At 41.5% G+C, this 144,179-nt stretch overlaps 1 protein-coding gene across 1 annotated transcript; it reads left to right on the plus strand.

Annotated features, from left to right (window-relative positions):
• Positions 1-4,481: 4,481 nt before the first annotated feature.
• On the plus strand, positions 4,482-74,563 carry LOC139569859 (calmodulin-lysine N-methyltransferase-like; the record flags this gene model as incomplete). The annotated part of the gene is made up of 5 exons (XM_071391184.1): positions 4,482-4,555; positions 38,519-38,582; positions 46,645-46,776; positions 58,997-59,010; positions 74,482-74,563. Coding segments are annotated over 5 exons (366 nt in total), but the record flags the coding sequence as incomplete, so codon positions are not given.
• Between the last annotated feature and the right edge of the window lie 69,616 nt (positions 74,564-144,179).

The following is a 144,179-nucleotide window of genomic DNA, read 5'->3' on the forward strand; positions in this document are numbered from 1 at the left end:
AAACGAGCTACATATGGACAATACCAAAATAAATGATCTAATGACTCTGCCTCCTCACAGCAGAATCTGCAGAGCTGGGAAGATTGTATCCCCCATATATATAACATTCTATTAGTTGCAAGAATTTTGTATAGTAATTTAAATTGAAAAATTTGAAGTTTTGAATCCGGCGTTGTTTTGCGTATCAATTCATAAACCATGTGCCATGGAATGGGTACATCGAAAATCTCTTCCCAACTATTTTCTAATTTATATGGCACAGCTGTCAGTTTTTTGGTCCTTAAATGAAATTGGTATATGTTTTTATTTATCACACTTTTCTTTAACCATTTATGTTCTTTAATACAGGTATAGGTAAACTGTGATATGACTAAAGAGTTAATCAGGGTAATTTTTCCACAAATAGACAGGTATTTTCCTTTCCATGGTAGCAAGATCTTATCTATTTTTGCTAACTTTATATAAAAATGTATTGGAGTGAGATCATTTCTTTCTTTTGGGATTTGTATACCGAGTATGTCCACATCTCCGTCAATGTAACGATCGTCGTCATATTCCTCCTCCTTGGATGAGGAGGAGCATGGATCAGACCAACACGCAGCGAGGTATGTTGACATAATGATTTATTAGACAAAACGACGAAACACGAAATAACACTTAGAAATACAAAATAACAAAACGAACTAAACAGACCTAAACTTACGAACTTACATGAAACGATGAACACACGAACAGGAACAGACAAACCGAAACAGTCCCGTGTGGTAACATGTACTGACACGGAAGACAACCACCCACAAACAAACAGTGAAAACAGCCTACCTTAAATATGGCTCTCAATCAGAGGAAAGGTCAAACACCTGCCTCTAATTGAGAACCATATCAGGCAACACATTAAACCCAACATAGAAACACAACACATAGAATGCCCACCCCAACTCACGCCCTGACCAACTAAACACATACAAAACAACAGAAAACTGGTCAGGAACGTGACAGTCAAACCATTTAATAGGTAAACTACATGGTAATTTACCATACAAGTTCCTTACTTTTTCCCCCTTCTTTTTTCCCCTTCTACTTCCATTTTTGTGGTAATGCTGCAATTAATTGGTTGTAATTTTTGGTAGAGCAGACATTTCCATATGTCTGTGTTAGCTGCATGTGTGACATAACTCCACATGTCCCATTTATGATATCATTCACAAAAATTATACCTTTTTTTTTTAAATTTCTTCAATAAATACAGTTTTTTATCAATTAGTATATTTGAATTTAACCACAATATTTGTTGTACTATTTGTTCCGTCCTTTCAGGTGGATTAAACTGAAATTGCAACCAACTTTCTAAGGCTTGTTTAAAAAATTAAGATATTTTGGAGATTATTTCCTTTTCAAACAACCCGAAAGTGAGCAGGTGTAATCTGAATAAAGGGAAAAAGGCCCTTCTTGAACATAGGATGAGACATTCGTACCAATTTACTAGAGAACCAGTTTGGATTTAAGTATAACTTTTGTATGACTGATGCCTTTAGTGAGAGGTCTAATGCTTTAATATTTAATAATTTCTGCCCTCCGAATTCATATTCGTTATATAAATAGGCCCTTTTAATTTTATCTGGCTTGCCGTTCCAAATAAAATTGAAATATTTTTGATCATATAATTTAAAAAGCAGGTCACGAGGTGTAAGCAAAACCATAAGCAAATAGGTAAACTGTGATATGACTAAAGAGTTAATCAGGGTAATTTTTCCACAAATATACAGGTATTTTCCTTTCCATGGTAGCAAGATCTTATCTATTTTTGCTAACTTTATATAAAAATGTATTGGAGTGAGATCATTTCTTTCTTTTGGGATTTGTATACCGAGTATGTCCACATCTCCGTCAAACCATTTAATTGGTAAACTACATGGTAATGTAAAATGTGAATTTTTTTGTGATCCAATACGTAATATGGTACATTTATCATAATTTGGTTTTAATCCAGAGAGGATAGCAAAAGTATCTAGATCCTCTATGAGGCCATGGAGAGACTCTAATTGTGGTTTTAAAAGAAAACATGAATCATCAGCGTACAATGACACATTAGTTTTTAAGCCCTGGATTTCTAATCCCTTGATATTATTGTTGGATCTAATTTTAACAGCTAACTTTTTGATGGCAATAATAAATAGATATGCCGATAGTGGACAACCTTGTTTTACTCCTCTAGATAGTTTTTAACTTTCTGAGATGTAGCCATTATTTACTATTTTACACCTAGGGTTACTATACATAACTTTAACCCATTTTATAAGAGATTCCCCAAAATTGAAATATTCTTGGCATTTATATATAAACTCCAGTCGTACTTTATCAAAAGCCTTTTCAAAATCAGCTATGAAAACCAGGCCTGGTGTCCCCGATATTTCATAGTATTCTATTGTTTCCAGTGCTTGTCTTATGTATCGTCCATGTAAAAAACCTGTCTGATTAGGATGAATAATATCTGACAATACTTTTTAAAATCTATGCGCCAAGCATTTTGCTAGGATTTTTGCATCTCCCTCCCTCACTTTCCCTGCTATTCTCTCCTCTTCCTCCCTCACTTACTCTGCTATTCTCTTTTCTCCCTCCCTTGCTTTCCATGCTATTCTCTCCTCTTCCTCCCTCACTTTCCCTGCTATTCTCTCCTCTCCCTTCCTCGCTTTCCCTGCTATTCTCTCCTGCTATTCCCTCACTTTCCCTGCTATTCTCTCCTCTCCCTTCCTCGCTTTCCCTGCTATTCTCTTTTATCCCTCCCTTGCTTTCCCTGCTATTCTCTTTTATCCCTCCCTTGCTTTCCCTGCTATTCTCTCCTGCTATTCCCTCACTTTCCCTGCTATTCTCTCCTCTCCCTTCCTCGCTTTCCCTGCTATTCTCTCCTGCTATTCCCTCACTTTCCCTGCTATTCTCTCCTCTCCCTTCCTTACTTTCCCTGCTATTCTCTCCTCTCCCTTCCTCGCGTTCCCTGCTATTCTCTACTCTTCCTCCCTCACTTTCTCTGCTCTTTTCTCCTCTCCCTCCCTCGCTTTCCCTGCTATTCTCTCCTCTCCCTTCCTCGCTTTCCCTGCTATTCTCTCCTGATATTCCCTCGCTTTCCCTGCTATTCTCTCCTCTCCCTTCCTCGCTTTCCCTGCTATTCTCTCCTCTCCCTTCCTCGCTTTCCCTGCTATTTTCTCCTCTCCCTTCCTCGCTTTCCCTGCTATTCTCTACTCTCCCTCCCTCGCTTTCCCTGCTATTCTCTCCTCTCCCTTCCTCGCTTTCCCTGCTATTCTCTCCTCTCCCTTCCTCGATTTCCCTGCTGTTCTCTCCCCTCCCTTCCTCGCTTTCCCTGCTATTCTCTCCTGCCATTCCCTCGCTTTCCCTGCTATTCTCTCCTGCTATTCCCTCGCTTTCCCTGCTGTTCTCTCCTCTCCGTTCCCCGCTTTCCCTGCTATTCTCTTTTCTCCCTCCCTTGCTTTCCCTGCTATTCTCTCCTCTCCCTCCCTCGCTTTCCCTGCTGTTCTCTCCTCTCCGTTCCTCGCTTTCCCTGCTATTCTCTTTTCTCCCTCCCTTGCTTTCCCTGCTATTCTCTCCTCTCCCTCCCTCGCTTTCCCTGCTATTCTCTCTTCTCCCTTCCTCGCTTTCCCTGCTGTTCTCTCCCCCCTCCCTCGCTTCCCCTTCTCGCCTCTCCCTCCCTCACTTTCGGCACCACCTCCCTCCCTCTTCCTTGTGTATTTACACGGGGATGATGAAGTGAAAAAGTAAACGTATAATTAGACTTCATTACTTTGATTGTTTTCGTTACAGATTTAACCTCCTGTCAGAAAGCACGGTTTGAGAGGGGTGCAGGTCGCCCCGTGATTGGATGAAGGGGGATTGCTTTTCTCAAGTCACTGAATAAAAAGCAGGCGCGGGCCCCCTGTAGGGAGATGAGATTGTATTTCCACAAGATATAATTTTTGTTTACTGAGTGTTAATAATGACCAATTAATAATCCTATTTGGCTGTCTGGGGCCCAGGCCCGATCTCTTGAGTGAGAGAGAAACCACAGGCAGGGTGGGTGGACAGTGGATAGGAGGGGACTGTCAGGAGCTGGGGCTAGTAACTGTACATTAACATTAATAGCAGCAGCACTCACGGTACACTACAGTAGTGGCCTACTGATGACGCTCCTGTAAACATGGAGAGTACCTGTCAGTGGTGACAGCAGTCGTAATACTAGCAGTGGGGTACCTGGGCTGAGACAATGGGCTGGTGATTTCAGGTGTCATGTCAGATAGGGCTCTCTTTGACAAGGTGTTTTACCTCTGAGCACTGAGGCACACACACAGTGGTTGAGACGCCAGGGGATGACACACTGAGAGGGGAAGGAGGAAGGGAGGGAGGATGGGAGAGAGGGAGGGAGGGAGGATGGGAGAGAGAGAGGGAGGAAGGATGGGAGGGAGCGAGGATGGGAGGATGGGAGAGAGAGAGGGAGGGAGGATGGGAACTGTAAGACAGATGTCACAGCTCTGGAGGGACACTTTGACATCGTCATGTGTGCCGACTAGTAGGTATCACCGCCATGACCCTGACGCCCCTGGTGAGTGGGCTCTCTGCTGGGCACCCCACAAAGTTCACCTCCACATACACATACCCACACACTCACCTTGGTGGCAGCCTGGCGTGGCCCCTTAATATTTCTGCTCCTGTTACAGTTATCAGATCGGCTCCATCAGACAGCCCCGTGCTCTGTGTTATTTCCCCTATGCTGACTCCCAGAGGGTTTTACATTTTGACAAAATTGTGTCTTTTTCATGCTTAGCTTCCTATCAAATGGATGACTCTTATTTGCAAATTTGCAAAAGAGAGAGACAGAGAGAAAAAGGAAGACAGAGAGAAAGAGATGGGAGAGAGAGAAAGAGATGGGGAGAGAGAAAGAGATGGGGAGAGAGAGGAAGACAGAGAGAGAGATGGGAGACAGAAAGAGAGATGGGAGACAGAAAGAGATGGGAGAGAGAGGGAGACAGAGAGCAAGAGATGGGAGAGAGAGGAAGACAGAGAGAGAGATGGGGAGAGAGGAAAATACAGAGAGAGAGAGACAGGAGAGAGGAAGAGAGAGAGAGAGACGGGGAGAGAGATGAAGACAGGGAGAGACGGGGAGAGAGAGATGAAGAGAGATAGGAAGACAGAGAGAGAGATAAAGAGAGATAGGAAGACAGAGAGCGAGATGGGGAGAGAGAGGAAGACAGAGAGAGAGATAAAAAGACAGAGAGCGAGATGGGGAGAGAGAGGAAGACAGAGAGAGAGAGATAAAGAGAGATAGGAAGACAGAGAGCGAGATGGGGAGAGAGAGGAAGACAGAGGAAGAAAAAGAGCAACACAAACATCTAAATTAGCTCCTTAACATCTTAGTGGTGATCAGGAAACTAAGTGCTCTCTCTCTTCTCTCTCTCTCTCTCTATCTTTCTCTCTCCTTTCATCATCTCATCTGTCCTCTGTTTCCTACCTATTTCTGTGTGTTAGTTGTCCCCTCTCCTCTATCTCTCCTGCTCTCTATCTATCTATCTCTATCTATCCTCGCTCTGTGATTACTCTGTGGTTACTTTTTTTGGGTGGTCAGAGATTGCAAAATCTTCTCTCCGACCCATGTCAAAATGTGTAGAATTGCATCAAACTTGCTTTAAAACGGCAACATTTTCTCAACGCCCATTGGCAAAATGTGGGGAGTATGCACATCTGGGTACACAAATCTGCGAGCAACTGTGGACCCTCATGATGATATCAGATTTTTGGTGGCCCACATCTGTCGTGGAAATGCAGTACTGAGTGAAACTTGGTCATTTCTTCAAACAATCATCTTTATTTAATATTGATTAATTATTGAAATAATGAGGCTGGTCGACCCCCCACCCTTGGGTGTTGGACCGAGTAACCTAACCATTACACAAATGCAGAGTACTATATATAGCTGACATTAACAATGCTCAGTCATGGTTGGTTCAACCTCCCTCATGCAGATTGGGGCATCATAAGCCACTCTGGCTTCATCCTGTCGTTATCTGCACGTGGGTTGTTGTCTTAACCCCACCCTGACTTAGTTTCTCAGATGCAAGGATGATTTTGAGACAATGAGGGATTGTTCTACTCCTAACCTATCTCTAGTAAAACACATTATTGTCTCTGTAATGCAGCCTTTAACCCATTTGTCAGCTCAAGCCATCTCCAGTGACCATGTGCCCAGAATAGCTGCTGGGAACTAGAGTGGAGCCCATGAAAACACATACAGGACAGAAATGTTTTACTATTAGTTAAATATTAATTGTTAAACATTAATATCAAATAATCAGGTAAATATATAATTTTTCCCTCACATTCCCCTCTCAAGAAACTCAGGTTCTTCTAGAAAAATTAAAGTTTGTTAAGTATACATTTAAACTAACAAAATAGATCCCTCTGGTGCCTGACATTTCATCCATAGTAAACAACCTTCCTCTGGGTTGTTGAGCTTAATACCTTCTTTATCAAAACACAGTCAATTTGGAACATAATAAAACCGATAAAATGAACATCACACACAAGCTTCATTTCAACAGATAGGACAGTCATCACGCTGGCACCACACACAAAGGTAGGGGTTAGCATGAGGAAAATGTCCACCCAATTTAGAACAAACCCTTCCAACACCAGTGACAAACACCCCTCTCTGGGCACGTTGTACACTCAGTAGGAGCATGAGCTCCACATCTGGGTCCTTATGCTCAGAATCGGGGTCCTCATCGGAGATGTAGTCCGGAATAGGTCAGGGAAATCATTCAGTTCCCAAATCATAATCAAAACTCAATTAATTATCCAACCAAAATGTACAATGGCATTGCTCAGTGCTTCATATTGGTTTTATCACCCAAAATGAAAATCCTCAACTTAACTTGTTTGGGATAAGGGGCAGTAGTTTGACGTCCGGATGAAAAGCGTGCCCAAAGTAAACTGCCTGTTACTCAGGCCCAGAAGCTAGGATATGCATATAATTGGTAGATTTGGATAGAAAACATTCTGTCTGTGAGTATAACAGAACTGATATGGCAGGCAAAACCCCGAGGACAAACCACCCCCCCCAACAAAAAAAAATTCAGCCTACCACTATTTTCAATGGCTATCACTTTTATTAAAAGGCCCAGTCCTCCCAGATTGCAGTTCCAAGGGCTTCCACTAGATGTCAACAGTCTTTAGAAAGAGTTTCAGGCTGGTTTTTGGAAAAATGAGCCAGAAATTGTAGTTTTCCTAGGTGGCTCTCATTTTGGCTGTAGTGTTTCCAAGCGCGTGAATGAGAGTGCGTGCTTTGGAATTTTTCTCCGGTAAAGACAATAACGATTCTCCGTCTTAAATTTCATTGTTTATTTACGTATTAGGGTACCTAAGGTTTGATTATAAACGTTGTTTGACTTCTTTGGAAAAGTTTATTAATTAACGTTTGGGATTCATTTTGTATGCATTTTGATGGAGGGAAACTGTATGGATTATTGACTGAATCACGCCAGCTAAACTGAGTTTTTATGGATATAAATAAGGGCATTATCGAACAAAAGGACCATTTGTGATGTAACTGGGACCTTTTGGAGTGCCAACAGAAGAAGATCATCAAAGGTAAGGCATTTATTATATCACTTTTTCTGACTTTCGTGTCGCACCTGCCTGATTGAAATATGTTTTTCATGGTTTTGTATGCGGGGCGCTGTCCTCAGATAATCGCATGGTTTGCTTTCTCCATAAAGCCTTTTTGAAATCTGACACAGCAGCTGGATTAACAAGAAATTAAACTTTATTTTGATGTATTACATTTGTGATTTTATGAAAGTTAAATATTTATAATACTGTAGTTTGAATTTCGCACTCTGCAATTTCACCGGATGTTGTCGAGGTGTCCCGCTAGCGGCAATACAAAATATTCACCTTATAATTAACCCAATTAACTCTCTCATCAGGGTTATTAATTACAGATCAATATCCCAATGCATTCTTAACCTAAATCATTATAAATTTAGCAGTGTAGACATCCCCCATCAAACTGATACCCCAAATAACAATTTCAGATTCTAATTTAATTACGGGCACAGTTGACCAACCACCTCCCTTCTCCGGCACTCAATCTTCTGGCATTGCTTCACTTTTATTCTTCAGATAGCTTCAAAGTTCAAAGTGGATGTCCCATGATAATGTCCCAATTTCAATGTCTCACCTGAACCCCACCACAACTCATTATGTCTTGTCCATTTGCCAACCTGTATACCAGTGATATGAGAAAAGTTTTGGAATGGATCTCTCTCTCCATGAGGGCCGGGTCCAAGATGTCTTTATCAGGGACCCAATACCTCTCTTCCGGGCCATAACCCTCCCAGTCAACCAGGTACTGGAAACCCCTGGCCCATGGTTGAACCTTCAGGAGGCGTCTCACCGTATACTCTGGTGGCCATTGATAACCCGGGGGTTGGGCCTGGAGACAGAAGACAAAGGACAGTGAGACATGAGCTTAATCCTAGACACATGTAAGGTAGAGCGAATACGGAGGGTACGGGGCAACATAAAATGAACAGCAGTGGAACTCAGGACTCTGGAGATAGGAAAAGGACCAATAAACTGGGGAGACAGCTTGCGGGACTCTACCCGAAAGGGCAGATCTCGAGTGGAAAGCCATACCCTCTGCCCAATGTGGTAGCGGGGAGCTGGGGTCCGGCAACAGTCCGCTTGTCGACGATACCTCGAGTTGGTCTTGAGAATAGCCACCCTGGCTCTTTTCCAGGTACGTCGACAGCGGAGTACAAACATCTGGGCTGAGGGTACGCTGACCTCCTGCTCTTGTTCTGGGAAGAGTGGAGGCTGATACCCCATGGTGCACTTGAAAGGGGAGAGTTCCGTGGCAGAACTGGGAAGGGTGTTCCGGGCATACTCCACCCAGACCAGTTGATGGCTCCAGGTAGTGGGATTTGTTGAGACCAGGCACCTTAACTTCTCTGAGATATGTGGGACGGTAGCGTGAGAACAGGAACAGGATGCCCATATATGGGCATAACCACGTGATAACTTCCCACCAGGGTGTCCTGACAAGATGCCCAAATTTGGACATGCACACATCATCCGGACATATGGTCATAAATCAAACGTTTGACGTGTGCCGTCTACTTTATTCTCTCTTTCCAGTGACCATGTGCCCAGATTAACTTCTTCTGGCTGCAAGCCCGACGTCGGTACACTTATGACAACAGCCAGCTCAAGTGCAGGGCGCGAAATTCAAAATATATTTTTTAGAAATATTTAACTTTCACACATTAACAAGTCCAATACAGCATATGAAAGATAAACATCTTGTGAATCCAGCCAACATGTCCGATTTTTAAAATGTTTTACAGCGAAAACACCACGTATATTTATGTTAGCTCACCACCAAATACAAAAAAGGACAGACATTTTTCACAGCACAGGTAGCATGCACAAAACCAACATAACTAACCAAGATCCAACCAAACTAACCAAGAAACAACTTCATCAGATGACAGTCCTATAACATGTTACACAATAAATCTATGTTTTGTTTGAAAAATGTGCATATTTGAGCTATAAATCAGTTTTACATTGCTGCTACCATCACAGCTACCGTCAGAAATAGCACCGAAGCAGCCAGAGTAATTACAGACACCAACGTCAAATACCTAAATACTCATCATAAAACATTTCTGAAAAATACATGGTGTACAGCAAATGAAAGACAGGCATCTTGTGATTCCAGCCAATATTTTCTCAATATAGGGGGTGCTGTTTCAACGTTACCATTTATCGTTCCCAAATTAAACTGCCTCGTACTCAATTCTTGCTCGTACAATATGCATATTATTATTACTATTGGATAGAAAACACTCTGTAGTTTCTAAAACCGTTTGAATTATTTCTCTGAGTGAAACAGAACTCGTTTGGCAGCGAAATTCCTGACAGGTACTGCAAAATCTGAAAATGTAGACTCTGTTCTAGGATCAGTTTAAAACTCTGTATGTATCCTATGGGTCGACATGAACTGCACGCGCCTTCCCCTGGATGTCAGTAACCAATGAGAATTGGAATGGAGTTTCTAGGCAGATCTGAGACCTTATAAAAGCCCATGGCATGGGGGGTGCACTCTTTTCAACCTTCGTCATGACGCAAAGAAGGACCTCACGATGGCATTCTCAAAAAATCAAGTTATAGGCTTTAGATATATCCGGCTCTGATTTTATTCGATATAGGTGTTAGAAACATCATAACGAAGTTATTTTAAACCGAGTTATATCAGTTAATGTGAGTATATTGCGATTTTTGGAATTTCCTTTGTATTGCGTTTTGAAGATTTGGGCATGTCTGCGTCACATAGCTAATGTTTGCTGCTATTTCCAAAGTTGAAGAGGACGTTTTACAACCGAGCAACGATTATTTTGGACAAAGGACAACTTGCCCAAGTTTCTGATGGAAGCTCTTCCAAAAGTAAGAGCTATTTATGATGTTAATCCGTATTTCTGTGGAAAAATGTAAAATGATTTGTCCGCCATTAATTTCGGCACTGGTCTGGCTGTAACGCACACTGTATGTCTAGTAACGTTAATTTTAAAAATCTAACACAGCGGTTGCATTAATAACTAATGCATCTTTCATTTGCTGTCCAACCTGTATTTTTTTGTCAAGTTTACGATTAGTTATCGATTAGATTAGGTGCCTCTCCAAGATGGCGCCGGCCAGAATGCCTGAAATGTTGCTACTGATCACATTGTATAACCACGATTTGTGCTGCTAAATATGCACATTTTCGAACAAAACCTATATGCATTGTGTAATATGATGTTACAGGACTGTCATCTGATGAAGTTTATCAAGGTTAGTCAAAAATTATATATCTTTTGCTGGTTTGTTACGATCGCTAACTTTTGCTGCTGGGAAATGGCTTGTGTTTCTGGCTATTGTGGTAAGCTAATATAATGCTATATTGTGTTTTCGCTGTAAAACACTTAAAAAATCTGACATATTGGCTGGATTCACAAGATGTTGGGCTTTCATTTGCTGTACGCTGTGTATTTTTCAGAAATGTTTTAAGATGCGTATTTGTGACTAACCTTGATAAGCTTCATCAGATGACAGTCCTATAACATCAGGTTATACATACACTTATGTTTTGTTCAAGAATTTGCATATTTAGAGCTGAAATCAGTGGTTATACATTGTGCTAACGTAGCATCTTTTTCCCACAACGTCCGGATATTTATCTGACACTCACATATTCTGACCAAATAACTATTTATAAACATGACTAAAAAATACATGTTGTATAGGAAATGATAGATACACTAGTTCTTAATGCAATCGCAGTGTTAGAATTCTAAAAATAACTTCATTACGACATAAGGCTTACGTTATGGCGAGATAGTGCCCAAAACCTGGGCGCAAAACTAATAGTACGCAGTTCGACAGATATATGAAATAGCATCATAAAATGGGTCCTACTTTTGATGAGCTTCCATCAGAATGTTGGACAAGGGGTCCTTTGTCCAGAACAATCGTTGTTTGGATTTAGAACGTCCTCTTCTCCAGTCAATTAGCACAGAAAGCTAGCAAAGTGGCGCGAAGCTCTCCTTCCTGAACATACGCAGACAAAGCAACACGCCTAACGTCCCGAAAAAATTTCAATAATCTAATAAAACTATATTGAAAAAACATACTTTACGATGATATTGTCACATGTATCAAATAAAATCAAAGCCGGAGATAGTAGTCGCCTATAACGACAGCTTTCCAGAAGGCAATTCCAGGTCCATCCTCGCGCTTTCCAGAAAACAGGAAATGGGTGACACGTCATTCCAAGAGGATTTATTCCACCTCAGACAGAGATAAACACTCCATTTCTTCTCTCACTGCCTCTTGACAGCTAGTGGAAGGTGTATGACGTGCATGTATACTAATACGTATCATGCCCATTTATAGGCAGGCCCTAGAACAGAGCATCGTTTTCAGACTTTCCACTTCCTGGTCAGGAAGTTTGCTGCCAAATGAGTTCTGTTTTACTCACAGATATAATTCAAATGGTTTTAGAAACTAGAGAGTGTTTTCTATCCAATAGTAATAATAATATGCATATTGTACGAGCAAGAATTGAGTACGAGGCCGTTTGAAATGGGCACCTTTTATCAGAGCTACTCAATACTGCCCCTGCAGCCCAAACAGGTTAACTGCAGGGAACTAGAGTGGAGCCCATGAAAACACAGACACTAGCAGGACAGAAATGTCTTACTCTTAGTTAAATATTAATTGTTAACCATTAATATCAAATAAATCAGGTAAATATGTAATTTTTCCCTCACACCCCCCATCCCTGAGACATCTTTGTTCAACAGATCTGGGAAGGGACTATCTGTAATTCCTGGTGCACTCCTCCACCCTCTAATTCAAGTGTAAATGTGAATAATATAGGAAATAGGGATGCTCTAATTACAGGGATCCTATGATAGAGATTCTTCCTCGTTCTTACACCTCACTTCTAGTCTGCATCATCGATCTACACTGTCTGTGTTTGGAATGGAAGGAACATGGCTCTCAGCCCGTCTCATTTCTAAAATACGTTTATGAGATCCCAGATAAGTGGAGCATTAGGAAAGTTATCATTACTCTAATGTCACACAGATTTCAGGTAATGGGCATGAACAGTTACACAGGGAGGGAAGCTGTACAGAGTGGCTAATAGGGGATACTTTGTGTGTGGGTGTGTGTTGATGCATGTTCCTTTTCATGTATGTGTTTGTATGTGTGCATGTCAGTGTACGAATGTGTATGTCAGTGTACGAGTGTATGTATGTCAGTGTATCATTGTGTAAGTGTGTGTGGTTGCCTGGTGTGGAGGTGACTGTTTCGGCTTTCGCTCTGTACGTCTGGTGACCGGTGTGTAATTGCCATCATCAGGAGAGAGATTGAGAGTGATGGCTGTGGGATTTATGAGCGGAGTGCGGCTGGCTGACGTTCACCTGCGAAAAGGTCAACAGCCACACTTTTCCTCCAATTAATTATAGTCTTTCATACAATGGAGCTTCTGCATAGAGCCCATTGACTGCTGGAGGACAGGACAGAGCTTTCACATGCAGATATACACAAATGTATTCGCACAGTCATACACAGACGCACACACTCACACTCACACTTACACGCACACAGTGTACATCTGTACACACACAGGAATAGGTACAATCGCATAGTGTATACACAGACACAGAGACATGGAGATTGGCACGCTACTGAGGACAGGGACAAACACAGAGACGTGGAGATTGGCAGGCTACAGAGGACAGGGACAGACACAGAGACATGGAGATTTGCAGGCTACCGAGGACAGGGACAGGCACAGAGACATGGGGTTTGGCAGGCTACTGAGGACAGGGACAGACACAGAGACATGGAGATTGGCAGGCTACTGAGGACAGGGACAGGCACAGAGACATGGGGTTTGGCAGACTACTGAGGACAGACACAGACACAGAGACACATGGCAACACACTGTACACATTTATAGCAGAAAGTCTGTCTGCAGTGGTATTTGGTGGAGCTCATGCCCTGAGAGGCTGAAATAGGTGCTTTGTGGATTGTTCATTTAAAAGAGGGGATGATCATGTCTTTAAGTAGCTGGAGCCAGAGCTGGAGCTAAACATTGTCTTAACACTGCATAGAATGACACACATCGGAACACACATACAACACACACAACAGAAGTAAAACAATATCACACACACACCAAGCTGGGATTCTTGCAGAGACATAGTGGGAGGTGGAGAAGGCTGTGTGTGTGTGTGTGTGTGTGTGTGTGTGTGTGTGTGTGTGTGTGTGTGTGTGTGTGTGTGTGTGTGTGTGTGTGTGTGTGTGTGTGTGTGTGTGTGTGTGTGTGTGTGTGTGTGTGTGTGTGTGTGTGTGTGTGTGTGTGTGTGTGTGTGTGTGTTGTTGTGTGTCTTCTACAGTAGCAGTCACATAGTCCCTTTTGAATCTCAGTTCTCTCTGATTTACTCATTGCTATTCAATACTGATAAATGACCCTACTTTGTTATATACATCCACCTGTGAGTAGGCCAAGTGTACATGTGTGTGTGTGTGTGTGTGTTTGTGTGTGCCTGTGTAATGTGTGTGTGTGTGTGTGTGTGTGTGTGTGTGTGTGTGTGTGTGTGTGTGTGTGTGTGTGTGTGTGTGTGTGTGTGTGTGTGTGTGTGTGTGTGTGTGTGTGTGCAGGGGGTGGGGTGGGGGGCTTACATTTTAGAAATCCCTTTCATTTCACAAAAAGCATTATGTCCGAAGAATGATATGCAATAAACAAATAACACAACATGGACAAAAAAGTCGAAGCTCAAAAAAGGGGGTGGTTTACTCTTTATTTGTCTGTTGCGTCAATCATCTGATTTGAATAAGCAGTTAAGCAACACCATATGATTTTCCTTTATTCGTTTAGTAAATGCCTTCCTCTCCCTTCGTCCCAATAGGTCAATGGATCCTTCAGGTTTCACAGCACAGATGAATGTAAAACTGCCAGGATTAGACCAGATTTAATGCTGAAGTTGGGTCAGATACACAGTCCCCCACCCGCCCTTACACACACACACATGCAAACAAACGCGTGCTCACACAAACAAACACACACACACACCAGATTATGCACACCACAGGGTAACCCTCCTAGATTATCAGCAGTGAGTTTAGTCCCTTGCCAAGAAGCTAAGGGTGTTTTCACATATAGTCCTCTTCAAAAGAACTGATCTCAGTCTTCTTTAAAGTGGACTCTGTGGTAAAAAAAAGCTAAAGAACTCAGTTCCCTTGCCTTTGAATAAGGACTTTTTTGCCAGTTCACATCAGTGTCCTCATTGCATTCACATTGCTATGTTTAGAAAGGAACCAAGATCTTTTTCCTACATGCACTCTGGGTTCTTACAAAGTGCAGGACAAGCCTTTCAGTCAGAGTGTGTTATCGGACAGCTAGATACACTGTATACCTACTTACATTTTGGAAGCTAATAGATTGCGTTTAATTAAAATATTAATAATAATTGTAAGCAGAAGATACTATTAACTTCTTGTTAATGCAACCCCTTTGTCAGATTTAAAAAAAGGCTTTACAGCGAAAGCATACCATGCGATTATCTGAGGACAGCGCCCCACATACACCAGCATTTAAAACATATTCCAAACCAGTAGAGGCATCACAAAAATCTGAAATAGCGATAAAATAAATCACTTACCTTTGAAGATCTTCCTCTGTTTGCAATCCCAAGGGTCCCAGTTACACAACAAATTGTTGTTTTGTTCGATAAAGTCCCTCTTTATATCCCAAAAAAGTCAGTTTAGTTGGTGCGTTTGATTCAGTAATCCACCCGTTCCACTCGTTTAACATGCAGATAAAGGAATCCGAAAAGTTACCAATAACCTTCGTCCAAACAAGTCAAACAACGTTTCTAATCAATCCGCAGGTACCCTAATATGTAAATAAATTATACAATTTAAGACGGAATGTAGTATGTTCAATACCGGAGATAAATAACGAGGCGCGCGCTCGCATCAAGACTACAGTCCAATCGAGAGCCACCTTGAAAAACTACAACTTCTAATTCATTTTTCAAAAAACAAGCCTGAAACCCTTTCTAAAGACTGTTGCCATCTAGTGGAAGCCATAGGAACTGCAATGTGGGAGGAATTACTTTCAATATCCCATAGACAAGCATTTGAATGGACTGTGACCTCAAAAAACAAAAGTTCCAGATGGATTCTCCTCGGGTTTTCACCTGCCATATCTGTTCTGTTATACTCACAGACATTATTTTAACAGTTTTACAAACTTCAGAGTGTTCTATCCAATGCTACCAATTATATGCATATCCTAGCTTTTGGGCCTGAGTAACAGGCAGTTTACTTTGGGCACATCAGTCATCCGAACTTCCGAATACTGCCCCCTAGCCTTAAGAAGTTTTAAGAATGATGGAGGCCACTGTGTTCTTGGGGACCTTCAATGCTGCATAAATGTTTTAGTACCCTTCCCCAGATCTGTGCCTCAACACAATCCTGTTTCGGAGTTCTACGGACAATTCCTTCGACCTCTGAAATGCATTGTCAAATGTGGGACCTTATATAGAAAGTTGTGTGCCTTTTCAAATCATGTCCAATTAACTTCTCTGGGGCAGGTGGGAACCAAACGTCCGGCCAATAGCCAGGGAAAATACAGCTTGCCATATTCAAATAACATGATATAAAAATCAAACTTTCATTAAATCACACATGTAAGATACCAAATTAAAGCTACACTCGTTGTGAATCCAGCCAACATGTCAGATTTCAAAAAAGCTTTTCGGCGAAAGCATAAGATGCTATTATCTGATGATAGCACAAAAGTAAACAAAGAGAGAAGCATATTTCATCACTGCAAGCACGACACAAAACGCAGAAATAAAATATAAATCATGCCTTACCTTTGACGAAATTCTTTTGTTGGCACTCCAATATGTCCCATAAACATCACAAATGGTCCTTTTGTTCGATTAATTCCATCGATATATATCCAAAATGTCAATATATTTGGACCGTTTCATCCAGAAAAACACAGCTTCCAACTTTCGCCAATTCATACAAAATATATCAAAAGTTACATGTAAACTTTACCAAAACATTTCAAACTACTTTGGTAATACAACGTTAGGTAGTTTTAAACGTTAATAATCGATCAATTTGAAGACGGGATGATCTGTGTTCAATACAAAAAGAAAACAAACTGACGCATTTTTTTTTGTAACGTGACTCTCTCAAAATATTTACTTCATGTGACCCTCATTTACGAGAGCCCTACTTCTTCACTACACAAAGGAATAACCTCAACCGATTTCCAAGGACTGGTGACATCCAGTGGAAGCGGTAGGAACTGCAAGCAAGTCCATTGGAAATCTGGTGTCTCTAAAAAAATCTTTGAAAAGACAGTGACATCAAAAAAATACAAATTCTGAATGGTTTGTCCTCAGGGTTTTGCCTGCTACATAAGTTCTGTTATTCTCACAGACATGATTCAAACAGTTTTAGGAACTTCAGAGTGTTTTCTATCCAAATGTACTAATAATATGCATATCTTATATTCTGGGGATGAGTAGCAAGCAGTTGAATTTTGGCATGCTATTTTTCCCAAAAGTGAAAATGCTGCCCCCTGCCCTCAAGAAGATAATTTAATTTACCACAGGAGGACTTCAATCAAGTTATATAAACATTTCAAGGATCACCAATGGAAACAGGATGCACCTGAGCTCAATTTCGATTCTCATAGACAAGACTCTGAATACTTATGTAAATAAGGGATTTTTTAAATACATTTTTTCATTTACAACAGAAACCTGTTTTCGCTTTGTCATTATGGAGTTTTGTGTGTAGATTGCTGAGAATTGTATTTTATTTGATCCATTTTAGAATAAGTCTGTAGCGTAACAAAATGTGGAAAAAGTCAAGCGGGCTGAATACTTTCCAAGGGCACTGTATATTGAGCTCTAAAAGTATTGGGACAGTGACACATTTTTTGATTTTTTGGCTCTGTACTCCAGTACTTTGGATTTTAAATTATACAATGATCATGAGTTGAAAGTACAGACTGTCAGCTTTAATTTGAGGGTATTTCCATCTGTATCGGATGAACAGGTTAGAAATTACAGCACTTTTTGTGTACATAGTCCCCCCATTTTAGGGGACCAAAAGTTGTGGGACAAATTCACTTACAGTGGTGCAAAAAAGTATTTAGTCAGCCACCAATTGTGCAAGTGAGTATAACAAAACTGATTCTGCAGGCAAAAACCTAAGAAAATCTAACCCGGAAGTGATTTTTTTTTTATCTGTGTTTCCTGCCTGTCTTTCTTCCATTTAAAGGGGTATCAACCAGATTCCTTTTCCAATGGCTTCATCAGGCTGTGACCAGGCTTTAGACATAGTTTCAGGCTTTTATTTTGAAAAATTAGCGAGATTTTTCAAAAGTTGTCAGGTGTCCTCAGATTAGTTCCTGCGTGCGAGAGGGTAGCTCCCCATTCTCTTTTTCTCTCTTATTGAGTAGCATTGATTGATACACTCACAAAAGCTTAGATTGCTTTCGTTGCAAAGCATATTTTCAAAATCTGACAAGATAGGTGAATTAACAACAAGCTGTGTTTTAGTATATTTCACTTGTGATTATAAATATTTTTAGTAATATTTTTGAATCTGATGTCATGACGTTGGGTTGGGGGTAGGTTTACGACAGTCATAAATACCTCTTTCCCCCTTTTTCTCTCTCCCCACTATAACTGATGTGACATAAGGAAACCCTGGGTTAACATAGAGATTCTGGGTAACATCAGAAGTTGGGGGAAATGAACTATATTCTGGTAATCCAACCAACTGAACATATGCGGTGGTACTTAAGGTATATTATGTCAGTTCGGTTGCCCTCTGACACATTCTCATCAATGATAGAATGACATAAACTCTACTGTGGAAAGTATAAATGTCAGAGGTATCGGATTCACATGGAATTGTGGTTTAATTGAAATGTTTGAATATGACATTATTTGTGAAGAGGTGAAATGTAATTTTAGCTTCCAAATGAGAGATCTGTACTTTCATAAGTGTTCCTCTGCTCACAGTGGCCCGCCCCTGTGAAGAGGCATGGGTTATAAACTTTTCAGACACACCCCTCTCCCTCCACTATAAAAGCCATGGACTAGAATATAACTTCCTGTTCCAGGTACACCAGGATGACGGTCCTGTGTCAGAATGGTTCAGACAATAACTACAGAACTAGGCCAACATCAGCATGGACTTTGATTGTGAATGGTATGAACTTTGAACTCATGTTCACTACAGAAGTGATATCTCCTAGCCGTTGAGTTGGCAACAGCTGCTACAAACGCAGGTTAGGAAGGACAGTCCGAGTATCCCGTCTTCCACACACAACGTTACTACAACGTATCCCGTGACTACCAGAGACATTCTCCAAAGGACAGAGGACTCGGGTTGGCGATACGGTCTTCCATCTACCACCAACCTACTGAAGCGCAGCTCAGAGTAAATATGTATTGCATTTCTTTTTCAAATGGGCGGTAATTTAGAATGCATCAGATACTGTATTTACGACAGCACAGCTCGCCTATGTTCGAGTCTCCCGCTCTTTCACTAAGATCCCGCCCCTTTTCTTTGTGTAACAAGCTGTCATATCTATTCCGCCCGCTAGGGACGTTTTTCTGTATGACGTAATTTGTGATCAAGTTATGATTTAATTGTATATGTGTGATTCTGTGTGATTAGTTAGGTATTTAGTAAATAAATAATTAAACCCAATTTTGTATTGCTGATTCAACTTGTTAGCCAGGATTCTTGCAGATAATCAAGGAAAATGACGATTAATGTGACTGCTATTTAGTAAAATATTACTAAATCTTTAAGAGTTCATTCGAAAGATAACAGCTCTATAAATATTATTTTGTGGTGTCCCTCTCTAGTTAATTAATATTTACATGATTAGTTCAATCAGGTAATATTAATTACGGAGAAATTATTTTATAGAATAGCATGTCATAGCAATCAATCTGGCATAGTCAAAGACACGACACTGATACGTTTGGAAATTTTCTTCTGGCTTTCAGGACCGGAACGAGGCTGTAGTTTTCTGAACATAACGCGTAACTCAAATGGCGTTTTTTTGTTATAAAAGTAATATTTATCGAACAAAAATAACCTTCTATTGTGTAACTGGGAGTCTCGTGAGTGCAAACATCCGAAGATTATCAAAGGTAAGCGATTAATTCTATTGCTTTTCTGACTTTCGTGACCATGCTAATTTGGGGCTAGCTGTTCTAGCATTGATTGATACACTCACAAAAGCTTGGATTTCTTTCGTTGCAAAGCATATTTTCAAAATCTGACACGATAGGTGGATTAACAACAAGCTAAGCTATGTTTTGGTATATTTCACTTGTGATTGCATGATTATAAATATTTTTAGTAATATTTTGCACCCTGCAATTCAGCGGTTGTTTAGGAAAATGATCCCATAAAAGGGATCCGTAGCGCAGAGAAGTTAACCCTCGCAAGGCTACAGGCCCAGACGGCATCCCCAGCCGCGTCCTCAGAGCATGCGCAGACCAGCTGGCTGGTGTGTTTACGGACATATTCAATCAATCCTTATCCCAGTCTGCTGTTCCCACATGCTTCAAGAGGGCCACCATTGTTCCTGTTCCCAAGAAAGCTAAGGTAACTGAGCTAAACGACTATCGCCCCGTAGCACTCACTTCCGTCATCATAAAGTGCTTTGAGAGACTAGTCAAGGACCATATCACCTCCACCCTACCTGACACCCTAGAGCCACTCCAATTTGCTTACCGCCCCAATAGGTCCACAGACGACACAATCGCAACCACACTGCACACTGCCCTAACCTGCCATCTGGACAAGAGGAATACCTATGTGAGAATGCTGTTCATCGACTACAGCTCAGCATTTAAAACCATAGTACCCTCCAAACTCATCATCAAGCTCGAGACCCTGGGTCTCGACCCCGCCCTGTGCAACTGGGTACTGGACTTCCTGACGGGCCGCCCCCAGGTGGTGAGGGTAGGTAACAACATATCCACCCCGCTGATCCTCAACACTGGGGCCCCACAAGGGTGTGTTCTGAGTCCTCTCCTGTACTCCCTGTTCACCCACGACTGCGTGGCCATGCACGCCTCCAACTCAATCATCAAGTTTGCGGACGACACTACAGTGGTAGGCTTGATTACCAACAACAACGAGACGGCCTACAGGGAGGAGGTGAGGGCCCTCGGAGTGTGGTGTCAGGAAAATAACCTCAACAAAACAAAGGAGATGATTGTGGACTTCAGGAAACAGCAGAGGGAGCACCCCCCTATCCACATCAACGGGACAGTAGTGGAGAGGGTAGTAAGTTTTAAGTTCCTCGGCGTACACATCACGGACAAACTGAATTGGTCCACCCACACAGACAGCATTGTGAAGAAGGCGCAGCAGGAGGCTGAAGAAATTCGGCTTGTCACCAAAAGCACTCACAAACTTCTACAGATGCACAATCGAGAGCATCCTGTCGGGCTGTATCACCGCCCGGTACGGCAACTGCTCCGCCCACAACCGGAAGGCTCTCCAGAGGGGAGTGAGGTCTGCACAACGCATCACTGGGGGCAAACTACCTGCCCTCCAGGACACCTACACCACCCGATGTCACTGGAAGGCCATAAAGATCATCAAGGACAACAACCACCCGAGCCACTGCCTGTTCACCCCGCTATCATCCAGAAGGCGAGGTCAGTACAGGTGCATCAAAGCAGGGACAGAGAGACTGAAAAACAGCTTCTATCTCAAAGCCATCAGACTGTTAAACAGCCACTACTAACATTGAGTGGCTGCTGCCAACATACTGACTCAACTCCAGCTCATTTTAATAATGGAAATTGATGGGAATTGATCAAAAATGTATCACTAGCCACTTTAAACAATGCCACTTAATATAATCTATATGTATATACTGTACTCTATATCATCTACTGCATCTTGCCATCTTTATGTAATACATGTATCACTAGCCAGATCGACATTAATATAATATAAGGTATATGTATATACTGTTCTCTATATCATCTACTGCATCGTGCCATCTTTATGTAATACATGTATCACTAGTCAGATCGACATTTTCACTAGCCACTTTAAACGATGCCACTTTTATGTTTACATACCCTACATTACTCATCTCATATGTATATACTGTACTCGATACCATCTACTGCATCTTGCCTATGCCGTTCTGTACCATCACTTATTCATATATCTTTATGTACATATTCTTTATCTTTATCCCTTTAGACTTGTGTATATAAGGTAGTAGTTGTGGAATTGTTAGGTTAGATTACTCGTTGGTTATTACTGCATTATCAGAACTAGAAGCACAAGCATTTCGCTACACTCACATTAACATCTGCTAACCAGGTGTATGTGACCAATAAGATTTGATTTGATTTGATTTTGATTTGTTCTATCTTTTCAGGGGGGTGAAATTGAAATTGTAGCCAGCTCTGCAATGCTTGTTTGAAAAAGACAAATACTTTGAAAAAAGTATCATTTTCAAATTATCGAAAATGAGACATGGCAATCTGCACAAAGCCAAAAAGGCAATTTTTAAACAATGAATGAGCTTTTCTCATTAATCTACTTGAGAACCATTTAGGGTTCAAAATAAAACTTTTGAATGAGTGAAGCTTTTAGAGAGAGGTTTAGTGCTTTTATATTTAATAATCTCATCCCACCCAATTCATATTCATTATATAGATAGGCTCATTTTATTTTGTCTGGTTTAGCGTCCCAGATAAAGCAAAATATTTTTTGCTCATATGATTTGAAAAGCGAATCATCAGGAATAGGCAGCGCCATAAGTAAGTGAGTAAACTGAGATATGACTAAGGAGTTAATCAGGGCAATTTTTCCATAAATAGACAGGTATTTACATCTCTATGGTTACAGGATATTGTCTATTTTTACAAGTTTTCTATTGAAATTCATTGTGGAGAGCTTATTTATATATTTTGTGATATGAATACCGAGTATGTCTACTTCACCATCAGCCCATTTTATAGGTAAGCTGCAAGGTAATGTAAAAGTAGTATTTCTTAAAGATCCAATACGTCATATTGTACACTTATCATAATTCGGTTGTAGTCCAGAGAGTGCAGAAAAGTTATCTAGATCTTTAATGAGACATTGCAGGGATCTAGCTTGCGGACTTAACATAAAACTTGAGTCATCGGCATACATGGACACCTTTGTTTTTAAGCTTTGGATTTCTAATTCTCTAATGTTGTTATTGGATCTGATTTGAATAGCTAGCATTTCGATGGCCATAACGAATAGATATGGTGACAGCGGACACCCTTTTTTAACTCCTCCTGACAATTCAAAACTCTCTGAGAAGTAGCCGTTATTTACTATTTTACACCTGGGGTTACTATACATTATTTTTACCCATTTTATAAGAGAATTACCAAAATTGAAAAAATCCAGCCATTTATAAATAAAATCCAGTCTTACTTTTCAAAATCCACTATAAATACCATTCCTGGCTTCTTATATGTTTAATGATGTTCTATTATTTCTTGTAGTTGTCGTATATTATCTCCAATGTATCGTCCATGTAAAAAATCTGTCTGATAAGATTGAACAATACCTGGTAAAACCCTTTTAATTCTGAGTGCTATGCATTTTGCTAGTATTTTTGCATCACAAAAGGGGCCTCAATTTTTTTTAGATAGACCGGGTCTTTATATCTGCCATCTGGGTCTTGTTTTAATAATAGAGAAATCAGACATTCCTGCTGAGTACCTGACATACTACCATTTCTATAGGAGTAGCTAAAACAATCTAACAATGGAGCTTTTAGTATATAAAAAAATACTTGATATACCTCTACCGGTATGCCATCAAGCGCTGGGGTTTTTCCAGACTGAAAGGATTTAATAGCCTCAAAAAGTTCCTTTGTAATTTGGCCTTCGCACTGATCTTTCTGTACATTTGTTAATTTTCCATTTTTTATATTATTTGGAAAGAATTCTTTACCGTAATCTTCATTCAGTGGGAGAGCACATCTGCCTAACATAATTAGCTTCCTCTTTGAAAATATCATTCGCAGAGTCATAGATGACTGTCTTCACTAACGAGTTTCTGCAAATTATTTTTGTTAGCGTTCCTGTATTGGAGATTCAGGAAGTATTTTGTGCATTTTTCTCCATATTCCATCCAATTTGCTTTATTTTTGTAATATATTACATTAGATCGTTCTTGAATAAGTTCCTTAAGTTCTTTTTGTTTTTCCTCTAACTTATTTTGTATCTCTGTAGTATCGTTTTTATTGCTATCTACCTGTACTATTAGTTCATGGATTTCCCTTGTTAGTCTTGTCTCATTTAAAGGTATCCCAAACAATAAGGGGATTTGCTGAACCTATATTATACTGGAAGAATTAAGTTATAAATTATTTTGTCTTAGTTAAAAAAAAGTTGTCCTCCAGTAAACCTTGATTAAATTTCCAATATCCAAATTAAATTTCCAATATCCTCGTCCACGTGGAAAATCTATAAGAGTTATGTGAATGCCAATTAGATGATGATCCGATCGCATTCTGTCTCCTATTAAAACTTTTTTAACCTTTGATGCAAGAGAGAAAGAGACAAGAAAGTAGTCAAGACGACTAGCTTGATTAAGTCTCCTCCATGTATATCTCACTAGATCGGGGTTTTTTAGTCTCCAAATATCCACTATTTCTAATGTGTCCATAATATTTGTGATTTCCTTTAGGGCACGGTGATGATAGTTCGTAGAGTGATTACCTTTACGGTCCATTGAGGTCTTAACACTGTGTTATAGTCTCCTACCATAATGACTAGATCATTTGTTGTCTGTAAGTTCAATAAATTGGTATAAATGTTTTCGAAGAAGTCTGGATCATCCTGATTTGGACCATATAGATTAATGAGCCAAATCTCTTTTTTTGTCCACTTTCATATTCAAAAGGACCCACCTTCCTTGCGAATCATTCCTGATCATTTGCACATTCAGATCGACATTTTTGTTAATTAATATCATCACACCCTTTGAGTTCCTTTGTCCTTTTTCCACGCAACTTCATGTAAGGATGTAGAGTGAGTTTCCTGTAAACAGTATATGTTATATTCATTTTCTTTTAGCCATGTAAAGACTGATCATCTTTTTTCATAATCTGCCAAAACATTACAATTATAACTAGCTATACTTATTTCAGCCCTTACCATAACTAGATACTATTCTCAGGCTAAATTGACCATAATTAGTGCTTGTAAAGTTACTGCATTCAGAGGTATTATGACGGTCAAAACTATAGCTTTCAAATGTCTGATATTTAGAATTCAAGAAATAGGTTCTTGTCACGCCCTGGCCATAGGGAGGTTTTTATTCTCTATTTTGGTTAGACCAGGGTGTGACTAGGGTGGGCATTCTAGTTTCTTTATTTCCATGTTTTCTATTTCTTTGTTTTTGGCCGAGTGTGGATCCCAATCAGAGGCAGCTGTCTATTGTTGTCTCTGATTGGGAATCATACACAGGCAGTCCTTTTCCCCTCTTTCATTTGTGGGTAGTTTTTTTCTGTTTAGTATCTGTTTACCTGACATAACTGTTCGCTTTCGTTTTGTTACTTTGTTCAAGTGTTTTTGATATTAACTCTTGGCAATAGGGGGTGCTATTTGCACTCTGTAATAATTTAGTTCCCAAATTAAACTGCCTCGTACTCAATTCTTGCTCGTACAATATGCATATTATTATTACTATTGGATAGAAAACACTCTCTAGTTTCTAAAACCGTTTGAATTATTTATCTGAGTGAAACAGAACTCATTCTGCAGCTCACTTCCTGTCAAGAAGTGAGATTTCTGAAATTGAGGTCTCTGTTCCAGGGTCGGTTTATAAATTCCCTTATAAGCTATGGGGCTACATGCACTGCATACGCCTTCCCCTAGATGTCAGTAAGCGGTGAGACTTTGAATGGAGCGGATAGCACCATCTGGGGGAGTATAAAACCTCTTGGAACGGAAGTACCGACCTTTTCGACGAGGCGCCTGACGCATGAGGGAAACCGGCATGGCGTCTTCAAAAGCTTTCGGTTTAGCAGTTCTTTATCTCCGTCTCTGATTTAATTTGTTTTTTGTCTTAAAAACTTCATAAGGTAGTTAATTTAAACCGACTTATAGCAGTTTATAGCAGTTTATTGCGATTTTCCTGGATTTCTTTGTGATGCGCTTTCACGAGTTGGACACCTCTCCAGTGGGTGGCTAACGTTAGCGGCTATTTCGACAGGACAAGAGGACATCTTTCAACCCAAAGACGATTGTTCTGGAGAAAGGACACCTTGCCCAAGATTCTGAATGAAGCTTAGCTAATAGTAAGCAGTCTTTATGCTGTTAATTCGTACTTATGTTGACAAGTGTCAAATAATAATTCCGCCATGAATTATGGTGCGGTCTCGCTTTAGCGCACGCTGTATTGCGCAGTAACGTTAATTTTAAAAATCTAACACAGCGATTGCATTAAGAACTAATTTATCTTTCATTTGCTGTCCAACTTGTATTTTTTAGTCAAGTTTATGAATAGTTTTCAATTAGAATAGGTGCCTCTCCAAGATGGCGCCGGGCAGATTGCTTGAAGTTTTGGCCACTAATCACATTGTATAACCACGATTTGTGCCGCTAAATATGCACATTTTCGAACAAACTCTATATGCATTGTGTAATATGATGTTATAGGACTGTCATCTGAAGAATTCTGAGAAGGTTAGTGAAAAAATTAATATCTTTTGGTGGTTTATACGTTATCCCTATGTTTGGCTTGAATCAATGCTGTTGTGATGTTTGCTATTGTGGTAAGCTAATATAACGCTATATTGTGTTTTCGCTGTAAAACACTTAGAAAATCTGAAATATTGTCTGGATTCACAAGATCTGTGTCTTTCAATTGCTGTACGCTGTGTATTTTTAAGAAATGTTTTATGATGAGTAATTAGGTAATACACGTTGCTCTCTGTAGTTATTCTAGTCGCTTTGGTGAGAGTTGTGATGGTGGCTGCAATGGTAAACTATGATTTATACCTGAAATATGCAAATTTTTCTAACAAAACATATGCTATACAATAAATATGTTATCAGACTGTCATCTGATGAAGTTGTTTCTTGGTTAGTGGCTATTTATATCTTTATTTGGTCGAATTTGTGATAGCTACTGATGGAGTAAAAAAAGTGGTGTCTTTTGCTAACGTGGTTAACTAATAGATTTACATATTGTGTCTTCCCTGTAAAACATTTAAAAAATCAGAAATGATGGCTGGATTCACAAGATGTGTATCTTTCATCTGGTGTCTTGGACTTGTGATTTAATGATATTTAGATGCTAGCATTTACTTGTGACGCTATGCTAGGCTATGCTAGTCAGCTTTTTTACTGATGGGGGTGCTCCCGGATCCGGGTTTAGGAGGAATTAGAGGTTAAATAAAATCATGAACACTTACCACGCTGCGCTTTGGTCCACTGTTCCTTACGACGACGAGCGTGACAGAACTACCCACCAAAAAAGGACCAAGCAGCATGTTCAAGAGGAGCAGGGATCCTAGGCCCGGGAGAAAAGAGAGTGGAGGACATCCTGGACCTGGGAGGAGGTTATGGCAGGGGACAAGACCCTGCCATAGAAACAGGTGGAAACAGCGAAAGAGGAACGGCGACGATACGAGGGGACACGGCTAGCACGGAAACTCGAGAGGCAGCTCTAAAAATAATTTTTGGGGGGGGGCACACGAGCAGAGTGGCAGAGTCAGGGTTCAGACCTGAGCCAAGTCCTCGTGCTTAACGTGGGGAGCGAGTGACCATTCAAGCACCATTCTATCCGGTTCTGCGCACCATGCCTTCAGTGCACATCCAAAGCCCGGTGCGCTCTGTGCAAGCTCCCCGAAGTGGCTGTGCTAGAGTGGGCATTCAGCCAGGAAGGATTGTGCCGGCACAGCGTTCCTGGTCTCCGGTGCGTCTCTTCGGCCCAGGTTATCCTGCGCCAGCTCTACGCACGGTGTCCCCGGTTCGCCAGCAAAGCCCAGTGCGGCCTGTTCCAGCTCCCCGTACTTGCCGGGATAAGAGGGGTATCCAGGTGCAAGCTCTGCGCTCTAGACCTCCAGTACGCCCCAACAGTCCAGTACATCCTGTGCCTCCTCTCCGCACTCGCCTTGAGGTGTGTGTCATCAGCCCGGTGCCATCTGTACCGGTCCCACGCATCAGGTCTCCATTGCACATCCACAGTCCAGTACGTCCTGTGCCTCTTCCCCGCACTCACCCTGAGATGCGTGTCATCATCCCGGTGCCACCGGTACCGGTCCCACGCATCAGGCCTCCAGTGCGCCTCCACAGTCCAGAGCTTCCGGCGACAGTTCCCAGTCAGGAGCTTCCGGCGACAGTTCCCAGTCCGGAACCTCAGACGACGGGCCACCGTCCGGAACTTCCGACGACGGGCCACAGTCCGGAATCTCCAACGACGGGCCACAGTCCGGAACCTCCAACGACGGGCCACACTCCGGAACCTCCAACGACGGGCCACAGTCCGGAACCTCCATCGACGGTCCACAGCCCGGAACCTCCATCGACGGTCCCCAGTCCGGAGCCTCCAGCGACGTTCCCCAGTCCGGAGCCTCCGGCGACGTTCCCCTGTCCGGAGCCTATGGCGACGGTCCCCGGTCCGGGGCCTCCGGCGACGGTCCCCGATCCGGGGCCTGCGGCGATGGTCCCCGATTCGGGGCCTGCGGCAATGAACGGTGGTCTGGTTCCTCCGGCGATGATCTGCGGCCCGGTTCCTCTAGTGAAGGTCCATGCACCAGGGCCGCCACCAAAGCGGAGGGATCTGCGGGCGGAGGGTGGTCTACGTTCCGCACCGGAGCCGCCGCCGTAAGGGATGCCCACCCGGACCCTCCCCTTTAGAGTCAGGTTTTGCGGCCGGAGTCCGCACCTTTGGGGGCGGTACTGACACGGTGGGCATTCTAGTTTCTTTATTTCTATGTTTTATATTTCTTTGTTTTTGGCCGAGTGTGGATCCCAATCAGAGGCAGCTGTCTAACGTTGTCTCTGATTGGGAATCATACTTAGGCAGTCCTTTTTCCCTCTTTCATTTGTGGGTAGTTTTTTTCGATTTAGTATCTGTTTACCTGACAGAACTGTTCGCTTTCGTTTTGTTACTTTGTTCGAGTGTTTTTGATTTTAAATAAAATCATGAACACTTACCACACTGCGCTTTGGTCCACTGTTCCTTACGACGACGAGCGTGACAGTTCTAGCAATATGTTTTTAATTGCCTGTTTGCCTGTGAGCCAATGCCACAGATGTTAGAAAATTTAGACAAATTCTTTTGTGTAACAAATCTGAGTAGGTTGATGTGTATGATATTGGATATGATATCATGAGAGTGTGTATGATGTCTGTATAAGAGTAAGACTATAATGTGTGTCTGCCAATTTGCATGTTTGAGTGTCTATGTTTGTAACATGTAGTGCGTATAGCATTAATAATAATCATAATTGTAATCCATATCGTATCACCGTCATAGTTGCATCATAATTACCTTTGAAAAACATTGAAAAACATCATTGAAAAACACATCCCAGCATTTCCATAGCAATTGACGTGTCACATGATCATGAAAGAGACCTTGCATTACTCTAGAGACGGCTTCACTACAGTACAAATGTATTCCGTACAATGTTATTATTCCCCAATGCCCCTATTTTGATATCTTCCCCTTGCTTGTTGTAAACATACAGTATATAAACTTGGAGACAAATATATAAAAAAGATAGACAAACAACAAACACATTAAATTATAAAACAGTTCTCATCAAAAGAGAGAGAGGGAGAGAAGAGAAGAGAAAAGAGAAAGAGAGAGTGAGAGAGGAGAGCGAGATCAAGTGTGTGTGTATGTATAAGTCTGTATGTGTAAGAAAGCATGTAGTTGAGTATGTGTGTGTTCATGTCCACTTTATAATGGTCAGATATTTTAAACAGTTCCCATACCTTCTTTTTTTTGTATCCTGAAGTCCCTGTAGAATTTAGTACAGCCACGGTGTTATGGAGCTGTCTCGGAATAGCTGTCCATCTATAAAGAGTTTGTCCACAATGATAAAGGCACGCCTACCATCTTTCCTTTGTTGTCTTTGTACCGGATACAGTCTCTTACGACGTTCGTTTTTCTCCTTTGGAAATTGGTCATTGAGACCGAATTTGGTCCCAACCTGTCTCGCCCCCCCGTTCCGCTAGCGGAACTCCTCCCACATTCCACTGAAAAGGCAGAGCGCGAAATTCAAAAAATATTTTTTTAGAAATATTTAACTTTCACACATTAACAAGTCCAATACAGCAAATGAAAGATACACATCTTGTGAATCCAGCCAACATGTCTGATTTTTTAAATGTTTTACAGGGAAAACACAATATATATTTATGTTAGCTCACCAACAAATAGAAAAAAGCACAGACATTTTTCACAGCACAGGTAGCATGCACAAAATCAACCAAACTAACCTAGAACAAACCAAAGAAACCAAGAAACAACTTAACCTCCCTTCCTCTGCTTTTGATCAGCTCCTTTTGTTGGTAGTGTTCAAATTTTGCGATGATCGGTCGGGGACCCTTGGTCTTGTCGCTCCGAGCTCCAAGTCTGTGTACTCTGTGGAAAGCCACCTTGTTTACAGTCCCTATATGAAGTTTCAATGCGGATTTCATGAATTGTCTGATCGCACCCTCTGGATTATTGGATGCGTTCTCAAGAATACCAGAAAAAAATTAATTTTCACGCATGCTACGACTTTGTATGTCTAGTAGCGTCTCCTTCATCACCCTGTTTTCCCTGAGAAGACAATCCATGTTGGAATCGTGTATTTTTACCTTGGCTGTGAGTGTCTTGTTTTCTCTTTGGAGCTTGAGAATTTCACTCTGGCTGAACTCTAAACTCCCCCTCAGCCCTGCTACCAACCTCACACAACTGTTCCATTGTTGCATGGGTTCCAGCCAGAGCACTAGCCTCTACCTCAATTGTAAGTAAATCGTTCATGTCTGTAGATTAATCTGGTTTTCTTTTTTTGTCGGGTTAAAGTTATTTTGTGAGGTAGTCGGATCTTTCCACAAATGAGTATGTTGTTCCTCCATAGCGTAAAGCTGTTGGTACTCGTCGATTTCCCTCAGGATCTGCTTGGTATCCAGATTGGCTCTATTCTGCAACCAGTTGTTTTACAAAAAGATAACAATGAGTCTTTCCCACGACGACGACAGGTGTCTGTAGTCCAGCCAGCTAGCACTCGCAGAATCCACACAAAAAAAAGGAACACAGCCGTAAAGGCTAAACGCGTTGTGGAATCCTTAGTAACAAAACTTTAGATTTTCCTCAGTGTTTGGGTAGTCTACAGTCTTGTTCCATCGCTATAACTTCCGTATGGACTCGGGAGAGGGGAAAGTGGAGACCCCGCCAAGCCGCACTGCTTACTTAAGCCGGAAGCCAGCCGCACCAATGTGTCGGAGGAAATAGCATTTAGCTGGCGACAGAAGTCAGCGTGCATATGCCCGGCCCGCCAGAAGGAGTCACTAGAATGCAATGGGACAAGGACATCCCAGCCAGCCAAACCCTCCCCAATTGGACGCTGGTCAAATTGTGCGCTGCCCCATGGGTCTCCCGGTCACAACACAGCCCGGGATCGAACCCGGATCTGTAGTGACTCCTCAAGCACTGCAATGCAGTGCCTTAGACCGCTGCGCCACTCGGAAGGCCTAGACAAGGTAATTTCTAAATTCATCTTCTCACTCAGCACACACACAGACCATTCCAAAAGAACAGTAAATATCATTGTGGTCAATAGACTAGCATTATGTCGTTGTGTTCAATAGACTAGCATTATGTCATTGTGGTCAATAGACTAGCAACTGTTTTTACAAACTCAAACTCGTAGAACCACCACATTTGTTCACTTACAATGGATTTATGAAGTGACATTTCTTGTTGGCTATTTTTGTGGTTCATTCATAAATTAGCCCAAAACCATGTTAGATAAGTGAGGGTGGAGATTAGTTATTAGTGAAACAATGAGCCTAAAAAAGCTGAGGGAAACTGGAAGCTTTATCTCATCTGTGCTGTACAATACAAGGGCCTTATCCTCACTCATCTGCATGAAATCCCTATTCTCTACTCCTACACATCTCCAACTTTTTGAAAACCCTGTTCACTACATATCCTACCTCAGCACCCCACATAACACCCACATGGACTAAGGTCAGAGTTCACTCAGGAGGCTGATCTGGTGTGTTGCCATTGGAGGGAGCCAGAGATACTTCAGAGATAAGGTATTACTACCAAGCCTTATGTCTTTCTGCTGGTTAGACCTGCTTCCTGCTTCCTTTTACCAGCACAGAGAGGGACATTCCTTCTCCAGAGATGGAGGTCAATGTATCCATCCACATACAGTAGAGTACATCATCAGCCTTCCCAAACTTGGTCCTGGGGACTCTAAGGGGTACACATATGGATATATAAATGAGGGCTATGCATTCTGTGGAAAATAATGAACAATGGGGAAGGTGTGTTCCACGACTCGCTAGCGGAGTGGAACTCACCTTCCACGGAGTTGCATTAATTTCCAGAGAATGCATAGAGCCCCGAGTTGATATATCCCTTTTATACAATGGATATAATTTAACACATTTGCCACTAGAAATGTGTTAATTTGTATTAGAAATATGTTCAACGTCCACTGAAGTAGCTAGCAAGTTTACTAGATAGCTACAGTAGTTGCGTGGTAACCAAACAAACAGACTTGCTAGTTTAGCTAACCAAAACATCAGTCCTAGCTTGCAATTATGAAAATCTAATTCAACAATGCCAATAATGTTTTCAATTCGACTATTGTTTTCAAAAGCAGCTCAAACATAGAATGAACTATAGCCATTGAATTCTACAGTGCTGATATACCGTGCATTATTTAAGCAATAAGGTATGGGGGGGTGTGGTATATGGCCAACATACCATATACCACATGCAGCTAATATTGACCATATACCACAAACCCTGAGGTTTCTTATTGCTATTAGAGCAGTAAAAATACATGTTTTGTCATACCTGTGATACACGGTCTGATATACCACAGCTGTCAGCCAATCAGCATTCAGGGTTCGAACCTCCCAGTTTATGAATATACACTGCTCAAAAAAATAAAGGAACACTAAAATAACACATCCTAGATCTGAATGAATGAACTATTCTTATTAAATATTTTTTTCTTTACATAGTTGAATGTGCTGACAACAAAATCACACAAAAATTATCAATGGAAATCAAATTTATCAACCCATGGAGGTCTGGATTTGGAGTCACACTCAAAATTAAAGTGGAAAACCACACTACAGGCTGATCCAACTTTGATGTAATGTCCTTAAAACAAGTCAAAATGAGGCTCAGTAGTGTGTGTGGCCTCCACGTGCCTGTATGACCTCCCTACAACGCCTGGGCATGCTCCTGATGAGGTGGCGGATGGTCTCCCGAGGGATCTCCTCCCAGACCTGGACTAAAGCATCCGCCAACTCCTGGACAGTCTGTGGTGCAACGTGGCGTTGGTGGATGGAGCGAGACATGATGTCCCAGATGTGCTCAATTGGATTCAGGTCTGGGGAACGGGCGGGCCAGTCCATAGCATCAATGCCTTCCTCTTGCAGGAACTGCTGACACACTCCAGCCACATGAGGTCTAGCATTGTCTTGCATTAGGAGGAACCCAGGGCCAACCGCACCAGCATATGGTCTCACAAGGGGTCTGAGGATCTCATCTCGGTACCTAATGGCAGTCAGGCTACCTCTGGCGAGCCCATGGAGGGCTGTGCGGCCCCCCAAAGAAATGCCACCCCACACCATGACTGACCCACTGCCAAACCGGTCATGCTGGAGGATGTTGCAGGCAGCAGAACGTTCTCCACGGCGTCTCCAGACTGTCACGTCTGTCACATGTGCTCAGTGTGAACCTGCTTTCATCTGTGAAGAGCACAGGGCGCCAGTGGCGAATTTGCCAATCTTGGTGTTCTCTGTCAAATGCCAAACGTCCTGCACAGTGTTGGGCTGTAAGCACAACCCCCACCTGTGGACGTCGGGCCCTCATACCACCCTCATGGAGTCTGTTTCTGACCGTTTGATCAGACACATGCACATTTGTGGCCTGCTGGAGGTCATTTTGCAGGGCTCTGGCAGTGCTCCTCCTGCTCCTTCTTGCACAAAAGCGGAGGTAGCGGTCCTGCTGCTGGGTTGTTGCCCTCCTACGGCCTCCTCCACGTCTCCTGATGTACTGGCCTGTCTCCTGGTAGCGCCTCCATGCTCTGGACACTACGCTGACAGACACAGCAAACCTTCTTGCCACAGCTCGCATTGATGTGCCATCCTGGATGAGCTGCACTACCTGAGCCACTTGTGTGGGTTGTAGACTCCGTCTCATGCTACCACCAGAGTGAAAGCACCGCCAGCATTCAAAAGTGACCAAAACATCAGCCAGGAAGCATAGGAACTGAGAAGTGGTCTGTGGTCACCACCTGCAGAACCACTCCTTTATTGGGGGTGTCTTGCTAATTGCCTATAATTTCCACCTGTTGTCTATTCCATTTGCACAACAGCATGTGAAATTTATTGTCAATCAGTGTTGCTTCCTAAGTGGACAGTTTGATTTCACAGAAGTGTGATTGACTTGGAGTTACATTGTGTTGTTTAAGTGTTCCCTTTATTTTTTTGAGCAGTGTATATATACCATGGCTTTCAGCCAATCAGCATTCAGGGCTCGAGCCACCCAGTTTATATAGGAAAATAATGCATGCTTCAGAATGCCCTTCAAACCAATCAGAAATGAGTATTCAACAATGACATGGCATAATTAAGCAATAAGGCATGAGGGGGTGTGGTATATGGCCAATAAACCACGGCCAAGGGCTGTTCTTACCCACGATGCAAAGCAGAGTGCCTGGATACAGCCCTTAGCCGTGGTTTATTGGACATATAACACAAATCCAGAGGTGCCTTATTGCTATTATGAACTGGTTACCAACGTAATTAGAGCAGTAAAAATTAATGTTTTATCATACCCGTGTTATACGATCCGATATACCACGACTTTCAGCCAATCACTATTCAGGACTCAAATTACCTGGTTTATAATTTTCAATAATCAACTCAGCCTCAATCTTTGACTATTTGAAAAACAAAAACAAGCCCCGTTTGGAGTCCCCAGGACTGAGTTTAGGAAACGTTACAGCACATGATCTTTACGGTACTCTCACTGTTTCCCTAAGCTTTATTCATCCCATCAAACTGAGGCTATGTGCCCACTGTGATGCGTTGCCCTGCCACCTGTTTTGTTTTTGAAATCAAGTGTATTTATATTGTCATTGTTTTATTCCAGTCTGGTGTTCCAAACCCAGGTCAGGCAGGCCAGTTTTATTGTTTTATTTAACTAGGCAAGTCATTAAGAACAAATTCTTATTTACAATGACGGCTTAGGAACAGTGAGTGAACTGCCTTGTTCAGGGGAAGAACGACAAATGATTACCGTGTCAGCTCGGGGATTCAATCTAGCAACCTACCGGTTACTGGTCCAACGCTCTAACCACTAGGCTACCTGCCGCCTCAGTCAGTCAGGCCAGTCAGTCAATCCGGCCAGTCAGTCAGGCCAGTCAGTCACTCAATCAGTCAAGCCAGTTTCAGGTCATGCTGTGCACCGCTCTGCTCCATCCTGCTCCGTGCCTCACGAATTTCCGACAGCAGAGACAGATTTGCATAGGGAAGGTCAGCTGCTACCGTGATTGAAAAGTTTCACCCAGATTGCAGCCCTGCGAGCCAGTGAGGGCTTTGTGTTGGATTATACTAGATCTGGGTTGTATTGTTGCATTTAGTCAAATTACTTTAGCACTCATTTGGGATAATATTGGCCCTGACAGAGGCTATTGTTATTAGAGTGACGGGTGCTTTGGGTCTGATTGGACAGGGCAGGGAAGGGAGGGGTGAGAGAGGGGAGGTGAGAGGGGGGTGAGTGAAGCCAGGCCCAGCATGGGGCTGATCTGATGGTGAGTGCGTTACCAGGGTGATCACCGTGGGAAACGAGGCATGCATGAACACAAGTCTGTTTCCTCTTCTCATCTCTCCTGTCACCCAAAGCAAGGACAAACATGAGCAGCCACGTCAACACACACACAGTCTCAGTCCGTCAGACACACACACACACACTTACTCACATTTCAATTCATTACAATTACTCTCCACTTCCTCCTCTCTCTCACACAGGTTAAATCTCTTTCATCTCAATATCACTTTTACATTCCTTATATTCCCATCTGTATTACAACTATTTCTCTTGACTCCTACAAACAGGCAGGTGCAGTATGCTGTGTATCTTATTCCAACCCTCCACCTTAGCATTGCTTTTCATCGATCTCTTTCTACGTTGAACTGAAATAGAAACACAACATGCAACAATTTCAAAGAATTAACTGAGTTACAGTTCATATAAGGAAATCAGTCCATTTTAATAAATACATAAGGCCCTAATCTATGGATGTCACATGATTGGGAATGCATAGAATATTATAACCCCACCACCACTATATGTGGTTACAGATAACTTAAAAAAAGGTAGGGGCGTGGGTTAGAAAACCAGTCAGTTTCTTGTGTCACAACCATTTGCCTAATGCATAGAGTTGATCAGGCTGTTGATTGTGGCCTGTGGAATGTTGTCCCACTCCCCTTCAATGGCTGTGTGAAGTTGCTGGATATTGTTGGCAAATGGAACACGCTGTCGTACATGTCGATCCATGGAAGAACTGGGACATTTTCAGCCTCCAGGAATTGTGTACAGATCCTTGCGACATGGGGTAGTGCATTATCATGCTGAAACATGAGGTAATGGCGGCAGATGAATTGCATGATAATGGGCCTCAGGATCTCGTCACAGTATCTCTGTGCATTCAAAAGTCCATTGAAAAAATATAATTGTGTGTGTTGTCCATAGCTTATGCCTGCCCATACCATAACCCCACCACCACTATGGGGCACTCTGTTCACAGCGTTGACATCAGCAAACTGCTCACCCACACGACGCCATACACGTTGTCTGCCATCTGCCTGGTACAGTTGAAACCATGATTCATCCATGAAGAGTACTCTTCTCCAGCGTGTCAGTGGCCATCGAAGGTGAGCATTTGCCCACTGAAGTCGGTTACGATGCCGAACGCAGTCAGGTCAAGACCCTGGTGAGGACGACAAGATCACAGATGAGTTTCCCTGAGACAGTTTCTGACAGTTTGTTCAGAAATTATTTGCTTGTGCAAACCCACAGATGCATCAGCTGTCCGGGTGGCTGGTCTCAGACGGTCCCACAGGTGAAGAAGCTGGATGTGGAGTTCCTGGGCTGGCATGATTACACCTTTTCTGCAGTAATGAGGTGGTTGGGTGTACTGCCAAATTCTCTAAACAAAAGAAATTAACCTTAACCTATCTGGCAATAGCTCTGGTGGACATCCCTGCAGTCAGAAGCCAATTACACGCTCCCTCATAACTTGAGACATCTGTGGCATTGTGTTGTGACAAAACTGCACATTTTAGAGTGGTGTTTATTGTCCCCAGCACAAGGTGCACTTGTATAATGATCATGCTGTTTAATCCTGTCAGGTGGATGGATTATCTTGGCAAAGGAGAAATGCTCACTAACAGGGATGTAAACAAATTTGTGCCGAAAATGTGAGAGCTTTTTTTGTTAATGGAACATTTCTGGGATCTTTTATTTCAGTCCTATGAAACATGGGACCAGCACTTTATATTTTTCTTCAGTATACATTTCTCTTTCGGTTTAATCTAAAGGAGTTTTACACACATCACATGAGTGTTCAATGATCTTTAGCCATATTATAGCTTTTTGAGTTTCCATAGACTTGCAAAACACATTATTGAAATGTCCTTCTCTTTGGCTTGTCACTGGTGTCGTACAGGTTTATATCATGTCAGTGTTGAGGTTTGGGTATTACATTATGGTTGTTACTTGTAATTATATGAGTTTAAATGTTGTTTTTATCATTTTCTAATGTTACTATATTTAATTTATATAAATATATACAGAAAATGACTTTATATGCATATGTTTAAATCATTGTTTTGAAATATCAAGGTATGTTGTATCACTTTGAAGTATGTGTGTGTGTGTGTGTGTGTGTGTGTGTGTGTGTGTGTGTGTGTGTGTGTGTGTGTGTGTGTGTGTGTGTGTCTGTCTGTCTGTCTGTCTGTCTGTCTGTCTGTCTGTCTGTCTGTCTGTCTGTCTGTCTGTCTGTCTGTCTGTCTGTCTGTCTGTCTGTCTGTCTGTCTGTCTGTCTGTCTGTCTGTCTGTCTGTCTGTCTCTCGCACGCGTGACTGTGTATGTGTGTGTGTGTTGTTTAATATGTATGATGATATCTGTGAACATTTTAGACTTTGATGTTGTGCATTTTTTCACTGCACAAAAAATATAGGAAGGAGAATATGGACTTATACATATAAAAAAGAAAAAGGAGTCTAACTCATGCAAATAGTTTTTCTTCTGTTTGTGGATTTATTTGTAAACAAAGGAAAATAAATAGCCTGCTGTTTTATTTTGAGCCACTATCACTGGAATGCATTTTAATCTCTCTCTCTCTCTCGCTCTTGCTCTCTCTCTCTCTCTCCCCCTCTCTCTCTCTCGGTCTCTGTCTCTGTCTCTCTCTCTCTCTCTCTCTCTCTCTCTCTCTCTCTCTCTCTCTCTCTCTCTCTCTCTCTCTCTCTCTCTCTCTCTCTCTAGCTCTCTCTCTTTCTCTTCCTTTCTCCCCCCTCCCTCCCACCTTCCCCTCCTTCCCTCCCCTCCCTCCCTCCCCTCTCCCCCTCAGCTTGTTTCTGGACCAGTACAGAGGCAGCCAGGTTGATGCAATAAGGAGATTACTGCGACCAGACGTAAGTGTGTTTCAGTTCACTCTGCAGCAGTGGACTCCCCCGTAATTAGGCCTCACCCAGTGATTGAGACAGTAATGGAATGGCAGGATTAATATCATGTAATACTTTAATACTTATTGTGTGCAACTTGAATGGACTTCTAATCTATTTAATGCTTTCCCCCTAATCATAAAGCAGGGAACTTCTCATATTTGCCCTCGGTGATAAGAAACATGCTGTGAGAGGCAAAGTAAATGAAAAAAGGCTTCAAAGATAATGTGTGATTTCTATTTATCTGCCAGGCCTTTTCAAGTGTTGGCTTTGATATAAATTGTCTTTATATTACAAGGGGAGGGTGAAATGGGAGGGGAAGAGGAGGAGGAGAGCAGTGGGGTGAAATGGGAGGAAGTGGAGGAGGAGGAGGAGGAGGAGGAGGAGAGGAGGATGGTGAAAGGGAGGAGGAGGAGGAGGAGGAGGAGGAGGAAAGGGAGGAGGAGGAGGAGGAGGAGGAGGAGGAGGAGAGGAGGATGGTGAAAGGGGAGGAGGGAAGGAGGAGAGGAGGATGGTGAAAGTGGAGGAGGGAAGGAGGAGAGGAGGATGGTGAAAGGGGAGGAGGGAAGGAGGAGAGGAGGATGGTGAAAGTGGAGGAGAGAAGGAGGAGAGGAGGATGGGTGAAAGGGGAGGAGAGAAGGAGGAGAGGAGGATGGGTGAAAGGGGAGAAGAGGAGGAAAGGAGGAGAGGAGGATGGGTGAAAGGGGAGGAGGGAAGGAGGAGAGGAGGATGGATGAAAGGGGAGAAGAGGAGGAAAGGAGGAGAGGAGGATGGGTGAAAGGGTAGAAGAGGAGGAAAGGAGGAAAGATGGGGGATGAAATTGGTGACCGTGGGGGGTCCATGACGTTCATTATCCATTCAAAGACGAGGAAGTGGTACTGATCCAAAACACTACAGTTTGACCCCACTGCCCAAACCTTTTCCCCCTCTTCTCTTTTCTTCCATCCCTCTATCCCTCTCTCCTCTCTGGGTGTCCAGAGGTTATAGAACCCAGATTCCCCTCTGGAGTGGTACTTAGATCTCCTGTAAGTTCACTGTCAAACGTGTACTATGGCCGTTTGACCAGATGTACATGTTTACACCATCCATATGAAATCCATCAGATCTCTACACTGAGCCTGTATCCTTATATACCCTCATATACCCTTAGGTTGGAATCTTTACACAAGATCACTGTCCACATATTGACTATGCTCCCATTATTTGAATGGCTTTTGATGCCTTGTTTACCACTACTTATAACGCAGATAATTGAGATTCTCAAAATTAGTCTTTAGACTTCATTTTCGTCTTTACTCTATCTCACCTTAAAACCACAGTACAACCACTAGACTGGCCCCTGAACAGATTCCACAACAGATTGACAAAACAATTAATTTCTCCTCCTAATGACGTTAATTTGTTTTTCTAACATGGAGGTGAACCATCCCCATCCTAATCACCCCATTACAGTAGAATTGTGATTTTTTGTTTTGCTGGGCTCAGGTTTTTTTGGGGGTGGTTTCGGTTGGGTGGGGAGGGGGAACTCCTAACTCCTGATACAGATGAAAAAACAGCTATCAGAACCAGCTCATCCCGCTGTTATTCTCCTGTTATTCCCCTGTTATTCCCCTGTTATTCCCCTTTTATTATCCTGTTATTCTCCTGTTATTCTCCTGTTATTCCCCTGTTATTCCCCTGTTATTCCCCTGTTATTCCCCTTTTATTCTCCTGTTATTCCCCTGTTATTCCCCTTTTATTCTCCTGTTATTCCCCTTTTATTCTCCTGTTATTCCCCTGTCATTCCCCATTATTCTCCTGTTATTCCCCTGTTATTCCCCTTTTATTCTCCTGTTATTCTCCTGTTATTCCCCTGTTATTCCCCTTTTATTCTCCTGTTATTCCCCTGTCATTCCCCTTTATTCTCCTGTTATTCCCCTGTTATTCCCCTTTTATTCTCCTGTTATTCTCCTGTTATTCCCCTGTTATTCCCCTTTTATTCTCCTGATATTCCCCTGTTATTCCCCTTTTATTCTCCTGTTATTCCCCCGTTATTCGCCCATTATTCTCCTGTTATTCCCCTGTTATTCTCCGGTTTTTCCCCTGTTATTCTCCTGTTATTCCCCTGTTATTCCTCCTGTTATTCCCCTGTTATTCTCCTGTTATTCCCCTGTTATTCTCTTGTTATTCTCTTGTTATTCTCCTGTTATTCTCCTGTTATTCTCCTGTTATTCTCTTGTTATTCTCTTGTTATTCTCCTGTTATTCTCCTGTTATTTCCCTGTTATTCTCCTGCTATTGTTCTGTTATTCCCCTGTTATTCTCTTGTTATTCCCCTGTTATTATCCTGTTTTCTCCTGTTATTCCCCTGTTATTATCCTGTTCTTCTCCTGTTATTCTCTTGTTATTCTCTTGTTATTCTCCTGCTATTGTCCTGTTATTCTCCTGTTATTCTGTTATTCTCCTGTTATTCTCCTGTTATTCTTCTGTTATTATCCTGTTCTTCTCCTGTTATTCTCTTGTTATTCTCTTGTTATTCTCCTGCTATTGTCCTGTTATTCTCCTGTTATTCACCTGTTATTTTTCTGTTTTTCCCCCGCTATTCCCGTGCTATTATCCTGTTCTTCTCCTGTTATTCTCTTGTTATTCTCTTGTTATTTTCCTGTTATTCACCTGTTATTCTTCTGTTTTTCCCCCGCTATTCTCCTGTTATTCCCCTGTTATTCCCCTGTTATTCTCTTGTTATTCTCCTGTTTTACTGTTTATGCTGTTGTGTGTCTTCCCATCCTCCCGTTTAATTAAAACAAATAATGATGAAATAACATTTAAAGCTGAAAGGATTTCAAAGAAACTTTGAACCTGTTGCTAATCCCCTTACTTCTGCTGGTGGTGCTCTTCTGGTTTAGCTGAGCTGGTTCATCTAGAAAGTGTGGATGCGTTTCAGCAATTGATTGGATTAGGTGAGCTTTAATCTTTTGGTTTATTATCTAATATAATACCTGGGAGAAATCAAATAGAATGGAATCACAATAATACAGCTGGCCACTCACTGGGTGCTGACTGGCTGGCTGGCTGGCTGACTGGCTGACTGGCTGACTGACTTACTGGCTGAATGGCTGACTGGCTTACTGGCTGAATGGCTGACTGGCTAGCTGACTGGCTGACTGGCTGACTGGCTGACTGGCTGACTGGCTGACTGGCTGACTGGCTGACTGGCTGACTGGCTGACTGGCTTACTGGCTGACTGGCTTACTGGTTGAATGGCTGACTGGCTGACTGGCTTACTGGCTGAGTAGCTGACTGGCTTACTGGCTGAATGGCTGACTGGCTTACTGGCTGAATGGCTGACTGGCTTACTGGCTGAATGGCTGACTGGCTAGCTGACTGGCTGACTGGCTGGCTGGCTGACTGGTTGACTGGCTGACTGGCTGGCCGGCTGACTGGTTGACTGGCTGACTGCCTAGCTGACTGGATGAATGACTGGATGAATGACTGGTTGAATGGCTGACTGGTTTGCTGGCTGACTGGTTGACTGGCTGAATGGCTGACTAGCTGGCTGGCTGACTGGTTGACTGGCCGACTGGCTAGCTGACTGGCTGACTGGATGAATGGCTGACTGGCTGAATGGCTGACTGGCTGGCTGGCTGACTGGTTGACTGGCCGACTGGCTGAATGACTGGCTGACTGGCTAGCTGACTGGCTGACTGGATTAACGGCTGACTGGCTGGCTGGCTGACTGGCTGAATGGCTGACTGGCTGAATGGCTGACTGGCTGGCTGGCTGACTGGTTGACTGGCTGACTGGCTAGCTGACTGGCTGACTGGATTAACGGCTGACTGGCTGGCTGGCTGGCTGACTGGCTGACTGGCTGGCTGGCTGACTGGTTGACTGGCTGACTGGCTAGCTGACTGGCTGACTGGATTAACGGCTGACTGGCTGGCTGACTGGCTGAATGGCTGGCTGACTGGCTAGCTGACTGGCTGACTGGCTGAATGGCTGACTGGCTGGCTGGCTGGCTGACTGGCTGGCTGACTAGCTGACTGGCTTACTGGCTGACTTGCTGACTGGCTGACTGGCTGACTGGCTTACTGGCTGAATGGCTGACTGGCTGAATGGCTGACTGGCTGACTGGCTGACTGGCTTACTGGCTGACTGGCTTACTGGCTAGCTGACTGGCTGACTGGCTGGCTGACTGGCTGACTGGTTGACTGGCTAGCTGACTGGCTGACTGGCTAGCTGACTGGATGACTGGATGACTGGCTAACTGGCTGACTGACAGGGTGGCTGGCTAACTGGCTGATTGACTGACTGACTGACTGACTGGCAGGCTGGCTGACTGGCTGACTGGAGAGAGAAGAGCAGAGTGGCCAGAGCTCTGATTTCAGCCTGGCCACAGCACTTTGTACAGTGTTTGTATTTGCGAACAATGTAACTTAACTGTACATAAAGTAACTGTACGCAATGGATTAAACGGTAAAACTGTTTGAAGATTTATACAGTTAAATACACCAACACATTGTACAAAATGCATTTCCCTTTGCCATAAAGTATTGTATGCAAGCATACACATAAGTAATTATAAATATATAAATATGCATAAACCTGATTCAGAAGAGTACTGTTTATACAATTTTAACATACAGGTGAACTTTTTAAATACAAAGGTTTTTCTACAGTTTTTAATAAGATATTTACAGTCTCTCTCTGTCTCTCTGTCTCTCTCTCTCTCTTTATCAATTCAATTATTTTTCAAATGGCTTTAAAGGCATGGGAAACGCATGTTTACATTGCCAAAGCAAGTGAGATAGATAATAAACAAAAGTGAAATAACCAATATAATATTAACAGTTAACATTAAAGTTACAAAGGAATAGAGACTTTTCAAATATCATATTATTCCTATATACAGTGTTGTAACAATGTGCAAATAGCTAAAATACAAAAGGGAAGATAAATAAACATAAATATGGGCTGTATTTACAATGGTGTTTGTTCTTCACTGGTTGCCCTTTTCTTGTGGCAACAAATCACAAATCTTGTTGCTGTGATTGCGCTGTAATGGTTGTCGTCGGTGGAAGGAGAGGACCAAAGCGCAGCGTGGTTAGTGTTCATCTTATTTAATAATAATCCAAAACTGAACACTTCAAATTACAAAACAACAAAGTGAAAACCGAAACAGTTCTGTCTGGTGCAGACACACAAAGACTGAAAACAACCACCCACAAAACCCAACAGAAAACAGGCTACCTAAATATGGTTCCCAATCAGGGACAACGATTGACAGCTGCCTCTGATTGAGAACCATATCAGGCCAAACACAGAAATAGAAAAGCATAGAAAAACTAACATAGACAACCCACCCAACTCACGCCCTGACCATACTAAAACAAAAGACAAAACAAAGGAACTAAGGTCAGAACGTGACATGCGCTCTGTGGAATTTCACCCAATAGCTATAGGAGTTTATCGAAATTGGGTTTGTTTTCTAATTCTTTGTTGGTCTGTGTAATCTGAGGAAAATATGTGTCTCTAATATGGTCATACATCTGGCAGGTTAGGAAGTGCAGCTCAGTTTCCACCTCATTTTGTGGGCAGTGTGCATATAGCCTGTCTTCTCTTGAGATCCATGTCTGTCTACAGCAGTCTTCTCAATAGCAATTCCTGGTGCTTTGTGGGTTCTGTTTGTGTTTGTGAACAGAGCCCCAGTACCAGCTTGCTTAGGGGACTCTTCTCCAGGTTAATCTCTCTGTTGGTGATTACTTTTGTATGGAAGGGTTGAAAATCGCTTCCATTTAGGTGGTTGTAGAGTTTAACGACTCTTTTCTGGATTTTAGCAGGTATCGGCCTAATTCTGCTCTGCATGCATTATTTGGGGTTTTACGTTGTACACAGAGGACATTTTTGCAGAATTCTGCATGCAGAGTCTCAATTTGGTGTTTGTCCCATTTTGTGAATTCTTGCATGGTGAGCGGACCGCAGACCTCACAACCATAAAGGGCAATGGGTTCTATAACTGATTCAAGTATTTTCAGCCTTTTTTGGAACATCCTTATTTTTGGGCCCCGGTCTGACAGAAATCTGGGCAGAAGATAAATGTGCTGCTGTATGACCCTCCTTGGTTGGGGAAAGAACCACTAGATCATCAGCAAACAGTAGACATCTGACTTCAGATTCTAGTAGGGTGAGGCCGGGTGCTGCAGACTGTTCAAGTGCCCTCGCAAGTTTTTTGATATATATGTTGAAGAGGGTGGGGCTGAAGCTGCTTTCTTGTCTCACCCCACAGCCCTGTGGAAAGAAATGTGTGTGTTTTTTGCCATTTTTAACCTGCTCCCGATTGGCACAGCAGTCTAAGGCACTGCATCTCAGTGAAAGAGGAGTCACTACAGTTCCTGGTTCGAATCCAGCTTGTATCACATCCAGGCGTAATTGGGAGTCCCATAAGGCGGTGGACAATTGGCCTAGCGTCGTCCGGGTTTGGACGGGGTAGGCCATACTTGTAAATAAGAATTTGTTCTTAAATGACTTGCCTAGTTAAATGAAAATAATAATAAATTAACCGCGCACTTCTTGTTTGTGTACATGCATATTATAATGTCATCTGTTTTTCCCCCAACACCACTTTCCATCAATTTGTATAATAGACCCTCATGTCAAATTGAGTCAAAATCTTTTTTGAAATCAACAAAGTATGCGAAGACTTTGCCTTTGTTTTGGTTTGTTTGTTTGTCAATTATGGTGTGCAGGGTGAAAATGTTGTCTGTCGTACGGTAATTTGGTAAAAAGCTAATTTGACATTTGCTTAGTACATTGTTTTCACTGAGGAAATGTACGAGTCTGCTGTTAATGATAATGCAGAGGATTTTCCCAAGGGTGCTGTTGACGCATATCACCCTGTACTTTTTGGGTTTAAATTTGTCTCCACTTTTGTGGATTTGGCTGATCAGTCCTTGGTTCCAAATAATGGGGAAGATGCCAGAGCTAAGGATGATGTTATATAGTTTAAGTATAGCAAATTGGAATTTGTCCTCTGTGTATTTGATCAATTCATTGAGGATACCATCAACCTACCTGTCACCTACACCTACCTGTTACCTCCAGGTAGGTGACTGTCACCCTGTGTGCTCTCTCTCTTGCTCTCTCCCTTCCTCTCTCTCTCTGTGTGTGTCTCTCTCTCTCTCTCACTCTCTATCTCTCTCTGTGTCTCTCTCATTTTACACCACCCCTTTTTGTGTGAAGATATCGTTTTTATATAATTGTTGAAATTGGACATTAATAATGTTTCAGTGGTAGGTTTAAAGTGGGACTCTATCTCAAAAAAGTGTTGATTGTTATACTAGATAGTTTAGGTGTTATTCTTCAGATCATTTGTCAATATGTTGTCAAACATAAAGCTTTAGTCTAACTATGAAGCTGATCAGATTAACACATGATGATGTCACAGTGTTATGGACACGCCCCTTCAATTAAAACACATTGTATTATCATTTATTGTTTAGACTACTGCTCTATTTATTGGCTTAGAAAAGGTGGGATATGTTGTGATGGTGCAGAGGTGCATTCATATGCATGTCTTATCCATGTCTTATCCATATCTCTTCCTACCCTCAACTTACTCTCTCTCTCTCTCTCTCTCTCTCTCTCTCTCTCTCTCTCTCTCTCTCTCTCTCTCTCTCTCTCTCTCTCTCTCTCTCTCTCTCTCTCTCTCTCTCTCTCTCTCTCTCTCTCTCTCTCTCTCGCTCTCTCTCTCTCTCTCTCTCTCTCTAGCTCTCTCTCTTTTTCTTCCTTTCTCCCCCCTCCCTCCCACCTTCCCCTCCTTCCCTCCCCTCCCTCCCTCCCCTCTCCCCCTCAGCTTGTTTCTGGACCACTCTCTCTCTATCTGTTGCTCTCTCTCTTTCTATCTGTTGCTCTCTCTCTCATCTGTCTCTCTAGCTCTCTTTATCTCTCTCTGTTTCTTTATATATCTCTCTCTTTATCTCTCTCTCTCCCTCCCTCTCTCTTATCTCTCTCTCTGTCTCTCTGTCTCTCTCTCTATTTTTACCTTCATCTCTCTGTAGTGTACAGCTCTGGTGTTTGCCCCCACTAGACGAGAGACTCTGGGGGAGTTTGGTCAGCTGGTTGAGGGGGCGGGACTCCAAGTATGTTGCTATGAGAAGTATGATGAACAGGTGTGGGATCTCCACTTAAAGGTGAGTGAGACGCCTGGTAATGGAGCTAGAGCCCTGTCTGACTTCTTAAATGGACAGGCCTTGTCCTAACCCTGAAGATAAATGTATTATGTCCTCCAAACCCATAAAGGGAGGGGTCTCTTGTCAAAAAACATAAAGGGGCGCCAGGATCTGAGCATAGTGGTCTAAAGGCCTCGCACATTGACAAAGAACAATCTGCTAATAGCAGCAGTCAATGTCCAGCTGGTTAATGGAAGAGCATGGCAGTGGGTGGCGCGTGGTGGGCAGGGGTGGGCATGATGTCAGGCACACTGAGTGCCCATTCAACTGCCTGGGACCGTCAGAGCGGACCAGCCTACTGAAGGGTAAATGGGTCTGTCAGCAGGACTCTTTCTCTCTTTCTCTCTCTCTCTCTCTCTCTCCCTCCTCTCACTCGCTCTCTCTCTCTCGCTCTCCCTCTATTTCAGGTATTCAAATACCACAATCGAGGTCCAGAGTACTGCTGGTTTTCTGTTCTACCAGATCATTCATTGTACCCACCTGGTGTCCCAGGTCTAAATCAGTCATTGATTAGAGGTGAAGAATAAAGAAAAGCAGTGGGTCTGGCTTCAATGTCCAGAGTTGAGTCTGAGGTCTCTATTCTATGAGAGACTGAGTGAGTGATTGAGCACTCTGCTCTGCTGTTCTGTGGGAGACCAAGGAATGATGATAATAGTAATAAAGTATTTGATTTATTTAGCGCTTCTCTACGTACCGAGGTGCTCAAAGTGCATTACAGAGTACTTTACATAGAAAAAGGGAAACTCTCCTCTCTTTATAAATATGAACTTTACCGAACAAAACATACATGTATTGTGTAACATGAAGTCTTATGAGTGTCATCTGACGAAGATCATTCTGCTTTTTGTAAATCCTCTCTATGGCTGGAAAAATGGCTGTGTTATTCTGTGAATAGGCACTCACCTAACATAATCGTTTGGTTTGCTTTCGATTTACAACAAGTTTATCTTTAAAATGGTGTAAAATACATGTATGTTTGAGGAATTTTAATTATGGGATTTCTGTTGTTTTGAATTTGGCGCCCTGCAGTTTCACTGGCTGTTGAAGAGGTGGGACGCCACCGTCTCACGTACCCTAGAGAGGTTAATTAATAATAAAGAAGTCTTGAGGTTTTTCTCGCCTGAGGTGCAGTACCTTATGATAAGCTGCAGACCACACTATCTACCAAGAGAGTTCTCATCTGTATTATTCATAGCCGTCTGTTTACAACCACAAAGCGAAGATGGCACTAAGACCGCTCTCAATCAACTCTAAGGCCATAAGAAAATAAGAAAATGCTCACCAAGAAGTGGCGCTCCTAGTGGCCGGGGACTTTAACGCAGGCAAACTTAAATCAGTTTTACCCTATTTTTACCAGCATGTCACATGTGCAACTAGGGGGGGAAAAAATCTAGACCATCTTTACTCCACACACGGAGATGCATACAAAGCTCTCCCCCGCCCTCCATTTGGCAAATCTGACCATAATTCTATCCTCCTGATTCCTGCTTGCAAGCAAGAACTAAAGCAGGAAGTACCAGTGACTCGCCCAATATGGAAGTGGTCAGATGACGCGGATGCTACACTACAGGACTCTTTTGCTAGGACAGACTGGAATATGTTCTGGGATTCATCCAATGGCATTGAGGAACACACCACCTCCGTCATCAGCTTCATCAATAAGTGCATCGATGATGTCGTCCCCACAGTGACTGTACATACATATCCCAACCAGAAGCCATGGATTACAGGCAACATCCGCATCGAGCTAAAGGCTAGAGCTGCCGCTTTCAAGGAGCGGGAGACTAATCCGGACGCTAATAAGAAATTCTGCTATGCCTTCAGACGAACCATCAAAAAAGCAAGCGTCAATACAGGATTAAGACTGAATCCTACTACACCGGCTCTGACGCTCGTCGGATGTTGCAGGGCTTGAAAACTATTATGGACTACAAAGGGAAACCCAGATGCGAGCTGCCCAGTGACACGAGCCTACCAGACGAGCTAAATGCCTTTTACGCTCGCTTCGAGGCAAGCAACACTGAAGCATGCACGAGAGCACCAGCTGTTCTGGATGACTGTGTGATAACACTCTCGGTAGCCGATGTGAACAAAACCTTTAAACAGGTCAACTTTCAAAAAGCCGCTGGGCCAGGCGGAATTCCAGGACGTGTACTCAAAGTATGCGCCCACCAACTGTCAAGTGTCTTCAATGCCATTTTCAAACTCTCCCTGACCGAGTCTGTAATACCTACATGTTTCAAGCAGACTACCATAGTCCCTGTGCCCAAGGAAGCGAAGGTAACCTGCCTAAATGTTTACTGCCCCGTGGCACTCATGTCGGTAGCCATGAAGTGCTTTGAAAGGCTGGTCATGGCTCACATCAACAGCATCCTCCCGGACATCCTAAACCCACTCCAATTCGCATACCGCTACAACAGATCCACAGATGACGCAATCTCAATCGCACTCCACACTGCCCATTCTCACCTGGACAAAAGGAACACCTATGTGAGAATGCTGTTCATTGACTACAGCCCAGCGTTCAACACAATAGTGCCCACGAAGCTCATCACTAAGCTAAGGACTCTGGGACTTAACACCTCCCTCTGCAACTGGATCCTGGACTTCCTGATGGGCCGCCCCCAGTTAGTAAGAGTAGGCAACAACACATCTGCCATGCCGATCCTTAACACTGAGGCCCCTCAGGGGTGTGTACGTAGTCCCCTCCTGTATTCCCTGTTCACCCACGACTGCATGGCCAAACACGACTCAAACACCATCATTAACCTTTCCGGAACCCCTCGCCAACAGCCAATGAAATTGCAGGGCGCCAAATTCAATCAACAGAAATCTCATAATTCAAATTTCTCAAACATACAAGTATTAGACACTATTTTAAAGATACAAATCTCGTTAATCCAACCACAGTGTCTGATTTCAAAAAGGCTTTTCGGCGAAAGCAGAATATATCATTATGTTAGGTCAGCAACTAGTCACAGAAAGCATACAGCGATTTTCCAACCAAAGAGTGGAGTCACAAAAAGCAGAAATAAAGATAAAATATAATAAAATGAATCACTAACCTTTGATGATCTTCATCAGATGACACTCATAGGACTTCATGTTACACAATACATGTATGTTTAGTTCGATAAAGTTCGAACTAAACATACATGTACAGTTTCTTTTATCTCTATTTCTGCTTTTTGTGCCTCCTCTCTTTGGCTGGAAAAATGGCTGTGTTTTTCTGTGACTATGTACTGACCTAACATAATCGTTTGGTTTGCTTTCGTCGTAAAACCTTTTTGAAATCTGGCACGTTGGCTGGATTCACAACAAGTGTAGCTTTAATTTGGTGTATTGCATGTGTGATTTCATGAAAGTTTATTTATTTGAATTTGGCGCTCTGCATTTTCACTGGATGTTGGCCATGTGTGACGCTTGCGTCCCACATATCCCAGAGAGGTTAACATCGACGGGGCTGTAGTGGAGCGGATCAAGAGTTTCAAGTTCCTTGGTGTCCACATCATCAACGAACTATCATGGTCCAAACATTCCAAGACAGTCGTGAAGAGGGCACAACAAAACCTTTTCCCCTCAGGAGACTGAAAAGATTTTGCATGGGTCCCCAGATCCTCAAAATGTTCTACAGCTGCACCATCGAGAGCATCCTGACCGGTTGCATCACCGCCTGGAATGGCAACTGCGCGGCATCTGACCGTAAGGCGCTACAGAGGAGGCAAAGCTTCCTGCCATCCAGGACCTGTATAATAGGCAGTGTCAGAGGAAAGCCCATAAAATTGTCAAAGACTCCAGTCACCCAAGTTTTCTCTGCTACCACATGGCAAGCGGTACCGGAGAGCCAAGTTTAGGATCAAAGGGGTCCTCAACAATTTCTACATGCAAGCCATAAGACTTCTGAACAATTCATAAAATCGCCACCGGACAATTTACATTGACCCCCCCCCTCCTTTTGTAAACTGCTGCTGTTGATTGTTATCTATGCATAGTCACTTCGCCCCCACCTAAATGTACAGATTACCTCAATTAGCCTGTACCCACGCACACAGACTCGGTACCGGTGCCCCCTGTATGTAGCCTCGTTATTGTTATTCTTATTGTGTTACTTTTTATTATAACTTTGTATTTTAGTCTACTTGGTAAATGTTTTCTTCTTCTAGAACTGCACTGTTGGTTAAGGGCTTGAAAGTAAACATTTCAATACCACACCTGTTGTATTTGGCGCATGTGACTAATACAATTAGATTTTTTTATTTGATTAGCCAATAGCTGCTCATGTGTCCATGGAACTCTTATCACACTCTTTTTTACACACACACACACACACACACACACACACACACACACACACACACACACACACACACACACACACACACACACACACACACACACACACACACACACACACACACACACACACACACACACACACACACACACACACACACACTCACACACACACAGCGTCTGTTTCTCACCTCCTCTTCAATGTGCCCTGGAGGTCCCAGTCTGCTGGGGTCTTTGTTGTGTCCAGACCACCTAAAGTGTCCATGTGTAGATAATGATGGGAGACCAGAGGGGGCGGGAGTCAAGAGCTCCACTCCCATGGTCTTCGTGCAGTTACACAGAGGTGTGTGTGTGTGTGTTTGGGTGTGCGTGTGCTCGTTCTTGAGGCAAGGCCCTTGTTACATTCTACGGCCAACAGACGCACACATGCACAGGGTCAGCTGGTGTGTGTGGATATAGCGGCAGCCTGAGGTGGGCTCATCATATCAGAAAGTGATTCCTTCTCCTCTGCTTATCTTCTGATGAACGTACTGCACCCTGTGTGTCAGCTGACCTATTTGATGAACATTGTGCGCTCTGTGTGTCAGCTGACCTATGTGATGAACATTCTGCACCATGTGTATCAGCTGACCTATGTGATAAACATTCTGCACCCTGTGTATCAGCTGACCTATGTGATAAACATTCTGCACCCTGTGTATCAGCTGACCTATGTGATAAACATTCTGCACCCTGTGTATCAGCTGACCTATGTGATAAACATTCTGCACCCTGTGTATCAGCTGATCTATGTGATAAACATTCTGCACCCTGTGTATCAGCTGACCTATGTGATGAACATTCTGCACCCTGTGTGTCAGATGACCTATGTGATAAACATTCTGCACCCTGTGTATCAGCTGATCTATGTGATAAACATTCTGCACCCTGTGTATCAGCTGACCTATGTGATAAACATTCTGCACCCTGTGTATCAGCTGACCTATGTGATGAACATTCTGCACCCTGTGTATCAGCTGACCTATGTGATGAACATTCTGCACCCTGTGTGTCAGATGACCTATGTGATAAACATTCTGCACCCTGTGTATCAGCTGATCTATGTGATGAACATTCTGCACCCTGTGTGTCAGCTGACCTATGTGATGAACATTCTGCACCCTGTGTATCAGCTGACCTATGTGATAAACATTCTGCACCCTGTGTATCAGCTGACCTATGTGATAAACATTCTGCACCCTGTGTATCAGCTGACCTATGTGATAAACATTCTGCACCCTGTGTATCAGCTGACCTATGTGATAAACATTCTGCACCCTGTGTATCAGCTGACCTATGTGATGAACATTCTGCACCCTGTGTATCAGCTGACCTATGTGATGAACATTCTGCACCCTGTGTGTCAGCTGACCTATGTGATGAACATTCTGCACCCTGTGTGTCAGCTGACCTATGTGATGAACATTCTGCACCCTGTGTGTCAGCTGACCTATGTGATGAACATTCTGCACCCTGTGTGTCAGATGACCTGTGTGATGAACATTCTGCACCCTGTGTATCAGCTGACCTATGTGATAAACATTCTGCACCCTGTGTATCAGCTGACCTATGTGATAAACATTCTGCACCCTGTGTGTCAGATGACCTGTGTGATAAACATTCTGCACCCTGTGTATCAGCTGACCTATGTGATAAACATTCTGCACCCTGTGTATCAGCTGACCTATGTGATAAACATTCTGCACCCTGTGTATCAGCTGACCTATGTGATAAACATTCTGCACCCTGTGTATCAGCTGACCTATGTGATAAACATTCTGCACCCTGTGTCAGCTGATCTTTGTGAAAAACATTCTGCCCCTTTGTGTCAGCTGACCACATCACAGCACACCAACCCACTAACACTTCTCTCACTCCCAGCATATGACTTCATCACACACACACAAACGCACACATGCACACAATCAAGCATACAGCCATGCTGGTTAAGTGTGCCTTGAATTCTAAATAAATCACTGACAGTGTCACCAGCAAGCACCCCCACACCATCACACTTCCTCCTCCATGCTTCATGGTGGGAACCACACATGCGGAAATAATTTGTTCACCTATTCCGCGTCTCACAAAGACAAAGCTTTTGGAACCAAAAATCGCAAATTTGGACTCATCAGACCAAAGGACCGATTTCCACCGGTCTAATGTCTAAAACTCAAGTTTTTGGGCCCAAGCAAGACTTCTTCTATTTGTGTTCTTTTGCAGCTCGAGAGGTTGCTAGATTGAATCCCCGAGCTGGCAAGGTAAAAATCTGTCGATCTGCCCCTGAACAAGGCAGTTAACCCACTGTTCCCCGGTAGGCTGTCGTTATAATGAAGAATTTGTTCTTAACTCTGTATGAGCGTAGCATATTAGTGTAGCGTATGAGTGCTGCATATGGTTATAGCTTGTGAGTGTAGCATATGGGTGTAACGTATTAGTATAGTGTATGACTGTAGCATAAGGGTATAGCATGTGAGTATAGCGTGTGAGTGTAGCATATGGGTGTAACATATTAGTATATCGTATTAGTGTAGCGTATCGGTGTAGCCTATGGCTGTAACATATTAGTGTAGCGTATTAGGGTAGTGTATTAGTGTAGCTTTTGGGTGTAACGTGTTAGTGTAGCGTATTAGTGTAGTCTTAGAATGTAGTGTATGAGTATAAAGTATTAGTGTGGGATATGGGTGTAGTGTATTAGTGCAGCGTATGAGTGTAACGTATTAGTGCAGCGTACTGGTGTAGAGTATTAGAGTAGCGCATGAGTGTAGCGTATGAGTATAGCGTGTGAGTATAGCGTGTGAGTGTAGCGTGTGAGTGTAGCGTGTGAGTATAGCGTGTGAGTATAGCGTGTGAGTGTAGCGTGTGAGTATAGCGTGTGAGTATAGCGTGTGAGTGTAGCGTGTGAGTGTAGCGTGTGAGTATAGCGTGTGAGTGTAGCGTGTGAGTGTAGCGTGTGAGTGTAGCGTGTGAGTATAGCGTGTGAGTATAGCGTGTGAGTGTAGCGTGTGAGTATAGCGTGTGAGTATAGCGTGTGAGTGTAGCGTGTGAGTGTAGCGTGTGAGTATAGCGTGTGAGTGTAGCGTGTGAGTGTAGCGTGTGAGTGTAGCGTGTGAGTATAGCGTGTGAGTATAGCGTGTGAGTGTAGCGTGTGAGTATAGCGTGTGAGTATAGCGTGTGAGTGTAGCGTGTGAGTATAGCGTGTGAGTATAGCGTGTGAGTATAGCGTGTGAGTGTAGCGTGTGAGTGTAGCGTGTGAGTATAGCGTGTGAGTGTAGCGTGTGAGTGTAGCGTGTGAGTGTAGCGTGTGAGTATAGCGTGTGAGTATAGCGTGTGAGTGTAGCGTGTGAGTATAGCGTGTGAGTATAGCGTGTGAGTGTAGCGTGTGAGTATAGCGTGTGAGTATAGCGTGTGAGTGTAGCGTGTGAGTATAGCGTGTGAGTGTAGCGTGTGAGTGTAGCGTGTGAGTATAGCGTGTGAGTGTAGCGTGTGAGTATAGCGTGTGAGTATAGCGTGTGAGTGTAGCATATGAGTGTAACATATGGGCGTAGCATATGGGTGTAGTGTATTAGTGTAGCATATGAGTGTAACATATTCGTGTAGATTATGAGTGTAATGTATTAGTGTAATGTATTAGTGTAGCGTATTGGTGTAACATATTAGTATAGCGAGACAGAGTGTAGCGTATTAGTGTAGCGTTTTAGGATAGTGTATTAGTGTAGCTTTTGGGTGTAACATGTTAGTGTAACGTATTAGTGTAGTCTTAGAATGTAGTGTATGAGTAGGAAGTATTAGTGTGGGATATGGGTGTAGTGTATTAGTGCAGCGTATGAGTGTAACGTATTAGTGTAATGTATTAGTGTAGCATATGGGTGTAACGTATTAGTGTAGCATATGTGTGTAACTTATTAGTGTAGCATATGTGTGTAACGTATTAGTGTAGCATGTTGGTGTAACGTATTAGTGTACTGTATGGGTGTAGCGTATGCGTGTCATGTATTAGTGTCTTGTATGAGTGTTGCGTATGGGTGTAACATATTAGCGTAGCGTATTAATGTAAGATATTAGTGTAGCTTTTGGGAGTAACATATTAGTATGTCGTATTGGTGTAGCGTATGAGTGGAACGTATTAGTGTAGCATATGGGTGTAACGTGTTAGTGGAGTGTATTAGTGTTGCATATGAGTGTAACATATTAGTATGTCGTATTGGTGTAGCGTATGAGTGGAACGTATTAGTGTAGCATATGGGTGTAACGTGGTGGAGTGTATTAGTGTGTAACATATTAGTATTGAGTATGAGTGTTGCATGTGGGTGTTTCGCGTGACTGTAGAGCATGAGTGTAGCGTATGGGTGTAATGTATTCGTGTAGTGTATGAGTGTAGCGTATGAGTGTAGCGTATGAGTGTAGCGTATGAGTGTAGCGTATGGGTGTAGCGTATGAGTGTAGCGTATGAGTGTAGCGTATGTAAGTGTAGCGTATGGGTGTAGTGTATGAGTATACTGTATGAGTGTAGTGTATGAGTGTAGCGTATGAGTGTAGCGAATGGGTGTAGTGTATGAGTATACTGTATGAGTGTAGTGTATGAGTGTAGCGTATGAGTGTAGCGTATGAGTGTAGCGAATGGGTGTAGCGTATGAGTGTAGCGAATGGGTGTAGTGTATGAGTATACTGTATGAGTGTAGGGTATGAGTGTAGCGTATGAGTGTAGCGTATGAGTGTAGCGTATGTGTGTAGCGAATGGGTGTAGCGAATGGGTGTAGCGAATGGGTGTAGTGTATGAGTGTAGTGTATGAGTGTAGCATATGAGTGCAGCTGTTAAATTCTTTAAGGACCATTCTCTAAGACCTCAAAGACCTACAAATCTGCAAGCCCCCCTTTTGCCTGTCCCCCCTGTCTCGCCTTCCCCCTTGTGCATGTGCATACACACACCCGTCCCCCTGTATCAGGCAGGATGAGCTGGTCTCACCAGTGTGGAGCGTGGAGATGGCTACTTTCTTGCAGGGCTGCGTGTTATCCTTTTATCCCCACTGTTTTGGAATAGAGTGCAACCAGCTGGAGGACTGTAAGGAGCCTGATAATGCTGCTATTTTCTACCCGCCCGTTTTAATCTTGTTACACAAATGGTTGTGTAGAGAGTCATGAATTTTAATTCAGCCCCTCATGCATTAACCCCTCTGTGTCCATATCCTTATATCTCCCCCTCTCTCCCAGCTGCCTATAAGCTAACACCCCCACCCCACCCCATCCCACCCACACCTCTCCTCCTCCATCCCTTCTCTTCTCTCTCTATCCACCCCATCCCTTGCTCTCTGTTTCCCAATCACACCAAGAGAGACCCCAGAAGTCCGGTTCATCCTCCTCTCTCCCAGGAGAGTCTTTTCCTCCCTCCATCTCTCTGTCTCTCTCTGTGAAAAGCTAACTGAGGAATGAGGGAGGGATAGAGAAGGAAGGAGGGAGAAAAAAGTGAGTGAGGAAGGATAGACAAAAAAGGGAAGGAGAAAAAAAGCAGGGTGAAAGTGGCAATGAAATAAATGACTTGCATCTTGGCAGCAGCGCGATTAAAACGTAAGTCCCGATTTATCCAGCCACCCATGAAGCTGATTAGCAGTCTGTGATCAGGAGGAACAGCTTTGCTTGTTAAACTTTTCACCTCTGCGAGCTCGCCAGGGTTGCCCCCTCCCTCCCAACCACACAACCCCCACCATCCTCATCCCAAGCCAGATTTGAATGTGAATGTGGCCGTCCGATCCTTGCAGTTGGGCTTAGTGTTGGGCGGATGGCCTTCCCCGCTTATAGGCGGGTCGCGGGTTCAACCACTGGCCGGTTGCGTGGAGGGGTGGGCAGAAAGATAACACACATCAAGGGCAAGGGAGGAAAGGGGGGAAGGTCTTATCTGTCCTCTCAAAAGCCAGGAGAGGGAGACTGGGAAGGTGAGGTGGGATGTGTCTGCTGAAAGTAGCTGGATGTTTGAGGAAGAAGGAAGGAGCCAGGTAGTGAGGGAGAGTGTTGGTTGATACCATTGGATCCAAGGTGAGAGGAAGGCTGGGAGAATTGGAGGAGGAGTACAGTCACTGTCTACCATGACTTTCTGTTTCTGATATACAGTGTTAGGCCTGGATGGAGACATACATTGAGATTGAGATAGACAGTGTGTAGAAGCAGTACATGGAGACATACAGTGTATGTAAGTAGTACATGTAGACAGACAGTATATACAATAGTACATGGAGACATACAGTATATACAGTGGCACATGTAGACAGACGGTATATTCAGCAGTACATTGAGACATGCATTGAGACATATTTAGAAATACTACATGGAGACAGACAGTAAATATAAGTAGTACACGGTGACATACAGTATATACTGCAGTACATGGAGACATAAAGTACAAACATTAGCACATGAAGACATAAAGTATGTAGAAGATGTACATGGAGACAGACAGTAAATACAAGTAGTACATGGTGACATACAGTATATACTGCAGTACATGGAGACATAAAGTACAAACATTAGCACATGAAGACATAAAGTATGTAGAAGATGTACATGGAGACATACAGTGTATGGAAGTAGTACATGGAGAGAGAAACCATATACAGTAGTACATGGAGACAAACAGTATAAACAGTAGTGCATGGAGACAAGGTATATTCAGCCGTACATTGAGACATACAGTATTCTGTAACGATTGTCTAATGGAGGAGACCAAAACACAGCGTGGCAAGTGTTCATGTTAATTAAATAAATAAACTGAACACTGAAATAACAAAAATAACAAAGAGAGTGAACGACACGAAACAGTCCTGTAAGGTGCAGCAACACAAAACAGAAAACAACTACCCACAAACACAGGTGGGAAAAGGCTACCTAAGTTTGGTTCTCAATCAGAGACAACGATAGACAGCTGCCTCTGATTGAGAACCACACCCGGCCAAACACATAGAACTAGACAACATAGAACACAACATAGAATGCCCACCCCAACTCACGCCCTGACCAAACCAAAATAGAGACATAAAAAGGATCTCAAAGGTCAGGGCGTGACATACAGTATATAGTTGTAGTGCATGGAGGCATACGTTTTTTAGTAGTATTACATGGAGACAGAGAGCATATGCAGTAGTGCATTCAGATGTACAGTAAATGGTAGTAGTACATAGAGGCATACACTATATAGTAGTAGTACATGGGACAGACAGTAAATATAGTAGTACATTAGAGATATACAGTATATACAGTAGTACATGGAGGCATACTGTATATAGTAGCAGTTCATGGAGACAGAGAGTATATATACTACTTCCTAATACTGTATGTACAGTATATAGTTGTAGTATATGGCGCCATTGACAAATTGGCGCCGGAAGAAATGACAGCAGTTTTACGGGCGCCCAATCAATTGTGCTATTATGTTGTTTTTTTGCATTATTTTGAACATAATGTTTCTGCAACTGTATCTTACGGCAAAAAAAGAGCTTCTGGATATCGTCGGATGGGTCCACAGTGTCTCCGAACCCCTCTTGTCTCAGCCTCCAGTATTTATGCTGCAGTAGTTTATGTGTCGGGGGCTAGGGTCAGTCTGTTATATCTGGTGTCCTGTGTGATTTTAAGTTTGCTCTCTCTCTCTCTCTCTCTCTCTTTTTTTTTTTTTTCTTTCTTTCTCGGAGGACCTGAGCCCTAGGACCATGCCTCAGGACTACCTTGCTTGATGACTCCTTGCTGTCCCCAGTCCACCTGGCCGTGCTGCTGCTCCAGTTTAAACTGTTCTGCCTGTGGCTATGAAACCCTGACCTGTTCACCGGACGTGCTACCTGTCCCAGACCTGCTGTTTTCAACTCTCTAGAGACAGCAGGAGCAGTAGAGATACTCTGAATGATCGACTATGAAAAGCCAACTGACATTTACTCCTGAGGTGCTGACCTGTTGCACCCTCGACAACCACTGTGATTATTATTATTTGACCCTGCTGGTCATCTATGAACATTTGAACATCTTGGCCATGTTCTGTTATAATCTCCACCCGGCACAGCCAGAAGAGGACTGGCCACCCCTCATAGCCTGGTTCCTCTCTAGATTTCTTCCTAGGTTCTGGCTTTTCTAAGGAGTTTTTCCTAGCCACCGTGCTTTTACACCTGCATTGCTTTGCTGTTTGGGGTTTTAGGCTGCGTTTCTGTACACCACTTTGTGACATCATGTGTAACTTATTTTGAACATAATGTTCCTGCAACTGTATCTTACGGCAAAAAAGGGGGAGGGAATGTCTGTGCGTATTTGTAAACAACAGCTGGTGCATGAAATCTAAGGACGTCTCTAGATTTTGCTCACCTGAAGTAGAGTATATTGTGATAAATTGCAGACCACACTACTTGCCTAGAGAGTTTTCAGCTACGTATACTATTCGTGGCTGTTTATTTACCACCACAGACAGATGCTGGTACTAAGACCGCACTCAGTCAGCTGTATAAGGAAATAAGCAAACAGGAAACCACTCACACAGAGGCGGCGCTCCTAGTGGCCGGAGACTTTAACCTTTACTTAATACCCATCCCGGATCCGGGATCCTCCTCATCAAAAAAGTTGACTAGCATAGCCTAGCCTAGCCTAACGGGACAGGGATATCATATAATATAATTTTCATGAAATCACAAGTCCAATACAGCAAATGAAAGATAAACATCTTGTGAATCCAGCCATCATTTCCGATTTTTAAAATGTTTTACAGCGAAAACACAATATGTATTTCTATTAGCTAACCACAATAGCCAAACACACAACCGCATATTTTCACCATGTTTCCACCGCATAGGTAGCTTTCACAAAACCACCAAATAGAGATAAAATTAGTCACTAACCAAGAAACAACTTCATCAGATGACAGTCTTATAACATGTTATACAATACATTTATGTTTTGTTCGAAAATGTGCATATTTGAGGTATAAATCATAGTTTTACATTGCAGCTACCATCAAAAATAGCACCAAAGCAGCCAGAATAATTACAGAGAGCAAAGTGAAATACATAAATACTCATCATAAAACATTTATGAAAAATACATGGTGTACAGCAAATGAAAGATAAACATCTTGTGAATCCAGCCAATATTTCTGATTATTTAAGTGTTTTACAGCAAAAACACAATATAGAATTATATTAGCTTACCACAATAGCCAAACACACAACGGCATTTATTCACCGCAAAGGTAGCTTTCGCAAAAAACAGCAAAAAATATAAAATGAATCACTAACCTTTGGACAACTTCATCAGATGACAGTCTTATAACATCATGTTATACAATACAATTATGTTTTGTTCGAAAATGTGCATATTTATAGCTACAAATCCTGGTTATACATTGTGAATACGTAGCATCGATTCACTAGAATCGCCGGAGATATTTTGGACACTCACCTAATCTGACCAAAGAACTCATCATAAACTTTACATAAAAATACTTGTTGTATGGCAAATGAAATATACACTTGTTCTTAATGCAACCGCTCTGTTAGATTTTTAAAAATAACTTTACCATAACATACTATTATTGTTATACTGTTATTGTGAGACAGCGCTCACCAAAACGGCGGAGAATAGGAGTCAACATTTTCCACAGAAATACGAAATAACATCATAAATGTTTTCTTACTTTTGCTGAGCTTCCATCAGAATGTTGTACAAGGAGTCCTTGGTCCAGAATAAATCGTTGTTTGGTTTTAGAATGTCCATTTCTTCTGTCGAATTCGCGCCACAATGCTAGCCAAGGTTGCTAACATTCCCATCCTCTCTTGGCGCAAAGAACGGAAAACTCCAAAAGTCCCAATAAACGCTGAATAAACTGATAAAACTCGGTTGAAAAAAACGACTTTATGATGTTATTATCACATGTATCAAATAAAATCAGAGCCGGAGATATTCGCCGTGTATACCGAACGCTTTTCAGAAGACATTGTGGAGCTCCTTCGCGCGCCGTGGAAAACTGACAAAATGGCTGACCTGTCACTCCAAAAGCTCTTATTCGGCCTCAGATCAAGCTAGACACCCCATTCCACCTTCCACTGCCTGTTGACATCTAGTGAAAGGCGTATGAAGTGCATGCATATCGATAAATAAAAGCCAGTTGAATAGGCAGGCCCTGAAACAGAGCCTAGTTTTCAGATTTTTCACTTCCTGTATGGAAGTTTGCTGCCAAAGGAGTTCTGTTTTACTCACAGATATAATTCAAACAGTTTTAGAAACTTGAGAGTGTTTTCTATCCAACAGTAATAATAATATGCACATTTTATGATCTAGAATAGAGTACGAGGCACGATTTTTTCCAAAGTGAAAACAGCCCCCCCTATTGACAAGAAGTTTTAATGCAGGGAAACTTAAATCAGTTCTACCTAATTTCTATCAACATGTTAAATATGCAACCAGAGGGGAAAAAATTCTAGATCACCTGTACTCCACACACAGAGACGTGTACAAAGCTCTCCCTCGCCCTGCATTTGGTAAATCCGACCACAACTCTATCCTCCTGATTCCTGCTTAAAAGCAAAAATTAAAGCAGGAAGCACCAGTGACTTGGTCTATACATTTTTTTTCAAATGAAGCAGATGCTAATCTACAGGACTGTTATGCTATCACAGACTGGAACATGTTCCGGGATTCTTCTGATGGCATTGAGGAGTACACCACATCAGTCACTGGCTTCATCAATAAGTGCATCGAGGACGTCGTCCCCACAGTGACTGTACATACATACCCCAACCAGAAGCCATGGATTACAGGCAACATTCACACTGAGCTAAAGGGTAGAGCTGCATCTTTCAAGGTGCGGGACGCTAACCCGGAAGCTTATAAGAAATCCTGCTGTGCCCTGCGGCGAACCATCAAACAGGCAAAGCATCAATACAGGGCTAAGATTGAATCATACTACACCGGCTCCGACGCTCGTCTTATGTGGCAGGGCTTGCAAACTATTACAGACTACAAAGGGAAGCACAGCTGCGAGCTGCCCAGTGACACGAGTCTACCAGGCGAGCTAAATCACTTATATGCTCGCTTCGAGGCAAGCAACACTGAGGCATGCATGAGAGCATCAGCTGTTCCGGATGACTGTGTGATCATGCTCTCCGTAGCTGACGTGAGTAAGACAATTAAACAGGTCAACATTCACAATGCTGCGGGGCCAGACGGATTACCAGGACGTGTGCTCCGGGCATGTGCTGACCAACTGCCAGGTATTTTCACTGACATTTTCAACATGTCCCTGATTGAGTCTGTAATACCAACATGTTTCAAGTAGACCAACATGGTCCCTGTGCCCAAGAACACAGGTAACCTGCCTACATGACTACAGACCCATAGCACCCACGTCCGTAGCCATGAAGTGCTTTGAAAGGCTGGTCATGGCTCACATTAACATCCTTATCCCAGAAACCCTAGACCTACTCCAATTTAAATAGTGCCCAAACAGATCCACAGATGATGCAATCTCTATTGCACTCCACACTGCCCTTTCCCACCTGGACAAAAGGAACACCTATGTGAGAATGCTATTCATTGACTACAGCTCAGCGTTCAACACCATAGTTCCCTCAAAGCACACCACTAAGCTAAGGATCCTGGGACTAAACACCTCCCTCTGCAACTGGATCCTGGACTTCCTGATGGGCCGCCCCCAGGTGGTGAGGGTAGGTAGCAACACATCTGCCACGCTGATCCTCAACACTGGAGCCTGCTCAGTCCCCTCCTGTACTCCCTGTTCACCCACAACTGCATGGCCAGGCACGACTCCAACACCATCATTAAGTTTGCAGACGACTCAACAGTGGTAGGCCTGTTCACCGACAACGATGAGACAGCCTATAAGGGAGGAGGTCAGAGACCTGGTCGGGTGGTGCCAGAATAACAACCTATACATATACCTTATAAACTGTAGTATTTCTAGGTGGCATGGCAAGAATCTGTCTCCGCACCACGTGCTCTCAGCACTGGTGTCCCCCAGGGCTCTGTTCTAGGCCCTCTCCTATTCTCGCTATACACCAAGTCACTTGGCTCTGTCATATCCTCACATGGTCTCTCCTATCATTGCTATGCAGACGACACACAATTAATCTTCTCCTTTCCCCCCTCTGATAACCAGGTGGTGAATCGCATCTCTGCATGTCTGGCAGACATATCAGTGTGGATGACGGATCACCACCTCAAGCTGAACCTCGGCAAGACGGAGCTGCTCTTCCTCCCGGGGAAGGACTGCCCGTTCCATGATCTCGCCATCACGGTTGACAACTCCATTGTGTCCTCCTCCCAGAGTGCTAAGAACCTTGGCGTGATACTGGACAACACCCTGTCGTTCTCAACTAACATCAAGGCGGTGACCCGTTCCTGTAGGTTCATGCTCTACAACATTCGCAGAGTACGACCCTGCCTCACGCAGGAAGCGGCTGTAACGTCAGGTGAATGATGGGTGCAGAGTCAGGCGCAGAGAGAGCAAAAGTATTCCAGGGAAAAACGCTTTAATTCCACAGCATGAAAACAGGAACAGGAACAAACGGGTGGTGCCAAAACACAGGCGTAAAACAACCCACAGTCCACTGTTTAAAATAAAGCTGAATAGCGAAAATCCCACAATCAAAGAATCACTCACGACGTACAACATGAATACACAAAATAAGCCCGCACAAACACTAGCGGGCGAAACCAACCTAAATAGTACACCTCCCAAAACCCCAACAAGAAACAGGTGAAAACAATTAGACAGACATAAACGAAAAGGAAAAAGGGATCGGTGGCAGCTAGTAGACCGGCGACGACGACCGCCGAGTGCCACCCGAATGGGAAGGGGAGTCACCTTCGGTAATATTCGTGACAGTACCCCCCTCCTGACGCGCGGCCCCCGCAGCGCGCCGACGCCGGCCTCGGGGACGACCCCGGGGGCGAGGCGCAGGGCGATCCGGATGGAGGCGATGGAATTCCCTTAGTAGATTTGGATCCAATATATCCCCCACCGGGACCCAGCACCTCTCCTCCGGCCCGTACCCCTCCCAGTCCACGAGGTACTGCAGGCCCCTCACCCGGCGTCTGGAATCCAGTATGGATTTTATCGTGTACGCCGGGGTCCCCTCTATATCCAGAGGGGGCGGAGGGACCTCCGGAACCTCACCTTCCTGCATGGGACCAGCTACCACCGGCCTGAGGAGAGACACATGAAACGAGGGGTTAATACGATAATACGAAGGAAGTAACAATCGATAACACACCTCGTTTATTCTCCTCAGGACTTTAAATGGCCCTACACACTGCGGACCCAGCTTCCGGCAGGGCAGGCGGAGGGGCAGGTTTCGGGTCGAGAGCCAGACCCTGTCCCCCGGTGCAAACACGGGGGCCTCACTGCGGTGACGGTCAGCGCTCTTCTTCTGCCGTCCACTCGCCTGACGCAAAGACTCCTGGACGGCTCTCCAGGTCTCCTTAGAGCGCTGCACCCACTCCTCCACCGCAGGAGCTTCGGTCTGGCTCTGATGCCATGGTGCCAGAACCGGCTGGTACCCCAACACACACTCAAATGGTGACATGTTGGTAGAGGAGTGGCTTAGTGAGTTCTGGGCGATCTCTGCCCAGGGGATGTATCTTGACCACTCCCCTGGCCGGTCCTGGCAATACGACCGCAGAAACCTACCCACCTCCTGGTTCACTCTCTCCACCTGCCCATTACTCTCCGGGTGATACCCCGAGGTCAGGCTGACCGAGACCCCCAGATGTTCCATAAACGCCTTCCATACTCTGGACGTGAACTGGGGACCCCGATCAGAAACGATATCCTCGGGCACCCCGTAGTGCCGGAAGACATGGGTAAATAGTGCCTCCGCAGTCTGCAGGGCCGTAGGGAGACCGGGCAACGGGATAAGCCGGCAGGACTTAGAGAACCGATCCACAACGACCAGGATAGTGGTGTTCCCCTGAGACAAGGGAAGATCAGTAAGAAAATCCACCGATAGATGGGACCACGGCCGTTGTGGAACGGGGAGGGGTTGTAATTTCCCTCGTGGCAAATGTCTAGGAGCCTTACTCTGGGCGCACACCGAACAGGAGGAGACATAGAATCGCACGTCTCTCACCAAGGTAGGCCACCAGTACTTCCCTCTAAGACTTCGCACCGTCCTTGAAATACCCGGGTGACCTGACGAGGGTAGACTATGAGCCCATCGAATCAATTGATCACGAACAGCGAGCGGCACATACCTACGACCCTCCGGGCACTGTGGAGGCGCAGGTTCCGCCCTTAGTGCCCGCTCGATGTCCGCGTCCACCTCCCATACTACCGGTGCTACCAGCTTAGCCGCCGGAATGATGGGAGTAGGATCGATGGACCGGTCATCAGTGTCGTATAGTCGGGACAGCGCGTCAGCCTTAGTATTGAGGGAACCTGGTCGATACGAAATCGTAAAACGAAATCGGGTAAAGTACATGGCCCACCTTGCCTGACGAGGATTCAGTCTCCTAGCTGATCGGATATACTCCAGATTCTGGTGGTCGGTCCAGATGAGAAAAGGGTGCTTAGCCCCCTCAAGCCAGTGTCTCCACACCTTCAGAGCCTTGACCATGGCCAACAACTCCCTATCCCCCACATCATAATTCCGCTCCGCTGGCCCGAGCTTCTTCGAAAAAAAAGCACAGGGGCGGAGCTTCGGTGGCGTACCCGAGCGCTGGGAGAGCACAGCCCCGACCCCAGCCTCGGATGCGTCCACCTCAACTATGAACGCCAAAGAGGGGTCAGGATGCGCCAACACTGGCGCGTCGGTGAACAGCGCCTTCAAACGACAGAAAGCTCTCTCCGCCTCTGCGGACCACTGCAAGCGCACCGGGCCCCCCTTCAGCAGTGAAGTAATAGGGGCCGCCACCTGACCAAAACCCCGGATAAACCTCCGGTAGTAATTGGCAAACCCTAAGAACCGCTGCACCTCCTTTACCGTGGTCGGAGTCGGCCAATTACGCACGGCTTTTACGCGGTCATCCTCCATTACCATCCCGAGGTGGAAATGCGATAACCCAGGAAGGACACGGTTCGTTTGGAAAACTCACATTTCTCTGCCTTCACGTACAGGTCATGCTCCAGCAGTCGCCCAAGAACCTTGCGCACCAGAGACACATGCTCGGCGCGTGTAGCGGAGTAGATCAAGATGTCGTCAATATACACCACTACACCCTGTCCGTGCAGGTCTCTGAGAATCTCATCAACGAAGGATTGAAAGATGGCTGGAGCATTCTTCAACCCATACGGCATGACAAGGTACTCATAATGGCCAGATGTAGTACTAAACGCGGTTTTCCACTCATCTCCCTCCCGAATACGCACCAGATTATATGCGCTCCTGAGGTCCAATTTTGTGAAGAATCGCGCCCCGTGAAATGATTCCACCGCCGTAGCGATGAGAGGTAGTGGGTAACTAAAACCCACAGTGATGGAATTTAGACCTCGATAATCAATACACGGACGTAAACCACCCTCCTTTTTCTTCACAAAAAAGAAACTCGAGGAGGCGGGTGACATGGAGGGCCGAATGTACCCCTGTCCCAGAGCCTCCGTGATGTATGTCTCCATAGCCAACGTCTCCTCCTGGGACAACGGATACACGTGACTCCTGGGAAGTGCAGCATTTACCTGGAGGTTTATCACGCAATCCCCCTGTCGATGGGGTGGTAATTGGGTCGCCTTCTTTTTACTGAAGGCGATAGCCAAATCGGCATACTCAGCAGGAATGCGCACGGTGGAAACCTGGTCTGGACTCTCCACCGTTGTCGCACCGATGGAAACTCCTAAACACCTGCCTGAACACTCATCAGACCACCCCTGGAGAGCTCCCTGTCTCCACGAAATCGTAGGATTGTGAATAGCCAGCCAGGGAATCCCTAACACCACCGGGAAAGCAGGTGAATCAATAAGGAACAGACTAATCCGCTCCTTATGATTACCCTGCGTCATCATATCCAGAGGTATCGTGGCCTCCCTGACCAGCCCTGACCCTAATGGTCGACTATCTAAGGAGTGCACGGGGAAAGGGGGGTCTACCTTAACGAGCGGAATCCTCAACCTCTTAGCGAGTCCGCGATCAATAAAATTCCCCGCTGCGCCTGAATCGACTAGCGCCTTATGCTGGAGAGATGGGAAAAACCTTAGAAAATAGATTAACAAAAACATGTGACCAACAGGAAGCTCTGGGAGAGTGTGGTGCCGACTCACCTGAGGTGACCGAGGAGTGTTCTGCCTGCCCTCTCGAATCCCAGATGGACTCCTCCAGCACCGACCGGAAGTGTGCCCTCTCCGGCCACGATGGGTGCAGGAGGAGCCTCCTCCTCCGGTCTCCCTAGACGCAGCCCCTCCTAGCTCCATAGGAATGGGAGCGGGGGGGGCAGGAGGTGGAACTGACAGGACCCTCTCAGAACGTCCGCGAGCAGCCAGCAGATGGTCTAGCCGGATTGACATGTCGATCAGCTCATCCAAACTGAGCGTAGTGTCCCGACAAGCCAGCTCTCTGCGGACGTCCTCCCTTAGGCTACACCTGTAGTGGTCTATCAGGGCCCTGTCGTTCCACCCTGCTCCAGCAGCCAAAGTACGGAAATCCAGTGCAAAATCCTGCGCGCTCCTCGTCCCCTGCCGGAGATGGAACAACCTCTCACCCGCCGCTCTGCCATCCGGGGGATGATCAAACACAGCCCGGAAACGGCGGGTGAACTCCAGGTAGTGACCCCTCGCTGAGTCGGGTCCATTCCATACGGCGTTGGCCCACTCCAGGGCCCTACCCGACAGGCAGGAAACGAGGACACTCACACTCTCCTCGTCCGAGGGAGCAGGCCGAATGGTGGCCAGGTAGAGATCAAGTTGGAGCAGAAATCCCTGGCAACCGGCCGCTGCTCCATCGTACTCCCTCGGAGGCGTGATGCGCAGGACGCTGGCACCGGCTCCCGCTGGAGGAGATGGTAATGTTGCTGGTGGGAGGGTAGGTGGGGTAGTAGGGAGACCACTCCTCTCCCAACGATCCATCCTCTCCATCATCTGATCCATTGCCGAACCAATGCGATGTAGGATGGACGTATGATGCAGGACTCTCTCCTCCATCGTGGGGAGAGGGGTGGTCGCTGCTCCTGCTGACTCCATCAGTTGGTGCGGGCTTCTGTAACGTCAGGTGAATGATGGGTGCAGAGTCAGGCGCAGAGATAGCAAAAGTATTCCAGGGAAAAACGCTTTAATTCCACAGCATGAAAACAGGAACAGGAACAAACGGGTGGTGCCAAAACACAGGCGTAAAACAACCCACAGTCCACTGTTTAAAATAAAGCTGAATAGCGAAAATCCCACAATCAAAGAATCACTCACGACGTACAACATGAATACACAAAATAAGCCCGCACAAACACTAGCGGGCGAAACCAACCTAAATAGTACACCTCCCAAAACCCCAACAAGAAACAGGTGAAAACAATTAGACAGACATAAACGAAAAGGAAAAAGGGATCGGTGGCAGCTAGTAGACCGGCGACGACGACCGCCGAGTGCCACCCGAACGGGAAGGGGAGTCACCTTCGGTAATATTCGTGACAGCGGCGCAGGTCCTAATCCAGGCACTTGTCATCTCCCGTCTGGATTACTGCAACTCGCTGTTGGCTGGGCTCCCTGCCTGTGCCATTAAACCCCTACAACTCATCCAGAACGCCGCAGCCCGTCTGGTGTTCAACTTTCCCAAGTTCTCTCACGTCACCCCGCTCCTCCGCTCTCTCCACTGGCTTCCAGTTGAAGCTCGCATCCGTTACAAGACCATGGTGCTTGCCTACGGAGCTGTGAGGGGAACGGCACCTCCGTACCTTCAGGCTCTGATCAGGCCCTACACCCAAACAAGGGCACTGCGTTCATCCACCTCTGGCCTGCTCGCCTCCCTACCTCTGAGGAAGTACAGTTCCCGCTCAGCCCAGTCAAAACTGTTCGCTGCTCTGGCACCCCAATGGTGGAACAAACTCCCTCACGACGCCAGGTCAGCGGAGTCAATCACCACCTTCCGGAGACACCTGAAACCCCACCTCTTTAAGGAATACCTAGGATAGGATAAAGTAATCCTTCTAACCCCCCCCCCCTTAAAAGAGTTAGATGCACTATTGTAAAGTGGTTGTTCCACTGGATATCATAAGGTGAATGCACCAATTTGTAAGTCGCTCTGGATAAGAGCGTCTGCTAAATGACTTAAATGTAATGTAAATGTATATGGATACAGACTGTGTATAGAAGTATTACATGGAAACAAACAGTATATATTAGTAGTACATAGAGACGTACAGTATATAGAATTAGTACATGGAGACAGATAGTATATAGAAGTAGTACATGGATACATACAGTATTAAGAAGTAGTATATGGATACACACAGTATGTACAGTTGTACATGGAGACATACATTATATACAGTTGTACATGGATACAGACAATATATAAATTGGTCATGGAGATATACAGTATATACAGTAGTACATGGAGCCAGCAAGTATATGCAATAGTACATGGAGTCAGACAGTATATAGTAGTAGTACATGGAGATATACAGCATATACAGTAGTAAATGCAGACATACAGTTTATAGAAGCAGTACATGGAGACATACAGTATATGGAAGTAGTACATGTAGACAGACAGTATATACAGTAGTACATGGAGACAGAGAGAATATACAGTAATGCATGGAGACAGACAGTATATATTAGAAGAACATGGAGACATACAGCATATAGTAGTAGTACATGGAGGCATACAGTATATACAGTGGTGCATGGAGACATACAGTAGTAGCACATGGACTGACAGTATGTACAGTAATATATGGAGACATGCGGTGTATAGACGTTGTACACGAAGACAGGCAGTATATACAGTAGAACATGGAGACATACAGTGTGTACAGTATTGTATAGAGACATACCGTATATAAAATCAGTACATGAAGACAGTCAGTATGTAGTAGTAGTACATGGAGACATACATTATATAAAGTAGTACATGGAGACAGACAGTGTATACGGTATAACATGGAGACATACTGTAGATACAAGTAGTATATGGAGACAGACAGTATGTACAGTAGTACAGTAGTACATGGCGACATACAGTTTATAGAAGCGGCACATTTTAGTTTATTTTAGTTTATTATTTCGACCATTTTAAAGAACAAGCACACAAAAAACTTGAAAAAGCCATACATGCACATGAATATAATCATCGAGGATAACACAAAATAAAGTCTGGGACTTATTTCCATTGTGGTCCTCTTGAGACAAGATGGCTAGACAAGATCCAACACAGTTTGGCAGTGAAAGAATAAAACAAAAGCAGAGAAGAAGAACATCTATTTCATCATTCCAGAGAATGGAGAGAGAAAGTATATACAGTAGTACATGGTGACAAACAGTATAAACAGTAGTGCATGGAGACAGAAGGTATATTCAGCAGTACATTGAGATATACAGTACATAGTCATAGTACATGGATACATACAGTTTATAGTAATAGCACATGAGTACATACAGTATGTACAGTAGTATATGGAAACATACAGTTTATAGAAGTTGTACATGAAGACAGACAGTGTACACAGTAGTACATGGAAACATACAGTATATACAGTAGTATATGGAGAGATACCATATATAGAATTAGTACATGGAGACATACAGTATATACAGTAGTACATGGAGACATACAGTATATAGAAGTAGTACATGGAGACAGACATTATATACAGTGGTGCATGGAGACAGACAGTATATAGTAGTAGTGCATGGAGGCATACGCTATATAGTAGTTGTACATGGAGACAGACATCATATACAGTAGTACATTGAGATGTACAGTATACGGTAGTAGTACATAGAGGCATACAGTGTATATAATAGTAGCACATGGAGGCAGACAGTATGTACCTAAGTACATGGAAACATACAGTATATAGAGTAGTACATGGAGACATACATTATATAGAAGTAGTACATGGAGACATACAGTATTTACAATAGTACATTGAGACATTCAGTATAGACAGTATACAGCGTAGTAGTACATGGAGAGAGACAGTATATGGTATTAGTACATGGAGACAGACAGTATATATGTCACGGCTGTCGTCCTCCTCTTCTGACAAGGAGAATCGAGAAGGATCGGAGGACCAATACGCAGCGTGGTAAGTGTTCGTCATTTTAATTGAAAGAACTGAACACTACAAAAACAACAAAGTTACAACCGTGAAGCTAATAAACAATCGTGCTGACACAAACACTACACATAGACAATCACCCACAAAACCCAACAGAAAACAGGCTACCTAATATGGTTCCCAATCAGAGACAACGACTAACACCTGCCTCTGATTGAGAACCATATCAGGCCAAACACAGAAACAGACAAGCTAGACATACAACATAGAATGCCCACTCAGATCACACCCTGACAAAACAAAACATATAAATATATAAAGCAAACTATGGTCAGGGCGTGACAATATAGTAGTAGTACATGGAGACATACAGTATATACAGTAGTACATGTAGACAGATAGTAATTTTAGTAGTACATGGAGTCCGACAGTATATAGAAGTAGTACCTTGAGACAGACAGAATGTATTTTTTATTTCACCTTTATTTAACCAGGTAGGCTAGTTGAGAACAAGTTCTTATTTGCAACTGCGACCTGGCCAAGATAAAGCATAGCAATTCGACACATACAACAACACAGAGTTACACATGGAATAAACAAAACATACGGTCAATAATACAGTACAAAAATAAGTCTATATACAATGTGAGCAAATGAGGTGAGATAAGGGAGTAAAAGGCAAAAAAAGGCCATGGTGGCGAGGTAAATACAATATAGCAAGTAAAACACTGGAATGGTAGGTTTGCAGTGGAAGAATGTGCAAAGTAGAAATAGAAATAATGGGGTGCAAAGGAGCAAGATAAATAAATAAATACAGTAGGGGAAGAGGGTAGTTGTTTGGGCTAAATTTTAGATGGGCTATGTACAGGTGCAGTAATCTGTGAGCTGCTCTGGCAGCTGGTGCTTGAAGTTAGTGAGGGAGATAAGTGTTTCCAGCTTCAGAGATTTTTGCAGTTTGTTCCAGTCATTGGCAGCAGAGAACTGGAAGGAAAGACGACCAAAGGAGGATTTGGCTTTGCGGGTGACCAGTGAGATATACAGGCTGGAGCGTGTGCTACGAGTGGGTGCTGCTATGGTGACCAGTGAGCTGAGATAAGGCGGGGCTTCACCTAGCAGAGACTTGTAGATAACCTGTAGCCAGTGGGTTTGGCGACGAGGATGAATCGAGGGCCAACCAACGAGAGAGTACAGGTCGCAATGGTGGGTAGTGTATGGGGCTTTGGTGACAAAACGGATGGCACTGTGATAGACTGCATTTAGTTTGTTGAGTAGAGTGTTGGAGGCTATTTTATAGATGACATCACCGAAGTTGAGGATCGGCGGGATGGTCAGTTTTACGAGGGTATGTTTGGCAGCATGAGTGAAGGATACTTTGTTGCAATATAGGAAGCCGATTCTAGATTTAATTTTGGATTGGAGATGCTTAATGTGAGTCTGGAAGGAGAGTTTACAGTCTAACCAGACACCTAGGTATTTGTAGTTGTCCACGTATTCTAAGTCAGAGCCGTCCAGAGTAGTGATGCTGGACGGGCGAGCAGGTGCGGGCAGTGATCGGTTGAATAGCATGCATCTCCTTTTACTTGCGTAGACATACAGTACATGGAGACGTACAGTATCTTAAAGGTTAAATAATTAACTAAAAATATAGAAGTAGTACATGGAGACAGACAGTATATACAATAGTACTTTTAGACAGACAGTATATAGTAGTAGTAGAACAACACATAATTATACAGAAGTAGTACATGGGGACAGACAGTATATACAGTAGTGCATGGAGACAGACAGTATATGCAATAGTACATGGAGACAGACAGTATATAGTAGTAGTACAACGACACATAATTATATAGAAGTAGTACATGAGATATACAGTATATACAGTAGTACATGTAGACATATAGTATATGGTGATATTGTATGGAGACTGGCAGTATATACAGTTGTGCATGGAGACATATAGAAGTAGTACATTATATATAAATACATTTGATATTTGATATATATATATACATTATATATCAAATATGTAATAAATGAGTCAATGCCAGAAGACATGTCTAATTGACAACTGTCAATCCCTCTGTTTCACTTCCTTCTTCTTCTTATTCCTTCAGCCATTGGAACCTGTCGACTTGTTGCTGTTTTTGAGGGAGTTGATTAACATAAAGGATTTCAAATTTTGTACTAAACTCACTATCATATCATATCTGGCGGCACTAATCAGTTCTGCAGACACTAATCAGTGAACTGATTGGCTGGGAAAGCCAAGTCAGCTGTGGTGGGCACTGGGCACTACCGGGAGTTAGCCCTTATTAAAGAGAGTATGCCCGTCATGGGCATGTAGATGGAGGTGTACCATGTGGCGTATTCAGTGGTGTAAAGTACTTAAGTAAAAATACTTTAAAGTACTACTTAAGTAGTTTTGTGGGGTGTCTGTACTTTACTATTTATATTTTTGACAACTTTTACTTTTACTTCACTACATTCCTAAAGGAAATTGTATACTTTTTACTCCATTCATTTTCCCTGACACCCAAAAGTTCTCGATACATTTTGAATGCTTAGCAGGACAGAAAATGGTTCAATTCACACACTTATCAAGAGAACATCCCTGGGCATCCCTACTGCATCTGATCTGGCGGACACACTAAACACAAATGCTTAGTTTGTAATTAATGTCTGAGTGTTATTTCGGAGTGTGCCCTTGGCTATCCGGAAATAAATAAAAAATAAAATGGTGCTGTCTGATTTTCTTAATATAAGGAATTTTAAATGATTTATACTTTTACTTTTGATACTTAACATGTGATACTTAAGTATATTTAAAACCAAATAAATACTTTTACTCAAGTAGTATTTCACTGGGTGACTGTCACTTTTACTTGAGTAATTTTATTTTACTATCTTTACTTTTTTTCTCAAGTTTGACAAATTAGTACTTTTCCACAAGTGAGCGTACTGTACGTGGGCACTCAGTCCCTTTGTAACTGAGAGATGTGTGAGATAAGTTCCTGGGAGAGAGCCCACTGTTAAGAGAAGTCAGCTGGCATTGTCTGAGCCAGTTGGCTTCATCTAAGACAGCAAACTTCCTCCAACCCCTTTGACCTCATCCTAACCTGATTACTCCTGTTCTGTGTGTGTACAGATTGAAAGGAAGGAGGCATTTGACGACAACATCCACTACCCGCTCCTCATCACACTGACCCGAGGAGCCAGCCCCACTCATCTCCTCTGAGACCCGGCTCACCATCTGCACCTTGCCCACCCGCCTCATGCCAATCAGACTCCTGGGCATCTAGTCTCCTGCCAGTCCTACACAACAGTACAACACTGTGTCCCTGGCTGACGTCAGGGTTGATGAGATACAAATGATCAGTCGTTTAATTTGTTTGGATTACAGTATTAACTCCATTGTGGTGTGTTCAGTGATGCTATTTCATAACATTGCAGAATCCTATTTTCTTGACTTTTGGAAAGTTTTGAAAAGTGTGTGTGTTGTGATGACAACATGTTGTGTGTGGCTGAATCCGTGTCCGTGATCAGGTGTGACCCTGTTACTGTGCAATACAAAAATGTGCGACATGCTAAACCGAATGGTGGAGATTTCAAGTGTCCCACGCTGCCTCAATGAACTGTCAACACGGAGAAGGCTGAAGCATAAATATAATCACTAGATCATGTTCTGATGTCCTAACCAAGTAATATACCGCAAGGTTTATGCATATGGGTATACTGGACAGTATCTTTCACTAAAAGTCTATGACAAACTTTTGTTTTATTAAGCAACAGGGTTCAGGCTACTTGGATCCATGCCAATACCCAACCAAAAAAGGGTTTCTGGACACACATCAAACGGAACATTTTCTACCGATTTGTCATCGATTCTCTGCAGAAGTGTCTCATACTAAAGGTTCAGTGGCTGAATGCAGTTATATAGTTCACTGTGAAAGAGCTTTTCTGCCAATATCTCTCTGGGGTGAGTTTCTCAAAAGCTTTGCAGCACCCAAATCAGCTTTGGTCCATTGTCTACAATGCCTCCAATTGCCTCCAATGGATTTGAGATGATCTTAATGCTGCGAAGCTTTCAAGAAACTCACCCCTGGTCTCTTGCTCACTGCACCAAGACCTCTTCTACACTGTCTCCAGCTGAAAACGGTCTTACTGTGAGAAAAACATGGACAATATGATCTCACAAACTCACTGCTATGTTTGACGTTTGTCCAAAAGGCGCAAACATCAAGTGTTATCCCTACCACACAGCATTATTTTCTGCAGCTGGCTCTGGTCTACAGATTGCCCTGGTGTTGTGCTTTTTACACCCGCCAACCCATACTCTAACCACATTGGTATGGATGGATAGTTGTATGCTTTTAACATCCACCAACCCGTATTGTAAGCACAAAGGCATTGGATTGTTTTATGAGCGCCTCAAATGGTTTTAATAACTATCTATTAAAAATATCTAGCAGTACATTAGAGTCCTCTGTGGTTACTTTTATAACTAATGTTCTGTTTTAATATTAGCATGTTAGAATGTTATGTCATAGTATGTTCTGAATCAATGTTCCCTGGGACTACCGCGCAGAAGAAATACTAGCCCGCACAGAGAAGAACCCAAGATTGAACTTCACTCAACTTTCTAGTTTTCCCCTTTAGTTAACACTATCAACGTTTCCCTCTACTGTGGGAATTGCCAATAGTAGCCACTTTCAATGCAACATACCAAAGCAAAACGAACTATGCAAGGGATTGTCTTGTAAGCAGAACGCACCAGAGTAGGATTATTTTGCATTGACAGGCACATCTCAGCCCGTACTCTACAGATAAGGCATTAACCACTCGGAGCTGCAGTAACCCTATATGCAAATAGACCATTGCCATATATGGATCTGTGCCATTCACTTTGAAATGGACTGTGTTTACAGCATGAGTGGTCGAGAGTAGATGTGCTTGTTTTGAGATCAAAGCGAAAATTGCATGTAGCCACGTGTGCACATTTGATCATATTCTTTGCTAGACCAGTTATAGACCAGTTATAGCAAATTTCTAGTCAGCAATGAGGGAGTGGTTGCTTCCTACAAGAGCACCAAACATGTGCATTTCTAGCCATCTTTGAAAAGCGAGTCAGGTAAAGAGCATTTTTTCTGTCTTAAAGGGCCAGTATTGTATTTTGATACTGGCTTGAATAAGCTAAGTAGCCAATAGGCAGAGGATAATTTGTCTGATTCCCTGTAATAAAGATATGGAAATAATATTGGACTTTATTTTTTTAAGTGTTTCTTGCATCAAACAACACATTTTCAGTCACCTCCTTGTCTGAAGGACAAGTGGATAAGCAGGTTAATGTCAAGCCCCGCATATTTTTCCAAATGTAGGCCTACATTGAACACCACACATACCGTAGGCTGCTACTGTAGGCTGAATGATAGTACAGCTATTTCCATGTTAAAATGTTATGGGATGCATTTTCAATTTTTTTATGGTAGGTCACTCTGATAGGCCTAGATTATAATCAAATAGCCACAGAGTTGGCTTCTTGGCCACTGTTATAACTGTAACTTAAAGTGTGTACAGCGGTATACACGCGCCAGAAGTTGCATATTATTTTCAAATCATTCATGTTTGCACTCAGCAGAACTGACATTTGCTCAGTGACGAAAAACATTGGTCAGAACATAAAGTAAAAAAATGGGTTGATTTGATTTCATCAACACATTTCTCCTTGATCTCCTGTCATGGGCCTGAATAATCAGTTGAAATGATACTCAACTCATACAATAACATTCTCTGTAGATCAATGTGATCCCCATTGGTTTACTCAGACAGTAGTCCCCTGCTCTCTAAACCTCTCCCAGACAGGGTTGTGTTTTCCGTGTAGGCCACAGCCCTACTCCAGACTACTCCTCCACACAAAAAATAGAGAGGGGAGGGAGGGCAGCATAGAACCGTTTACCCTGAGGCTTGTGCTGGTCAGGCCGGGAATACTGGCGAGGGGCGAGTGAGCCCCCCTCCATCTCTCTTTTGATACTTTAAACAGGCCTGTTCTCTCCTTCCCCCGATCAGCCAGAGAGACAGTATTGACAATGTACAGACTCAGTGAACATTTATTATTTTATTTTACATTTATTTAACTAGGCAAGTCAGTTAAGAACAAATTCTTATTTTCAATGACGGCCTAGGAACAGTGGGTTAACTGCCTTCTGGCGCGTGTATACCGCATAGCCTTGCTATTGAGAATGGCCACCGTAGGCAGACCTGGCTCTTAAGAGAAGACAGGCTATGTGCACACCGCCCACAAAATGAGTTGGAAACTAAGCTGTACTTCCTAACCTCCTGCCAAATGTATGACCATATTAGAGACACATATTTCCCTCAGATTACACAGACCCATACAGAATTTGAAAACAAATCACATTTTTAAAAACTCCCACGTCAATTGGGTGAAATAGCACAGTGTGCAATCACAGCAGCAAGATTTGTGACCTGTTGCCACAGGAAAAGGGCGACCAATGAAGAACAAACACCATTCTAAATACAACCCATATTTATGTTTATTTTTCTTCTTAAGGATCTGACCCTTTTTTTCAATTTTCACCTAAAATGACATACCCAAATCTAACTGCCTGTAGCTCAGGACCTGAAACAAAGATATGCATATTCTTGATACCATTTGAAAGGAAACACTTTGAAGTTTGTGGAAATATGAAATAAATGTAGGACAATGCAACACATTAGATCTGGTAAAAGATAATACGAAGAAAAAAACATGCATTTATTTAATAATTTTTATTCATCATCTTTGAAATGCAAGTGAAAGGTCACAATGTATTATTCCAGGTTGGGTGCAGTATCAATTTTTGCCACTAGATGACAGCAGTGTATGTGCAAAGTGTTAGACTGATCCAATGAACCATTGCATTTCTGTTCAAAATGTTGCATCAAGTCTGCCCAAATGTGCCTAATTGGTTTATTGATAAATGTTCAAGTTCATAACTGCGCTCTCCTCAAACAATAGCATGGTGTTCTTTCACTGTAATAGCTACTGTAAATTGGAAAGTGCAGTTAGATTAACAATAACTTTCTGTCCGTATCAGATCTGTCTACGTCCTGGGAAATGTTATTTTTACTTACAACCTCATGCTAATCACATTAGCCTATGTTAGCTCTACCGTCCCGCGGTGAGGACACCAATCCTGTAGAGATCTGAATTTCCCTTTTGTACTTTAACTATTTGCACATCATTACAACCCTGTATATAGACATAATATGACATTTGAAATATCTTTATTTACTTTTGTGTAATGTTTACTGTACATTTTTCATTGTTTAATTCACTGTATTGCCGCTTTCCATGTTGTCTGTTGTCTATAGCTTGTGAGGTGTGGAACCACTGTTGCTTTTATGGATTTTGTCTTGTTGCTTTTTGTGCTATGTTGCTCTGTCTGCATGCTATGTCTTGCTTGTCCTATGTTGCTCTGCGTGTGCTCACTGCTCATTGATTGTCTGTATTGTAATTGTTTTTAATAACTTGCCCAGGGACTGCGGTTGAAAATTAGCCGGCTGAAACGTTTATTAATGTGCACTGTCCCTGTAAAAATAAAAATAATACTCATACTCAAACTTTGGTTTATTATCTATTTCACTTGCTTTGGCAATGTAAACATATGTTTCCCATAACAATAAAGCCCCTTTATTTGAAATTTACTTGACAGAGAGGGAAAGAGAGAGGGCAGAGAGAGAGAGAGAGAGAGAGAGAGAGAGAGAGATGGAAAGATCTCCATGCTCAACACAAGGGCCCCATTAACTTGACCACTTGCCCTTTGCAAACAAAGCCTGGGATGGCCCCCTGCCCCTCCCACCCAATGATGTGTGATTAGGCTCAGTGTGTTATGTCAAGACACAGACATCTGTTTAGGCCCTTGTGTGTGCATGCGTGCTTGTGTATGCAGAGCTTAGGAGTAGGGTTTGGCACGGTTAATCGAATATCCGGACATCTGAACAGATGAAACACTTATGAAAGTAGGCTATTCAATACCGGATATATTTTTTAGGCCTATTTTAACAATTAAAAAGGTTTGTCTAGGGGCCGATTCAATCAGTTTCGCATTCGACAAAATCCGCAAAGCTGATGTTTTGATGTTGTCGGAGGTGGAACTGTGTAAAGCTTACCATATGCTTCCCAGTATGCTTCCCTGTCGAAACAGTTTGTGCATATATAATGATGGTATTGTGACGTTTTTGGTAGTTTTGGTCTTCGGCAGTTTATTTTGTTGGCTCTTGGCGCACACTTTTAATTGTATTTATTTTTTACGATTTTGTTTTGCTTACAGCACCTGGTATTCCCAGGCGGTGTCCCATCCCAGTACTAACCAGGCCCAACTGAACAGGCGTGTTTTTTACCCCGTTTTTCTCCCTGAATTAGGTCCCTTGGTTCATCTCTGCAACATCTCAATGGGCTCGGGAGAGGCAAAGGTTGAGTCATGCGTCCCCCGAAACATGACCCTCCTGGCCGTCTACTACTTATCACACTGCTCGCTTAACCCAGATATCAGCCGCACCAATGAGTCGGAGGAAACACCGCTCAACTGGCGATCAGAGTCATCTTGGAGGTGCCCGGCCCTGTCACAAGGAGTCGCTAGAGAACGATGAGCCAAAGAAAGCTCCACTGGCCAAACCCTCCCCTACCCTGTCCTAAGGGGCTCCAATGAGGCTCCCAGTCACGGGATCGAACACCAGGCTGTTATGGAACCTCAGCACTGCGGTGCAGTGCTTTTGATTGCTGCGCCACCCAGGACCGCTTTCACAAAATGTTTTCGTGATGCAAGTCAAAGTTCGGTAGTCGAAGTCTACGCCCCTTCTTCGGTGATTGGTCAACAGTACTACTTCTAGTAAGAGTGGGAGCTCTGGACGGGATTATCCAATTAAGTGCTTGTTGTCATTCAACAAGAGATGACTTGTTTTCATGTAAATATTTTCATTTGAGAAATACTGCGCCAAACATCTTACTTAGATGTAAAAGATCTCCTCAGCAAAAACATCAAAATGTATTACAGATTTCTTGATTTATCTTATATTATTTCGGCCTATTTTGAGGAAGTGTTACTGGGTATGTTGTTGCTAGTTCGAACACTGGAAAATTAGATGCAATCTACACCTCAAATAGCGTGTTAAAAATTATCATTATTTAATTTAATGATGTTCAATTTGAGTGTCATTATTTCTATATAGCTTACACTTTCTTTTTATGAACTTCTAATTGGAGTGAAATGGGTGTGGCTTCCTGACAATGATCGAAGAGAAGCTGCTCACCAACTTGACAGCTCCAACGCAGTTCCACCTTCGACACCGCCAAAACATCAGCCATGAGGGTGTCAGCTTTCGTTGTTAACGATCAAACTGATTGAATCTAGGCCTAGAATGTTGTCGAGCTTTGAGCTGCTGCTGCTTCAGACATCATGTGGCTTTGACAGACCACTGTTTAGTCTGTGGCTTTGACAGTCCATTCTTTAGTCCATGGCTTTCACAGTCCATTTTTTAGTTCATGGCCTTGACCATCCATTGTTTAGTCTGTGGCTTTGACAGTCTAGTGTTTAGTCCATGGCATTGACAATCCATTGTTTAGTCTGTAGTTTTGACAGTCCATTGTTTAGTTCATGGCTTTGACAGTCCATTCTTTAATCCATGGCATTGACAATCCATTGTTTAGTCTGTAGTTTTGACAGTCCATTGTTTAGTCCATGGCTTTGACAGTCCATTCTTTAGTTCATGGACTTGACCTTCCATTGTTTAGTCTGTGGCTTTGACAGTCTAGTGTTTAGTCCATGGCATTGACAATCCATTGTTTAGTCTGTAGTTTTGACAGTCCATTCTTTAGTTCATGGCTTTGACAGTCCATTCTTTAGTCCATGGCTTTGACAGTCCATTGTTTAGTCCATGGCTTTGAGAGTCCATTCTTTAGTTAATGGCTTTGACAGTCCATTCTTTAGTTCATGGCTTTGACAGTCCATTGTTTAGTCCATGGCTTTGACAGTCCATTCTTTAGTTAATGGCTTTGACAGTCCATTGTTTAGTTCAAGGCTTTGACAGTCCATTCTTTAGTTCATGGCTTTGACAGTCCATTCTTTAGTTCATGGCTTTGACAGTCCATTCTTTAGTTCATGGCTTTGACAGTCCATTCTTTAGTTCATGGCTTTGACAGTCCATTGTTTAGTCCATGGCTTTGACAGTCCATTGTTTAGTCCATGGCTTTGACAGTCCATTCTTTAGTTCATGGCTTTGACAGTCCATTGTTTAGTTCATGGCTTTGACACTCCATTGTTTAGTCCATGGCTTTGACAGTCCATTCTTTAGTTCATGGCTTTGACAGTCCATTGTTTAGTCCATGGCTTTGACAGTCTACTGTTTACACCATGGCTTTGACAGTCCATTGTGTAGTCTGTGGCTTTGACAGTCCATTGTTTAGTCCGTGGCTTTAACAGTCCATTGTTTAGTACAGTGATTTGACAGTCCATTGTTAGTCCGTGACAATGACAGTCCATTTAGTTTTAACCCTCTCATCGGGGTTATGTGATGGGTTTACATGAAAATGCATTTTACTACAATAGCACATTTAGCACTCCATTAAGATCTGACAATGGTAGGCTGTTTTCCCCACTTCTTTTAGGCCCGAAACAGACTTAGGAAATGTAGGCCTTTCCTATGCATGCCTTTCCTACTCACTTCTCAGTAGTTGGTATTCAGACTTACATTTACATTTACATTTAAGTCATTTAGCAGACGCTCTTATCCTTACCTTATGCATGTGCTTAAACACCATTATAAATACAACCCATATATATTTGTGTTTTTTTTAACGAGCTTTGCAGGCGCGGTTCCCTTGAGCGCCCTGAATTGATTTAATTCAGCCACTGAAAACCCTCCCTCCTGCTAGCCAACAGGTTTTTTATTCAACAATAATGCTGTGTGGAATTTTCTGTTGAGATAATGAGTGGGCTGGACATGCCGAGAGATGAGTTCAGGTTGGTTTGCCATATAGCTCGCTTCTGTCTATAACATGAGTTGGTCAGTATGTGTAGGTAATCCTTTCTAACTCTGTTTGTTTAAAAGATATCACGTAGTAGAACTGCATAAGTGTTGCTCTCCACTTTCTGGAGGACCGAGTTTTGAAATCAGTGGAGTTAGAGTATGATAGCTGAGGAGATGGAGGAAATCCTGCCATTTGATTGCAAATATGCAGACAGAGTCAGAAAGAGAACACACAGAAGGCTGTTGTATAAAAAACCTGTCTAGCTAGCTACATTTTGAGAGTGAGAACTTGTTCTCAACTAGCCTACCTGGTTAAATAAAGGTGAAATACATTTTCAGATATTACACATTTCAAATTTTGTCAGAAAGTTGTTTTCATTTCAAGTTAAAGTGTACTGTTAGCTAGCTGTGTAGTAAAATATTATTTGTATCTCAGAGCCATTTGCATTGCTAGTTGTAGCCTAATGTTAGCTAGCTACCATTGAACCTGGTTGGTTAGCCACCTGCAGATTCATGCAGTGTAGTAATGTTATAAATTGGGGTTATGGTCAATTGTTTAGCTAGCTACATGTCTAAACAAAAGACTCCACTATGCAAGTAACCATTTCAGTAGAATGGTTACTTGAACTTGGTTCATGATGTCACTGCGACAACTGTCGATAGACGTAGCTGGTAAATTTGCTCTGGTTATCTACTCCGATTTCAGAGCACTCTTGTCTGAGTGTGACAGAGTGCAGAATAAATGACAAATTTACGAATGCTCAACACCCTTTGAATATGGCCAGCGTTAGTAAACGTTGGCAAAAAAGCATTAAATTGTTGCCAGCAGCACAGTTGCAGTCAGCAACGCTCTGGATAACATAACAGCAGCCCAATACAGTGGTTTGAGTCATCCTGAAGTTACCATATTCAATTGTTCAATCCATGAAATATCGGACGGTGAGAAAAGTGTACAATAGTGTTTGAACAGTAGTCCTTTAAAAATCTACACTAATAATCCTCACTAATTACGGAACTGTGATGACAACGGTCCTGTGTTCCATAATGATTCAAATAGGCTACATTTGAATGAACAGCTTGTAATACCTTAGCCTAATATGATCAACTATTGCTAGCTATTCTCAAGAACAACCACAGGAATGTGACAGTGGAAAGAAAGGATACCGATAGTGCCTTATATTTAACACTATACAAATTGTAAAAACACAGTGAAAAGTCTCGGCATAATATGTTATATTATCATTCAAATATTCTACAAATCATAAATCAACTCAGTAGGTTTGGCACTATACTGTCATTTACGCGTGGCTGCAGAAGCCTATAGCTTGGGTCTCCAAATTTCATCCCTGCAAGGTTACAAGGCCAGCATTTCATAAATGTCACTGTGGAAAAGGGGATATGTTGATATTTTTCAGTCTGCTGCCATATGACTGGTTTCACATTTGTCTCCAGCATTCATAAGGTAACATAGATCTAAAACAATTGTCATTTATATTTACAATCCGCTTTTCCAATTGGCTTACTCATTTACCTAGCTATTACAAATATCTCTTATCAATTTAAATATGACAGTGCATGGAGAAAGGTGTTCTTTCTATTGGAAAAAAGAAAGTAGATGTTGCTCGATTTGGAATCGACAGGTATCGACAGGTATCGACAGGTATCGACAGGTATCGACAGGTATCGACAGGTATCGACAGGTATCGACAGGAATCGACAGGTTGCTTGACCTTATTCATTGTTTCATCGCACGTCTTTGATCTCCACCCTAAAATAATAGCAGGTGAATAGCATGATATTCTCATGCTTAAATTCAAAGTCACAATAAATAGAAAGTGCATAAAAAGGGAATACGTTCCATTTACGCACTCTTAGCTTGGGTCAGAATCCTCCCATAGTGATTAACAGAAGACTTGTTACAGTGATGCATATCAAGCAACAATTATCTTTTAAATAGCATGAATCATAGAATTGCTAAATTCATATCATATACAATGATTCCACCAAAAATAAGATGAAATAATAAATCATGCTAACCATTTATATATGAAGGGAAAAGAGGGGACCACCAAATCAATAAAAACACCCACCAGAAAACTTATTTGAAACAAAACCAGATCTATAATGACAAAAATCGGACTTATTTTTCACTGTTGCTGGTAGCCTAGGCCACGTTTTCCCAACGCTTTTCCTTGCTGTACCACCAACTGAATAAAATAAAACATTCAACAACAATAAAAATCACGATATTATTCGAATAGTGAAATCATTTCAAATGCCCATCCCTATTTAGGAGTGAAATTGGCATCTACCAAGGTTAGAGACAAGATAAGGAGTAGATACAGTGAGTGTACAAACATCCCATATTGAGTTGCACCCCCTTTGGTCCTCAGAACAGCCTCAAGTCAAGTGGGCATGGACTCTACAAGTCAATGCCACAATTAACTAGGCAAGTCAGTTAAGAACAAATTCTTATTTACGATGACGGCCTACCAAAAGCAAAAGGCCTCCTGTGGGGACATTGGCTGGGATAAAAAAAAATAATAAAATAAAATATGGGACAAAACACACATCACGACAAGAGAGACACCAAAAGACTACATAAAGAGAGACCTAAAACAACAAGATAGCATGGTAGCAACACATGAAAACACATAGTAACACAACATGATAACAACATGGTAGCAACACAACATGGCAGCAGCACAACACGGTAGCAGCACAAAACATGGTACAAACAATATTGGGAACAAACAACAGCACAAAGGGCAAGAAGGTAGAGACAACAATACATCACATGAAACAGCCACAACTGTCAGTAAGAACGTCCATGATTGAGTCTTTGAATGAAAAGATGGAAATAAAACGGTCCAGCTTGAGTGTTTTTTGCAGCTCGTTCCAGTCGCTAGCTACAGACGAGCGACCCAGGGATGTGTGTGCTTTGGGGACATTTAACAGAATGTGACTGGCCGAACGGGTATTGTATGTGGAGGATGAGGGCTGCAGTAGGTATCTCAGATAGGGGGAGTGAGGCCTTAGAGGGTTTTATAAATAAACATCAACCAGTGGGTCTTGCGACGGGTTTACAGAGATGACCAGTTTACAGAGGAGTATAGAGTGCAGTGATGTGTCCTATAAGAAGCTTTGGTGGCAAATCTGATAGTAAAGATCATCTCAAGAGCACCCTTACCTGCCTATCTATAAATGACGTCTCCGTAATCTAGCATGGGTAGGATGGTCATCTGAATCAGAGTTAGTTTGGCAGCTGGGGCGAAAGAGGAGCGATTACGATAGAGGAAACCAAGTCTAGATTTAACCTTAGCCTGCAGCTTGATAATGCTTCCCACAGTTGTGTCAAATTGGCTTGATGTCCTTTGGGTGGCGGACCATTCTTGAAACACACCGGAAACTGTTGAGTTGCAGTTCTTGAGACAAACCGGTGTGTCTAGCATCTTCTACCATACCCCGTTCAAAGGTACTTAAATCTTTTGTCTTGTCCATTCACCCTCTGATTGGTACATACACAATCCATGTCTCAGTTGCCTCAAAGCTTAAACATCCTTTAACCTGTCTCCTCCCCTTCATCTACACTGATTAAAGTGGATTTAACAAGTTACACACACACACACACACACACACACACACACACACACACACACACACACACACACACACACACACACACACACACACACACACACACACACACACACACACACACAACCCTCTAACCCCCACCCCAACCGTCTATCCCCAACCCTCTACCCCCCACCCCAACCCTCTACCCGCCACCCCAACCCTCTACCCGCCAACCCAGTCCATCCCTCTACCTCCCACTCCATGTTGTAGTTCTGTCCTTGAACTGTTCTTGTCTGTTTATCTTCTGTATTATGTCATGTGTCATGTTTTGTGTGGACCCCAGGAAGAGTAGCTGCTGCTTTTGCAACAGCTAATGGGGATCCTAATAAAATACCAAAAAAGCAAATAGACACTACAGTGTTTGAAAAGAGGCCAACGTTCAACAGGAAGATTGTTGCCTCTAGACAAGCCTCTTTATCATTCAGGATGAACTCTGTCCCACCTGGATATGATGTTAAGCATCTGGTCAGAGGGCTGTACTGGGAAGGAGAGACATTTTTTGTACAAATGGCTTATTGCTCTTAATTGTGGCCTCGTAATATTGACGTAGCCACTCAGCTTCACTGATTCGTTAGGGGGACGTATGTAGGGAAAATAGCCAGCTCTCATTGAGAAGCACTTTCCTTCAACTGTTATAGTGCTCTATATGATTATGTGGTAGCTGAGGAGCCAGATCAACAGTTGAATGAGCCCAGTCTACTCCTGCATGTCAGCTGGCTTGGGTCTTTCCTGGCCTTGGTCACACACAGACACACAGGCAGTCAGTCAATGGGAAATTGTTTCATTATTTGGATTCCTTGCAGAAACTGGTGCCTTCAAGTCCTTTCAGCTCGGCTGGGCTGCAGTCACCAGGGCAACGATTAAACCTTTTCTGATGTTCACATCGGTTTAGACCATTAGGATTGGTCAACAAGCCTCTTCCTGTGACAAGTGGCCTGCTGAACATCGAGAGGGTCGTTCCCTTTCTCTGAAGGTCAACAAGGCTGCAGTGTGTTCCGTGATCGACCCTTAGCCTGCCACACACACAATACTAAATCCCCTAATAGTGCTTCTCTACTCTCTTAGATAAATCCCAATACCTGAGCCCAATGTCCATAGACTACGGTCTTTCAATCTGCTGTACAATGACATTGACTCACTTGATAATAAAAGCATAGCTTAGACTGTAGAGGTTGGGTAACATACATACTGACACACCCCCATATGTAGCCATATGTACTAGAATCGCTCTGCAATTAACCTTTGTCTGATTCCTTTCCCCTACTCCATTTGATTCAAAGAGTTCGAGTGTGTTTTAACTTGTAGTACGGGTCTGACTCACTAAGAGCATCCAGCTACCACTCTAGCCAATGGTTTTGCATTGAGTCATTCAGGTTTCTGTCCTGTGGTGCTGCTGGCTCATTGTCGTGAATCTGTGCAATCGGTAGAATATTTAGAGTCTTCCAGCCTGTAGTATTGACTTGCTATTATTTTCATGAGTTTCTACAAGGCTGTAGTCGTTATTGGCTTGATGAGTGAGTGAGTTCAGAATATGTGGGGCCTGCAGTATTAGCATTGTTCTGAGAGGAAGTGTTATTTAGTCTGTGGAAAATACAGTGTCTACAGCCGTTCTAAAGCCGGGTCTAAAGTGGTATTGTTTAGACAGACTTTTGTGCAGCGTAAACTCTTACCATAGAAACGGTGTGCTGCACTGCAGTCTAAAACTCACACAGCTCTATTAATTAGCTGTTTGAAGCTGTTAGTGGAGCTCCCACTGCTGTACTAATTAATAACACCATTGCCGCTGACAACAGGAAACACCATTGCCGCTGACAACAGGAAACACAGAAAATCTCCCTATTCGAAAGCCCTATTAAAGCTCTTAGCATTCCAGTCTGTCACTGAAGAGACTTTCAGCACGGCTATATTTATATCATTTTGTTACAACGCTCTTATCATCAGCTCAGGCTACCGTTGCCATCGTTGTTGTAATTCCAGCTCTCAATGCACGTACTGACAATATCATCCTACTATTTTCTTTTACTCACGCTATTTACATAATTTGAATTCAACATCAACTTTCCTACCATTGTATTGTAGATGTCTGGAAAGCATTTGAAAATAATATTATCTTACAGTTAGAATGTGTTTCACCTGTCATTATCTTACAGTTAGAATGTGTTTCACCTGTCATTATCTTACAGTTAGAATGTGTTTCACCTGTCATTATCTTACAGTTAGAATGTGTTTCACCTGTCATTATCTTACAGTTAGAATGTGTTTCACCTGTCATTATCTTACAGTTAGAATGTGTTTCACCTGTCATTATCTTACAGTTAGAATGTGTTTCACCTGTCATTATCTTACAGTTAGAATGTGTTTCACCTGTCATTATCTTACAGTTAGAATGGGTTTCACCTGTCATTGACTGAGATAATGATACTGAGGAGGGTTGACTAGTACAGTAGTGGAATCAGATGGCTAGGTCACAGGAATGCATACCACATAGGAGGAAAGGAGAAAAGAGGAGAGTGTTCTTGGTTAAGACCACACTTGTGTGTTATGGTAGCACCAAACTGGGCTGAGCACTGGTAATGAGCCGCGGTGGAGGCCAGTCAGTGTGGTATAATGGCTGCTAGTGGTTGTTAGAGCTGGTTATAATGGTGTGGCCACTCTAAAAATGACAGGCCAGGCACAAGGTGGAGATGGCTGGGGCTGGGGGTCATGGCAGGGGCAGGAATGGGGGATATCTTTTATTCTGGTCAGAGTCATTTCCTGTAATGTCAAGGAAATATAATGACAGCATTGAGAGAACCAGGTGAAATATAAAAGAACAGCAACTTTCTTTTGTTTCTAAATTGTCCGGAACACTTGATGGAAATCTGCTAGCCATCCCCCCTACAGAGTTCCACCAAGTGTTCCGGACAATTTAGAAACAAAGGTGCTGTTGTATTATATTTCATATGCTTTTCTCCTCATGCTGTCATTGTAATGTATTATCATGCCATTGCAGGCAATTACTTTTACCAGAATAAAAGAACGCTCTTGTGTACATTAAGGTTATTAACTTGCATTTGGTCCATTTACATTCAGTACTATAGAGCTTCATTTCTTCATCAAGCTCTCACAGTCTTACTGCAGAATTAGACATTCATCCACATTCTCCAAACGTCAACATGTTTTTGTTGCTCCTGCTGCTCTGTATCGTTCCATTCATCCAAACGTCAAATTTCGAACTTAAAAGAAATGTCCACCCAAAAATGATCTGATTGCTGACATTACAAACATTTTGGGACTTTATCAACAATGGACTAATGAAACAAATACTAATATATAGTTTTTGGGTGTAATTTTCCCTTAAGGGTAAGTTTAGGCACTCATTGTGAATGGTTAAGGTAAGAGTTAAGGTTTGGGATAGGGTTACCAAAAATAAAATAAAAACAATGTCTACGATTGGGATTGAACACGCAACCTTTTGATCCAAAGTAATGGAATTATGCCCATCCACAACTCCATAGCAAAACCCAAGCCTACTTAATGGTAATTGCGCTCACTGTTGCCCCTAGTGGATACTTTTGGAGGCATTTTTTCCTCAGCACATCCATAGACGTCCAATTTCGACATCAATCTTGAACAACCTGGCTGAATTTCATGTGGTAGTGGTTTGCATAGGGTTACCATTGTTAAGACACAATTGAAAAATAAATAAATATGTAATAATGGCATGATGCCTGGATGACGTAGAAGACTCAATGGGATAACTCAATGGGAAAATAAACATCAATATTCTTAAGTGCTCCTCAGTCACCATTGACAGAGGTGTGCTGTGAACAAAACATATTTTTAGTAGCTGGAGATGCAGAATAAAATAAAATAAAACGTTAGCCTGAAACATTTGATCTGAAACAGATACAGAGCATGTTTTACATGTAAAAACAGTACTATGAAAGTAAAACCTTCAAAATGCCAAATTACCAAATTTACAATTGATGAACTCATGAACACGTGAGGCCAACAACTTGAAAATCTGTCATGACCGGACAAAATGGTGGATAAAGGAATGGGGTTTAGTGGGAGTTATCTCCTTAACACTTCCTACATTTGACCCTGTAGCAGTCTCCTCCCACACATCAAACACCTCATAAGGAAATGTCCAATGACTGACAAAAACAATCCAATAGTCTTTGATGACAGGCTACTGTACAAATACATCACAAAGGTCTGTTTACTGCTGCCAAGAGGTACATGCCGACTCTATGTGTTATCTGTCGCTCAGACAGCAGGAGGACTTCCTGCCAGAAGGGCTGTGTTTCCTGTGTTGTGGGGCAGCAGGAGTGTGCAGCGCTGGGCCTTATTGTGAATGGCACATTCTGGGTTTCGTCTACAACCTCTGGTGAACCAGGTCTCATTAAAGGGGCAATCAGCCCTTGAAACAATAACAAAGCGTTTACTCGCCCCTGTTTTGGTAAAAAGCTGAGGGATGTAATCACTCTCAAATTCATAGACAGAGCTATGGATGCAAGGACTGACCATTCATGATAGCAACGTTCTAGTTTTACATTTACTTTGTTTACAAACATTGGAGTAAAACAAACCTATATTTTGGGTTCTGATAGGGGTACGACAGTTAAGCTAAGCTCATGAGGTATTGATTAGTAATATTCTTCAACAATAAATGGGTACATATCATAAATTAGAAATCAAAACATTTATATAGCAACTGCAGATTGTCCCTTTAAGGCCTCTCAACCTTCTCGTCTACACATGCCTTCAGAAAGTATTCACATCCCTTGACTTTTTACACATATTGTTGTGTTGCAATCTGAATTTAAAATGGATTAAATTGCGATTTTGTCTCATTAGCAAGTGGATTTACATTTGTAGACATTTTTACAAATACATTTAAAAAAGTAAGATTAAATGTCTTGAGTTAATAACTAGCCAACCCCTTTGTTTTGGCAAGCCTAAATAAGTTCAGAAGTAAAAATGTGCTTAACTTGTCACATAATAAGTTGCATGGACTCACTCTGTGTGCAATAATAGTGTTTAAAACTTATTTGGGATCGGTGTCCCTTCCACGGGACGGTTGAGCTAACGTAGGCTAATGCGATTAGCATGAGGTTGTAAGTCACAAGAAAATTTCCCAGGACATAGACATATCTGATATTGGCAGAAAGCTTCAATTCTTGTTAATCTAACTGCACTGTCCAATTTACAGTAGCTATTACAGTGAAAGAATACCATGCTATTGTTTGAGGAGAGAGCACAATTTTAAACATAAAAAGTTATTAATAAACAAATTAGGCATATTTGGACAGTTTTGAAACAACATTTTGAACAGAAATGCAATGGTTCACTGGATCAGTCTAAAACTTTGCACATACGCTGCTGCCATCTAGTGGCCAAAATGTATATTGCACCTAGACTGAAATAATACATTATGGCCTTTCTCTTACATTTCAAAGATGATGGTACAAAAAAATATAAAATAACAGTTGGTTTGTTCTTTGTATTATCTCTTACCAGGTCTATTATGTTATATTCTCCTACATTCCTTTCACCTTTCTACAAACTTGAAAGAGTTTCCTTTCAAATGGTACCAAGAATATGCATGTCCTTGCTTCAGGGCCTGAGCTACAGGCAGTTAGATTTGAGTATGTAATTTCAGGCGAAAATTGATGGGTCGGATCCTTAAGAGGTTTACATGATATTTTAATAACTACCTCATCTCTGTACCCCAGACATACAATTATCTGTAATGTCCTTCTGTCGAGCAGTGAATTTCATACACAGATTCAACCACAAAGACCAGGGAGGTGTTCCAATGCCTTGCAAATAAGTGTACCAATTGGTTCATGGGTAAAAATAGCAGGCATTGAATATCCCTTTGAGCATGGTGAAGTTATGTATTACACTTTGGATGATGTATCAATACACCCAGTCACTACAAAGATAAAGTTATCTTTCTTAACTCAGTTGCCGGAGAGGAAAGAAACCGCTAATGGATTTCACTATGATGGCTGTCATAGGAGAAAACTGAGGATGAATCAACGACATTGTAGTTACTCCACAATATTAACCTAAATGACAGAGTGAAAAGAAGGAAGCCTGTACAGAATACAGATATTCCAAAACATGCTTCCTGTTTGCAATAATGCACTTAAATTAAACTGCAAACATGTGGCAAAGAAATTCACTTTTTGTCCTGAATACAAAGTGCAATGTTTGGGGCAAATGCAATACAACACATCACTGAGTACCACTCTTTAGATTTCCAAGCATGGTGGTGGCTGCATCATGTTATGGGTATACTTGTTATTGGCAAGGACTAGGGAGTTTTTTAGGATAAAAATAAATGGAATAGAGCTAAGAACAGGTAAAATCCTAGAGGAAAACCTGGATCAGTTTGCTTTCCAGCAGACACTGAGAGACAAATTCACCTTTCAGCAGGACAATAATTTAAAATACAAGGCCAAATATACACTGGAGTTGCTTACTGATATTGGATATTCCTGAGTGGCCTGGTTACAGTTTTGACTTAAATCTGCTTGAAAATCTATGGCAAGACTTGAAAATGGCTGATCAACAACCAACTTGGCAGAGCTTGAAGAATTAAAAAAATAATAATGTGCAAACATTGTACAATCCTGGTATGCAAAGCTCTTAAATACTTACCGAGATAGGCTCATAGCTGTAATTTCTGCCAAATCAAATCAAATCAAATTGTATTTTTCACATGCCCTGATCTGTTTCACCTGTCTTTGTGATTGTCTCCACCCACCTCCATGTGTCTCCTGTTTTCCCCATTCGTCCCTGGTGTATTTATCCCTGTTTCCTGACTCTCTGTGCCAGTTTGTCTTGTTTTGCCATGTCAACCAGCGTTTCTCCTAGCTCCTTTTTTTCCCAGTCTCTGTTTTTTCCTAGCCCTCTTTGGTTTGACCCTTGCCTGTCCTGACACCGTGTCCACCTGCCTAACCACTGTGCCTGTTATGACCTTGAGCCTTCCTATCCCCTTGTACTGCTTGGACTCTGACCTGTTCACTGAACCCCTTCCTGTCCTGACCTCGAGCCTGCCTATTGCCTGGTACTGTTTCGACTCTGACCTGGTTTATGAACTCTCGCCTGTCCCCGACGTGCCTTTTGCCTACCCCTTTTGGTATAATACATATCGGTGCTCAACCATCTGCCTCCTGTGTCTGCATTTGGGTCTCGCCTTGTGCCATGATAGTAGACCTTAGAGTGAAATGCTTACTTACAGTACAAGCCCTTAACCAACAATGCAGTTTTAAGAAAAAACAAGTGTTAAGAAAGTATTTACTAAATAAACTGAAGTAAACAATAAAACATTTGAAAAATAACTATTAATTAAAGAGCAACAATAAAATAAGAGTAATGAAGCTATATACAGGGGGTATCGGTACAGAGTCAATGTGCGGGGGCACCGGTTAGTCGAGGTAATTGAGGTAATATGTACATGTAGGTAGAGTTAAAGTGACTATGCATAGATAATAAACAGAGAGTAGCAACAGCGTAAAAGGGGGGGGGGGGGGTCAATGCAAATAGTCTGGGTAGCCATTTGGTTAGCTGTTCAGGAGTCTTATGGCTTGGGGTTAGAAGCTGTTAAGAAACCTTTTGACTGAGACTTGGTGCTGCGGTTGCACTTGTCGTGCGGTAGCAGAAAATACAGTCCATGACATGGGAGGCTGGAATCTGGCAATTTTTAGGGCCTTCCCCAGTGATTGTATAATGTATTGACCAGGAGTGTGAATACTTATGTAAATTAGATATATCTGTTTTCACTATAATTACGGGGTATTGTATGTAGATGGGTGAGAAAAAGCAGGCTGTAACACAACAAAATGTGGAATAAGACCAGTCTCTCAGGGCACAGCTGTGTGGGCTGATGAGGCTGATTATGACCCCCTCTTCAACAGTCCAACAGCTATAGATGACCTTATGCCCTATGTCCAATATATGTGATAACGTGATATCAACTCTCTTGAAATATCGACTCTCTTAAAATGTCTCGTCGGATAAAAATATGATCCTGTAAATCTAGGATTATACTTTCATTTTCAGATTGCTCTATATATTGTTGACAGGCATGATAAATCACATGTACGTGAACTCCCTTTCTGTGTGATCTGTGGAAGTGCAGGGTTTCAGCTGGGAGAGAGTGAACGCCACCACCTTTTGTGGGAGAAATCAAGTCTGAAAATGGAGCCCGGGCGAGAGCTCGCCTGTCACAGACCTCAATACCAGCATTATGTAAATCTTGGACTTTCCCTGATGTAAAGCTGAATAGAAACACGTTAATGTCGTGTGTATATATAAAAAGCTCCCTGACTCCTTCAGATTGCAGCCGCAGCTCCAGTAATTATGTTGACAAATTAATGGTAGAGAATTAGTTGTCCATTAAAAGTGTATTATGCACTACCCTGGCATATAAAATTACTACCAAATAGTGGAGTGAGAGAGATAGAGACGGAGGAGAGTGGGAATGAATTCCAGAAGCTCTGATTCTGAGAGAAGGCTTATGATTTACATTTTGGACTGGGAGAAATCAAAGCAGCGTGCATATGCGTAAATGGGTGCACAGCGAAGTTTCTAATGATGTTATAGAGGGCTGGATGTCAACCACAGAGGCTCTGGCTCTCTCTCTCTGTAACACACACACACACATACACACACTTTGAGGCTTTTGTACCAATGACAGTAGGAAACATTTCTATTTGCCTGACAGTTAGTTTAGTATAGGCAGATCTCAGCGTTAAGTGAGATGGAGTATATGACAGCGAAGTCAATTCTACCACCTGGTATTTTTTTGTTGTTGCAAATGTCAGTTTATTTGTTAGTACCACTGCCTTGATAGCCAGTGTTGCTGCTCAGAGCTTTTCAAGTTTTAAACATCAATAAATAAAGTTCAAATAAACATGTAGTTATTTATTTTCTTCTGAGAAATGTAATTCAGATGTCAAAACCATCTTTCTTTCTGTCTTCATCTAAGTCCTTTCCTTCCATTGTTCCCTTTGTTCTCTCTGCTGTTCCTTTATCCAGCGAGACATCGCCGAGCAGGGAAGAAAAGATGACGTGATTTCAGAGCCATCCCTCCGTGTCCCGGTTCGAGTGGCTGTCATGTCTATAGCGCTGCATTGACAGCTCCCACTGTATGGGAACACCCCCAGTCCATGCTGTCTGCTGTTCGTCAATCTGTCTGCTGGCTCTCTCTCTGCCTTTCGTCTACATCTCCCCGTATCACATCTCTCTTATAGTACATTATCACATTATATCCCACTCTCCCCCCGTTACACATCACAGTCACATCAGCCATGACATTAGCTATATCGCTCCATAATGTAGTCACAACCCCCATTACACTAATCATATATTGTACCAGATTCCCAGCTTGACCTCTCACCATATTACTTCCATAACCCCCCTCTCTAAAGCAGACATCACTATGGGCAAACTAAATGCTGTGGTCGAGTGTTATATTACAGCTGTTCTAATTCTCATGAATGATGAACACACAGTGATCAGCTCTTTAGAATGGATCCAGGTCTGGTTCAGGGTATTCAAGTAGAAGGGGCGTGTTGTGTTCTTTAGTAGTATTCACATAGAACGGGCTTGTTGTGTTCTCCAGTAATATTCACATAGAAGGGGCTTGTTGTGTTCTCTAGTAGTATTCACATAGAAAGGGCTTGTTGTGTTCTCTAGTAGTATTCACATAGAAGGGCTTGTTGTGTTCTCTAGTAGTATTCACATAGAAAGGGCTTGTTGTGTTCTCTAGTAGTATTCACATAGAAGGGCTTGTTGTGTTCTCTAGTAGTATTCACATAGAAAGGGCTTGTTGTGTTCTCTAGTAGTATTCACATAGAACGGGCTTGTTGTGTTCTCCAGTAATATTCACATAGAAAGGGCTTGTTGTGTTCTCTAGTAGTATTCACATAGAAAGGGCTTGTTGTGTTCTCTAGTAGTATTCACCTACTAGGGGCTTGTTGTGTTATTTAGTAGTATTCACATAGAAAGGGCTTGTTGTGTTCTCTAGTAGTATTCACATATAAAGGGCTTGTTGTGTTTTCTAGTAGTATTCACATAGAAGGGGCGTGGTGTGTTCTCTAGCAGTATTCACATAGTAGGGGCTTGTTGTGTTCTTTAGTAGTATTCACCTAGAAGGGGGTTGGTGTGTTCTCTAGTAGTGTTCACATAGAACGGGCTTGTTGTGTTCTCTAGTAGTATTCACATATAAAGGGCTTGTTGTGTTTTCTAGTAGTATTCACATAGAAGGGGCGTGGTGTGTTCTCTAGTAGTATTCACATAGAAAGGGCTTGTTGTGTTCTCTAGTAGTATTCACATAGAAGGGCTTGTTGTGTTCTCTAGTAGTATTCACATAGAAAGGGCTTGTTGTGTTCTCTAGTAGTATTCACATAGAAAGGGCTTGTTGTGTTCTCTAATAGTATTCACATAGAAAGGGCTTGTTGTGTTCTCTAGTAGTGTTTACATAGAAAGGGCTTGTTGTGTTCTCTAGTAGTATTCACATAGAAGGGCGTGTTGTGTTCTCTAGTAGTATTCACCTAGTAGGGGCTTGTTGTGTTCTCTAGTAGTGTTCACATAGAAGGGCTTGTTGTGTTCTCTAGTAGTATTCACATAGAAGGGCTTGTTGTGTTCTCTAGTAGTATTCACATAGAAGGGCTTGTTGTGTTCTCTAGTAGTATTCACATAGAAAGGGCTTGTTGTGTTCTCTAGTAGTATTCACATAGAAAGGGCTTGTTGTGTTCTCTAGTAGTATTCACATAGAAAGGGCTTGTTGTGTTCTCTAGTAGTATTCACATAGAAAGGGCTTGTTGTGTTCTCCAGTAATATTCACCTACAAGGGGCTTGTTGTGTTCTCTAGTAGTATTCACATAGAAAGGGCTTGTTGTGTTCTCTAGTAGTATTCACCTAGAAGGGGTTTGTTGTGTTCTCCAGTAATATTCACCTAGAAGGGGCTTGTTGTGTTCTCTAGTAATATTCACCTAGAAGGGCTTGTTGTGTTCTCTAGTAGTATTCACCTAGAAGGGCTTGTTGTGTTCTCCAGTAATATTCACCTAGAAGGGGCTTGTTGTGTTCTCCAGTAATATTCACCTAGAAGGGGCTTGTTGTGTTCTCTAGTAATATTCACCTAGAAGGGCTTGTTGTGTTCTCTAGTAGTATTCACCTAGAAGGGCTTGTTGTGTTCTCCAGTAATATTCACCTAGAAGGGGATTGTTGTGTTCTCCAGTAATATTCACCTAGAAGGGGCTTGTTGTGTTCTCTAGTAATATTCACCTAGAAGGGCTTGTTGTGTTCTCTAGTAGTATTCACCTAGAAGGGCTTGTTGTGTTCTCCAGTAATATTCACCTAGAAGGGGCTTGTTGTGTTCTCTAGTAGTGTTCACATAGAACGGGCTTGTTGTGTTCTCTAGTAGTATTCACATAGAAGGGGCTTGTTGTGTTCTCTAGTATTATTCACATAGAAGGGGCTTGTTGTGTTCTCTAGTAGTATTCACATAGAAGGGGCGTGTTGTGTTCTCTAGTAGTATTCACATAGAAGGGGAGTGCTGTGTTCTCTAGTAGTATTCACCTGGTAGGGGCTTGTTGTGTTCTTTAGTAGTATTCACATAGAAGGGCGTGTTGTGTTCTCTAGTAGTATTCACCTAGTAGGGGCTTGTCGTGTTCTTTAGTAGTATTCACATTTACGAGGCTTGTTGTGCTCTCTAGTAGTATTCACCTAGTAGGGGCGTGTTGTTTTCTCCAGTAGTATTCACATAGAAAGGGCGTGTTGTGTTCTCTAGTAGTATTCACCTAGTAGGGGAGTGTTGTGTTCTTTAGTAGTATTCTCCTAGTAGGGGCTTGTTGTGTTCTTTATTAGTATTCACATAGAAGGGGCTTGTTGTGTTCTTTAGTAGTATTCACATAGAAGGGCTTGTTGTGTTCTCCAGTAATATTCACCTAGAAGGGGCGTGTTGTGTTCTCTAGTAGTATTCACATAGAAGGGGCTAGTTGTGTTCTCTAGTATTATTCACATAGAAGGGGCTTGTTGTGTTCTCTAGTAGTATTCACATAGAAGGGGCGTGTTGTGTTCTCTAGTAGTATTCATATAGAAGGGGAGTGCTGTGTTCTCTAGTAGTATTCACCTGGTAGGGGCTTGTTGTGTTCTTTAGTAGTATTCACATAGAAGGGCGTGTTGTGTTCTCTAGTAGTATTCACCTAGTAGGGGCTTGTCGTGTTCTTTAGTAGTATTCACATTTACGAGGCTTGTTGTGCTCTCTAGTAGTATTCACCTAGTAGGGGCGTGTTGTTTTCTCCAGTAGTATTCACATAGAAAGGGCGTGTTGCGTTCTCTAGTAGTATTCACCTAGTAGGGGAGTGTTGTGTTCTTTAGTAGTATTCTCCTAGTAGGGGCTTGTTGTGTTCTTTATTAGTATTCACATAGAAGGGGCTTGTTGTGTTCTTTAGTAGTATTCACATAAAAGGGGCTTGTTGTGTTCTTTAGTAATATTCACATAGAAGGGCTTGTTGTGTTCTTTAGTAGTATTCACATAGAAGGGGCTTGTTGTGTTCTTTAGTAATATTCACATAGAAGGGGCTTGTTGTGTTCTTTAGTAATATTCACATAGAAGGGGCTTGTTGTGTTCTTTAGTAATATTCACATTGAAGGGGCTTGTTGTGTTCTTTAGTAGTATTCACCTAGTAGGGGAGTGTTGTGTTCTTTAGTAATATTCACATAGAAGGGGCTTGTTGTGTTCTTTAGTAGTATTCACCTAGTAGGGGCTTGTTGTGTTCTTTATTAGTTTTCACATAGAAGGGGCTTGTTGTGTTCTCAAGTAGTATTCTCCTAGTAGGGGTTTGTTGTGTTCTCTAGTAGTATTCACCTAGTAGGGGCTTGTTGTGTTCTTTAGTAGTATTCACATAGAAGGGCGTGTTGTGTTCTCTAGTAGTATTCACCTAGTAGGGGCTTGTTGTGTTCTTTAGTAGTATTCACATATACGAGGCTTGTTGTGTTCTCTAGTAGTATTCACCTAGTAGGGGCTTGTTGTGTTCTCTAGTAGTATTCACATAGAAGGGGCTTGTTGTGTTCTCTAGTAGTATTCACATAGAAGGGGCTTGTTGTGTTCTCTAGTAGTATTCACCTAGTAGGGGCTTGTTGTTTTCTCCAGTAGTATTCACATAGAAGGGGCTTGTTGTGTTCTCTAGTAGTATTCACCTAGAAGGGGCTTGTTGTGTTCTCTAGCAGTATTCACCTAATAGGGGCTTGTTGTGTTCTCTAGTAGTATTCACCTAATAGGGGCTTGTTGTGTTCTCTAGCAGTATTCACCTAATAGGGGCTTGTTGTGTTCTCTAGTAGTATTCACCTAGAAGGGGCTTGTTGTGTTCTCTAGTAGTATTCACATAGAAGGGGCTTGTTGTGTTCTCTAGTAGTATTCACATAGAAGGGCCTGTTGTGTTCTCTAGTAGTATTCACATAGAAGGGGCTTGTTGTGTTCTCTAGTAGTATTCACATAGAAGGGCCTGTTGTGTTCTCTAGTAATATTCACATAGAAGGGGCTTGTTGTGTTCTTTAGTAGTATTCACCTAGTAGGGGCTTGTTGTGTTCTTTATTAGTTTTCACATAGAAGGGGCCTGTTGTGTTCTCTAGTAGTATTCACATAGAAGGGCCTGTTGTGTTCTCTAGTAGTATTCACCTAGTAGGGGTTTGTTGTGTTCTCTAGTAGTATTCACCTAGTAGGGGCTTGTTGTGTTCTCTAGTAGTATTCACATAGAAGGGGCTTGTTGTGTTCTCTAGTAGTATTCACATAGAAGGAAACCAAAAAAGGAGCAGGGACTGTTTGGCCAGCCCCCTCTGCTCCTGTCCAATCAATGGCATTCAGTCAGTTCTTTAGGAGCCCGCTGTAGTAGTAGGAATGCCTTGAGGGACAAGGGAGCCACACAAATAGTAGGCGTCATTTCACCTCTTTGCCTCCTCTTCATTCATCCAGACTGTTGACAAAGATGTGTGAGGGAAAAAGTCAGTGGCTCAACGCCTCGTTCAGAGAAGCCACAAACAGTGGGAGGGAGGAATGTCCTTCAGAGGGCCACACAACAAGAAGATATAGGTCACTGTAATACTAGGTGAGGGAGCCCTGGTATCTTAAATAGACATGGACGGAATACTCCATTATGGTATATTGAAAGCTGCACTTGCACTGCACTGGTGGGTCTCATATAGGAAGAGGGATAACATGCTAAGGTAAGAGATGCATACCACCTGCATGATATCCTTACAGTCAGTACTCGCACAGACTTAGATTCTCCAAAATACTTTCTTTAAGCTAAATTCTTAATCCAGGACAATTTTTGGTATTTCATCGTGTTTGCCAAACCTATCTGTCTGCATTCCAAGTAGAGGTTATATTGTTTGTTTTCAATCTCGGTGACAGTTTGGCAACACAGCTTAGGCAGAGGCCTCTGAACTTTTGGGACATGGCATATGGGATTTGGAATTAAATGACATCCATAATGGTAAACATTGACGGATGGAATTGGTTTGTTTCCATTGGGGTGAGATTGGTACACTTGCGATAAGTGGTCCATTGCAGTAAAGACATTGCAGTGTCCTGTTGGAGAATACTACTAATAATGTCCTTAAACAGGACCCTTTGTGCGACCTGCTATTCTCAGGCTGCAAAATTAGGCTTCCCTTTTCCCTTCTTTCTTTGGCCTCTCCTTTCTATTTCGGTAAACTACCATGTGAAGTGGTTCATTACTGCTCCTTCCCACTTCAGGCAGTGGCCCGGGCCATTCCCAGCACTCCAGCTCTGTAACTCCCAGCTGAAGGAAAACATGGCACACAAAGGTCTTGTTACCACTTCCTATGTGAAATTAGCATTCATTCATTCTTGAAGGTACAACTCAAATTACCTATCATTGAGGAGGATGCGCACATAGCCCACAATGTGGCCCCATCTCGCCACTGGCATTCTGCAGGGCCCGTAGTACCTCACTAATTAAGACTAAGACGCTTTTCTCTCCTCCTCCTGCATCTGAGGGCATTTATTTATCTCATACTCAGAGACTAGTCCCACTTTTCCTCTTCTCCAGAACACTGAGACACAGAAGAGCTGCTTGGAGATGTGCTGGTAAAATTCCTCCTATGCTGTTACCACCTTCAAGACCTCTGGGCCCCGCCCGCTTCAGATGCATTGTTCGCTTCTTGAGAATTCTTCCTCCTGCTCAAAGGTGGCTCGAGAACGGAACAGCAGGCTACAGAACAGGATAGGCTGGGATGGGTTCTAAGGGGAACGGAGGAGAGTGGTGGAGGGATGGGGTGGTTAAATCCTTGGGTGCGACTAATGATTGAGAAAAGGAAACATTTTGTTGACATTGGTTAGGCTCCTAAAAATCTGGGATCCTTGGGCTGCCTGTATAATGTAATGGGAGACAGTCCCCCCACCCCGTTCCCACCCCCAAGGCTGCATACAATACCTTAAGTGTTCTGGATCCATTGCCAGACATTCTGGGCTGAAATTAGATGAAATATACAACAGGTGTTGAAGGAAACTTTGTGGGATTGAAGTGGTTATTAAAGTGGTGGTTATTAAAGCGGCCAAATGAGGAGATTAAAGAAACAGTTTAGATTATTGTTTTACTTACCACACTACCACACTACAAACCACAATACTACTTCAAACTACCTAGTCTACTACAAACCACTATACTACTTCACACTACCTAGCCTACTACAAACCACAATACTACTTCAAACTACCTAGTCTACTACAAACCACTGTACTACTTCACACTACCTAGCCTACTACAAACCACTTTACAACTTCACACTACCTAGCCTACTATAAACCACTATACTACTTCACACTACGTAGCCTACTACAAACCACTTTACAACTTCACACTACCTAGCCTACTACAAACCACTATACTACTTCACACTACGTAGCCTACTACAAACCACTTTACAACTTCACACTACCTCGCCTACTACAAACCACTATACTACTTCACACTACGTAGCCTACTACAAACCACTTTACAACTTCACACTACCTCGCCTACTACAAACCACTATACTACTTCACACTACGTAGCCTACTACAAACCACTTTACAACTTCACACTACCTCGCCTACTACAAACCACTATACTACTTCACACTACGTAGCCTACTACAAACCACTTTACAACTTCACACTTCCTAGCCTATTACAAACCACTTTACAACTTCACACTACCTAGCCTACTACAAACCACTATACAACTTCACACTACCTAGCCTACTACAAACCACTATACTACTTCACACTACCTAGCCTACTACAAACCACTATACTACTTTACACTACCTAGCCTACTACAAACCACTATACAACTTCACACTACCTAGCCTACTACAAACCGATTTACAACTTCACACTACCTAGCCTACTACAAACCACTATACAACTTCACACTACCTAGCCTACTACAAACCACTATACAACTTCACACTACCTAGCCTACTACAAACCACTATACAACTTCACACTACCTAGCCTACTACAAACCACTATACAACTTCACACTACCTAGCCTACTACAAACCACTATACAACTTCACACTACCTAGCCTACTACAAACCACTTTACAACTTCACACTACCTAGCCTACTACAAACCACTTTACAACTTCACACTACCTAGCCTACTACAAACCACTTTACAACTTCACACTACCTAGCCTACTACAAACCACTTTACAACTTCACACTACCTAGCCTACTACAAACCACTTTACAACTTCACACTACCTAGCCTACTACAAACCACTATACAACTTCACACTACCTAGCCTACTACAAACCACTTTACAACTTCATACTACCTAGCCTACTACAAACCACTATACTACTTCACACTACCTAGCCTACTACAAACCACTATACTACTTCACACTACCTAGCCTACTACAAACCACTTTACAACTTCACACTACCTAGCCTACTATAAACCACTATACAACTTCACACTACCTAGCCTACTACAAACCACTATACTACTTCACACTACCTAGCCTACTACAAACCACAATACTACTTCAAACTACCTAGCCTACTACAAACCACTATACAACTTCACACTACCTAGCCTATTACAAACCACAATACTACTTCACACTACCTAGCCTACTACAAACCACAATACTACTTCAAACTACCTAGCCTACTACAAACCACTTTACAACTTCACACTACCTAGCCTATTACAAACCACTTTACAACTTCACACTACCTAGCCTACTACAAACCACTATACAACTTCACACTACCTAGCCTACTACAAACCACTTTACAACTTCACACTACCTAGCCTACTACAAACCACTTTACAACTTCACACTACCTAACCTAATATAAACCACTATACTACTTCACACTACGTAGCCTACTACAAACCACTTTACAACTTCACACTACCTAGCCTACTACAAACCACTATACTACTTCACACTACGTAGCCTACTACAAACCACTTTACAACTTCACACTACCTCGCCTACTACAAACCACTATACTACTTCACACTACGTAGCCTACTACAAACCACTTTACAACTTCACACTACCTCGCCTACTACAAACCACTATACTACTTCACACTACGTAGCCTACTACAAACCACTTTACAACTTCACACTACCTCGCCTACTACAAACCACTATACTACTTCACACTACGTAGCCTACTACAAACCACTTTACAACTTCACACTTCCTAGCCTACTACAAACCACTTTACAACTTCACACTACCTAGCCTACTACAAACCACTTTACAACTTCACACTACCTAGCCTACTACAAACCACTATACTACTTCACACTACCTAGCCTATTACAAACCACTTTACAACTTCACACTACCTAGCCTACTACAAACCACTATACAACTTCACACTACCTAGCCTACTACAAACCACTATACTACTTCACACTACCTAGCCTACTACAAACCACTATACTACTTTACACTACCTAGCCTACTACAAACCACTATACAACTTCACACTACCTAGCCTACTACAAACCGATTTACAACTTCACACTACCTAGCCTACTACAAACCACTATACAACTTCACACTACCTAGCCTACTACAAACCACTATACAACTTCACACTACCTAGCCTACTACAAACCACTATACAACTTCACACTACCTAGCCTACTACAAACCACTTTACAACTTCACACTACCTAGCCTACTACAAACCACTTTACAACTTCACACTACCTAGCCTACTACAAACCACTTTACAACTTCACACTACCTAGCCTACTACAAACCACTTTACAACTTCACACTACCTAGCCTACTACAAACCACTTTACAACTTCACACTACCTAGCCTACTACAAACCACTATACAACTTCACACTACCTAGCCTACTACAAACCACTTTACAACTTCATACTACCTAGCCTACTACAAACCACTATACTACTTCACACTACCTAGCCTACTACAAACCACTATACTACTTCACACTACCTAGCCTACTACAAACCACTTTACAACTTCACACTACCTAGCCTACTATAAACCACTATACAACTTCACACTACCTAGCCTACTACAAACCACTATACTACTTCACACTACCTAGCCTACTACAAACCACAATACTACTTCAAACTACCTAGCCTACTACAAACCACTATACAACTTCACACTACCTAGCCTATTACAAACCACAATACTACTTCACACTACCTAGCCTACTACAAACCACAATACTACTTCAAACTACCTAGCCTACTACAAACCACTTTACAACTTCACACTACCTAGCCTATTACAAACCACTTTACAACTTCACACTACCTAGCCTACTACAAACCACTATACAACTTCACACTACCTAGCCTACTACAAACCACTTTACAACTTCACACTACCTAGCCTACTACAAACCACTTTACAACTTCACACTACCTAGCCTACTACAAACCACTTTACAACTTCACACTACGTAGCCTACTACAAACCACTATACAACTTCACACTTCCTAGCCTACTACAAACCACTATACTACTTCACACTACCTAGCCTACTACAAACCACTATACAACTTCACACTACCTCGCCTACTACAAACCACTATACAACTTCACACTACGTAGCCTACTACAAACCACTTTACAACTTCACACTACCTAGCCTACTACAAACCACTATACAACTTCACACTACCTAGCCTACTACAGACCACTTTACAAATTCACACTACCTAGCCTACTACAAACCACTATACTACTTCACACTACCTAGCCTACTACAAACCACTTTACAACTTCACACTACCTAGCCTACTACAATATTGTCATTGGATATGGATATAAAGTGAATGGATATTGCCATCGAACTGCATGTATAGCGAATGTATATTGCCAGAATGATTGTGTATTGTGCACTGTTTACAGTAGAAAAACTTTTCTTGTATTACCTTTTCTTTTCTTTGCCAGCAGCATACCACCCTGCATACCACTGCTGGCTTGCTTCTGAAGCTAAGCAGGGTTGGTCCTGGTCAGTCCCTGGATGGGAGACCAGGTGCTGCTGGACGTGGTGTTGGAGGGCCAGTAGGAGGCACTCTTTCCTCTGGTCTAAACAAAGATCCCAATGCCCCAGGGCAGTGATTGGGGACACTGCTTTGTGTAGGGTGCCGTCTTTCGGATGGGACGTTAAACGGGTGTCCTGACTCTCTGAGGTCATTAAAGATCCCATTGCACTTATCGTAAGAGTAGGGGTGTTAACCCTGGTGTCCTGGCTAAATTCCCAATCTGGCCCTCAACCATCACGGTCACCTAATAATCCCCAGTTTACAATTGGCTCATTCATCCCCCTCCTCTCCCCTGTAACTATTCCCCAGGTCGTTGCTGCAAATGAGAACGTGTTCTCAGTCAACTTACCTGGTAAAATAACGAAGAAAAAAAAAATTGCACTCTGCCCCCTAATATCCTACTGTAGAGTAGATTGTCTCATCAACAAAGATTAAGGATGTTAGTGTACTATAATGTTTGGGAGGAAAGACCACACCTGAAACAATTTACAACTCCCCCCCCCTCCCGCTAATCAAACAATTAACTACTCCTCCCCTCCCGCTAATCAAACAATTTACTACTCCTCCCCTCCCGCTAATCAAACAATTTACTACTCCCCCCCCTCCCGCTAATCAAACAATTTACTACTCCTCCCCTTCCGCTAATCAAACAATTTACTACTCCTCCCCTCCCGCTAATCAAACAATTTACTACTCCTCCCCTCCCGCTAATCAAACAATTTACTACTCCTCCCCTCCCGCTAATCAAACAAATGTACTACTCCTCCCCTCCCGCTAATCAAACAATTTACTACTCCTCCCCTCCCGCTAATCAAACAATTTACTACTCCTCCCCTCCCACTAATCAAACAATTTACTACTCCTCCCCTCCCGCTAATCAAACAATTTACTACTCCTCCCCTCCCGCTAATCAAACAATTTACTACTCCTCCCCTCCCGCTAATCAATGGCTGCATATACAGGCAGGTTGGAACAACTTCGAAATCTGATGTTGAGGAACATGGATGAACGTCTAATTATGACGTGAGACTGTGAGAACTTGTACTGCATATACAGTACGCTCACCAAATCCAGTTTCTGTTATCGCAATCTGTTGTTGTATTTCTCATCACTCCACCACCCATATCTCCTCCCTTCTCCTCTGCTCTTCTCCCTGTTTTTCCAGGATCCATAAGGGGGATAAACTCTTCCTGAGAATCAGACACCACCAGGACTCTAACACTCAGTCTTCATCTCTCCCTCCCGACCCTGCGGCATTGTTGAATACTCATTTTAGAAAGGCATTCTAGAGTGTGCATTAATTACATTTAGATATACAGGACAGTTGGAAAAGAAGTAGGACCCCCTCTGAAGCAATTCTAACAATAGGCACTTTTTTACCATTCTAAAGTAACCGTGGTAGGCTATAAGCGGGATAAATGTCTCCGCTCTGTAAACGATCTGGTCGTCCATTATTTCCAAGATAATTTACAGTGTATGCATTTATCCCTCCCTTACGTATACCCTAAAGCCAGAGTTGATGCAACTAGGCATTCATATAGATTAATGGGGTTAGGCACATTTATCAAATCTCAAATTCTTTCTGTGATAATATCACTGGATAAGATCAGGGGATTGAGAACATAGCTTTCTGCTTGAATTAAACTCCACCCACCAACCACATTGTACGTGGTCAATACCATGGATCGGATCTGCAGGGCAAAACATTATGAAGAATATAAATCTAAATAACCCTACACATCTGTCATTGGCCACACTATTTATTCACTTTCACAAACTACATAAAGACTTGCTTTGTGGGAGAATATGGTCGAGGCAACAAATGGGTGTTTTGCATAATTGAGGGCTTATGCTAGAGACCTATTTCTAAATAATTATAGAAATATGCATAGCGTGTAAAAAATAACACCGTTTAGGAGCTTAGAACAAATCTAAGAACAATCCTCTGTTGACACTTCTAGGCTATGAATTACTGAGAGAATGAATAGCCCTATTTATTTCCCCAATGGAACTATAATTCAGGTACAAATATTGAGTCAATGTAGGTTATTTAAATCCATTGGTCATTCACTAATCTAGGAAACCCAGAACTGAAACCTTGCGTAATTGAGTCAGATGCTCAATTTAAATTACATACGTTTGTCAATCAGAGATGAGTTATTCACCAACCATGTTGTGTTGTACATCTAGTTAATTGAAACACATTTTCCACACCTCAGAAAGTACAAGGCCTCTGCATCTATGCTACATCCAAGTCGTTATAGAAACAATATTATGTTTCTCCACTGACATAATTCAAGGTGAAAAAAAACATATTTTTTAAGTCCAATACAGACGTTTTTATCTCTATATCAAATCCTTTCTGGTAACAATGAAGTACCTGATTGTGATTGTTTTCAGTTAAAATGATCAAAAATAAACAAAAATAGCTTCTTAGCAAATGGCAATTTCTCAAGACAACATTTTGCTAACACTGTCTTGGAGTGGTCTGAGTGGGGAGGGGAAAACTGAGAACTAGCTGTAATTGTCAGAGAGGTTTAGAACACTCTTATTGGTCTATTAACTAATTTACCGCCTGGTGATGTCACCTGGCAGGCCAAAATCCATCCCACCAAAACAGGCTGAAATCTTTTCAAACAGTTCAACACTAAAAGGGCATTATCATAATTTTCACAGTTTTACAGTATTATTCCAACCTCATAGTGTGGAAATATATATAAACCACAGGAAATCACATTTTTGACTGCACTGGGACTTAAGGAAATAAATAATAACCTCTGTATGTATTATAACCTCAGATTAAAAATAGTTTTGGTTAGTCAGTGGTCAATAAGTTAACCTTTGATTGTGCAAGGAATACATTTGTCCTAAATATTTCCAAAACTAAAAGCATTGTATTTGGGACAAAACATTCACTAAACCCTAAACCTCAACTACATCTCGTAATGAATCATGTGGAAATTGAGCAAGTTGTCATGGTCAAAACATATTGATACAACAGTAGCTAGGATGGGGAGAAGTCTGTCCATAATAAAGAGCTGCTCTGTCTTCTTAACAACACTGTCAACAAGGCAGGTCCTACAGGACCTGGTTTTGTCACACCTGGACTACTGTTCAGTAGTGTGGTCAGGTGCCACAAAGAGGGACTTGGGAAAATTGCAGTTGGCTCAGAACAGAGCAGCATGGCTGGCCCTTAAAAGTACACAGAGAGCTAACATTATTGACATGCATATTAATCTCTCATGGCTCAAAGTGGAAGAGAAATTGACTTCATCCTTACTTGTTTTTGTAAGAGGTGTTGACAAGCTGAATGTACCGAGCTGTCTGTTTAAAATACTTGCACACAGCTCGGACACCCATGCATATCAAACAAGACATGCCACCAGAGGTCTCTTCACAGTCCCCAAGTCCAGAACAGGCGCACACTACTACATAGAGCCATGACTACATGTAACTCCATTCCACATCAGGTAACTGATGCAAGCAGTAGAATCAGATTTAAAAAGCAGGTAAAATAACACCTTATGGAACCGCGGTGACTGTGAAGCAACACAAACATAGGCACAGACACATGCATACACACACACAATAACATACACACTATACGCACACACGTACACATGGGTTTTGTGTTGTAGATATGTGGTAGAGGAGTATGGGCCTGAGGGCACACACTTAGTGTGTTGTGAATTCTGTAATGAATGTATTGTAATGTTTTTAAAAATGGTAGAACTGCTTGAATTTTACCGAGCCAACGTAAGAGTAGCTGCTGCATTGGCAGGAACTAATGGTGATCCATAATAAATACAAATACAAATATGGATGTTCTGTTTGAATAGAATTTGTCTTGGGAATAAATGAACTAGGCTAGGCGATAGCCTATATAACATTCTACAGTAGTTCCATGTTTATTTCTAGTAGCCTAAACTAAGGAAAGAAGTAGGCTGTTGGAGTATTGGTCCCTCGTTTGGTCCCTCTAGTGATGAAGAATGGACAGCTGTGTGTGCAGAAAGGAGAGCGAGAGAGACAAAAATGTATGCATTTCCACTGGCATGGCCTCAGTGGACCTGCTCTGTCTTAATAGCAAGGCGCTGGGGCTTTTCGGTGCATTTACATAACAATGGCTAACTGTGAGCATGCGTTTACGCCTTTGATGGTTAACACCTTCTCACAAAGAAACTGTTTTGATTATTCAGAGGTTGTTGATTTTGCCTTCACAAGTCCTCGCTGTCAGCCCTATCAATGGAAGCACAATTTCCCTTGTATAACATCAGAATGTATACACTAGTCTAACACTGGTGTTGCAGTCGAAAAGGAGCATTTAAAAAAAAAAACTAGACCTAACATGTCATTTTGATTTTGCTAGTGTGCTCATAAAAATTCTAAATATTTTAGCGCTTTCGAATTCAAACCTGAAAAATATATGTCTTGACATCAATGCATGAGTAGGCCTAGTCTAAACGAAACTTGGAATTGCACTTTATGCTAGGCTACTAAGGAGTTCAATGAATGCGACAAAAATTATCACTGATAGTATTGCAATATTTCATATTAAATGTAGGCCTGTACAATATTTCATATTAAATGTAGGCCTATACAGTATTTCATATTAAATGTAGAACCTATACATTATTTCATTTTAAATGTAGGTCTGTACAATATTTAAATGTAAATGTAGGCCTGTACAATATTTAAATTTAAATGTAGGACTATACAATATTTCAAATTAAATGTAGTCCTGTACAATATTTAAATTTAAATATAGGCCTATACAATATTTCATATTAAATGTAGGCTTGTACAATGTTTCAAATTAAATGTAGGCCTGTACAATATTTCATATTAAATGTAGGCCTGTACAATATTTAAATGTAAATGTAGGCCTGTACAATGTTTCAAATTAAATGTAGGCCTATACAATATTTCATATTAAATGTAGGCCTATACAATATTTCATATTAAATGTAGGCCTGTACAATAAAGGCAATAAATGTTCATGTAAACAAGGAAGAAAAAAAGGCATGTCCAGGTAGGATGGATTGATTAATTGATAGATTGACTGATTGATTAAATTATTATAAACAGCATACAGCAAAGAGGCAGCTTATATCCAGAAAACTAGATGGAAACGAGAGCTGCAGGCACCTCATCTGAATAAGGCTACACATCCTCACAAAGGAACAGGTACTTCCCCCACTTTTTTCATTTTTGGGACTATATAGGCCTAAGTTGGACACATTTCTGGGTCAATTGTGTTGCTTTATGTAGGACATACATAGGACATCTCAGGACAATTGGTAATTAGGTACTGACAGAACCTAGGCCAGGCAATGAGATTCGTAGGATTTCAACAATGTCGGGCAAGCGAGACTTTTTCACCCCAGTCATACCATAATGACACCCATGGCTATGATGTTAGGGTAGCCTATCCTAAATTGCAACACCAATTCTATCCGAGCTGGTGAGAATTGGGAGAATTGACCTCTCTTCCATCAATGTAATTGTCTGCATCATTTCCAATCCCCCATATATGTTATTGTAAATAAATATATATAAATAAATATATATATAGAGTATATATATATATATATATATATATATATATATATATATATATATATATATATATATATATACAGTACCAGTCAAAAGTTGGCACACACCTACTCATTCAAGGGTTTTTCTTTATGTGTACTATTCCCTACATTGTAGAATAATAATGAAGGCATCTATGAAATAACACATATGGAATCATGAAGTAACCAAAAAACTCTTAAACAAATATATTTAAAACACAATATATATTATATTTTAGATTCTTCAAAGTAGCCACCCTTTGCCTTGATGACAGCTAAGCACACTCTTGGAATTCTCTCAACCAGCTTCATAAGGAATGCTTTCCTACAGTCTTGAAGGAGTTCCCACATATTCTGAGTACTTGTGGGCTTCTTTTCATTTACGCTGCGGTCCAACTCATCCCAAACCGTCTCATTTGGGTTGAAGTCAGGTAATTGTGGAGGCCAGATTATCTGACACAGCACTCCATCACTCTCCTTGGTCAAATAGCCTTTACACAGCCTGGAGGTGTGTTTTGGGTCATTGTCCTGTAGAAAAATAAATGAGAGTCCCAAACCAGATGAGATGGCGTACTGCGGCAGAATGCTGTGGTAGCCATGCTGGTTAACTGTGCCTTGAATTGTAAATAAATCACAGACAGTATCACCAGCAAAGCAGCCCCACACCATAACACCTCCTCCGCCATGCTTTACGGTGGGAACCACACATGCGGAGATCTTCCGTTCACCTACTCTGCGTCTCACAAAGACAAGGCAGTTGGAACCAAAAATCGCAAATTTGGACTCATCAGACCAAAGAAAAGATTTTCACATGTCTAATGTCAATTGCTCATGTTTGTTGGCCCAAGCAAGTCTCTTCTTATTATTGGTGTCCTTTAGTCGTGGTTTCTTTGCAGCAATTTGACCATGAAGGCCTGATTCACGCAGCCTCCTCTGAACAGTTGATGTTGAGATATGTCTGTTACTTGAACTCTGTGAAGCATTTAGTTGGGCTGCAGTTAACTCTAATGAACTCATCCTCTGCAACAGAGGTAACTCTGGGTCTTCCATTCCTGTGGCGGTCCTCATAAGAGCCAGTTTCATCATAGCGCTTCATGGTTTTTGCGACTGCACTTGAAGAAACGTTCAAAGTTCTTGAAATTTTCTGGATTGACTGACCTTCATGTCTTAAAGTAATGATGGACTGTCGTTTCTCTTTGCTTATTTGAGCTGTTCTTGCTATAATATGGACTTGGTCTTTTACCAAATAGGGCTATCTTCTGCATACCACCCATACCTTGTCACAACACAACTGATTGTCTCAAATGCATTACAATGGAAAGAAATTCCATAAATTAACTTTTAACATTGCACACCTGTTAATAATTTAAATGCATTCCACCTCATGAAGCTGGTTGAGAGAATTCCAAGAGTGTGCAAAGCTCTCATCAAGGCAAAGGGTGGCTAATTTAAAAAATCTTAAATATAAATATATTTGTATTTGTTTAACACCTTTTTGTTTACAACATGATTCCAAAAAATGTTATTACATAGTTTTGATGTCTTCACTATTATTCTGCAATGTATAAAATAGTAAAAATAAAGAAAAACCCTTGAATTAGTAGGTTTGTCCAAACTTTTTACTTGTGCTTATATATATATATATATATATATAATGTCTTTTTAGGATATATTTTCCTTTATATTGTTCGCTAACCCTACCACCCCTCCCCCAATTTGATTAAATTAATGAACAACAGCTCTTAGGTTTCTACTTCCAGTTTATACATATGATATACATTTTACTGACACAATTCAATTTACAATAGTTATATTTTGTTTGTTTTTAGGTTCTGTCCTTCCTCTACCCTCAACCTCTGCCATATATTTGTGATGTCCATCGAGTTTTGATTTATATTTTACATATATTTTTCGACTGTGCTGTGATGTTTCACAAAGGTTCTGAGCCCTTCCATTCAGATAGTTTCAACATAGTGTAAATTAAAGATAAATATTTTAGCTAAGAGTATTATTATATTATTGATGTATTGATGTATGACTTTTCAGATCACCTAGCAGTGCTATTTGCAGAGTTAACTCCAGGTAAATGTTGTAATTCTTCACCCGTTCCTGAACTTGTGACCAAAAACAAACTACATGTGTAGAGTTCCAAAACAAATGATCTAATAATCTCTTCCCAGCAAAATCTGCAGAGCTGGGATGGTTGTATCCCCCATAAAAATAAAATTATAAACTGGGTGGTTCGAGCCCTGAATGCTGATTGGCTGACAGCTGTGGTATATCAGACCGTAAAAAACGGGTATAACAAAACATTTATTTTTACTGCTCTAATTACGTTGGTAGCCAGTTGATAATAGCAATAAGGCACCTTGGCGGTTTGTGGTATATGGCCAATATACCACGGTTAAGGGCTGTGTCCAGGCACTCCTCTATGCGTCGTGCGTAAGAACAGCCCTTAGCCGTGGTATATTGGCTATATACCACCCCCCCGTGTCTTGTTTCTTAATTCTATAGGTTGCAAGAATTTTTATAATAATTCAGATTTAAAAAACTCAAAGTTTGAATCCGGCGTCGGTTTGTGTATTATGTGCCATGGAATCGGTATATCGAAAATCTCTTAACAACTATTTTGCAATCTGTATGGCACAGCTGTCAATTCTTTGGTCCTTAAATTCAACTGGTATGCTTTTTCATTTATCACATTTTTCTTTAACCAATTTTGGTCTTTATTTTAGGGCCGACAGACAAGTTCCTTACTTTCTCCCCCTTCCACTTGCCTCTTCAAATTGGGAGAATTGACCTCTCTCCTCTCAGAAAAATACATGACATAATAATACAAGTTATAGGCCATGGCATACTCGACTATAGGCTTATACACAATGCCAGACAGCTCATATGAAAATATAGGTTTTAGAGTGTCCATAATCACACACACACACACAATTCACAATGACACAGTGAATTGTTTGTCATAGTTGTCTTCAGTCAGACACTGCTCCAGTGATTGGTTCAGTGATTGGTCAGGTTCAGTGCGCGTGGTGGTGTGGATTGCAATGCACCCAGTTCTTTGTTAGAAGATTAAAGGCAGATTCTTGGGCATTATGGATTCAAATGCATCACTGTGAATGAAGGAAATTATTACAATGCTACTACAAACACATACAACCAGTACTACAACAAATAGCAGGCAACTCAAGGTTACTAAGCCTACTATAGCCTCATAGCCTGATAATGGGTATAATTCACCCCTAGGCCTATTAATCAAAGAGTTTAAAACATTTTTTATTAATTGATGTATAGGCCTATTAGTAATGTTTTTATTCATGATAATAAAATGGGTATTATTTTTGTTAATTGTCTTAAATTTGGGTGATTTGTTCATATTTTATGGTGTTGGGCTACACTGAGGCCTTCCTACGGTCATAGCCTACTCTGTAGACTGAGGCCTACTGTGACAATCTACAGACCAAAGGGACTCAACATTATACTCATTATCAGTAATAGAGGTAGCCACAATATTGCTTATTAGGCCTGCAATTGATTTTATATAAATACAATATTTATAGCCATACATGATTTAATGAAAAGCATTAAAACATACACAACATTGTTTCGCATTCGTTAGTAACAGACTCATAATCACAATGAGGCTACAGCTCACTTCACAGCTTCCTCGGGAAACTCGACATATTGTAGTCTCTCATTCACATTAACCATAATCCCTTACGTTGCGCTGGATGTCCTACACTTGAGTGGGGAACATCCACAACAGAGTGGAATCACAACACCCCATTGCTTTTTAGGTTGCGAGACGGACGCCGCATACTGTTAGTTTTTCCCATAGGTCCAGCAAGAGTCCGTTGATGAACAGGAAGTTACCAAACCACAAAAGAAGAATAAAATATGTGTTTTTTGTAAACAATTACCAATTTCTATAAGTACTATTGTAATGGTATGTAAATACAAATTAAATACACATTGGCTGTTAACTTTTACTTGGTACTCATCCCGGATCCGGGAGCACCCTCATCAGTAAAAAAGCTGACTAGCATAGCCTAGCATAGCGCCACAAGTAAATACTAGCATCTAAATATCATGAAATCACAAGTCCAAGACACCAGATGAAAGATACACATCTTGTGAATCCAGCCATCATTTCTGATTTTTAAAATGTTTTACAGGGAAGACACAATATGTATTTCTATTAGCTAACCACGATAGCAAAAGACCCAACTTTTTTTCCCACCATTTTTTTACTGCATAGGTAGCTATCACAAATTCGACCAAATAAAGATATAAATAGTCACTAACCAAGAAACAACTTCATCAGATGACAGTCTGATAACATATTTATTGTATAGCATATGTTTTGTTCGAAAAATGTGCATATTTCAGGTATAAATCATAGTTTTACATTGCAGCCACCATCACAAAATCTCACCAAAGCAGCTAGAATAACTACAGAGACCAACGTGAATTACCTAAATACTCATCATAAAACATTTATGAAAAATACACAGTGTACAGCAAATGAAAGACAAACATCTTGTGAATCCAGCCAATATTTCAGATTTTTTAAGTGTTTTACAGCGAAAACACAATATAGCATTATATTAGCTTACTACAATAGCCTACCACACAGCCCCATTCATTCAACATAACGTTAGCGATAGCGAATAAACCAGCAAAAGATATTATTTTTTTCACTAACCTTCTCAAACTCCATCAGATGACAGTCCTATAACATCATATTACACAATACATATATGGTTTGTTCGAAAATGTGCATATTTAGCGGCACAAATCGTGGTTATACAATGAGAATAGTAGCCAAACTGCAAACAAAATGTCGGGAGAAATCTTGGGAGAGGCACCTAATCTAATCAATAACTAATCATAAACTTGACTAAAAAATACAGGTTGGACAGCAAATGAAAGATACATTAGTTCTTAATGCAACCGCTGTGTTAGATTTTTTAAATTAACGTTACTACGACATACAGCGTGCGTTAAAGCGAGACCGCACCGAAATTAATGGCTGAATAATAGTTTAACTTTTTCGACAGAAATTACGAATTAACATCATAAATAGTTCTTACTATTTGATGATCTTCCATCAGAATCTTGTACAAGTTGTCATTTGTCCAGAATAATCGTTGCTCGGTTGTAGAAGGTCGTCTTCAACTGTGGAATTAGCAGCAAACGTTAGCCATGTGGTGCAGACGTGTCCAACTCAGCATAACGCAGAACAAAGAAAATCCCGAAAATCGCAATATACTGATATAAACTGATATAACTCGGTTTAAAATAACTACATTATGATGTTTTTAACACGTATATCGAATAAAATCAGAGCCGGATATATCTAGCGCCTATAACAACAGCTTTTCAGGACGCAATCCTGAGGTCTGTCTCGCGTCATGACGAACGTAGAAAAGACTGTACACCCGGTTCCAAGAGCTCTTGTTCGGCCTCAGATCTACCTAGACACCCCATTCCAATTCTCACTGCTTACTGACATCTAGGGGAAGGCGTATGCAGTGCATGTAGACCCATAGATTACATGCAAATTAATAAACTGACCCTGGAACAGAGCCCCCGATTTCAGATTTCTCACTTCTAGCTATTAACCTACGATACTGCTGTTTTTATGTTTTACATAATAGTTTATTGCACCTACCTGGTCTTCCAGGTCTAAATCAGTTCCTGATTAGCGGGGAACAATGAAAAAATGCAGTGGAACTGGCTTCGAGGTCCAGAGTTGTGTCTGAGGGCTCTATGCTATTGCTGCTTTTAATGCTGCGTTCAAAAAAGTGGGAACTCGGAACTGGAAAATCTCTGACTTCCAACTACAGTGCGTTCAAGACAACTGGGAGTTAAGAACAAATTCTTATTTACAATTACGGCCTAACCTGGTCAAACCCGGACAACGCTGGGCCAATTGCGCGCCGCACAATGGGACTCCCAATCACGGCCGGCTGTTATACTGTTACGCGGGGCGGAGCAGGTGAACCCAAATACAGACGAGGAGACAAGGATAGGTAACCAATGTATTTATTGAAAAGCGGGAGAGGAGATGGGGTGCAGTCCAGGGGAATCTCGGGCAGGTAGTAGGGAATCCAGACTGAGGCTGAGGCTGGGGGCAAGGAGTTTAGGAACCGGTTAAGCAGGTCTGGAGTGGAATCCAATGGAGCAGTAGAGCAGGGATCCAGGGCAGGAAAGCAGGACTGAGGAGACGAGGGACTGGAGACAGGTGCCAGAGTCAGAGCAGATGGGACTATAGTGGAGAGAAAAAGCAGTGAGGCTAGCAAAAACAGGCACAACAGGATAACAAAATATATGCAGGAACAAAGCTAGAAATGCAGACTGACTGAGTAGAGGCTACGATCTGGCAGCGTGGAAGTAGCAGGGCTGAGTATTTGTAGGGTTCTTGATTATGGAACAGGTTGCAGCTGGTGGGAATCTGCTTTGCTTCCAGCACACCTGTCTCCACCCCTTACAATCACATACACACAGAGAGAGAGGGAGAGAGCACCGGGGAGGGGTGGCAGGATTAGGGAGGTCCAGGATAAGAAGTAGAGGGAGTGGCAGGAGCAGATGTAACAGATACAGCCCCTTTAAAGGGAGACTCTATTTTTTTTAAATGCAAAGTGTTAAATTTTATACTAGATAGTATAGAAGTTATTCTTCACATAATTTGTCAGTATGTTGTCAAACATAAAACTTTAGTCTAACTACGAAGCTGATCAGACTAACACATGAAGATGTCTATAAGTGCACAAGGCGAGACACAGATGCAGACACAGGAGGCAGATGGTTAGAGTCCAAGATGTGAATTAACAATCCTAAAGGAGCAGGCAAAAGAATGGTCGTGGACAGGCAAAAGGTCAAAACCAGTTCAGAGTTCCAGAGGTACAGAATGGCTGGCAGGCTCGAGGTCAGGGCAGGCAGAATGGTCAGGCATGCAGGAATGGAGTCCGGAAAACAAGCAAAGGTCAAAACCGGGAGGACTAGAAGAGAATAGAAAATCAGAAGCACGTGAAAAAACACGCTGGTTGACATGAACATACAAGACAAACTGACACAGAGAGACAGGAAACACAGGGATAAATACACCAGGGAAAATAAGCGACACCTGGACGGGGTGGAGACAATCACAAGGACAGATGAAACAGATCAGGGTGTGACAGTACCCCCCCTTAGGGGCGCCACCTGGCATCCTACTTGGGCGCATATCTGGTTGACCAGGTGTCGGCGGTGGTAGTCAGCGCTGAGGGCTGGATCCAGGATGTCTCTAGCGGGAACCCAGCACCTCTCCTCTGGGCCGTAATCCTCTCAGTCAAACAGGTATTTAAAACCCCTGCCCCGTGGTCAAACACTCAGGGGGCATTTTACAGTGCATACTGGATGGCCGTCAATGACACGTCTGGGAACAGAAGACAAAGAACAGTGAGACACAGGCTTAATCTTAGACACATGGAAAGTAGGGTGAATATGGAGGGTACGGGGTAACAAGAGACGGACAGCAGTGGAACTAAGGACTCTAGAGATGGGAAACGGACCAATGAAACGGGGGGACAGTTTGTGAGACTCTACCCGAAGGGGCCTGTCCCGTGTAGACAGCCATACCCTTGGCCCGATGTGGTAGCGGGGAGCTGGAGTCCGGCGGCGGTCCATTTGTTGATGATACCTGGAGTTGGTCTTGAGAAGTGCTACCCGAGCTCTTCTCCGGGTACGTCGACAGCGGAGGACGAACATCTGGGCCGAGGGTACGTTGACTTCCGGTTCTTGATCTGGGAAGAGAGGAGGCTGATACCCCATGGAGCACTCAAACGGGGAGAGTCCCGTGGTAGAACAGGGAAGGATGTTCCCGGCATACCCAAACCAGTTGACAGCTCCAGGTAGTGGAATTGGTTGAGACCACGCATCTTAGGGTGGTCTCCAGGTCCTGGTTAGCTCGCTCCTACTGGCTGTTCGATTGGCGATAGAATCCAGAGGATAGGCTGGCCGATGCCCCAATAAGGGTGCAGAAGCCCTTCCACAACTGAGATGAGATTTGAGGACCCCGGTCGGAAACCATATCCACCGGGAGTCCATAGATCCGGAAGACGTGCGGCACCATGAGCTGGGCTGTTTACTTGGCAGAGGGAAGTTTGGGGAGAGGGATGAAATGAGCGGCCATAGAGAACCAATCCACTGCTGTCAGAATGACAGTGTTGCCATCAGACGGTGGAAGCCCAGTGACAAAATCCAGAGAGATATGTGACCAGGGACAATGAGGGAACAGACGTGGCTGAAGAAGGCCAGAAGGAGCTTGTCGAGGAGTCTTGTTCTGGGCGCACACAGTGCATGCGGCGACGAAAGCAGAGACGTCAGGTACCATTGTGGGCCACCAGAAACGTTATCGGAGGAATGCTAGGGTATGGCGGGAACCTGGATGACAGGTTAGCTTGGAGAAATGAGCCCATTCCAGGACCCGGAACCGGACTGAGTTAGGGACAAACAGCTGGTTAGCCGGGCCCCCTTGAGGTCCAGGCTGGGAACGTTGTGCCTTGTGAACCAGGGTCTCAATACCCCAACCCACTGTGGCTGCAAGGCATGAGGTAGGGAGAATGGTTTTGGAAACTGAGGGTGTGGCAGAGGAACTGTAGAGCGGTGGAACTCATACTTCTCAGCCTTCACAAACAATTGGTTCTCCAGGAGGCGCTGAAGGACCTGCCTGACATGAAGAACATGTTCTTGGGCAGACTGGGAAAAAAACAGAATGTCGTCAAGGTAGATGAACACAAAACAGTTTAGCATGTCCAGGAGAACATCGTTTACCAAAGCCTGGAAGACAGTTGGTGAGTCCATACGGCATGACGTGGTACTCATAATGTCCGCTGGCTGTGTTGAAGGCTGTCATCCACTCATCCCCTTCGCGTGTCCGAAACAGGTGGTAGTCATTCCGAAGATCCAGCTTAGAAAAAATGGTGGCCCCCTGGAGAGCTTCAAAAGCCGAGGAGAGGAGTGGTAGGGGGTAACGATTTTTTACAATAATGTAATTCAGACCCCGATTGTCAGTGCATGGAGGCAGGGTCTTGTCCTTCTTCTCCACAAAGAAAAACACTCCGCCGGCAGGAGATGCAGACGGACGGACAGCCCCAGTAGCCAGAGACTCCTTTATCTACTCCTACATAACCTTGGTCTCAGGCCCGGATTGAGAATATAGCCGACTCCGAGGTGGTGTGGTGCCTGGGAAAAGATCAATGGCACAATCATAAGGATGGTGCAGGGGAAGGGAAGTAGCACGTGCCTTACTGAAAACTTCAAGGAGATGGTATTCAGTGGGAATGGCAGAAACATCCATAGCCTTTCTAACGTCCTGAGGAAGATGTCTCGGGAAGGCTGTGCTGCTTGAAGACAGTGGGGATGGCAAAATGGGCTCCAACCCAGGATGGAGCTCGTGGTCCAGTCAATAACAGGGTTGTGTTTTTGGAACCAGGAATTTCCCAAGACAAACGGAACATGGGGAGATGCAATGAGGAGGAACTGTATGGTCTCACTGTGGTTACCTGAAACCCGTATATGAACAGGCACAGTACTATGGGTGACTCCACCTATTGAGAGGCCGTCTAGTGCCCTAGTATCAATGGGAACCGAAAGAGGTAGAGTGGGAACACCAAGCTCAGAAGCAATAGTAGCATCCATAAAACTTCAATCAGCCCCAATGTCAATGAGCACCCGGAGAGACTTAGATTGCTCTCCCCACAGCAAAAGCACAAAAAAAGGTGTGCAGGTGATGGGAATCACCGAAAATCAACAGTGTAGTCTGCTACACTACGGGGGTTTTGACGTAATTCAAGAAGTGCACTAGCCGCCTCTCTCCCGGATACCAGATACTCGAATACCTTCCTCACCTCTACCATGAAATCCTCCAGGTGACAACAAATGGCGGATTGTTGCTCCCAAACTTCCGTAGTCCATGAGAGCGCCCTTCCCGACATTAGCGTAATAATATACTCTATCTTTGATCAGTCTGAAGGAAACGAAGATGGCTGTAGCTCAAAAATAAGAGAGCACTGAGAAAGAAAACCATAGCAGGTACCAGGATCCCCAGAATATCGCTCCGGAGGAGGTAAGCGGGGTTCTCAGGGAGCCGGGGTAGGCGGTACAAATACTCCACAAATAGGAAAAAAGTTACAATATGGATGGGGTTTCTCAGAAATGGTAGGCTGCCTCTGAGCTAACTCCCTGATGTGCTCCATTATAGCCTTAAACCCTTGGTCGTGGCGTTCCGTCAAGGAACGGAGCACTTCCAGAAGGTCCTGTAACAGCTCCTCATGTCTCCTAATGGTGGCTCCCTGCAGGGAGAAAGCGTAGCGGAGCTGGTCCAAGTCGCTGGGTCTGTCATGGCCAGTTCGTACTACAAGGGTTGAAGGCGAGACCCAGATGCAGACACAGGAGGCAGATGGTTAGAGTCCAAGATGTTTATTAACAATCCAAAAGGGGTAGGCAAGAGAATGGTCGTGGACAGGCAAAGGTCAAAACCCGGGAGGACTAGTAGAAGAGAATAGAAAAGCATACAAGACAAACTGGCACAGAGAGTCAGGAAACACAGGGACAAATACACCAGGGAAAATAAGCGACACCTGGAGGGGGTGGAGACAATCACAAGGACAGATGAAACAGATCAGGGTGTGACAGATGTCACAGTTTTATGAACACACCCCTTCAATTAATTCACATTGTATAATCATTTATTGTTTAGACTACTGCTCTATTTATTGGTATAGAAAAGGAAGGATATGGTGTGATGGTGCTGAGGTGCATCACACCATATCCCTGCTTCTCTCTCTCACTTTCTCTCTTTTTATCTCTCTCTCTCTCTCTCTTCTTCCCTCTCCCTCTCTTCTTCCCTCTCCCTCTCTCCCTCTCTCCTCTCTCTCTCTCTCTCTCTCTCACTCTCTTTCCTCTCCTCCCATGCCCCTTTATTCAGCAGGTATCAGCCTTTCCATTAGAAAGTGAAGCCCATTCTTCTGTAATATCTTCTCTCTTATATTAAACCTCTCTAGGGTAGGTGGGACGCTACCGTCCCACCTGGCCAACAGCCGGGGGAATTGCAGAGCGCCAAATTCAAAATACAGAAATACTCATAATAAACATTCATAAAATATACAAGTGTTATACATCGGCTTAAAGATGAACTTATTGTTAATCCAACCACGGTGTCAGATTTCAAAAAGGCTTTACGGCGAAAGCATACCATGCAATTATCTGAGGACAGCGCCCAGTACACAAAACATTACAAACAGTTACCAGCCAAATAGAGGAGTCACAAAAGTCAGAAATAACGATAAAATTAATCACTTACCTTTGATGATCTTCATATGGTTGCACTCACAAGACTCCCAGTTACACAATAAATGTTTGTTTTGTTCGATAAAGTCCCTTTTTATATCCAAAAACCTCAGTTTTGTTGGCGCGTTTTTTTCAGTAATCCATTAGATCAAAGACAGTCACAACAGGCAGACGAAAAATCCAAGTAGTATCAGTAAAGTTTATAGAAACATGTCAAACAATGTTTATAATCAATCCTCAGGTTGTTTTTAGTCATAATAATCAATAATATTTCAAACGGACAATAGCTTCGTCAATATGAAAGAATAACAAGAAAGGTGCGCTCTAGGTCGCACGCACCAAACAGGTCTGGGGACTTTCCACTATCCACTCACTCAGAGTGGTCTTACTCGCTCATTTTTCAGAATACAAGCCTGAAACAATTTCTAAAGACTGTTGATATCTAGTGGAAGCCATAGGAAGTGCAATTTGAGTCCTAAGTCAATGGATACTGTATTGGCATTCAATAGAAAACTACAAACATTAAAACAATCCACTTCCTGGATGTATTTTTCTCAGGGTTTCGCCTGTCAAATCAGTTCTGTTATACTCACAGACATTATTCGAACATTTTTGAAAACTTTACAGTGTTTTCTATCCAAATTTATCAATTATATGCACATTCTAGCTTCTGGGCCTGAGTAACAGGCCCAGAGAGGGAAGAAGAGAGGGAGAGGGAAGAAGAGAGAGAGAGAGAGAGAGAGAGAGAGAGAGAGAGAGAGAGAGAGAGAGAGAGAGAGAGAGAGAGAGAGAGAGAGAGAGAGAGAGAGAGAGAGAAAAAAAGAGAGAAAAAGAGAGAAAGTGAGAGAGAGAAGCAGGGATATGGTGTGATGCACCTCAGCTTTGGACACTTTGGGCACACTTTGGGCACGCTTTTCATCCGGAGGTGAAAATAGTGCCCCCTACCCTAGAGAGGTTTATAACAACTGTCCAATAATCGCTCTGACTGAAACATTTAACAGGCCTCTATGACTGAAACGTTTAACAGACCGCACTGACTGAAACATTTAACAGGCCGCTCTGACTGAAACGTTTAACAAGCCTCTCTTTATTTACTTTCTTAAAATTGGCTCCATGGGAAACAAGGAGCCTGGAATAGAGAAAACACACGAGGACAGTTGAGGTGAGCCATCGCCCATGAATTAAGTCCTCAGCACAAGTACTTCCTGCGATATCAATCTACAGGTTTATTATTGCCAGTCCACATTTCGCAATATCGAAAAACAACGTAATTAAAAAGCATTTGACCTTTTTGAAGCGAATATCGAGAAATTGCATTTATTTTATATTCCCTCTCCCCTTTTTTCTCCAAATAATGCTTCTCACCAAATCGCTTCGCCCTGACAGCCCTGGGGAGATACCACCCTAATTAAATGTTAGATCTGCCAATTGTTTCATGGAGACAATGAGTGGAAGGAGGATGTTATGTGGGGAGAGACAATGCTGCAGGAGGAGGATGCTACTTGGGGAGAGACAACTCTGTGCTGTCAGCGGGCAGACGTGCGGGAGAACAGCGTGGCATTGGAGAGGAAAGACTGAGTGCCACTGCCACAGATTCAGGATCTCGCTAACATTGGAATTGCCTCTATCGATCTGCAGAGGCGAGAGAGCAGACAGATTTGAGGTTTAACATCCCCACTCATCGCTATCAGCACCTATCATCCGCTCTCAGTGTCGGCTCTTGTGTTCTTTTAAGGTGTCCGCATACATAGGTTCTGTTTGCTCTTAGCAGAACTCAGCTAGGGTTAGATCTTCGCTTGAAAGAATAAAAGAAAACAGCCACCATAGCAACAACATAGTCTTTAACACTTCCCTCAAAATAGTCCAAATTAATCCAGAGATCTGTATCTAATTTTTATTGTATTTTATTTAACCTTTATTTTATCAGGGAGTCATACTGAGACCAAGGTCTATTTTACAGATGAGCCCTGAATTACAGAAAAAACACACATCAAAATAAATACAAAATTCAAGCAGAAAGAACAACATGGCAATAAAAAACAAAGCCATTCTTCAGCAATAAGGTCCTCAATCAGCTCTCTGAATTGCCTTAGAGTCACCAAAACATCACAATTTGAAGATTGTTCCATAAAATAGGTGCAAGAAAACAAAAAGCGGATTTACCTAACTCAGTAGAGACCATATAGATGATGTTGCCATAATCCAGGACCTATAGGAACGTTGACTGAATAATCTGCTTTTTACTATTTATCGAGAGGCAGGATCTCTTTCTATAGAAGAAGCCCATTTCTTTCTCAGCTTCTTAACTAACTCATCAATATACTTTTTAAAATACAGCTTTTCGTACACGATCAATATGGACACCATCCAAATTACATATGCTTAAATCATCAGTTATTTTTATGCGCTCTACAGACAACATATACTTAGTTTTACATATTTTCAATATTTAATTTCAGGTCAATAAAGTTAGTCATAATATATGCGTGAACTGTTCCGACTAGAAAGCAGGCGCAGACTTTACAGGTGCGTGGAACCAATGTCACCGTGTCTGATGTTCCACTGGGGAGTGCGACCACCACAGCCTCCCCTCCTCTCCTGTTCGATTTAGTCTGGATGCTCTGGTTCAAATGAACCAACATTGAACCTGAATCTCTTGTATTGTAATAAAGTAATATTTGTTGAAAAAATTTACCGTTAAATGAAAATAACACAATTATCTTGGTATGATCTTGCAGGTGATGCTGTCCATATGGTTCTCCAGTAGACAGACAGATAGGCGTGTGCACGCGCGCGCACACACACACACACACACACACACACACACACACACACACACACACACACACACACACACACACACACACACACACACACACACACACACACACACACACACACACACACACACACACACACACACACACACACTCACACACTCACACACACACTGACACAATCTGCAAAAGAAGGCTTTGTTTATAACCCTAAAACAAAAACTGCAACAGGAGTTTCTAGTCATTAAAGATTGCCCCAGGAGAAATTATCAAATTGAATAGAAAGAATGAATAGAAAGAAAATCTAAAATGGCCCCATCCATCTTCCATCAGAGCCATGACTCAGAGCCATGTCTCAGGGCCATATTAACCTCCACTGTGGCACCGTGGAGATTGAAGAAAAGGATAGAAGGTGTAAAACGCGGCTTAGGCACTGGGGGTGACTGGCATTTACATACAGCAGAAAATTGGATTTAACGCTGCATCACGACAACAATGACTGAAGATACTTGGATGTGTCAGCCCTCCCTAAAGCAGACCCAGCAACGGGAAGAGACGCCTTAAACTGCCTCATCTCAGCAGAGTATGAAATCAATCTGACCATGACAACTTCCTCTCAACACGCGTGACCCTTTATCCGGTTAGGAGGCGATGGGTAGGCCTGCCCGTAGGGGAGAGAGGAGGATGCCATCACAGTCTCTGTATTTCAGCCCTGCCGGGCATTGTCTGAGCTGGGATGCTGAAATACCCCAGGCCCAGACTGGCCTAAAGGTGCCATAGGGATGTCAGGGCTTGTTGGGAGGCTTTCACAGTAAGACGATGAGGACTAAATGATGCACCTTCAGGTACTGGACAATACAATAAAACAATCTTTTTTAAAATGTTATTTGTAATATGTACTGACACTTTTAAACCCACTTTGTTAGTTTTTATAGTTTTATGTTTTTTCAAATTAATTTGCTTTTTGCTACTATTCTTTGCTCTTTACTTCGACAAGAGGAAGTCCTTGACCATCACATAATGACAATTTTGGAAAATATTTTCCCATTCAAGAAAATATCTAATTTGATGGAAGACACGTTCAATGCTGTTCTAAAAAAAGTATACTCTATTCTTTGCTCCAAGAGGAAGTCCTTGACTGTCACAAAATTACAAAATTGGAAAATAGCTACACACACACACACAAACACACACAGACACAAACACACAGACAAACACACACACACATAGACAAACACACAACGTTGACAGCTGAAGCAAAAATCCAATCAAATTTCTGGAGTGTTTTCCTCATTAGTCGATGCCAAAATAAATGCTGGGGTTTAGGAGATACTGCTGTCGATGCCAAAGGCCAGAGAATGATACGGAAGTTGAGAAATAAGACCAGAGAGAGAAACCACACTCTATTTTCCTCAGGCTGCTGCACTGGCATGGCGTGTGTGTTGTAACACCAACAGTGATGTGTTTTGGGTAATTGGTCTTGTTGTGTTTGTATGGAAATCTCTGAGTGTGTGACAAGGCTAGATAGCTTCCAATGTTGTTCTGATCCACGCTTTAGGCCCGCAGCCAAAGTATTTTATCTCTTAATGCATTAGAGGGATCTTCCAATTAGCTGCAGCTCATAATACCCCCATTTCTGGTGGTTATGGCTTTGGGGGTAGAGGTAGTAGAGATGGGGAGGGTGGTGGGGGGACTCCTGTGGCTGGGGGCGCAGCTATAGTTCTGCTTGAGAGGTGAAATTAGGTGCTTATTGTGTGCGGTGTGGGGATTGCGCTGTTGCCGGGCTCCTGTTGTAAAGTTTGCTGATAAGGGGAACCCGGCCCTTGAGCATCCATTCTGCTCGGTATATTAACACTCCTTATCGGGCCCAGATAAAACCGTATGCCATTTGCCTTCGGTGGAATTAGCTCGTCTTCCTTGGCTAACCAGGAAGGTGGTGATTAACCTTTACACTGTCCAATATTCTCAGCAGACTTCAGCTTGCAGATTAGAGACTATTAGTTATGACCAACTAAATGAACCGCTCCCTCTCCCCGAGAGAGACAGGCCAGCTCCTGCCAGCACTGGGAGCTGTGTGCACTCTAAAGGGCCCAGTTCCAACTCACACGCTCAGGGACGGAGGATACACACACATTAAGAGCTGCATGTACAAATGTGGGAATAGAAACGTACACGCTCATCTGTTCCCTCATACACGTTTGTATAACGTTCACGTGCACAGACCTTCATGTGCCCAGACCTTCACGTGCACAACATTATATGTCATTTTGCACGCCTACACTGCTGTTCAATTATTGTTCAAATGTCACCTGTATTACAACATATGCAAATATAATCATTGTTTTAGTGGGGGAAAAATCTAAATATAATACCGCTTGATGCTTAATATTCATTGTATATAGTAGGTCAATGGGATCACATGTTTTTTTTTATTTTATTTCACCTTTATTTAACCAGGTGGGCCAGTTGGGAACAAGTTCTCATTTACAACTGCAACCTGGCCTAGATAAAGCAAAGCAGTGCGACACAAACAACAACACTGTCTCACCCTGACCTTAGAGATCCTTGTTATTCTCTATGTTTGGTTAGGTCAGGGTGTGATTTGGGTGGGCATTCTATGTTCTCTATTTCTTTGTGTTTGGCCGAGTGTGGTTCCCAATCAGAGGCAGCTGTCTTTCATTGACTCTGTTTGGGGATCATACTTAGGCAGCCCTTTTTCCCTCCTTCAGTGTGGGATCTTGTCTTTGTTTGAGTGCATGTAGTTTGCACGACGCAGCTTTTTGTTCGTTGTATTGTTTATTGTTTTTTCTTGGTGGAACATTTAAATAAAATAATGTACGCCTATGTCACGTTCCTGACCTTATTTCCCTTGTTTTGTATTTATTTAGTATGGTCAGGGCGTGAGTTGGGGTGGGTTGTCTATGTGTGTTTTTTCTATGTTGGGGTTTTGTGTTCGGCCTGGTATGATTCTCAATCAGAGGCAGCTGTCAATCGTTGTCCCTGATTGAGAATCATACTTAGGCAGCCTGGGTTTCACGTTTGGTTTGTGGGTGTTTGTTTCCTGTGTCAGTGTTTGTGCCACACGGGACTGTTACGGTTAGTTCTTTTGTTATTTTGTATTGTATCTTGTTTTCGTGGATATTAAAATCATGGAAACTTACCACTCTGCATATTGGTCCTCCGATCCTTCTCGCCTCTCCTCGTCCGAGGAGGAGGAAGAAATAGACTGCCGTTACAGCCTACCACGCTGCACCTTGGTCTCCTTCCGACAACAGACGTAATAAACACAGAGTTACACGTGGAATAAGCAAACAGACAGTCGATAATACAATAGAAAAAGTATATATACAGTGTGTGCAAATGTGGTAGGATAAGGGAGGTAATGCAATAAATAGGCCGTAGTGGCGAAATAATTACAATATAGCAATTAAAAACTGGAGTGATAGATGTGCAGAAGACGAGTGTGCAAGAAGAGATACTGGGGTGCAAAGGAGCTAAATAAATAAAATAAATAACAGTATGGGGATGAGGTAGTTGGATGGGCTATTTGCAAATGGGCTATGTACAGTCGCAGTGATCTGTGAGCTGTTGTGACAGCTGGTGCTTAAAGCTAGTGAGGGAGATATGACCCTCCAGGTTCAGTGATTTTTGCAGTTGGTAGCAGACAACTGGAAGGAAAGGTGGCCGAAGAAGGAATTGGCTTTGGGGGTGACCAGTGAAATATACCTGCTGGAGCACGTGCTATGTGTGGGTGCTGCTATGGTGACCAGTGAGCTTAGATAAGGCGGGGCTTTACCTAGCAAAGAGTTATAGATGACCGGGAGCCAGTGTGTTTGGCGATGAGTATGTAGCGAGGGCCAGCAAACGAGAGCATACAGGTCGCGGTGATGGGTAGTATATGGGGCTTTGGTGACAAAACGGATGGCACTGTGATAGACTGCATCCAATTTGCTGAGTAGAGTGTTGGAGGCTATTTTGTAAATGACATCGCAGAAGTCAAGGATTGGTAGGATAGTCAGTTTTACGAGGGTATGTTTGGCAGCATGAGTGAAGGATGCATTGTTGCAAAATGTACTAGTAGGTCTATGAGATCACATGTACTAGTGTGTCTATGGGATCTCATGTACTATTATGTCCCAGATGCAGACACAGGAGGTGGATAGTTCGGTTCTCCGAATATTTATGATAACAAAGGGGCAGGCGAAGGGCAGGTCAAGGACAGGCAGAGGTTTGTAATCCAAGGCAGAGTCAATCAGGGACAGAACGGAAGGCAGGCTCAGGGTCAGGGCAGGCAGAAAGGTCAGAAAGGAAGACCAGAAAACAAGAACTTGAGAACAGGAGAAACGGGAAAACACGCTGGTAATACCTGACAAGACAAGACGAACTGGCAACAGACAAACAGAAAAGCAGGTTTAAGTACACAGGGCATAATGGGGAAAATAGTAGACACCTGGTGGGGGGTGAAGACAAGCACAAGACAGATGAAACAGATCAGGGTGTGACCCTCTTTGCCACAAAATTAATGTCAGCCAAAATTGTTTCATTTGCTACTGGACACAAGGGTCTGTCTGAAGACCCCAGACCGAAATTAGCTGTGGAAATCCTGAATGAAATGGAAAACATCACAGTTGAGTGGATTTCTGATGGAAGAGTAGAGAATGAAGAAAGTGGAGGAGGATAAAGAGGTGAAGCTTCACTCCTGCCTATAGTTCTTGGAGGCTGTTTGCCAAAAGATCGGGGCTGCTCTTGACAGGAAACAATGTGAAAGGGCCCATAGTTGATCCCGTGTGGCTCAGTTGGTAGAGCATGGTGCTTGCAACACCAGGGTTGTGGGTTTGATTCCCATGGGAGACAATTATTGAAAAGTATGAACATTTATGCAGTCACTACATACTTACATACTTACACTACATACTTACATACGTAAGTAATTTTGTAGCATCTGCTAAATGACTACAGTCTAAATGTAGGGACAATATAAAATAAGTGTTTGTGTGAGTTCACTAGAGAGATAACTGTGTAGTGGCTGTAGGGTAAAGAGCTGTGGAGCACACACTGCCATTCTGTCTGCACACATGCACATTAAGCAATCACATCTGGGACGGATTGACAAGAGATGCGATGAGGCGATTCACAAAACCTGTGGATGACTGCAGCAGCCTCAGTGCTGAAGGCACTGCAGATATGATATTGTTATCCATACTACTGTTCATATTGTTATCCATACTACTGTTCATATTGTTATCCATACTACTGTTCATATTGTTATCCATACTACTGTTAATATTGTTATCCACACTACTGTTCATATTGTTATCCATACTACTGTTCATATTGTTATCCATACTACTGCTAATATTGTTATTCATACTACTGTTCATATTGTTACCCATACTACTGTTCATATTGTTATCCATACTACTGTTCATATTGTTATCCATACTACTGTTCATATTGTTATCCATACCACTGTTCATATTGTTATCCATACTACTGTTCATAGTGTTATCCATACTACTGTTCATATTGTTATCCATACTACTGTTCATATTGTTATCCATAATACTGTTCATATTGTTACCCATAATACTGTTCATATTGTTATCCATACTACTGTTCATATTGTTATCCATACTACTGTTCATATTGTTATCCATACTACTATTCATAGTGTTATCCATACTACCGTTCATGTTGTTATCCATACTACTGGTCATATTGTTATCCATACTACTGTTCATATTGTTATCCATAATACTGTTCATATTGTTACCCATAATACTGTTCATATTGTTATCCATACTACTGTTCATATTGTTATCCATACTACTGTTCATATTATTATCCACACTACTGTTCATATTGTTATCGATACTACCGCTCATGTTGTTATCCATACTACTGTTCATATTGTTATCCATACTACTGTTCATATTGTTATCCATACTACTGCTCATGTTGATATCCATACTACTGTTCATATTGTTATCCATACTACTGTTCATATTGTTATCCATACTACTGTTCATATTGTTATCCATACTACTGTTCATATTGTTATCCATACTACTGTTCATATTGTTATCAATACCACTGTTCATATTGTTATCCATACCACTGTTCATATTGTTATCCATACTACTGTTCATATTGTTATCCAAACTACTGTTCATATTGTTATCCATAATACTGTTCATATTGTTATCCATACTACTGTTCATATTGTTATCCATACTACTGTTCATATTATTATCCACACTACTGTTCATATTGTTATCCATACTACCGCTCATGTTGTTATCCATACTACTGTTCATATTGTTATCCATACTACTGTTCATATTGTTATCCATACTACTGCTCATGTTGATATCCATACTACTGTTCATATTGTTATCCATACTACTGTTCATATTGTTATCCATACTACTGTTCATATTGTTATCCATACTACTGTTCATATTGTTATCCATACTACTGTTCATATTGTTATCAATACCACTGTTCATATTGTTATCCATACCACTGTTCATATTGTTATCCATACTACTGTTCATATTGTTATCCAAACTACTGTTCATATTGTTATCCATACCACTGTTCATATTGTTATCCATACTACTGTTCATATTGTTATCCATACTACTGTTCATATTGTTATCCATACCACTGTTCATATTGTTATCCATACTACTGTTCATATTGTTATCCATACTACTGTTCATATTGTTATCCATACTACTGTTCATATTGTTATCCATACTACTGTTCATGTTGTTATCCATACTACTGTTCATATTGTTATCCATACCACTGTTCATATTGTTATCCATAATACTGTTCATATTGTTATCCATAGTAATGTTCATATTGTTATCCATACTACCGTTCATGTTGTTATCCATAATACTGTTCATATTGTTATCCATACTACTGTTCATATTGTTATCCATACTACTGTTCATATTGTTATCCATATTACTGTTCATATTGTTATCCATACTACTGTTCATATTGTTATCCATACTACTGTTCATATTGTTATCCATACTACTATTCATATTGTTATCCATATTACTGTTCATATTGTTATCCATACTACTGTTCATATTGTTATCCATACTACTGTTCATATTGTTATCCATATTACTGTTCATATTGTTATCCATACTACTGTTCATATTGTTATCCATACTACTGTTCATATTGTTATCCATACCACTGTTCATATTGTTATCCATAATACTGTTCATATTGTTATCCATACCACTGTTCATATTGTTACCCATAATACTGTTCATATTGTTATCCATACTACTGTTCATATTGTTATCCATACCACTGTTCATATTGTTATCCATAATATTGTTCATATTGTTATCCATAATACTGTTCATATTGTTATCCATAATACTGTTCATATTGTTATCCATAATACTGTTCATATTGTTATCCATACCACTGTTCATATTGTTATCCATACTACTGTTCATAGTGTTATCCATAATACTGTTCATATTGTTATCCATACTACCGTTCATATTGTTACCCATAATACTGTTCATATTGTTATCCATACTACTGTTCATATTGTTATCCATACCACTGTTCATATTGTTATCCATAATACCGTTCATATTGTTACCCATAATACTGTTCATATTGTTATCCATACCACTGTTCATATTGTTATCCATACTACTGTTCATAGTGTTACCCATAATACTGTTCATATTGTTATCCATACTACTGTTCATATTGTTATCCATACCACTGTTCATATTGTTATCCATACCACTGTTCATATTGTTATCCATAACACTGTTCATATTGTTACCCATAATACTGTTCATATTGTTATCCATACTACTGTTCATATTGTTATCCATACCACTGTTCATAATGTTATCCATACTACTGTTCATAGTGTTATCCATACTACCGTTCATATTGTTATCCATAATACTGTTCATATTGTTATCCATACTACTGTTCATATTGTTATCCATACCACTGTTCATATTGTTATCCATACCACTGTTCATAGTGTTATCCATACTACCGTTCATATTGTTATCCATACTACTGTTCATATTGTTATCCATACTACTGTTCATATTGTTATCCATACTTCTGTTCATATTATTATCCAAACTACTGTTCATATTGTTATCCATACTACCGTTCATATTGTTATCCATACTACTGTTCATATTGTTATCCATACTACTGTTCATATTGTTATCCATACTACTGTTCATAGTGTTATCCATACCACTGTTCATATTGTTATCCATAATACTGTTCATATTGTTATCCATACTACTGTTCATATTGTTATCCATAATACCGTTCATATTGTTACCCATACTACTGTTCATATTGCTATCCATACTACTGTTCATATTGTTACCCATAATACTGTTCATATTGTTATCCATACTACTGTTCATAGTGTTATCCATACTACTGTTCATATTGTTATCCATACTACTGTTCATATTGCTATCCATACTACTGTTCATATTGTTACCCATAATACTGTTCATATTGTTATCCATACTACTGTTCATAGTGTTATCCATACTACTGTTCATAGTGTTATCCATACTACTGTTCATAGTGTTATCCATACCACTGTTCATATTGTTATCCATAATACTGTTCATATTGTTATCCATAATACTGTTCATATTGTTATCCATACTACTGTTCATATTGTTATCCATACCACTGTTCATATTGTTAGCCATACTACTGTTCATATTGTTATCAATACCACTGTTCATATTGTTATCCATAATACTGTTCATATTGTTATCCATACTACTGTTCATATTGTTATCCATAATACTGTTCATATTGTTACCCATACTACTGTTCATATTGTTATCAATACTACTGTGCATAGTGTAATCCATACTACTGTTCATAGTGTTATCCATACTACTGTTCATAGTGTTATCCATACTACTGTTCATATTGTTATCCATACTACTGTTCATAGTGTTATCCATACCACTGTTCATATTGTTATCCATACTACTGTTCATAGTGTTATCCATACTACTGTTCATATTGTTATCCATACTACTCTTCATATTGTTATCCATACTACTGTTCATATTGTTATCCATACTACTGTTCATATTGTTATCCATACCACTGTTCATATTGTTATCCATAATACTGTTCATATTGTTATCCATACCACTGTTCATATTGTTACCCATAATACTGTTCATATTGTTATCCATACTACTGTTCATATTGTTATCCATACCACTGTTCATATTGTTATCCATAATACTGTTCATATTGTTATCCATAATACTGTTCATATTGTTATCCATAATACTGTTCATATTGTTATCCATACCACTGTTCATATTGTTATCCATACTACTGTTCATAGTGTTATCCATAATACTGTTCATATTGTTATCCATACTACCGTTCATATTGTTACCCATAATACTGTTCATATTGTTATCCATATTACTGTTCATATTGTTATCCATACCACTGTTCATATTGTTATCCATAATACCGTTCATATTGTTACCCATAATACTGTTCATATTGTTATCCATACCACTGTTCATATTGTTATCCATACTACTGTTCATAGTGTTACCCATAATACTGTTCATATTGTTATCCATACTACTGTTCATATTGTTATCCATACCACTGTTCATATTGTTATCCATACCACTGTTCATATTGTTATCCATAACACTGTTCATATTGTTACCCATAATACTGTTCATATTGTTATCCATACTACTGTTCATATTGTTATCCATACCACTGTTCATAATGTTATCCATACTACTGTTCATAGTGTTATCCATACTACCGTTCATATTGTTATCCATAATACTGTTCATATTGTTATCCATACTACTGTTCATATTGTTATCCATACCACTGTTCATATTGTTATCCATACTACTGTTCATAGTGTTATCCATACTACTGTTCATATTGTTATCCATAATACTGTTCATATTGTTATCCATACCACTGTTCATAGTGTTATCCATACTACCGTTCATATTGTTATCCATAATACTGTTCATATTGTTATCCATACTACTGTTCATATTGTTATCCATAATACCGTTCATATTGTTACCCATACTACTGTTCATATTGCTATCCATACTACTGTTCATATTGTTACCCATAATACTGTTCATATTGTTATCCATACTACTGTTCATAGTGTTATCCATACTACTGTTCATATTGTTATCCATACTACTGTTCATATTGCTATCCATACTACTGTTCATATTGTTACCCATAATACTGTTCATATTGTTATCCATACTACTGTTCATAGTGTTATCCATACTACTGTTCATAGTGTTATCCATACTACTGTTCATAGTGTTATCCATACCACTGTTCATATTGTTATCCATAATACTGTTCATATTGTTATCCATAATACTGTTCATATTGTTATCCATACTACTGTTCATATTGTTATCCATACCACTGTTCATATTGTTAGCCATACTACTGTTCATATTGTTATCAATACCACTGTTCATATTGTTATCCATAATACTGTTCATATTGTTATCCATACTACTGTTCATATTGTTATCCATAATACTGTTCATATTGTTACCCATACTACTGTTCATATTGTTATCAATACTACTGTGCATAGTGTAATCCATACTACTGTTCATAGTGTTATCCATACTACTGTTCATAGTGTTATCCATACTACTGTTCATATTGTTATCCATACTACTGTTCATAGTGTTATCCATACCACTGTTCATATTGTTATCCATACTACTGTTCATAGTGTTATCCATACTACTGTTCATATTGTTATCCATACTACTCTTCATATTGTTATCCATACTACTGTTCATAGTGTTATCCATACTACTGTTCATAGTGTTATCCATACTACTGTTCATATTGTTATCCATAATACTGTTCATATTGTTATCCATACTACTGTTCATATTGTTATCCATACTACTGTTCATATTGTTATCCATACTACTGTTCATATTGTTATCCATACCACTGTTCATATTGTTATCCATACCACTGTTCATATTGTTATCCATAACACTGTTCATATTGTTACCCATAATACTGTTCATATTGTTATCCATACTACTGTTCATATTGTTATCCATACCACTGTTCATAATGTTATCCATACTACTGTTCATAGTGTTATCCATACTACCGTTCATATTGTTATCCATAATACTGTTCATATTGTTATCCATACTACTGTTCATATTGTTATCCATACCACTGTTCATAGTGTTATCCATACTACTGTTCATATTGTTATCCATAATACTGTTCATATTGTTATCCATACCATTGTTCATAGTGTTATCCATACTACCGTTCATATTGTTATCCATACTACTGTTCATATTGTTATCCATACTACTGTTCATATTGTTATCCATACTTCTGTTCATATTATTATCCAAACTACTGTTCATATTGTTATCCATACTACCGTTCATATTGTTATCCATACTACTGTTCATATTGTTATCCATACTACTGTTCATATTGTTATCCATACTACTGTTCATAGTGTTATCCATACCACTGTTCATATTGTTATCCATAATACTGTTCATATTGTTATCCATACTACTGTTCATATTGTTATCCATAATACCGTTCATATTGTTACCCATACTACTGTTCATATTGCTATCCATACTACTGTTCATATTGTTACCCATAATACTGTTCATATTGTTATCCATACTACTGTTCATAGTGTTATCCATACTACTGTTCATATTGTTATCCATACTACTGTTCATATTGCTATCCATACTACTGTTCATATTGTTACCCATAATACTGTTCATATTGTTATCCATACTACTGTTCATAGTGTTATCCATACTACTGTTCATATTGTTATCCATACCACTGTTCATATTGTTAGCCATACTACTGTTCATATTGTTATCAATACCACTGTTCATATTGTTATCCATAATACTGTTCATATTGTTATCCATACTACTGTTCATATTGTTATCCATAATACTGTTCATATTGTTACCCATACTACTGTTCATATTGTTATCAATACTACTGTGCATAGTGTAATCCATACTACTGTTCATAGTGTTATCCATACTACTGTTCATAGTGTTATCCATACTACTGTTCATATTGTTATCCATACTACTGTTCATAGTGTTATCCATACCACTGTTCATATTGTTATCCATACTACTGTTCATAGTGTTATCCATACTACTGTTCATATTGTTATCCATACTACTCTTCATATTGTTATCCATACTACTGTTCATAGTGTTATCCATACTACTGTTCATAGTGTTATCCATACTACTGTTCATATTGTTATCCATAATACTGTTCATATTGTTATCCATACTACTGTTCATATTGTTATCCATACTACTGTTCATATTGTTATCCATACTACTGTTCATATTGTTATCCATACTACTGTTCATATTGTTATCCATACTACTGTTCATATTGTTATCCATACTACTGTTCATATTGTTATCCATAATACTGTTCATATTGTTATCCATACTACTGTTCATATTGTTATCCATACTACTGTTCATATTGTTATCCATACTACTGTTCATATTGTTATCAATAATACTGTGCATAGTGTAATCCATACTACTGTTCATAGTGTTATCCATACTACTGTTCATAGTGTTATCCATACTACTGTTCATAGTGTTATCCATACTACTGTTCATAGTGTTATCCATACTACTGTTCATATTGTTATCCATACTACTGTTCATAGTGTTATCCATACTACTGTTCATAGTGTTATCCATACCACTGTTCATATTGTTATCCATACTACTGTTCATAGTGTTATCCATACTACTGTTCATATTGTTATCCATACTACTGTTCATATTGTTATCCATAATACTGTTCATATTGTTATCCATACTACTGTTCATATTGTTATCCATACTACTGTTCATATTGTTATCCATACAGCTGTTCATATTGTTATCCGTACTACTGTTCAAATTGTTATCCATACTACTGTTCATATTGTTATACATACCACTGTTCATATTGTTATCCATACAGCTGTTCATATTGTTATCCATACTACTGTTCATATTGTTATCCATACTACTGTTCATATTGTTATCCAAACTGCTGTTCATATTGTTATCCATACTGCTGTTCATATTGTTATCCATAATACTGTTCATATTGTTATCCATACTACTGTTCATCTTGTTATCCATAATACCATTCATATTGTTACCCATACTACTGTTCATAGTGTTATCCATACTACTGTTCATATTGTTATCCATACTACCGTTCATATTGTTATCCATACTACTGTTCATATTGCTATCCATACTACTGTTCCTATTGTTACCCATAATACTGTTCATATTGTTATCCATACTACTGTTCATAGTGTTATCCATACTACTGTTCATAGTGTTATCCATACTACTGTTCATAGTGTTATCCATACCACTGTTCATATTGTTATCCATAATACTGTTCATATTGTTATCCATAATACTGTTCATATTGTTATCCATACTACTGTTCATATTGTTATCCATACCACTGTTCATATTGTTAGCCATACTACTGTTCATATTGTTATCAATACCACTGTTCATATTGTTATCCATAATACTGTTCATATTGTTATCCATACTACTGTTCATATTGTTATCCATAATACTGTTCATATTGTTACCCATACTACTGTTCATATTGTTATCAATACTACTGTGCATAGTGTAATCCATACTACTGTTCATAGTGTTATCCATACTACTGTTCATAGTGTTATCCATACTACTGTTCATATTGTTATCCATACTACTGTTCATAGTGTTATCCATACCACTGTTCATATTGTTATCCATACTACTGTTCATAGTGTTATCCATACTACTGTTCATATTGTTATCCATACTACTCTTCATATTGTTATCCATACTACTGTTCATAGTGTTATCCATACTACTGTTCATAGTGTTATCCATACTACTGTTCATATTGTTATCCATAATACTGTTCATATTGTTATCCATACTACTGTTCATATTGTTATCCATACTACTGTTCATATTGTTATCCATACTACTGTTCATATTGTTATCCATACTACTGTTCATATTGTTATCCATACTACTGTTCATATTGTTATCCATACTACTGTTCATATTGTTATCCATAATACTGTTCATATTGTTATCCATACTACTGTTCATATTGTTATCCATACTACTGTTCATATTGTTATCCATACTACTGTTCATATTGTTATCAATAATACTGTGCATAGTGTAATCCATACTACTGTTCATAGTGTTATCCATACTACTGTTCATAGTGTTATCCATACTACTGTTCATAGTGTTATCCATACTACTGTTCATAGTGTTATCCATACTACTGTTCATATTGTTATCCATACTACTGTTCATATTGTTATCCATACTACTGTTCATAGTGTTATCCATACTACTGTTCATAGTGTTATCCATACCACTGTTCATATTGTTATCCATACTACTGTTCATAGTGTTATCCATACTACTGTTCATATTGTTATCCATACTACTGTTCATATTGTTATCCATAATACTGTTCATATTGTTATCCATACTACTGTTCATATTGTTATCCATACTACTGTTCATATTGTTATGCATACAGCTGTTCATATTGTTATCCATACTACTGTTCATAGTGTTATCCATACTACTGTTCATAGTGTTATCCGTACTACTGTTCAAATTGTTATCCATACTACTGTTCATATTGTTATACATACCACTGTTCATATTGTTATCCATACAGCTGTTCATATTGTTATCCATACTACTGTTCATATTGTTATCCATACTACTGTTCATATTGTTATCCAAACTGCTGTTCATATTGTTATCCATACTGCTGTTCATATTGTTATCCATAATACTGTTCATATTGTTATCCATACTACTGTTCATATTGTTATCCATAATACCATTCATATTGTTACCCATACTACTGTTCATAGTGTTATCCATACTACTGTTCATATTGTTATCCATACTACCGTTCATATTGTTATCCATACTGCTGTTCATATTGTTATCCATACTACTGTTCATAGTGTTATCCATACTACTGTTCATATTGTTATCCACACTACTGTTCATATTGTTATCCATAATACTGTTCATATTGTTATCCATACTACTGTTCATATTGTTATCCATACCACTGTTCATATTGTTATCCATAATACTGTTCATATTGTTATCCATACTACTGTTCATATTGTTATCCATAATACCATTCATATTGTTACCCATACTACTGTTCATATTGTTATCCATACTACTGTTCATATTGTTATCCATACTACTGTTCATATTGTTATCCATAATACCATTCATATTGTTATCCATACCACTGTTCATATTGTTATCCATACTACTGTTCATATTGTTATCCATACTACTGTTCATATTGTTATCCATAATACTGTTCATATTGTTATCCATAATACCATTCATATTGTTATCCATACCACTGTTCATATTGTTATCCATACTACTGTTCATATTGTTATCCATACTACTGTTCATATTGTTATCCATAATACTGTTCATATTGTTATCCATACTACTGTTCATATTGTTATCCATAATACCATTCATATTGTTACCCATACTACTGTTCATATTGTTATCCATACTACTGTTCATATTGTTATCCATACTACTGTTCATATTGTTATCCATACTACTGTTCATATTGTTACCCATACTACTGTTCATATTGTTATACATACTGCTGTTCATATTGTTATCCATACCACTGTTCATAGTGTTATCCATACTACTGTTCATATTGTTATCCATACTACTGTTCATAGTGTTATCCACACTACTGTTCATGTTGATATCCATACCACTGTTCATATTGTTATCCATACTACTGTTCATATTGTTATCCATACTAATGTTCATATTGTTATCCATACTACTGTTCATAGTGTTATCCATACTACTGTTCATATTGTTATCCATACCACTGTTCATATTGTTATCCATACTACTGTTCATATTGTTATCCATACCACTGTTCATATTGTTATCCATAATACTGTTCATATTGTTATCCATACTACTGTTCATATTGTTATCCATACTACTGTTCATATTGTTATCCATAATACTGTTCATATTGTTATCCATACTACCGTTCATATTGTAATCCATACTCTGTTCATATTGTTAACCATAATACTGTTCATATTTTTATCCATACTACTGTTCATATTGCTATCCATACTATTGTTCATATTGTTATCCATAATACTGTTCATATTGTTATCCATACTACTGTTCATATTGTTATCCATACTACTGTTCATATTGTTATCCATACTACTGTTCATATTGTTATCCATACTACTGTTCATATTGTTATCCATAATACTGTTCATATTGTTATCCATACTACTGTTCATATTGTTATCCATACTACTGTTCATATTGTTATCCATACTACTGTTCATATTGTTATCCATACTACTGTTCATATTGTTATCCAAACTACTGTTCATATTGTTATCCATAATACTGTTCATACTGTTATCCATACTACTGTTCATATTGTTATCCATAATACTGTTCATATTGTTATCCATACTACTGTTCATATTGTTATCCATACTACTGTTCATATTGTTATCCAAACTACTATTCATATTGTTATCCATACTACTGTTCATATTGTTATCCATAATACTGTTCATATTGTTATCCATACTACTGTTCATATTGTTATCCATAATACTGTTCATATTGTTATCCATACTACTGTTCATATTGTTATCCAAACTACTGTTCATATTGTTATCCATACTACAGTTCATATTGTTATCCATACTACTGTTCATATTGTTATCCATACTACTGTTCATATTGTTATCCAAACTACTGTTCATATTGTTATCCATACTACTGTTCATATTGTTATCCATAATACTGTTCATATTGTTATCCATACTACTGTTCATATTGTTATCCATACTACTGTTCATATTGTTATCCATACCACTGTTCATATTGTTATCCATACTACTGTTCATATTGTTATCCATACTACTGTTCATATTGTTATCCATAACACTGTTCATATTGTTATCCAAACTACTGTTCATATTGTTATCCATACTACTGTTCATATTGTTATCCATACTACTGTTCATATTGTTATCCATACTACTGTTCATATTGTTATCCATACTACTGTTCATATTGTTATCCAAACTACTGTTCATATTGTTATCCATACTACTGTTCATATTGTTATCCATAATACTGTTCATATTGTTATCCATACTACTGTTCATATTGTTATCCATACTACTGTTCATATTGTTATCCATACCACTGTTCATATTGTTATCCATACTACTGTTCATATTGTTATCCATACTACTGTTCATATTGTTATCCATAACACTGTTCATATTGTTATCCAAACTACTGTTCATATTGTTATCCATACTACTGTTCATATTGTTATCCATACTACTGTTCATATTGTTATCCATACTACTGTTCATATTGTTATCCATACTACTGTTGATATTGTTATCCATACTACTGTTCATATTGCTATCCATACTACTGTTCATATTGTTATCCATACTACTGTTCATATTGTTATCCATACTACTGTTCATATTGTTATCCATAACACTGTTCATATTGTTATCCATACTACTGTTCATATTGTTATCCATACTACTGTTCATATTGTTATCCATACTACTGTTCATGTTGTTATCCATAATACCGTTCATATTGTTATCCACAACACATTTATCTTTCTTGGAATTGCTCTATACACTTAGTATTAAAGAAAATTGGATCACCTTCCTAATTTTGAGTTGCACTCCCACCCTTTTGCCCTCAGAATCCCCTCCATTCTTCAGGGCATGGACTTTACAAGGTGTCAAGTATTCCACAGGAATGTTGGCCCATGATGACCCCAATGCTTCCCACATTTGTGTCAAGTTGATTTGATGTCCTTTGGGTAGTGGACCATTCTTGATACACATGGGAAACTGTTGAGCGTGAAAAACCCAGCAGCACTGCAATTCTTGACACAAACCGGTGCGGTACTACCAGACCCTGTTCATCTTGTATCTAAGTGTTTTGTACACTCAGTGTATATCGCTAATTGGATAAATGTGCATATTATGATTTTCAATAGTTAAACAAAGCATCTTAGATTTTAATTTAGAATCAGGATTCAAATGTTAGTCTACAATGTCTGTCGTCTTGTCTATGTATCAAGGTAACTAGGTAACTGCACAGTATATTTGACTGTAACAAACATTCTATGTATCAAGGTAACTAGGTAAGTGTACAGTATATTGGGCTGTAACATACATTCTATGTATCAAGGTAACTAGGTAAGTGTACAATATATTGGGCTGTAACATACATTCTATGTATCAAGGTAACTAGGTAACTGTATCATACTTATTTGCAGGTGCATATTGTACTTAACCAAGCCAGATCCATTTTCCGCCACAATTAAGAGCCGTTATGTAAATTTCTTGTATTATTTAGTATTTCATTGCCCTTTTGAAAACATCACCAAAAGGTAATAGGAAACTAGTTATTTAAAAGACATGTATGTTACCAGCCTTGTAGTCATCATGGGGATATGTCCCCCTTCAAAGACGTGTGTTACCAGTCTTGTAGTCATCATGGGAATATGTCCCCCCACACTGAAATCCCCTTTATCCTACACACACAATTAACAGTGTGAAATTCCAACATGCTGCGTTAAATAAGAAACCACTTTTGTTACAA

Source organism: Salvelinus alpinus, chromosome 3 (genome assembly GCF_045679555.1).
Source record: "Salvelinus alpinus chromosome 3, SLU_Salpinus.1, whole genome shotgun sequence".
Lineage (NCBI taxonomy): Eukaryota > Metazoa > Chordata > Actinopteri > Salmoniformes > Salmonidae > Salvelinus > Salvelinus alpinus.